The sequence below is a fragment of the Pipistrellus hanaki genome (assembly GCF_964339955.1).
Source record: "Pipistrellus hanaki genome assembly, chromosome: 18".
Lineage (NCBI taxonomy): Eukaryota > Metazoa > Chordata > Mammalia > Chiroptera > Vespertilionidae > Pipistrellus > Pipistrellus hanaki.
This window is the reverse complement of record NC_140520.1, coordinates 29,938,512-30,056,009: the sequence shown is the minus strand read 5'-3', so window position 1 is coordinate 30,056,009 and position 117,498 is coordinate 29,938,512. Positions and strand designations below refer to the sequence as shown.

The 117,498-nt window shown below is 38.9% G+C and overlaps 2 protein-coding genes across 2 annotated transcripts; both read left to right on the top strand.

The window, feature by feature from the left end:
* Positions 1-3,440: 3,440 nt before the first annotated feature.
* LOC311613059 (membrane cofactor protein-like) lies at positions 3,441-13,469 on the top strand (the record flags this gene model as incomplete). Its single annotated transcript, XM_084866532.1, has 7 exons — positions 3,441-3,585; positions 4,819-5,010; positions 5,884-5,986; positions 7,952-8,037; positions 9,062-9,259; positions 13,037-13,222; positions 13,465-13,469. The coding sequence occupies 7 exons, from the start codon at positions 3,441-3,443 to the stop codon at positions 13,467-13,469; spliced, it is 915 nt and encodes a 304-aa protein (XP_084722658.1).
* A 17,257-nt stretch (positions 13,470-30,726) lies between these two features.
* LOC311613058 (complement receptor type 1-like) lies at positions 30,727-117,014 on the top strand (the record flags this gene model as incomplete). Its single annotated transcript, XM_084866531.1, has 27 exons — positions 30,727-30,871; positions 34,912-35,103; positions 35,982-36,084; positions 38,036-38,121; positions 38,908-39,105; positions 42,188-42,370; positions 46,830-47,021; positions 47,889-47,991; positions 49,900-49,985; positions 50,703-50,900; positions 54,601-54,783; positions 66,930-67,121; positions 68,018-68,120; positions 70,029-70,114; positions 70,903-71,100; positions 74,618-74,803; positions 87,643-87,834; positions 88,738-88,840; positions 90,744-90,829; positions 91,606-91,803; positions 95,563-95,748; positions 108,258-108,449; positions 109,332-109,434; positions 111,359-111,444; positions 112,226-112,423; positions 115,439-115,624; positions 116,968-117,014. The coding sequence occupies 27 exons, from the start codon at positions 30,727-30,729 to the stop codon at positions 117,012-117,014; spliced, it is 4,011 nt and encodes a 1,336-aa protein (XP_084722657.1).
* Between the last annotated feature and the right edge of the window lie 484 nt (positions 117,015-117,498).

Below are 117,498 nucleotides of genomic sequence, written 5' to 3'. Positions count from 1 at the left end.
AAAAAGTCTTTTTTCTTCAGATTGACAGCTAACTGCACGATCCGGTATATAGCATTAAGGTAAGAAAAAATATATGCAGTGTTATATTTGTTTTAAATGTCGCAATGGTTTTGCGGCTCCCAGGTTTTTTTTTTTTCCTTCAGAAACGGGTCCAAGTGGCTCTTTATGTCTTAAAGGTTGCAGACCCCTGCCTTAGCCTTTCAAATTGTCCTCATTCAGAGGTTTGTCACTGCTTTTCCTTACCAGAGGAACTATATAATGTCACTTTAAATGTGGTATTAATAAACTCATCTCGTTTCCTCTTGTAAAATTTACATGATAAAAGGCTAAACTTTGTCTCTTAGGAATACCAGATTTGTTGTCTGTAAACTGTTTTCCTTCCCTCTCATTTACATACCAGAGAAAATAAAGTGAAATAAGAACAGATCACATTGAGAAAGTTACCCACCCTGATTCCTGAACCTGCATCTGGGAAGTAAACACCCATGTTAGCAGGAGGAGCCACATGTGGTTACTTTATGTACCTTTAAAAAAAAAATTGTATGTTGCAATAGAAAGCCTAATACTGAAAATCAGAAACAAGCAACAGCTCTGCTCTCCTGGAATTTGGATTAGGGCATGTGGATTCAACTCTGTAATCTACTCATGCTTAGATGAGCACTTATTTAGGGTGTTTGGGGAAATGATTGGTCATTGAACATCTTATCGCCACCTGAAATGACATGGGACTCAATTATGAGAGCCTCTTTGGATAAGATCCCATAGAACCTGCTTCTCACATTTTAGTGTGTAGGTGAATCAGAAGGTGGTCTTGATAAAATGCAGATTCTGATTCAGTAGGTCTGCTGTTTGTGGTAGCTTGAGTCGTGGCCTCACAGATCGCTGATTACAGCCATGCTGTTCCAGGGACCTGTGATGTTACCTGCATGGCAAAGGGTTTTCTCCGATGAGACCTTGAGTGGGGAGGTTACCCCAGATTATCCAGGTGGGGCCCTAAATGTAATCACAGTCTCCTTCTAAGAGGAAGGCAGAGGGAGATGTGACTACAGCACCAGGCAGTGTGACCTCTCAAGCAAAATGCTGCTGGATGGAGGATGGAGGCAGGAGCCAAAAGGCAAAGAATGCAGCTCCAGAAGCTGGAAAAGGCAAGGGAACTGCTTCTCTCCCAGCCCCCTGGTGAGGGTGGTCCAGCCCACACCTTCACTTCCACACAGTGAACCAGATTTCTGACTTATGACCTCCAGAACGAAAAGAATAAATGTGTGTTGTTTTGAGACACTGTGGGCATGTTTGTGTTCCTCCAAAATCCCTGTGTTAAATCCTAATCTCTGCTCTAACCGGTTTGGCTTATGTGGATAGAGCGTAGACCTTCGAACTCAAGGGTCCCAGGTTCGAGTCCAGTCAAGGGCATGTACTTTGGTTGTGGGTACATCCCTAGTAGGGAGTGTGCAGGAGGCAGCTTTTTAATGTTGCTCTCTCGATGTTTCTAACTTTCTATCCCTCTCCCTTCCTCTCTGTAAAAAAAAAATCAGTAAAAAGTATATATTTTTTAAAATTCTAACCTCTAAGGTGATGGCATTAGGGGTTGGGGCCACTGGGAAGTTACTAGGTCAGAGAGCACATGAATGGGATTAGTGTCCCTATGAAAGAATCCCAGGAAAGGCCCTCAGCCCTCTGCCACGTGAACTTACCACTAGAAGGCACTGCCCATGAACCACAAAGCTGGCTCTCACTAGATGCCCACACTGCCAGGGCCTGGATCTTGGGCTTCCCAGCCTCCTGAACTGTGAGGACCACATTTCTGTTATTTACCAGCTACCCAGGCTGTAGCATTGTTTCTAGAGGCTAGAAGACACTGAGCCTCTCAACCTGCTGTGACTTGTTACCACAGCCTCAGGAGACCAGCCTCCAATGCTCTGGGTCCTCAGAACACACAGTGAGGAGCAAAGTCACAGAAGAGTGGTTGCCAGCCTGGCCTCCCATTAGCATCCCTGGGGAGGAGTTTGAAACAAACACCAGAAAGCAATGCCAGGCCCCAGCGCTGGGAGAGCTAAGGCAGAACCTGTAAGGGTGGCGGCTAAGCATCGCTCTGTGCAGGCTCCTTGGGTGGAACTGATCAGAAGGTGGGGAGAAGCTGTCTCAAGAGAATAAACCCAAAGTACAGCTTTTTTCTCCCGAGGAAAATAATATATATATATATATATATATATATATATATATATATATATATGTGTGTGTGTGTGTGTATATATATATATATTTGTGTATATATATGTGTGTGTATATATATAAATATATATATATGTATATATATCCAGAGAGGAAGGGAGAGAGATGGAAACATCAGTGATGAGAGGGAACCATTGATTGGCGGCCTCCTGCATGTACCCCACTGGAGATCAACCCCACAACTTGGGAATGTGCCCCTGACCAGAATCAAAAGCGGGACCCCCCCAGTCCGCAGGCCAACGCTCTATCCACTGAGCCAAACCAGCTAGGACGAGGAACATTCTTAAGCTCCTCAATATATGGAGACACTAGTCTTGCCCCGCCCCTCTACCCCCCACCTCCCCTGCTCCTCCCGAGCTATATGTTGGCTTCTCAGTGAGGCCTGGGCCAACATCTCATGTGAAGAATGATTGGGCTGGAGACTTAACACGTTATTTCCCCACAATTGTGTTCAGATTTGTGTCTCCGGCTTATTAGGAATGCCTCGGCCTTTATTGCCATAGGTGGGAATTGTTGCCAGTTCAGCCTGCAAGAGGCTGGTGAGGGCCTGAGATGGGGACCAGGCTTTGCTCCATTCCCTCCAGGGCTAAAGCACAGCCAGGGGCGGAGGCTCCACCCAGGTGGTGGCCATTGGCCCCGCCCCACTCCCCTGGAAAAGCACAGGCCACGCCCACATGCACATGACACCTTTTGGGGATTGTTGCGTCCTATAGATGCCCTCCAAAAGGCAAGTTACTCACGGTCCCTGGGCTTTCCCACTGATGTGGGGAAAATGAAGGCATCTTGCCAGCCACGCAGGACCTCTTCCTGCCGACTGGAGAGTCCCTTTTCGCGGGGCTTCCTTGGGGTGCTTTTGCTGGCCCTAGAGCTCCTGCTACCCACATGCTCAGGTAGGAGAAGGGCAAGGGTGTCAGCCCTGGAGGCGAATTAAAAAGAGGGGTTGGGTAACTGGTAAATAACAGAAGTGCGTGTGGTTGCCATGGTACCACCATTCTTTCTAACTACTGAGTTCCAGAAAAATGAAGTATAATAATATTCCGAAGGAGCTACCTGGCCAGTAAACATTCAAGTCCAACAGAAAAACAAAAACTACCTTGAGGAAAATGAAAAGAAAACCAAAACCTTGCAAAAGGTAAGGGATAGAACGAAAGCAGTCATAGGATGGAAGTTTATTAGCTCTAGCGGCTTTCATCAGGAAAATAGCAAACACTATGACTTCACACGTGTGGGATACAAAACAAAAAGCAACAAATGAAAAAAAGCAACCAACACAACTCACAGTTACTGAGAACAAAATGGTGGTTATGCGAAGGGAAGTGGTGAGGAGGTTGAAGGGAAGTGAGGGGGTGAAGGGAGGTGAGGGAAAGAGACTAAACTTCACAGGTAGAGTCTCCACATGGTCTGTTACAACTTTGTACACTTGAAATTTATATAATGTTAGTAACCAACATTACCTCTTTGGGTTTAAAAACAGTCACATAATGTTTGTGATTTGATAGAAATACAAATATATACTTTTAAAGTTTCACATCAGTCTGCCATAACACCAATTCAGGGCATAAGAGGTTCCTTGGGGATCAGCATAGATCTAGCTCCTTTCTTAGATCCTAAATCTTACAGGAGAGACCTCTGCATGCCTTTAGTCCTTCAGGACTTTACTTGATGTGTCTTCATCACATTACATACTAATTCTATCAGCTTTGTTAGTTTGTCAAGCCCACTGACAATGTAAAAGAAGAGGAATGGCCAAAGTGAATAAGGTACTATTCTAGGAAGAAAAGAAAAAAAAAATATCAAAATCTATTTAAAAAAAAATTCTAATGACATAGCAATATTGTAGCACAGTTTAAATAGCTACCTCAGAGATCTTTTGAGGCCAAGCATGATCCATTGATTAGCAAAAGTAGAATAAATTAAACTTAAAATAATGTGAAAGTTATACATTTTGACATTTCATTGACCTTTATTTACTCAGTTCACTGATGTGAAACATATCACACAAAGTCATCTATTTTAAAATATTTAGTCCATATTTTTTTTGATCTCTAAAACACACAATCCTTATTTGATAAGTCAGCACCTACCATAGCATTTCTTGAGCACTCACTGGGCACAGGGTGTAGTAGGAACAGAAGACATATGATCCCAAACCTCTAGGAACTTTCCTCCTGGGAGGAGACTGAGCCCGAAGTAACAAGTTATCATCAGTTTGTTTTTCAAACCATGGGGGAGTACTCTGAACCAGGGCTATATACTATAGGAGCCTTCTTAGGGAGGGAGTTGAGTGTGAAATAAACTTACATAATAAAAATGGGAAGGGCACATCTCTATAAATAAATTTTAAACCCAAACTATTACTGCTGTCTCTTCAATTTACTGTTGAAAGAATATTCAGGTTATTTTCAAAGAAACCAAATGCAAATAGGATGTGGTTTAAAGCAAGCATAGTTAGCTCATAATCTGGTAAAAGCCAGGCACAATCGCTTAAATTCCATGTATTTTCTACGACCTGCCTGCTGCCAGGCCATACTCCATGGCTGGTGGAAAAGAAAATACTTTAATTTCATGTTCTTATTCTCTCATGCCCAGATGCCTGTAATGACACACCAAGATACCAATCGATGAAAATAAAAGGTATTCCTCAATCCACTTATAGTGCTGGGCACAAAATAGAATATGAGTGTAGCCCAGGATACAAGCGTATTGTTCCTGCTCTTCCTGTAGAAGCTGTGTGTCAGTCTGATGGCACATGGGCACCTGCTCTCCAGGAGGCTTGCACAAGTAAGTACACAACATTTTCATCTTTATAGCTTTAAAGATTTTCACACATTGTAGATTGCATATTCCATTATTACCACCATGGCTTCCTCATGTGGATGTACATTTTAGGTAACAATGTATTTTTTCAGTCTTTGAATATCTCCAGGGAACTTTCAACTTGGCCATCAATGCTCTGGGTCCATGTGAATCTTAAGTTTGGCCATGAGTAGCAGCATGAATGGACCTCGAGAATATTATGCTAAGTGAAATAACTCAGTCAGAAAACGCTAAGCACCTATGATTTCGCTCATATGTGAGATATAAAATGAATTCTCATAGACACAGACCACAGTTTGGTGGTTATCAGAGGGAAGAGTTGGAGGGTCTGGGAGAGGAAGGGTAAAGGGGACCACATATATGTAATGGAAAAATGGTTTGACTTTGTGTGCTGAGCACACAGTGCGATATACAGATCATCCTAAATAATAAAAGGCTAATATGCAAATTGTCCCTACTGGTGGGTATTGGAATTACCAGGAGTTATATGTGTGCTGACCATCAGGGGAAGGTGGGAAACAATGGCGGGCATTGGCAACAGGGCAGGCAGCCTGGGGAAGGGAGCCCCTCCACCCGCCATCCACCACCACCCCCGCCAGCTGTGAGGGACCTTACCCATGCACGATTTCCATGCACTGGGCCACGAGTGTAACATAAACGTGTACACTTGATACCTACCTAAGCTTATGAACCAATGTCACCCCAATAATTAAAATAAAATGTAATAAACAAGACAAAACATTTCCATGGATCTAAAGCACAATGTAGAATTTTTATTTGATTCAAATCTGTTTTGGCATAGGTATAGAATAACAAATTTGAAAAATTTCCTTTTAGAAAAGACATGTCAGCAGATAAAAGAACCTACATTTGGTACAGTAGTCTATGAGAATGGAACTATGGAGTTTGGATCAGGAGCTCACTTTACATGTTATGATGGGTAAGTAAGCTGCTCCTTGGAGGAAGAAGGTCAACGTTGCTGATTCCATTTTTGGTCTGGTTCTCTTCTTCTCAAGCATTTCCATTCTGTTGATTTCATCTTGCTGTATGTGGAACAAGTTGTACTTACAGCCAGCCAACGCTTGGGCTTTTGATGGAGACTGAAAAGTTATAAAGTCAATAGAAAGAAATTTACCTTGAAGGAAAGCAAAATTGTATCGTATGATAACCATAAGTCTGCCATAGTCATTAAAAATGTAGTAATCCTGGTGACATGGTTCTACATTAAACTATATGGTAGGCTGCAGGGTAGAAAGAGAGACAGGGAGTTCATCAGTTAGCAGGAGAAATGGCAAGAACTAATGAAATGTGTGTTGAAACTTTGAATGAACTTCCAGAGCTACTTCAGAATCCTGTGAATAGAAGAGCTCTTATAGCTCCTATTCAGCAAGGGCTAGCTGACCACCAGATTTCACTGCGTCCCACTTACACAGCAGCCTTTCCGACTGCTGCCAATAAACAATTCAAAAGCAGCAAACACTTCTTCCTACCATCTGTGCACCTATCCCAGGACTAGCCCCACTTACCCTTCTTCTGCCCCCTTATCTGTAGCCCATGTAACTTCCTTCAGAATAACTTACATCTTCCTCCTCAAAGCTGTAAGAGAACCCATTATACCAGGAGGGCGGAAATGCTTGCCTTCATCTCTCCCTGCTGCTGCTGGTGGTTCAGACTGCGTGCTCCAAGACCTGGTCCTTTTTTCTGGGGAGCACATGGCTAGTCAGGAAACCTGCTCCTTCAGGAAAACCTTAGTCTGTGAAGGTTTTGTTTCACAACTTTATCCTGTTGTGGTCAGAGAAGATACATCCTTTCCAATAAAAGAGCAATATGTAGATTGACCATCACTCTAACACACCAGATAGTTGCCACCTATGGTCAAACATCCTGCCCCTATGTGGACACAAGATGGCCACCACTAAATGGCCAGCAGGGGAGGGCATTTGGGAAGCACCAGACCTGCAAGGGAGGGCAGTTGAGAGGGACGAAGCCTGCAAGGGAGGCCAGTTAGGGGTGATCAGCCTGGCAAGGGAGGGCAGTTAGGGGTGACCAGGCCAGCAGAGGAGGGAAGTTAGGCACAAACAGGTTGGCAGGGGAGCAGTTAGACATCAATCAGGCTGCCATGGGGGTGGTTAGGGGATGATCAGGATGGCAGGCAGAAGTCATTAGGGGCAATCAGGAAAGCAGCAAAGTGAGCAGTTAGGAGCCAGCAGTCCTGGATTGTGAGAGGGATGTCTGACTGCCTGGCCTAAATAGGCAGTTGGACATCCCTCAAGGCATCCCAGATTGGAGAGGGTGCAAGCTGGGCTGAGGGACACAACCAATTTCTCGCCCCCTCATCCTCCCCCGCAACACACACACACACACACAAATTTTTTGCACCGGGCCTTTAGTTGTATGATATCAATCTTTTTAAAACCTGTTGATTATTTCATATTAAATTGTGGCTCAAAGTATGGTCTATCCTGGAAGGTGTCCCGTGTGCACTTAGGAGAATTATATTTTATTCTGTGGTGCTACGTCTGTGAGATCTATTGTAGTTGATTGTGTTCTGGAAGTCCTCTATTTTCAGCCTTACTTATTTTAAATCTAGTTGTTGTGAGTAGGATATTGAAGTCTCCAAGCATTACTGAAGAAATGCATGTTGCATAGAAATGTGTATTTCTCGCTACAGCGGTCAGGCATGACAGGTTTATTTAGACACTGGTCTGGGCTAATGTGTGTTCTTATGAAGAATCTCTCCATTTCCTTACATTGCAGATTTAGTTAACACATTCAATCCCTGTCACTTCAGAAACTTTTCCCAGCAATTATGGTAGTGCAGAAAACAACCATAGAAAAGCTTCTTCGTTATTATGTGTTCTTGTTAACTGATAAAGACACAATAATCATTTCTTTCCTCACATAGTTATTATTTACTCGGACCAAAAATTCTATATTGTGAACTCTCTGGAGATACTGTGAAATGGAGTGATAATCCACCAGCTTGTGAAGGTAAGTACATTTTCTCTTTAGAATTGACAGCAGTTCTCAAATTTTATAGCCTGAGGACCCCTGTATGCTTTACAATTAAGACCCCACAAGGATTTCATGCATGTGGGTTAGTGCTATTGATATTACTTATATTGAGATTAAAGCAGAGAAGTTTTTTTTTAAGTAATTACTTGTTATTTCATGTTTAAGAACAATAAGCTCAATACATGTTAATAAATGCAACATATTTTTTTGTAAGATCAAACATTTCCAAAACAAAGGGAAGAATGTCATTGCTTTACATTTTTCTAATTGCTTCAGTATCTGGCTTAAAGAAAGACCTCCAGATTCTTTCTGTGGCATTATGAGTCTGAAGGCATTGCAAAATTTCACTGGACACTCTAAGGATGACAGTGAGAAAAGACAAAATTGTGGTATACCTGAGAACCACTGATTCAAAAAGGATGTAGCATTTCTCAACTAGCACTGAGTTTTCCTAAATCATATATTCTCATTAAATTGCCATAATTAGCAAAAGCAGCATGGCCTTACAGATACACACAAGTCTTTCATACAGTTATCTTCTATGGGTACTTTAAAAAAATGGTTTTTTTTCCTAAAATTTCATTTCTCTATTGATGGTTTGAATTGGGATAATAAAATTTTTTAATAGAAACGTTTTCCCAATAGATATTGAATTTGCGAGACCGGTTTGGCTCAATGGATAGAGCGTCGGCTTGGAGACTGAAAGGTTCCAGGTTCGATTCTGGTCAAGGGCATGTACCTTGGTTGCGGGCATATCCCCAGTAGGGGGTGTGCAAGAGGCAGCTGGTCGATGACTCTCTCTCTCATCAATGTTTCTAGCTCTCTATCTCTCTCCCTTCCTCTCTGTACAAAATCAATAAAATATATTTTTTAAAAAAGATATTGAATTTGCAAATAGATGTAGAAATCATATGTTAATGAACTTCTTGAGGGCATAATGCTATATTAATCTATTCTATTTATTTGGCTTTTCTGTTCTCTCTTTTTTCCCCTTTTTAAGAGATTGTATGTAAACCACCTGCAAAAATACCAAATGGAGATTTCACTGGTAGCTACAAGTTTGAATTTGAATACTATGAAGTAGTGACTTACAGATGTAAGCCTTCTGGTGGACCAGATGAGTATTCCCTTGTTGGAGAGAAACAGCTTACCTGTGTTGGGCATGACAAATGGAGCAGTGAGCCTCCTGAGTGTAAAGGTAATAACACTTCCATTGCTCTCCCTCTCCATTAAAAATATTGGGGGAACTTTTGCAACTTTTGAATACTTTGGCCAACAAGTGAAAACAAAACAAAACCCCCAGCCATATGTGCTTGTTCCCCTTGTTGAATTTGTATCTAATCTAATTTTATGTGCCAAATAGAATAATAAAAAAAACAACTCTACTGGTCTAGTTTCCCACTCTTCACCCTCATGTCATTGGCATTCCTGTTTGTACATTGTTAATAGCTATGTATATGCGTGAGTTACATTTTTTGGCTTGAAAGCATCAGAAAACACTAGTTTTAAGAAAGTTTTATCCTATGGCAGTTCTGGCTCAACTAAATGGTAGAGTAAAATGTAAAAGACTAACCCTGTCACCAGTAAGATTGATAAAGTCCAGGAAAAACATGCATGCATATCTTTTTAAATTGTGCTTTGCTCCATTGCACTTCACACACGCACACACACACACAGACACACACACACACACACACACACACATATATATATATATATATATATATATATATATATATATATATATCACAAATTGAATACCATAACCAGCAAAAAAAACATAACCTGCTTTATTTCCATACTCACCTATTGCTATAGTCTGAAACAAACCTGAAATATCTCAGAGGTTTACCTCTACTTAAAAAACAAGATCTAAGGCATTCGAGCATGACCTAAAGCAGGACACACAGCAAGGTATTTGACACTTGAACAAAATTAACCACTGAAAAACAGTAAAATAAGTCTTCTTTTTACATGTATATGTAACATTTTTTTTAGTACCATATACTAGGCCATATGTTTCCAAAGTGCTTTGAATTTCAAAAATTGAAATTATTTACAGTACAGTATCTTTACAATGGAATGAACATAGAAATATAAATAAAGATATCTGTAAAATCCCTAAATATTTTAAAATTATGAAGATATTTCTAACTAATCATGGATAAAATAAGGACTCATAAGGGAAATTAGAATGTGTTTTGAATTTAATGAAAATGCAATATATTGAAATACAGCAAAAGCATTGCTTAGAAGAATATTCATAGAAAATACATGTATTGGAACAAGAGAAAAGTTTGAGATCAAGAATCTAAGCTTTCACTTTAAGGAATTAAAAAGGAAGAGCAAGTTGGATACAGAACAAGAATACAGAAAGAAATAATAAAGATAGAAATCAATAAAATTGAAAAAATATAGAATTATTGAAACCAGCACGTTTTGAAACCAGATCCATTGAATTATTGAAACCAGAATTATTGAAACCAGATCCTTCTTGGGGAGGATCCATAAAATGAATAAAGCTATAGCAAGTCTGACAAACAACTAGAACACACAAATGACCATTATCAAGAATGAAAAAGTATGTGGCTGCTTTGGTTTAGTGGTTAGAGCATCAACCCAAGTGCTGAAGGGTCTCTGGTTCAATTCCTGATCCAAGGCATGTACTTTGCTTGCAGACTTGATCTCCTACCTGCTGAAGGCAACCAATAAGTGCATCATTGTCCCATCAATGATTCTCTAACTCTCTCTTCCCCCTCCTCCTTCCCTTTCACTCTCTCTAAATAGCAAGTAAAAGTATATCCTCTGGTGAAGATTTTAATAAAATAAGTTTTTTAAGAGAATATCACTAAATAGCCTGCATACATTTAAGTGACAATAAGCAAATAATATGTACAACTTTATGCCAAGAAATGTGACACTTAAATCCCACAAAGAGAAGTGCAGGACCCAGCCATCACTAGGGATTATACCAACATTTCAGTATGAACAATAGCAGCTCTACACAAACTCTCCAAGTAAATACAATGGGGCGGACAACTTCTCACCTCATCCCTCATACCAAAACCAGACACAACATAGAAATAGGCATACAAATTGTAGGAAAATGAAAATCAATATCCACTGTGAACATAGAACCAAAACTGTCAACATTGGTCTAGGTCATCTCTGCCCTGAGATACCCTCTGGCCAGAGACAGCACTCTGTGCCCAGTTCTTGTCTTGATTGAGAAATGAATTCAAATAAGAAACAACAAATAGCAGCAAAAGCAGGAGAGAATTCATTTGCAGAAAAAGGACACTCAGAACCTGAGCGGGCTGACACCAAACCAAGTGCCCTGATATTTGGGAGTTCAGAGGATTTACACCCCTAGGCTGCAATGCCCCTAGCGACAAGCAAGTGACCCTCTCCCTCATGACTCAAGAAAATATATCTTCAAACTATAAAGCTCCTTCTCGCAGGTGTATGCCACTGCTTACACCACAGCCTGGAGCAGCTCTACATGTTCTCTCCTCACAGAAAGGCCTGATGCCTCCAGTGGCTATTTTTGGTTTGTCACCTCTCACTGTATCCCCTCCAAACCCAACTGCCTTTTCCAGCTCATGTGTTTCTAGCTGCCTAGTCTAGCAAACAATTAAAATATTAGCAAGTAAAATCCTGTCATATTATAAAAATAAGAATACTATATCATAACCAAATAGGATTTATTCCCTGAAGGCAAAGTTGTTTCAAATTAAAAAATTAATCACTGTAATTTACCACATGGAGAGACAATAAAGAAGGAAAAGCACATGACCATCTTAATAGATGCAAAAAAAAAAAAAAGGCATTTGACAGAACACTGAGTCAACTAGGAATAGAAGGAACCTCACTCAATCTGATAAAAGGGACCTACAAGAATCACACAGCTAACATTCCACTTTATTTCTCATTGAGGTAGAAATGAGATAGGGATGTATATTGCTGAAACTGGTTTGGCTCAATGGATGGAGCTTTGGCCTGTGGACTGAAAGGTCCTGGGTTCGATTCTGCTCAAGGGCATGTACCCTGGTTGGGAGCACGCCTCCAGTAGGGGGTGTGCAAGAGGCAGCTGATGGATGTAACTATGAAGTTTTAACTTGATCTCAGCCTGTGAGATTACAATATAAAATGTGGGGTTTGATCTCTGAATTTCTGTCCAAAATATTTAGAAAACACGACCTCAAGTTCACTGGCCTTTTCATTTCTCCCCCATACCAGTTCCTCCATGTTGTTAATACCTGGCAACTTTCTCTCTGCATAAGTTTGCATGACTAGCTTCTTTTCAACTTTTTACCTTTGAGCTCAAGCATTATCTTATTTACAAGAGCCTTCCTTGCCCTCCTAGATCAGGGCACTAAGTGTCAGCCTAAAATTTAGGGGGAAAATTTTAATCTTTTTTTTTAAAGAGCATCAAAACTTGCTTTTGAATTTACCTGAAAATTGTATGTGGTAATCAGACCTTTTCGGAACTTGTCAGTAATGGAAAAACATATAGGAACACAATCATCTATAATGACAGTCTGTTCTAGGTGAGAAAGGGCTGTACGATGTCTCTGTATCTGTTTACCTGGAATTAAAATGCACAAATAGGCCTGGCTGTGTGGCTCAGTGGCTGAGCATTGAAATGAATCAAGAGGTCATGGTTTCATTCCTGTGTATATGTCTGGCTTTTGAGCTTGATCCCCACTAGGGGGTGTGCAAGAGTCCGCTGATCAATGTTTCACCCTCAGGAATGTTTCTATGTCTATCTCCCGTGTTCTCTCTGTAAAAAAATAAAATAAGATAAAATAAATTTAAACATTTATTTAATACACAAATAAATTATTTTTTAAATTAGCATTCTGCCTTGCAATCCTTGCCTGTTTATTCCCAGGGGAAGTGACTAATTTGCACTAGTTTTTCTTTCCACTGTTGAAACACTTCCCATTAATTCTGGACTTTCTTCACTTACCAGTGGTCAAATGTAACTTTCCAGTAGTCCAGGATGGAAAAATGGTGTCCGGATTTGGAACAAAATTTCTATACAAAGCAAAGGTTACATTAGAATGCAATGCGGGATTTCAGCTAGAAGGCAGCAACATTATTGTCTGTGGAGCTGACAACACTTGGAAGCCAGAGATCCCAAAATGTATTGTTAAAGGTACAAAGGGGGTCTTTTGTCTTTTTGTTTATATTTTATTCCTTTGACATTCAATAGCAAAGTTACAGAATAATTGGGGGGAAAAAACAGTTTTTTGAATGAACTCTGTCTCACATTCATTTCCAATACAGAGGTATGACATCAAATGTATGTTATCATAGGGTCTTAATACATTATATATATTACACAGGTATCTACATTTATGACATTTCTTATGTGTCAAATACATTTTCTTTTTTCAGAGTAAATTGAAGCATGGGAATTTCTACATAAAAATAGAATCTACAGGCATAATTCATATAAATTTCAAAATGTAATAATTTTGAAGTGATTCATCTCATTGTTGTTATTTTTTTATAGGGGCAACTACCAAAGCTTCTAGCACAAGTTTCAGTTCCTCAGGTTTAAGAGCTTTCTGCTTATATTATTTAATACCTGGCAATTTTGTTTTTGTAATCCTTTAACTATCTGGTGATTTACACTCATTCATCGTTTTTAGTAATGAAAGGAGGAAAAACATATTCACAGCCATTCTAGGTACTATACTTCGTGATCCTCCCACTATCTGCCACAGTCTGCAACATCAGAGCCAGCTGGGACATGTTATGTAAACCTTGAAAGTGTTTACTTACATATAAGAAAATTGAATGTGCTCCTCACTGGTCAATAGTAGAGTTAAAATGGGACATATTTTAAGCAGCTAGCACAAGGCCCGGCATATAGGAAGCTCTTAAGGAAACTTATTTATGACTTACAGCATCATTCCAATTAATGTTAGTGAAAAGGAAGGTCCGAGGCTTTTGTTCTTAATACGTATGCTTCCTATGTCATCAACTTAGCCATTTTATTATTCTTAAAACGACCTGTTGGCACCTTCACAAGGTGTCTTCGTGACCGAGGATGATGATGTATTTCCCGGACTACTCCCAGTTTCATTCCTTTGATGAACTGGGAAATTTCTGCTGTCTCTAGAACAACCACCTTACGTCTTACTGCCTTCTAGAATTATGATTTTTCTCTTGGCATTTTTATTTGACAATATAGGCAAATTTCCTAGCAATGGAAAGGCAGGAGAAGTCCTTAAGTAATGAAGTGAAATGGGGGACTTCTTGTATAGACTGCTGGCTCTCCTTAAGACTTAGGAGATGATTTTGCTATGAGGGAACAAACTGTCTTCCTGATGTCAGTGCTGCTGTCTCTGGCTTCTCTTCGTTTTCAGCAGAAATGAGAGACAAGAGAAACACGGTAGTCACCACTTATCCATGGCTTCACTTTCTGTGGTTTCAGTTACCCACAACCATGACCTGAAAAGATTAAGTGGGGAATCCAGGAATAAGTAATCCATAACTTTTATATACGTGCCATCCTGAATAGCATGGTGAAATATCACACTGTCCCACTATTTCTCACCCTGGCCAAGAAAATCATCCCTTGGTTCAGTGTCTTCCCCTCACTTTTTCCCATCACGTAGGCACTGCAGCATCTCACATCGTCACTAGAAGAAGGGATAATGCAGAGCAATAGCATATTTTCAGAGGGAGAGGACACATTCCCGTTTTTATTATAGGATATTGTTATGTTTATTCCATGTTATTAGGAGTTGTTGTTAGTCTCTTACCTTGCCTAATTTATAAATTAAACTTTATTATAGATATACAGATAACATATATAGAGGATAGGTCCACACTCTAGCCACTGAGTCAAACCAGCTAGGGCAAGGAACACTCTTAAGCTCCCCAATATATGGACACACTAGTCTTCCCCTGCCCCTCTGCCCCCCAACTCCCCTGCCCCACCAGAACTATATGCTGGCTTCTCAGTTAGGCCTGGGCCAACATCTCATGTAAAGAATGATGAGGCTGGAGGCTTAACACGTTATTTCACCTAAATTGTGTTCAGATTTCTGGCCTTTATTACCACAGGTGGGAACCAATGCCAGTTCAGCTTGCAGGAGGCCAGAGGGTGGGTGACATGGGGACCAGGCTTTGCTCCATTCCCTCCAGGCTAAAGCACAGCCAGGGGCTGAGGCTCCGCCCAGAAGATGGCCATTGGCTCCACCCCACTTTCCTGAAAAAGCAAAGGTCACGCCCCCATGCCATCATGCAAGTGAAACCTTTTGGGGATTTTTTGTGTCCTGGAGATGCCCTCAAATGCAAAGTTGCTCACTGTTCCTGGGCTTTCCCTCTGAGGTGGGGAAAATGAAGGTGTTTGCCCAGGCGTGCAGGGCATCTTCCAGCCGCCTGGAGAGTCCCTCTTCATGGGGATTCCTGGGGATTCTTTTGCTGGCCCTAGAACTGCTGCTACCCACATGCTCAGGTAGGAGAAGGATAAGGGTGTCAGCCCTGGAGGCAAATTAAAAGAGGGTTGGGTAACTGGTAAATAAAAGAAATGCATGTGGTTGCCATGGTACCACCATTTTTTCTAACAACTGAGTTCCAGAAAAATGAAGTATAATAATATTCAGTAGGAGCTACCTGGCCAGTAAACATTCAAGTCCAACAGAAAAACAAAAACTACCTTGAAGAAAATGAAAAGAAAACCAAAACCTTACAAAAAGCTATGGGATAGATTGAAAGCAGTCATAAGATCAAACTTTATTAGCTAAAGCAGCCTTCATCAGGGAAATTGCAAAAACTATGACTTCACACGTGTGGGATACAAAATAAAAAGCAACAAATGAAAAAAAGGAACCAACACAACTCACAGTTACAGAGAACAAGATGGTGGTTACATGAAGGGAAGTTGTGAGGAGGTTGAAGGGAGGTGAGGGGGTGAAGGGAGGTAAGGAAAAGAGACTAAACTGCACAGGTAGAGTCTCCAGATGGCCTGTTACAACTTTGTACACCTGAAATTTATATAATGTTATTAACCAACATTACATCTTTGGATTTAAAAACAGTCACATAATGTTTGTGATTTGATAGAAATAAAAAAATATATTTTTAAAGTTTCACATCAGTCTGCCATAAGACCAATCCAGGGCATAAGAAAAGAGGTTCCTCTGGGATCAGCATAGATCTAGCTCCTTTCTTAGATCCTCCATCTTACAGGAGGGACCTCTGCATGCTTTTAACCCTTCAGGACTTTACTTAATGTGTCTCCATCACATTACCTTACATACTAATTCTATCAGCTTTGTTAGTTTGTAAAGCCCACTGACAATGTAAAAGAAGAGGAATGGCCAAATTGAAAAAGGTACTATTCTAGGAAGAAGAAAAAAAACTACCAAAATCCATTAAAAAAAAAATTCTAATGGCATAGCAATATTGTAACACAGTTTAAACAGCTACCTCAGAGAACTTTTGAGGCCAAGCATAATCCATTGATTAGCAAAGGTAGAATAAATCAAACTTAAAATAATGTGAAAGTTATACATTTTGACATTTCATTGACCTTTATTTACTCAGTTCACTGATATGAAATATATCACACAAAGGCATCTATTTTAAAATATTTAGTCCATATTTATTTTAATCTCTAAAACACACAATCCTTATTTGATAAGTCAGCACCTACCATAGCATGTCTTGAGCACACATTGGGCACAGGGTTTAGTAGGAACAGAAGACATATGATCACTGACCTCTAGGAACTTTGCCTCCTGGGAGGAGACTGAGCCCGAAGTAACAAGTTATCATCAGTTTCTGTTTCAAGCCATGGGAGAGTACTCTGAATGAGGGCTATATACTATGGGAGCCTTCTTAGGGAGGGAGTTGAGTGTGAAATGAACTTAGAAAAAAATGGAAAGGGCACATATTTATAAATATATTTTCAATCCAAAATATTGCTGTTGTCTCTTCAATTTACTGTAGAAAGAATATTCAGATTATTACCAAAGAAACCAAACAGTAACAGAATGTGGTTAAAAGCAAGCATAGCTCATCATCTGGTAAAAGCCGGGCACAATCACTTAAAATCTCAGCAAGGGCCTTCCATGGATTTTCTACAACCTGCCTGCTGTCAGGCCATACTCCGTGGCTGGTGGAAAAGAAAATACTTTAGTATCGTGTTCTTTATCTCTTATGCCCAGATGCCTGTGATGACTCACCAAGATACCAATCAATGAAAATAAAAGGTATTCCTCAACCCCCTTATAATTCTGGACACAAAATAGAATATGAGTGTCGCCCAGGATACAAGCATATTGTTCCTGCTCTTCCTGTCGAAGCTGTGTGTCAAACTGATGGCACATGGGCACCTGCTCTCCAGGAGGCTTGCACAAGTAAGTACACCACATTTTCATTTTTATAGCTCTGAAGATTTTCACACATTGTAGACTGCATATTCCATTATTACCACCATGGCTTCCTCATGTGGATGTACATTTTAGGTAACAATGTATTTTTTCAGTCTTTGAATATCTCCAGGGAACTTTTAACTTGGCCATCAATGCTCTGGGTCCATGTGAATCTTAAGTTTGGCCATTAGTGGCAGCATGGATGGACCTCGAGAATATTATGCTAAGCGAAGTAAGTCAGAAAAAGCTAAGCACCTATGATTTCTCTCATATGTGACATACAAAACTGAATTCTTATTGAAACAGACCACAGTTTGGTGGTTATCAGAGGGAAGAGTTAGAGTATCTGGGGGAGGAAGGGTAAAGTGACCACATATATGTGATGGGAGATGGTTTGACTTTGTGTGCTGGGCACACGGTGTGATATACAGATCATCCTATATAATAAAAGGCTAACATGCAAATTGCCCCTACTGGTGGAAATTTGAATGACCAGGAGTTATATGTGTGCTGACCACCATGGGAAGGTGGGAAACATTGGCAGGCATTGGCAACAGGGCAGGCAGCCAGGGGAAGGGATCCTCTTCGCCCCCTTGTACACCACCACCCCCACCAGCTGTGAGGGACCTTATCCATGCATAGTTTTCATGCACTGGGCCTCCATTGTAACATAAATGTGTTACCTACCTAAGCTTATGAACCAATGCCACGCCAATAAATAAAATAAAATGTAATAAAGATAAACAAGACAAAACATTTCCATTGATCTAATACCCACAATGTAGAATTTTTATTTTGATTCAGATCTGTTTTGGCATTGGTATAAAACAACAAATTTGAAAAATTTTCTTTTAGAAAAGACATGTCAGCAGATAGGAGAACCTGCAAATGGTGAAGTAATCTACGCGAATGGAACTACAGAGTTTGGCTCACAAGCTCACTTCACATGTCATGATGGGTAAGTAAGCTGCTCCTTGGAAGATGAAGGTCAACGTTGATGATCCCTTTTTTTTTTTTTTTTTTTTTTTGCTTCTCTTTCTCTCAAGCATTTCCATTCTGTTGTTTTCATATTGCTGTCTGTGGAACAAGCTGTACTTAACTGCCAGCCAATCCTTGGGCTTTTTATGGAGACTGAAAAGTTGTAAAGTCAATAGAAAGAAATTTACCTTGAAGGAAAGCACAATTGTATTGTATGATAACCATAAGTCTACCACAGTCATTAAAAATGTAGTAGTCCTGTTCGCATGGTTCTACATTAAACTATATGGTAGGCTGCAGGGTAGAAAGAGAGACAGGGAATTCATCAGTTAGCAGGAGAAATGGCAGGAACTAATGAAATGTGTGTTGAAACTTTGAATGAACTTCCTGAGCTACTTCAGAATCGTGAATAGAAGAGCTCTTATAGCTCCTATTCAGCAAGGGCTAGCTGACCACCAGATTTCACTGCGTCCTACTTACACGGGAACCTTTCTCATTGCTGCCAATAAACCATTCAAAAGCAGCAAACACTTCTTCCTACCATCTATGCACCTATCCCAGGACTAGCCCTACTTACCTTTCTCATGTCCCCTTATATGTAGCCCATGTAAATTTCTTCAGAATAATTACATCTTCCTTCTCAAAGCTGTAAGAGAACCCATTATACCAGGAGGGCAGAAATGCTTGCCTTCATCTGTCCCTGCTGTTGTTGGTGGTTCAGACTGCATGCCCCAGGACCTGGTCCTTTTTTCTGGGGGTGCACATGGCTAGTCAGGAAACCTGCTCCTTCAGGAAAACATTAGTCTGTGAAGGTTTTGTTTCACAACTTTATCCTATTGTGGTCAGAGAAGATACATCCTTTCCAATAAAAGAGCAATATGCAGATTGACCATCACTCTAACACACAAGATAGCTGCTCCCTTGTGGTCAAAGATCCTGCCTCTATGTGGAAACAAGGTTGCCAGCACAAGATGGCCAGCAGGGGAGGGCATTTGGGAAGCACCAGGCCTGCAAGGGAGGGCAGTTGAGAGGGACAAGACCTGCAACGGAGGGCAGTTGGGGGTGATCAACCCGGCAGGGGAGGGCAGTTAGGGGTGACCAGGCCAGCAGAGGAGGGATTTGGGGGGCAAACAGGCTGGCAGGGGAGCAGTTAGACATCAATCAGGTTGGCATGGGAGTATTTAGAAGATGATCAGGCTGGCAGGCAGAAGTGGTTAGGGGCAATCAGCAATGCAGGAAGGCGAGCTAGCAGTCCTGGATTGAGAGCCAGCAGTCCTGGATTGTGAGAGGGATGTCCGACTGCCTGGCCTAAACAGGCAGTTAGACATCCCTCGAGGCATCCCAGATTGGAGAGGAGTTAGGCTGGGCTGAGGGACCCAACCACTTCCCACACACACACACACACACACACACACGAATTTCATGCACAGGGCCTCTAGTTGTATGGTTCTGTCTTTTTAAAATCTGTTGATTATTTCATATTGAGTTGTGGCTCAAATTATGGTCTATCCTGTAAGGTGTCCCATGCGCACTTAGGAGAATGTGTACTTTGTTCTGTGGTGCTCTGTCTACGAGATCTATTGATTGTGTTCTGGAAGTCCTCTATTTTCAGCCTTACTGATTTTAAATCTAGTTGTTGTGAGTATGATATTGAAGTCTACAAGCATTACTGAAGAAATGCCTGTTGCATAGAAATGTGTATTTCTCGCTACAGCGGTCAGACATGTCATGTTTACTTAGACACTTGGCTCTAGGCTAATGTGTGTTCCTATGAAGAATCTCTCCATTTCCTTACATTGCAGATTTAGTTAACACATTCAATCCCTGTCACTTCAGAAACTTCTCCCTGCAATTACGGTAGTGCAGAAAACAACCATAGAAAAGCTTCTTTGTTATTATGTGTTCGTGTTAACTGATAAAGAAACAATAATCATTTTTTCTCACATAGTTATTATTTACTTGGACCAAAAATTTTATATTGTGAACTCGCTGGAGAAACTGTGGAATGGAGTGATAATCCACCAGCTTGTGAACGTGAGTACATTCTCTCTTTAGAATTGACAGCAGCAGCTCTCTTTATGGCCTGAGGACCCCTGTATGCTTTACAATTAAGACCCCACAAGGATTTCATGCATGTGGGTTAGTGCTATTGATATTACTTATATTGAGATTAAAGCAGAGAAGTTTTTTTTTAAGTAATTACTTGTTATTTCATGTTTAAGAACAATAAGCTCAATACATGTTAATAAATGCAACATATTTTTTTGTAAGATCAAACATTTCCAAAACAAAGGGAAGAATGTCATTGCTTTACATTTTTCTAATTGCTTCAGTATCTGGCTTAAAGAAAGACCTCCAGATTCTTTCTGTGGCATTATGAATCTGAAGGCATTGGAAAATTTCACTGGACACTCTAAGGATGACATGAGAAAAGACAAAATCGTGGTATACCTGAGAACCACTGATTCAGAAAAGGATGTAGCATTTCTCAACTAGCACTGAGTTTTCCTAAATTATATTTACTCATTAAATTGCCATAATTAGCAAAAGCAGCATGGCCTTATAGATACACACAAGTCTTTCATACAGTTATCTTCTATGGGTACTTTAAAAAAATGGTTTTTTTTCCTAAAATTTCATTTCTCTATTGATGGTTTGAATTGGGATAATAACATTATTAATAGAAATGTGTTTCCAATAAATATTGAATTTGCAAATATATGTAGAAATCATATGTTAATGAACTTCTTGAGGGCATAATGCTGTCTTAATCTTTTCTATTTATTTTGCCTTTCTGTTCTCTCTTTTTTCCCTTTTTTAAGGGATTTTGTGTAAACCACCTGCAAAAATACCAAATGGAGATTTCAGCAATAGTCACAAGGTTGCATTTGAATACCATGAAATAGTAACTTACAGTTGTAGGCCTTCTAGTGGACCAGATGAGTATTCACTTGTTGGAGAGAGTCAGCTTATCTGTGTTGGGCGTGACCGATGGAGTGGTGAGCCTCCTGAGTGTAAAGGTAATAGCATTTCCATTGCTCTCCCTCTCCATTATAAATGTTGGGGAAACTTTTACCATCTTTTAAATACTTTGGCCAACAAGTGAAAACAAAACAAAACCCCCAGCCATATGTGCTTGTTCCCCCTGTTAAGTTTGTTTCTAATCTAATTTTATGTGCCAAATAGAATAATAAAAAAAACAACTCCACTTGTCTAGTTTCCCACTCTTCACCCTCATGTCATTGGCATTCCTGTTTGTACATTGTTAATAGCTATGTATATGTGTGAGTTACATTTTTTGGCTTGAAAGCATCAGAAAACACTAGTTTTAAGAAAGTTTTATCCAATAATACAATAAGTATGGCAGTTCTGGCTCAGCTAAATGGTAGAATTAATTGTAAAAGACTAACCCTGTCACCAGTAAGATTGATAAAGTCCTGGCAAAGCATGCAGGCAGTTCCTGGAAGATGGTGGCCAGGTAAACACTTGTACGTACTGGCTCTCACAACCACATCAGTGCTGCAACTGGGGATCTTATCTGAGACCTGAAAAAACCACAACTATGAGGGCCCCGACCAGTGCAGACACGCGGATTCCACAGAAAGGAGAGAGAGATATACATAACCAGACATCCTGAAAAGAGAGACCATGGGGAGACAAAGAAACAGCCCACAAATGAAAGAAAAGCAGACATCACCAGAAAAGGAAGTAAACTATTTAGAGGCAAGCAACCTACCAGAGCAAGAATTCAGAGTAATGATTATAAGATGGCTAAAAAGAATGGAAGACAAATTTGACAATATGAGTAAGACCCAAGAGGAAATGAAGAAGAACTAAGATGAAATGAAGATGACTCAAGAAGAAATGAAAAATGACATCGCTACTATGAAGAACACAATAGAAAGCATCAAGAGCAGACTAGAAGAAGCAGAGGACTGCATCAGTGAGCTAGAAGACAAGATGGAAAAAAATACCCATTTAGAGCAGCTTCTAGGAAAAAAAATTAAAAAACAGGAGGAGAGCCTAAGGGAACTTTGGGACAATACAAAACAAAACAATATTAGAGTAATAGGGGTTCCAGGAGGAAAGGAAATTGAGGAAGACATGGAAAATGTATTTCAAGAAATAATGACAGAAAACTTTCCTGAGATAGAGAGGAAAAAACCCACACAAATCCAAGATGCTTGCAGAATCCCAAGCAAAATGAACCCCAGAAGACCAAGGCCAAGGCACATTATAATTAAACTGGCAAACACCAACGACAAAATAAGAATCTTAAAAGCAGCCAGAGAGAGACAGAAAGTTACATATAAAAGTTACATCAGAATAGCAACTGATTTCTCCACAGAAACTTATCAGGCCAGAAGGGAATGGGATGAAATATACAAAGTCATGCAAAGGAAGGGAATGAATCCAAGAATACTGTACCCAGCAAGGCTATCAATCAAAATTGAAAGTGAAATCAGGAGCTTCACAGACAAAAACAGACTAAAGGAATTTATCTCCACAAACCAGCAATGCAAGAAATGCTAAAGGGTCTACTGTAAAATAAAGAAATAGGAAGCAAAGAAGGAACACAAGGGTATAGAATAAAAATGGCATCAAATAAATACCTATCAATAACAACTGTAAATGTAAATGGATTAAATGCTCCAATCAAAAGACATAGTGTAACAGATTGGATAAGAAAACAAGACCCATATATCTGTTGTCTACAAGAAACCCACTTCAGAAAAAAAGATGCACACAGACTGAGGGTTAAGGGATGGGAAAAAAGTTTCCCAGGCGAATGGAAATGAAAAAAAAGCTGGGGTAGCAATAGTTATATCTGACAAATTAGACATCAAAGTGAAGGACATAACAAGAGATAATGAAGGCCACTTCATAATACTAAAGGGAGCAATCCAACAAGAAGAAATAACCCTGGTAAACATATATGCACCCAACATGGGAGCACCCAAATACATAAAAACACCGCTGGAGGACATTAAGGGAGAGATTAATAGCAATACAATCATAGTAGGAGATTTTAATACACCACTGTCACCTTTGGACAAATCATCTAAACAAAAAATCAGCAAATAAATATCAATCCTAAATGACTCACTAGACCAGATGGAATTAATTGACATCTTCAGAACATTCCACCCCAAAGCTACAGAATATACAATCTTCTCAAATGCACATGGGACATTCTCAAAGATAGGCCACATGTTGGGACATAGACAAAGTCTCTTCAAATTCAAGAAGATAGAAATCATATCAAGCATCTTCTCAGATCATAGTGGCATAAAACTGAAAATTAACTACAACAAAAATAATCCAAAGAAATCAAACACATGGAGATTAAACAGCATGCTATTAAACAAGGACTGGGCTATCAGAGAAATCAAGGAAGAAATTAAAAACATCCTGGCAACAAATGACAATGAAAACACAATAATCCAAAATCTATCAGAAACAGCAAAAGCAGTTTTGAGAGGGAAGTTCATATCTCTACAAGCCTATTGCAAAAAATAAGAAAAAATTGTAACAAATTATCTAACTCTACAATTGAAAGAGTTAGAAAAAGAGCAACAAGAAAAGCCCAGTGTAAACAGAAAGAGGAAATAATAAAAATTAGAGCGAAGATAAACGACATAGAGACCAAAGAAACAATACATAAGATCAATAAAACCAAGAGCTGGTTCTTTGAAAGGATAAACAAGATTGATGAACCTTTAGCCAGGCTAACCAAGAAACAAAGAGAGAAGACCCAAATAAACAAAATCAGAAACAAAAGAGGTGAAATAACAACAGACCCCGCCAAAATATAAAGGATTGTTACAAAATACTACGAACAACTCTATTCCAACAAACTGGACAACCTGGAGGAAATGGACATATTCCTAGAAAAATACAATCTTCCAAAACTCAATCAGGAAAAATCTAAAAACCTCAATAGACCAATGACTTGGGAAGAAATTGAAACAGTGATCCAAAAGCTTCCAGCAAACTGCCGGGACCAGTTTGGCTCAATGGATAGAGCATCGGCTTGGGGACTGAAAGGTCCCGGGTTCGATTCTGGTCAAGGGCATGTGCCTTGGTTGCGGGTATATCCCCAGTAGGGGTTGTGCAAGAGGCAGCTGATCGATGACTCTCTCTCATCGATGTTTCTGACTCTCTATCTCTCTTCCTTCCTCTCTGTACAAAATCAATAAAATATATTTATTAAAAAAAAAAAAAAAAAAAGCTTCCAGCAAACAAAAGCACAGGGCCAGATGGCTTCACAGGAGAGTTTTTACCAAACATTCAAGGAAGAACTAAAACCTTTTCTCCTCAGACTATTCCAAAAAATTCCAAAATTTAATCTGAAGACTATTCCAAAAAATTCAAGGAACACTTCCAAACCCCTTCTATGAAGCCAGCATCACGCTAATACCAAAACCAGATAAAGATAACTCAATGAAAGAGAATTACAGGCCAATATCCCTCATGAACTTAGATGTCAAAATCCTCAACAAAATTCTAGCAAATCGGCTCCAGCAGAACATCAGAAAGATCATACACCACGACCAAGTAGGATTTATCCCGGGAATGCAAAGATGGTACAATATCAGCAAATCAATAAATGTGATACATCACATAAACAAATTGAAAGATAAAAATCATATAGTCATATCAATTGATGCAGAAAAAGCATTTGGTAAAATCCGACACCCTTTCCTGATAAAAACTCTAAACAAGGTGGGAGTACAAGGATCATACCTCAACATAATAAAAGATATATATGACAAACCCACAGCCAACATTATACTCAAGGGCAAAAACTAAAACCATTCCCTCTAAGAACAGGAACAAGACAGGGATGCCCACTCTCACCACTCCTGTTTGACATAGTACTGGAAGTACTAGCCATTGCAATTAGACAAGAAGAGGAAATAAAAGGCATCCAAATTGGAAAAGAAGAAGTAAAGTTATCCCTATTTGCAGATGACATGATATTGTAAGTAAAAAACCCAAAAGACTCCATTAAAAAACTAATTGACTTAATAAATGAATTTGGCAATGTAGCAGGATACAAAATTAACGCCAAGAAATCTATGGCATTTCTATACACCAATAGTGAACTTGCAGAAACAGAGACTAAAAAGGCAATCCCATTTACCATCGCACCAAAAAAATTAAGATACCTTGGAATAAACTTAACTAAGGAGATAAAAGACCTATACACGGCAAACTACACGACACTGAAAAAAGAGATAGAGGAAGATGTAAACAGATGGAAGAACATACCATGTTCATGGATTGGTAGAATCAACATCATCAAAATGTCCATACTTCCCAAAGCAATCTATAGGTTCAATGCACTCCCCATTAAAATACCAATCGCATATTTCACTGACCTAGAAAAAACTCTCCAAAAGTTCATTTGGAACAATAAAAGACCCCGAATAGCCACAGCAATCCTGAGAAAGAAGAGTAAAGTAGAAGGGATCTCAATACCAGATTTCAAGCTGTATTACAAAGCCACTTTTCTCTAAACAGCCTGGTACTGGCACAAGAACAGACATATAGATCAATGGAATAGAATAGAGAACCCAGATATCAACCTAAATCACTATGCTCAATTAATATTTGACAAAGGAGGCAAGACTATACAATGGAGTCAAGACAGTCTTTTCAATAAATGGTGTTGGGAAAATTGGACAGATACATGCAAAAGAATGAAACTGGATCACCAACTTACACCATACACAAAAATAAACTCAAATGGATACAGGACTTAAACATAAGATGGGAAACCATAAAAATACTAGAGGCATCCACAGGCAGCAAAATCTCAGAGGTATGCCTAAAGAACTTCTTCACTGATACTGCTCCTAGGGCAATGGAAGCTAAAGAGAAAATAAGCAAATGGGACTACATAAAAATAAAAAGCTTTTTTACAGCAAAAGAAACCATCAACAAAACAATAAGAAAGCCCACTGTATGGGAGAACATATTTGCAAATGTTATCACTGTTAAGGTTTAATCTCCAACATCTACAGACAGCTGATACAACTTAATAAAAGAAAGATAAAAGACCCAATTAAAAAATGAGCAATGGATCTAAATAGAATCTTCTCAAAAGAACACAGAAGGAAGGCCAAGAGGCACATGAAAACATGCTCAAAGTCACTAATTATCCTAGAGATGCAAATCAAAACAACAATGCGGTACCATCTCACACCTGTCAGAATAGCCAACATCAACAAATCAACAAATGACAAGTGTTGACGAGGTTGCAGAGAAAAAAGAACCCTCGTGCACTGCTGGTGGGAATGTAGACTGGTGCAACCACTGTGGAGAACAGTGTGCAGTTTCCTCAAAAAAAAAAAAAAAAGAAAATGGAACTCCCATTTGACCCAGTAATCCCACTCCAAGGAATATATCCCAAGAAACTAGAAACACCAATCAGAAAGGATATATACACCCGTATATTCATAGCAGAACAATTTACAATAACTAGGATTTGGAAACAGCCTAGGTGCCCATCAGCAGATTATTGGATCCAAAAACTATGGTACATCTACACAATGGAATATTATGCTGTCATAATAAAGAAGAAATTCTCATCATTTGCAGCAACCTGGATAGAATTAGAGAACATCATGCTGAGTTAAATAAGCCAGTCAATGAAAGAGAAACACCACATGAACTCACTTATTTAAGGATGATAAAGAACATTATAAACTGAAGAACCAAAAGATAGATATAGAGGCAATAAAGCAACAAGCAGACTGTCAAGTTACAGCAAGGAGGTTAGGGAGATCTGGGGGAGATAAGAGATCAACCAAAGGACTTATATACATGCATATAAATACAACAAATGAACACAAAACTCTGGGGATGGAGGACATGTATGGGAGGGGGGTGCAATGGTATACGTACAAAGATAATAATTTAATAAAAAAAAAACATGCAGGCATATCTTTTTAAATTGTACTTTGCTTTATTGCACTTCACACATGCACACACATACATATATTTATATATATATTTATATATATATATATATATATGTATACATATATTACAAACTGAATACAGCAACCAGCAAAAAAACCATAACCTGCTTTATTTCCATACTCACCTATTGCTATAGTCTGAAATAAACGTGAAATAGTTCACAGGTTTACCTCTACTTAAAAAACAAGATCTTAGGCATTCGAGCATGACCTAAAGCAGGACACACAGCAAGGTATTTGACACTTGAACAAAATTAACCACTGAAAAACGGTAAAATAAGTTTTCTTTTTACACAAATATGTAACATTTTTTAGTACCATATACTAGGCAATATGTTTCAAAGTTTTTTGAATTTCAAAAATTGAAATTATTTACAGTACAGTATCTTTACAATGGAATGAATATAGAAATAGAAGTAAAGATATCTGTAAAATCCCTAAATATTTAAAAATTATGAAGATATTTCTTACTAATCATGGATAAAACAAGGACTCACAAGGGAAATTAAAATGTGTTTTGAATTTAATGAAAATGCAATATATTGAAATATCAAAATTTGTGAAATACAGCTAAAGCATTGCTTAGAAGAATATTCATAGCAAATACATATATTGGAACAAGAGAAAAGTTTGAGATCAAGAATCTAACTTTCACTTTAAGAAATTAAAAAGGAAGAGCAAGTTGGATACAGAACAAGAAAACAGAAAGAAATAATAAAGATAGAAATCAATAAAATTGAAAAAATATAGAATTATTGAAACCAGCACGTGGTTCTTGGGGGGGATCCATAAAATGAATAAAGCTATAGCAAGTCTGACAAACAACTAGAAGACACAAATGACCAATATCAAGAATGAAAAAGTGTGTGGCTGCTTTGGTTTAGTGGTTAGAGCATCAACCCAAGTGCTGAAGGGTCTCTGGTTCAATTCCTGATCCAAGGCATGTACTTTACTTGCAGACTTGATCTCCTACCTGCTGAAGGCAACCAATAGATGCATCATTGACCCATCGATGTTTCTCTAACTCTCTCTTCCCCCTCCTCCTTCCCTTTCACTCTCTCTAAATAGCAAGTAAAAGTATATCCTCTGGTGAAGATTTTAATAAAATAAGTTTTTTAAGAGAATATCACTAAATAGCCTGCATACATTTAAGTGACAATAAGCAAATAACATGAACAACTTTATGCTAAGAAATGTGACACTTAAATCCCACAAAGAGATGTGCAGGCCCCAGCCATCACTAGGGATTGCAGCAACATTTCAGTAGTAACAATAGCAGCTCTACACAAACTCTCCAAGTAAATTCAACGGGAGGGACTACTTCTCACCTCATCCCTGATACCAAAACCAGACACACATAGAAATAGGCATACAAATTGTAGGAAAATGAAAAACAATATCCACTGTGAACGTAGAACCAAAACGGTCAGCATTGGTCAAGGTCATCTCTGCTGTGAGATACCCTCTGGCCAGAGATAGGACTCTGTGCCCAGTTCTTGTCTTGCTTGGAGGAATGAATTCAAACAAGAGACAACAAATAGCAGTAAAAGCAGGGGAGAATTCATTTGCAGAAGAAGGAGGACACTCAGATCCTGAGCGGGCTGACACCAAACGGAGTGCCCTGATATTTGGGAGTTCAGAGGATTTATACCCCTAGGCTGGAATGCCCCTAGCAAGGAGCAAGTCACCTCCTTCCTCATGTCTCCAGGAAATATATCTTCAAACTGTAAGGCTCCTTCACGCAGGTGTATGCCACCGCTTACACCACATCTTGGAGCGGCTCTACATGTTCTCTCCTCACAGAAGGGCCTGATGCCTCCAATGGCTATTTTTGGTTTGTCACCTCTCACTGTAACCCCTCCACCCCCAGCTGCCTTTCCCAGCTCAAGTGTTTCTAGCTGCCTACTCTAACAAAACCATTAAAATATTAGCAAGTAAAATCCTGTCATATTATAAAAATAAGAATACTATATCATAACCAAATAGGATTTATGCCCTGAAGGCAAAGTTGTTTCAAATTAAAAAATTAATCAGTGTAATTTACCACATGAAGAGACAATAAAGCAGGAAAAACACATAGGCATCATAATAGATGCCAAAAAAGGCATTTGACAGAACACTGAGTCAACTAGGAATAGAAGGAACCTCATTTAACCTGATAATAAGGACCTACAAGAACCACAGAGTTAACATTCCACTTTATTTCTCATTGAGGTAGAAATGAGATAGGGATGTATATTGCTGAAACTGGTTTGGCTCAATGGATGGAGCTTTGGCCTGTGGACTGAAAGGTCCTGGGTTCAATTCTGATCAAGGGCATTTTCCCTGGCTGTGGGCATGTCTCCAGTAGGGCGTGTGCAAGAGGAAGCTGATGGATGAAACTATGAAGTTTTAACTTGATCTCAGCCTGTGAGATTACAATATAAAATGTGGGGTTTGATCTCTGAGTTTCAGTCCAAAATATTTAGAAAACACGACCTCAAGTTCACTGGCCTTTTCATTTCTCCCCCATACCAGTTCTTGCATGTTGTTGAAACCTGATAACTTTCTCTCTGCATATGTTTGCATGACTAGCTTCTTTTCAACTTTTTTACCTTTGAGCTCAAGCATTACCTTCATACAAGAGCCTTTCCTGTCATTCTAGAAGATCATGGTACTAAGTCAGTGTCAGCCTGAAATTTAGAAAAAAATGTTTTAATCTTTTTTTTTTTTTTAAAGAGCATCAAAACTTGCTTTTGAATTTACCTGAAAATTGTATGTGGTAATCAGACCTTTTCAAAACTTGTCAGTAATGGAAAAACATATAGGAACACAATCATCTATAATGACAGTCTTTTCTAGGTGAGAAAGGGTTGTTAGATGTCTCTGTATCTGTTTACCTGGAATTAAAATGCACAAATAGGCCTTGCTGTGTGGCTCAGTGGCTGAGCATTGACTTATGAATCAGGAGGTCATGGTTCCATTCCTGGGTACATGCCTGGCTTTTAAGCTTGATCCCCAGTAGGGGGTGTGCAAGCTCAACAATATTTCACCTCAGGAATGTTTCTGTGTCTCTCTCCTGTGTTCTCTCTGTAAAAAAATCAAATCAAATCAAATCAATTTAAACATTTATTCAATACAAAAATAAAGTACTTTTTAAATTAGCATTCTGCCTTCCATTCCTTACCTGTTTGTTCCCAGGGGAAGTTAGTGATTTTCACTAGTTTTTCTTTCCACTGTTGAAACACTTCCCATTAATTCTGGACTTCCTTCACTTACCAGTGGTCAAATGTAACTTTCCAGTAGTCCAGGATGGAAAAATGATGTCCGGATTTGGAACAAAATTTCTATACAAAGCAGAGGTTACATTCGAATGCGATGCAGGATTTCAGCTAGAAGGCAGCGACATTATTGTCTGTGGAGCTGACAACACTTGGAAGCCAGAGATCCCAAAATGTATTAAAGGTACAAAGGGGGCTCTTTTTGTTTTTTTGTTTAGATTTTATTTCTTTGCCATTCAATAACAATGATATGGAATAATTGAAAAGAAACAATTTTTTTAATGAACTGTATCTCACATTCATTTCCAGGACAGAGTATGACATCAAATGTATGATATCATAGGGTCTTAATACATTATGTATATCACACAGGTGTCTTCATTTCTGGTATTTCTTATGTGTCAAAATATATAGCAACCCTTTTTTTCCCCAGAGTAAACTGAAGCATGGGAATTTCTACCTAACAAAAGAATCTTCAGGCATAATTCATATAAATTTCAAAATGTAATAATTTCAAAGTGACTCATCTCATTGTTGTTATTTTTTTATAGGGGCAACTACCAAAGCTTCTAACACAATTTCCAGTTCCTCCGGTTTAATAACTTTCTGCTTATATTATTTAATACCTGGAATTTCTTTTGTAATCCTTTATCTGGTGATTTACACTCATTCATCGTTTTTAGTAATGAAAGGAGGAAAAACATATTCACAGCCATTCTAGGTGCTATATTCATGATACTCCCACTATCTGCCACAGTCTGTAACATCAGAACCAGCTTGGACATGTTATGTAAACCTTGAAAGTGTTTACTTACATATAGGAAAATTGAATGTGTTCCTCACTTGTCAATAGTAGAGTTAAAATGGGACATATTTTAAGCAGCTAGCACAAGGCCCGGCATATAGGAAGCTCTTAAAGGAAACTTATTTCTGACTTACAGCATCATTCCAATTAATGTTAGTGAAAAGGAAGGTCCGTGGCTTTTGTTCTTAATACGTATGTTTCCTAGGTCATCAACTTAGCCATTTTATTATTCTTAAAACGACCTGTTGGCACCTTCACAAGGTGTCTTTGTGACCGAGGATGATGATGTATTTCCCGGACTACTCCCGGTTTCATTCCTTTGATGAACTAGGAAATTTCTGCTGTCTCTAGAACAACCACCCTACCTCTTACTGCCTCCTAGAATTATTCTTTTTCTCTTTGCTGGGCATTTTTATTTGGAAATAGAGGCAAATTTCATAGCAACTGAAAGGCAGGAGATGTCCTTAATAATGAAGTGAAATGGGGGACTTCTTGTATAGACTGCTGGTCAATGTCTCTCCTGAAGACTTAGGAGATGATTTTGCTATGAGGGAACAAACTGTCTTCCTGATGTCAGTGCTGCTGTCTCTGGCTTCTCTTCGTTTTCAGCAGAAATGAGAGACAAGAGAAACACGGTAGTCACCACTTATCCATGGCTTCACTTTCTGTGGTTTCAGTTACCCACAACCATGATCTGAAAAGATTAAGTGAGGAATCCAGGAATAAGTAATTCATAACTTTTAAATTACATGCCATCCTGAATAGCATGATGAAATATCACACTGTCCCAATATTTCTCACCCCGACCAAGAAAATAATCCTTTGGTTCAGTGTCTTCACCTCACTTTTTCTCATCATGTAGGCACTGCATCATCTCACATCATGCCTAGAAGAAGGGATAACACAGAGCAATAACATATTTTCAGAGGGAGAGAACACATTCCCGATATTATTATAGGATATTGTTATGCTTATTCCATCTTATTAGGAGTTGTTGTTAGTCTCTTACCTTGCCTAATTTATAAATTAAACTTTATGATAGATATACAGATAACATATATAGGGGATAGGCCCACTCTCTATTCACTGAGACAAACCACCGAGGGCAAGGAACACTCTTAAGCTCCCCAATATATGGACACACTCGTCTTCCCCTGCCCCTCTGCCCCGAAGCACCCCTGTCCCTAAACTATATGCTGGCTTCTCAGTGAGGCCTGGGCCAACATCTCATGTGAAGATTGATTGGGCTGGAGACTTAACACCTTATTTCACCAAAATTGTGTTCATATTTGTGGCCTTCATTTCCTTTATTGCCACAGGTGGGAACTGTTGCCAGTTCAGCCTGCAGGAGGCCAGTGGGTGGGTGAGATGGGGACCAGGCTTTGCTCCATTCCCTCCAGGGCTAAAGCACAGCCAGGGGCGGAGGCTCCGCCCAGAAGATGGCCATTGGCTCCTCCCCCTCCGCTGGAAAAGGACAGGCCACGCCCACATGCCATCATGCACATGACACCTTCTGGGGATTGTTGCGTCCTGTAGCTGCCCTCAAAAGGGAAAGTTACTCACTGTCCCTGGGGTTTCCCTCTAAGGTGGGGAAAATGAAAGTGTCTTCCCAGCAGCCCAGGGCATCTTCCCGCCAAATGGAGAATCCCTCTTTGTCTGGCTTCCTGGGGATCCTTTTGTTGGCCCTAGAGCTCCTGCTACCCACATGCTCAGGTAGGGGAAGGGAAAGGGTGTCAGCCCTGGAGGTGAAATAAAAAGAGGGTTGGGTAACTGGTAAATAACAGAAATAACCACCATTCTTTTCTAACTACTGAGTTCCAGAAAAATGAAGTACAATAATATTCAGTAGGAGCTACCTGGCCAGTAAACATTCAAGTCCAACAGAAAAACAAAACTACCTTGAGAAAAATGAAAATAAAACCAAAACCTTGCAAAAAGGTAAGGGATAGAACGAAAGCAGTCATAAGATGGAAGTCTATTGGCTATAGCGGCTTTCATCAGAGAAATTGCAAAAACTATGATTTCACACGTGTGGGATATAAAACAAAAAGCAACAAATGAAAAAAAAAAGCAACAAACAAAACTCACAGTTACAGAGAACAAAATGGTGGTTATGCGAAGGGAAGTGGTAAGGAGGTTGAAGGGAGGTGAGGGGGTGAAGGGAGGTGAGGGAAAGAGACTAAACTTCACAGGTAGAGTCTCCACATGGCCTGTTACAACTTTGTACACCTGAAACGTACATAATGTTATTAAACAACATTACCTCTTTGGATTTAAAAACAGTCACATAATGTTTGTGATTTGATAGAAATACAAATAAATATTTTTAAACTTTCACATCAGTCTACCATAACATCAATCCAGGGCATAAGAAAAGAGGTTCCTCGGGGATCAGCATAGATCTAGCTCCTTTCTTAGAGCCTAAATCTTACAGGAGGGACCTCTGCATGACTTTAGTCCTTCAGGACTTTACTTGATGTGTCTCCATCACATTACCTTACATATTAATTCTATCAGCTTTGTTAGTTTGTCAAACCCACAGACAATGTAAAAGAAGAGGAATGGCCAAAGTGAAAAAGGTACGATTCTAAGAAGAAGAAGAAACCTACCAAAATCCATTAAAAAAAAATTCTAATGACATAGCAATATTGGAACACAGTTTAAATAGCTGCTTCAGAGAACTTCTGAGGCCAAGCATGATCCATTGGTTAGCGAAAGAAGAATAAATTATACTTAAAATAATGTGAAAGTTATACATTTTGACATTATATTGACCTTTATTTACTCAGTTCACTGATGTGAAACATACCACACAAAGTCATGTATTTTAAAATATTTAGTCCATATTTATTTTGATCTCTAAAACACACAATCCTTATTTGATAAGTCAGCACCTACCATAGCATTTCTTGAGCACTCACTGGGCACACAGTGTAGTAGGAACAGAAGACATATGATCCCTGACCTCTAGGAAATTTGCTTCCTGGGAGGAGACTGAGCCAGAAGTAACAAGTTATCATCAGTTTGTGTTTCAAGCCATGAGAGAGTATTCTGACCGAGGGCTATATACTAAAGAGCCTTCTTAGAGAATGAGTTGAGTGTGAAATAAACTTACCAAAAAAAAAAAAAAAAATGGGAAGGGCATATCTCTATAAATAAATTTTAAACCCAAACTGTTGCTGTCTCTTCAATTTACTGTTGAAAGAATATTCAGGTTATTTCCAAAGAAACCAAACGCTAATAGCATGTGGTTAAAAGCAAGCATAGCTCATCATCTGGTAAAAGCCGGGCACAATCACTTAAAATCTCAGCAAGGGCCTTCCATGGATTTTCTACCACCTGCCTGCTGTCAGGCCATACTCCGTGGCTGGTGGAAAAGAAAATACTTTAGTTTCATGTTCTTATTCTCTCATGCCCAGATGCCTGTGATGACTCACCAAGATACCAATCGATGAAAATAAAAGGTATTCCTCAATCCTCTTATAGTGCTGGGCACAAAATAGAATATGAGTGTCGCCCAGGATACAAGCATATTGTTCCTGCTCTTCCTGTCGAAGCTGTGTGTCAGGCGGATGGCACATGGGCACCTGCTCTCCAGGAGGCTTGCACAAGTAAGTACACCACATTTTCATTTTTATAGCTCTGAAGATTTTCACACATTGTGGACTGCATATTCCATTACTACCACCATGGCTTCCTCATGTGGATGTACATTTTAGGTAACAATGCACTTTTTCCGGCTTCGAAAATCTCCAGGGAACTTTTAACTTGGCCATCAATGCTCTGGGTCCATGTGAATCTTAAGTTTGGCCATTAGTGGCAGCATGGATGGACCTCGAGAATATTATGTTAAGTGAAATAAGTCAGTCAGAAAAAGCTAAGCACCTATGATTTCGCTCATATGTGACATACAAAACTGAAATCTCATTGAAACAGAGCACAGTTTGGTGGTTATCAGAGGGAACAGTTGGAGGGTCTCGGGAAGGAAGGATAAAGGGGACCACATATATGTAATGGGAGATGGTTTGACTTTGTGTGCTGGGCACACAGTGTGATATACAGATCATTGTATATAATAAAAGGCTAATATGCAAATTGTCCCTACTGGTGGAAATTCCAATGACCAGGAGTTATACGTGTGCTGACCACCATGGGAAGGTGGGAAACATTGGCGGGCATTGGCAACAGGGCAGGCAGCCAGGGAAAGGGATCCTCCCCGCCCCCGTCCACCACTACCCCCCATCAGCTGTGAGGGACCCTACCCATGCACGGTTTTCATGCACTGGGCTTCTAGTGTAACATAAACATGTAAACTTGACAACTACGTAAGCTTATGAACCACTGTCACCTCAATAAATAAAATAAAACGTAATACAGATAAACAAGACAAAACATTTCCATTGATTTAATAGCACAATGTAGAATTTTTATTTTTCAAATCTGTTTTGGCATTGGTATAAAACAACAAATTTGAAAAATTTCCTTTTAGAAAAGACATGTCAGCAGATAGGAGAACCTGCAAATGGTGAAGTAATCTACGCAAATGGAACTATGGAGTTTGGCTCACAAGCTCACTTTAAATGTAATGATGGGTAAGTAAGCTGCTCCTTGGAAGACAAAGGTCAACGTTGCTAGTCCCATTTTTGGTCTGGTTCTCATCTTCTCAAGCATTTCCATTCTGCTGTTTTCATCTTGCTGTCTGTGGAACAAGTTATACTTACAGTCAACCAACGCTTGGGCTTTTTATGGAGACTGAAAAGTTCTAAAGTCAATAGAAAGACATTTACCTTGAAGGAAAGCAAAATTGTATCTTATGATAACCAAAAGTCTGCCATAGTCATTAAAAATGTAGTAATCCTGGTGACATGGTCCTACATTAAACTATAGGGTAGGCTGCAGGGTAGAAAGAGAGACAGGGAGCTCATCAGTTAGCAGGAGAAATGGCAGGAACTAATGAAATGTGTGTTGAAACTTTGAATGTACTTCCAGAGCTACTTCAGAATCATGTGAATAGAAGAGCTCTTATAGCTCCTATTCAGCAAGGGCTTGCTGACCACCAGATTTCACTGTGTCCCAATTACACAGCAACCATTCTGACTGCTGCCAATAAACCATTCAAAAGCAGCAAACACCTCTTCCTACCATCTATGCACCTATCCCAGGACTAGCCCTACTTACCCTTCTTCTGCCCCCTTATCTGTAGCCCATGTAACTTCCTTCAGAATAACTTACATCTTCCTCCTCAAAGCTGTAAGAGAACCCATTAAACCAGGAGGGCAGAAATGCTTGCCTTCATCTGTCCATGCTGTTGTTGGTGGTTCAGACTGCATGCCCCAGGACCTGGTCCTTTTTTCTGGGGCGCACATGACTAGTCAGGAAACCTGCTCCTTCAGAAAAACATTAGTCTGTGAAGGTTTTGTTTCACAACTTTATCCCGTTGTGGTCAGAGAAGATACATCCTTTCCAATAAAAGAGCAATATGCAGATTGAGCACCACTCTAACACACAACATAGCTGACCCCTTGTCGTCAAAGATCCTGCCCCTATGTGGACACAAGATGGCCACCACAAGATGGCCAGCAGGGGAGGGCATTTGGGAAGCACCAAGCCTGCAAGGGAGGGCAGTTGAGAGAGACCAAACCTGCAAAGGAGGGCAGTTGGGGGTGATCAACCCCACAGGGGAGGACAGTTAGGGGTGACCAGGCCAGCAGAGGAGGGAGGTTGGGGGTAAACAGGCTGACAGGGGGGCAGTTAGACATCAATCAGGTTGGCATGGGAGTAGTTAGGGGATAATCAGGCTGGCAGGCAGAAGTGGTTAGGGGCAATCAGGAAGGCAGTCAGGCCAGCACTTGGAAGCAAGCTGTCCTGGATTATGAGAGGGATGTCTGACTGCCTGGCCCAAACAGGCAGTCAGACATCACTCGAGGCGTCCCAGTTTGGAGAGGGGGCAGGCTGGGCTGAGGGACACAAACACTTCTTCCCCCCACCCCTCCCCTCCGCACAAATTTCGTACACTGAGCCTCTAGTTGTATGATATCTGTCTTTTTAAAACCTATTGATTAGTTCATATTAAATTGTGGCTCAAAGTATGGTCTATCCTGGAAGGTGTCCCATGTTCACTTAGGAGAATGTGTATTTTGTTCTCTGGTGCTCTGTCTGGGAGATCTATTGATTGTGTTCTGGAAATCCTCTATTTCCAGCCTTACTTATTTTCAATGTAGCAGTTGTAAGTAGGATATTGAAGTCTCCAAGCCTTACTGAAGAAATGCCTGTTGCATATAATAGAAATGTGTATTTCTCGCTAAAGTGGTCAGGCATGTGATGTTTATTTAGACACTTGGCTCTAGGCTAATGTGTGTTCTTATGAAGAATCTCTCTATTTCCTTACATTGCAGATTTAATTAACGCATTCAATCCCTGTCACTTCAGAAAATTCTCCCTGCAATTACGGTAGTGCAGAAAACAACCAAAGAAAAGCTTCTTCGTTATTATGTGTTCTTGTTAACTGATAAAGAAACAATAATCATTTCTTTCCTCACATAGTTATTATTTACTCGGACCAAAAATTCTATATTGTGAACTCGCTGGAGATACCGTGGAATGGAATGATAATCCACCAGCTTGTGAACGTGAGTACATTCTCTCTTTAGAATTGACAGCAGCAGCTCTCTTTATGGCCTGAGGACCCCTGTATGCTTTACATTTAAGACCCCACAATGATTTTATGCATGTGGGTTAGTGCTATTGATATTCCTTAAATTGAGATTAAAGCAGAGAAGTTTTTTTTAAGTAATTACTTGTAATTTCTTGTTTAAGAACAATAAGCTCAGTACATGTTAACAAATGCAACATTTTTTTTGTAAGATCAAACATTTCCAAAACAAAGGGAAGAGTGTCATTGCTTTACATTTTTCTAATTACTTCAGTATCTGTCTTAAAGGAAACCCTCCAGATTCTTTCTGCGGCATTATGAATCTGAAGGCATTGGAAAATTTCACTGGAGACTCTAAGGATGACATGAGAAAAGACAAAATCGTGGTATACCTGAGAACCACTGATTCAGAAAAGGATGTAGCATTTCTCAACTAGCACTGAGTTTTCCTAAATCATATTTTCTCATTAAATTGCCATAATTTGAAAAAGCAGCATAATCTTACAGATACACACAGGTCTTTCATACAGTTATCTTCTATGGGGACTTAAAAAAAAGGGGGGGTTCTTCTAAAATTTCATTTCTCTATTGATGGTTTGAATTGGGATAATAACATTTTGAATAGAAACATGTTTCCAATAGATATTTAATTTGCAAATAGATGTAGAAATCATATGTTAATGTACTTCTTGAGGGCATATTGCTGTCTTAAGCTTTTCTATTTATTTTGTCTTTCTTTTCTCTCTTTTTTCCCTTTTTTAAGGGATTTTGTGTAAGCCACCTGCAAAAATATCAAATGGAGATTTCAGCAATAGCCACAAGCTTGCATTTGAATACCATGAAATAGTCACTTACAGTTGTATGCTTTCTGGTGGACCAGATGAGTATTCACTTGTTGGAGAGAGACAGCTTTCCTGTGTTGGGGGTGACAAATGGAGTGGTGAGCCTCCTGAGTGTAAAGGTAATAACACTTCCATTGCTCTCCCTCTAAATTATAAATATTGGGGAAACTTTTACCAACTTTTAAATACTTTGGCCAACAAGTGAAAACAAAACAAAACCCCAGCCATATGTGCTTGTTCCCCCTGTTAAATTTGTTTCTAATCTAATTTTATGTGCCAAATAGAATATTTAAAAAAATAAGTCTACTGGTCTAATTTCCCATTCTTCACCCTCATGTCATTGGCATTCCTGTTTGTGCATTGTTAATAGTTATGTATATGCGTGAGTTACATTTTTTGGCTTGAAAGCATCAGAAAACACTAGTTTTAAGAAAGTTTTATCCAATAATACAGGAAGTATGGCAGTTCTGGCTCAACTAAATGGTAGAATAAATTGTTAAAGACTAACCCTGTGACCAGTAAGATTGATAAAGTCCAGGCAAATCATGCAGGCATATCTTTTTAAATTGTGCTTTGCTTTATTGCACTTCATACACACATACATACACACACACACACAAACACACACACACACACACACACACACACACACACACACATTTTAACAATTGAATACCGTAACCAGCAAAAAAAACCATAGCCTGCTTTACTTCCATACCAACCTATTGTTGTAGTCTGAAACAAACCTGAAATATCTCAGAAGTTTACCTCTACTTAAAACACAAGATCTAAGGCGATTGAGCATGACCTAAAGCAGGACTCACTGGGGGATATTTGACACTTGAACAAAATTAACCACTGAAAAACAATAAGTCTTCTTTCTTCACGCATATGTAACATTTTTTTTTAGTACCATATACTAGGCAATATGTTTCAAAAGTGCTTTGAATTTCAAAAATTGAAATTATTTACAGTACAGTATCTTTACAATGGAATGAATATAGAAATAGAAGTAAAGATATCTGTAAATTCCCTAAATATTTAAAAATTATGAAGACATTTCTAACTAATCATGGATAAAACAAGGAGTCATAAGGGAAATTAGAATGTGTTTTGAATTTAATGGAAATGCAATATATTGAAATATCAAAATTTGTGAAATACAGCAAAAGCATTGCTTAGAAGAATATTCATAGCAAATATATATTGGAACAAGAGAAAAGTTTCAGCTCAAGAATCTAAGCTTTCACTTTAAGGAATTAAAAAGGAAGAGCAAGTTAGATACAGAACAAGAAAACAGAAAGAAATAATAAAGATAGAAATCAATAAAATTGAAAAAATATAGAATTATTGAAACCAGCACGTGATTCTTGGGGAGGATCCAGAAAATGAATAAAGCTATAGCAAGTCTGACGAACAACAAGAAGACACAAATGACCAACATCAAGAATGAAAAAAGTGTGTGGCTGCTTTGGTTTAATGGTTAGAGCATCAACCCAAGTGCTGAAGGGTCTCTGGTTCAATTCCTGATGCAAGGCATGTACTTTGCTTTCAGACTTGATCTCCTACCTGCTGAAGGCAACCAATAGATGCATCATTGACCCATCAATGTTTTTCTAACTCTCTCTTCCCCCTCCTCCTTCCCTTTCACTCTCTCTAAATAACAATTAAAAAAATATCATCTGGTGAAGATTTTTAAAAAAATAAGTTTTTTAAGAGCACATCACTAAATGGCCTGCATACATTTAAGTGACAATAAGCAAATAACATGTACAACTTTATGCCAAGAAATGTGACACTTAAATCCCACAAAGAAAAGTGCAGGTCCCAGCCATCACTAGGGATTGTAGCAACATTTCAGTATTAACAATAGCAGCTCTACACAAACTCTCCAAGAAAATACAACAGGAGGGACTACTTCTCACCTCATCCCTGATACCAAAACCAGACACACATAGAAATAGGCATACAAATTGTAGGAAAATGAAAAACAATATCCACTGTGAACGTAGAACCAAAACGGTCAGCGATGGTGAAGGTCATCTCTGCCCTGAGATAGCCTCTGGTCAGAGACAGCACTCTGTGCCCAGTTGTCTTGCTTGAAGGAATGAATTCAAACAAGAGACAAAAATAGCTGCAAAAGCAAGGGAGAATTCATTTGCAGAAAAAGGAGGACACTCAGAACCTGAGCGGGCTGACACCAAACCAAGTGCCCTGATATTTGGGAGTTCAGAGGATTTATACCCATAGGCTGGAATGCCCCCAGCGACTAGCAAGTGACCCCCTCCCTCATGACTCAAGAAAATATATCTTCAAAACTGTAAGGCTCCTTCACGCAGGTGTATGCCACCCCTTACACCACATCCTGGAGTGGCTCTAAATGTTCTCTCCTCACAGAAGGGCCTGATGCCTCCTGTGTCTATTTTTGGTTTGTCACCTCTCACTGTATCCCCTCCAACCCCAACTGCCTAGTCTAACAAAAGGATTAAAATATTAGCAAGTAAAATCCTGTCATATCATAAAATAAGAATACTATATCATAATCAAATAGGATTTATTCCATGAAGGCAAAGTTGTTTCAAATCAAAAAATTAATCAGTGTAATTTACCACATGGAGAGACAATAAAAAAGGAAAAACACATGACCTTCTTAATAGATGCCAAAAAAAGGCATTTGACAGAACACTGAGTCAACTAGGAATAGAAGGAGCCTCATTTAATCTGATAAAAGGGACCTACAATAATCACACAGCTAACATTCCACTTTATTTCTCATTGAGGTAGAAATGAGATAGGGATGTATGTTGCCTAAACTGGTTTGGCTCAATGGATGGAGCTTTGGCCTGTGGACTGAAAGGTCCTGGGTTTGATATTGGTCAAGGGCATGTACCCTGGTTACTGACATGCCTCCAGTAGGGGGTGTGCAAGAGGCAGCTGATCAATGTTTCAACCTCAGGAATGTTTCTGTGTCTCTCTCCCGTGTTCTCTCTGTAAAAAAAAAAAAAAAAAAAAAAAAAAAAAAAAAAAAAAAAAAAAAAATTTAAACATTTATTTAATACACAAATAAAGTACTTTTTAAATTGGCATTCTGCCTTCCATTGCTTGCCTGTTTGTTCCCAGGGGAAGTTACTAATTTGCACTAGTTTTTCTTTCTACTGTTGAAACACTTCCCATTAATTCTGGACTTCCTTCACTTACCAGTGGTCAAATGTAACTTTCCAGTAGTCCAGAATGGAAGAGTGGTGTCCGGACTTGGAACAAAATTTCTATACAAAGCAGAGGTTACATTCGAATGCAATTCGGGATTTCAGCTAGAAGGCAGCAACATTATTGTCTGTGGAGCTGACAACACTTGGAAGCCAGAGATCCCAAAATGTATTAAAGGTACAAAGGGGGTCTTTATGTCTTTTTGTTTATATTTTATTTCTTTGACATTCAATAGCAATGTTACAGAATAATTGGGGAAAAAAACAGTTTTTTGAATGAACTCTGTCTCACATTCATTTCCAATACAGAGGTATGACATCAAATGTATGTTATCATAGGGTCTTAATCTATTATGTATATCACACAGGTGTCTACATTTCTGGCACTTCTTATGTGTCGAAATATATAACAACATTTTTTTAGAGTAAATTGAAGCATGGGAATTTCTACAGAAAAAAGAATCTACAGGCATAATTCATATAAATTTCAAAATGTAATAATTTTGAAGTGATTCATCTCATTGTTATTTTTTTATAGGGGCAACTACCAAAGCTTCTAGCACAAGTTCCAGTTCCTCAGGTTTAATAACTTTCTGCTTATATTATTTAATACCTGGAATTTTTTTTTTTTGTAATCCTTTATCTGGTGATTTACACTCATTCATCCTTTTTAGTAATGAAAGGAGGAAAAACATATTCACAGCCATTCTAGGTGCTATACTTCATGATCCTCCCACTACCTGCCACAGTCTGCAATATCAGAACCAGCTTGGACGTGTTATGTAAACCTTGAAAGTGTTTACTTACATATAAGAAAATTGAATGTATTCCTCACTAGTTGACAGTACAGTTAAAATGGTACATATTTTAAGCAGCTAGTATAAGGCCAGGCATATAGGAAGCTCTTAAAAAAAACTTATTTCTGACTTACAGCTATAGGACTCTCTTTCACGGCCCGCGTAGAAAGAGTTCCAATTCAGGGTTCAGGTCCTGGAGAAGGGCCGCACACAAATGAAAAGAGACTTGAAGAAATTCAATTTGGCGATTTGGGGGGCCAGGCGGTAGTCCAACTCTAGTGGGAGAACTACTCCTGCTCTGGGCCTGCCATCCCCTTTTATTGAGGCTTTGGGGAACACATCTTAAGCAACATAAACAGAAATTTACATGTAGCCCTTAGGCAGGAAATAACAGAAACTTTCACAGACAAGGTAGATTCTGCTTCAGCTAACAAAATCTCAACTAAAGGTTAGAGCAATTAAGGTTTTTGACCAGCCTTCCTGGCTTCCTGTCTATCTCTTTTTCAGTGAAACTGATTTGGTTTCCAGCATACAGCATCATTCCAATTAATGTTAGCAAAAAGGAAGGTCCGTGGCTTTTGTTCTTAATACGTATGTTTCCTGTGTCATCAACTTAGCCATTTTATTATTCTTAAAACGACCTGTTGGCACCTTCACAAGGTGTCTTTGTGACCGAGGATGATGATGTATTTCCCAGACTACTCCCAGTTTCATTCCTTTGATGAACTGGGAAATTTCTGCTGTCTCTAGAACAACCACCTTACCTCTTACTGCCTCCTAGAATTATTCTTTTTCTCTTTGCTGGGCAATTTTATTTGGCAATAGAGGCAAAATTCCTAGCAATGGAAAGGCAGGAGAAGTCCTTTAGTAATGAAGTGAAATGGGGACTTCTTGTATAGACTGCTGGTCAGTCTTCACTCTCGTGAAGACTTAGGAGATAATTTTGCTATGAGGGAACAAATTGCCTTTCTGATTTTAGTGCTGCTGTCTCTGGCTTCTCTTTGTTTTCAGCAGAAATGAGAGACAAGTGAAACTTGGTAGTCACCACTTATCCATAGCTTCTCTTTCTGTGGTTTCAGTTACCCACACTGTGACCTGAAAAGATTAAGTGAGGAATCCAAGAATAAGTAATTAAAACTTTTATATACGTGCCATCCTGAATAGCATGGTGAAATATCACACTGTCCCAATATTTCTCACCCCGGCCAAGAAAATCATCCCTTGGTTCAGTGTCTTCTCCACACTTTTTCCCATCACGTAGGCGCTGCATCATCTCCCATCATGCCTAGAAGAAGGGATAATGCAGAGCAATGGCATATTTTCAGAGAGAGAGGACTCATTCCCATTTTTATTATAGGATATTGTTATGCTTATTCCATGTTATTAGGAGTTGTTGTTAGTCTCTTACCTTGCCTAACTTATAAATTAAACTTTATGATAGATATACAGATAACATATATAGGGGATAGGCCCACGCTCTATCTGCTGAGTCAAACCAACCAGAGCAAGGAAAACTCTTAAGCTTTCCAATATATGGACACACTAGTCTACCCCGCCCCTCTGCCCCGCAACTCCCCTGCCCCACCAGAACTATATGCTGGCTTCTCGGTGATGCCTGGGCCAACATCTCATGTGAAGATTGATTGGGCTGGAGACTTAACACCTTATTTCACCTACCTAAATTTTGTTCATATTTGTGGCCTTCATTGCCTTCATTGCCACAGATGGGAACTGTTGCCAGTTCAACCTGCAGGAGGCCAGTGGGTGGCTGAGATGGGGACCAGGCTTTGCTCCATTCCCTCCAGGGCTAAAGCACAGCCAGGGGTGGAGGCTCCGCCCCGCAGATGGCCATTGGCCCAGCACTCCTCATCTGGAAAAGCACAGGCCACGCCCACATGCCATCATGCACAAGACACCTTTTGAGGATTGTTGTATCCCATAGCTGCCCTCAAAAGGGTAAGTTGCTCGCTGTCCAGGGCTTTCCCTCTGAGGTGGGGAAAATGAAGGTGTCTTCCCAGCAGCCCAGGGCATCTTCCCGCCAAATGGAGAATCCCTCTTTGTCTGGCTTCCTGGGGATCCTTTTGCTGGCCCTAGAGCTCCTGCTACCCACATGCTCAGGTAGGGGAAGGGCAAGGGTGTCAGCCCTGGAGGCGCATTAAAAAGAGGATTGGGTAACTGGTAAATAACAGAAATGCCTGTGATTGCCATGGTACCACCATTCTAACTACTGAGTTTCAGAAAAATGAAGTATAATAATATTCAGTAGTAGCTACCTGACCAGTAAACATTCAAGTCCAACAGAAAAACAAAAACTACCTTGAGGAAAATGAAAAGAAAACCAAAACCTTGCAAAAAGGTAAGGGATAGAACTAAAGCTGTCATAAGATGGAAGTTTATTAGCTCTAGCAGCCTTCATCAGGGAAATTGCAAAAACTATGACTTCACACGTGTGGGATATAAAACAAAAAGCAACAAATGAACAAAAAGCAACCAACACAACTCACATTTACAGAGAACAAAATGGTAGTTATGCGAAGGGAAGTGGTGAGGTGGTTGAAGGGAGGTGAGGGGGTGAAGGGAGGTGAGGGAAAGAGACTAAACTTCACAGGTAGAGTCTACACATGGCCTGTTACAACTTTGTACACCTGAAATTTACATAATGTTATTAACCAACATTACCTCTTTGGATTTAAAAACAGTCACATAATGTTTGTGATTTGATAGAAATACAAATATATACTTTTAAACTTTCACATCAGTCTGCCACAAGACCAATCCAGGGCATAAGAAAAGAGGTTCCTCGGGGATCAGCATAGATCTAGCTCCTTTCTTAGATCCTCCATCTTATAGGAGGGACCTCTGCATGCTTTTAACCCTTCAGGACTTTACTTGATGTGTCTCCATCACATTACCTTACATACTAATTCTATCAGCTTTGTTAGTTTGTCAAGCCCACTGACAATGTAAAAGAAGAGGAATGGCCAAAGTGAAAAAGGTAGTATTCTATTAAAAACAAACAAACAAACAAAAAAAAACTACCAAAACCCGAGAAATAACAAATTCTAATGGCATAGCAATATTGTAACACAGTATAAACAGCCAAATCAGAGAACCTCTGAGGCCAAGCATGATCCATTGATTAGCGAAAGAAGAATAAATCATACTTAAAATAATGTGAAAGTTATACATTTTGACATTTCATTGACCTTTATTTACTCAGTTCACTGATGTGAAACATAGCACACAAAGTCATCTATTTTAAAATATTCAGTCCATATTAATTTTGATCTCTAAAACACACAATCCTTATTTGATAAGTCAGCACCTACCATAGCATTTCTTGAGCACGCACTGGGCACAGGGTTAGTAGGAACAGAATATATATGATCCCTGACCTCTAGGAACTTTGCCTCCTGGGAGGAGAATGAGCCAGAAGTAACAAGTTATCATCAGTTTCTGTTTAAAACCATGGGAGAGTACTCTGAACCAGGGCTATATACTATAGGAGCCTTCTTAGGGAGGGAGTTGAGTGTGAAATAAACTTTAAAAAAATGGGAAGGGCATATCTCTATAAATATATTTTCAATCCAAAATATTGCTGTGTCTCTTCAATTTATTATAGAAAGAATATTCAGGATATTTCCAAAGAAACCAAACGCTAGTAGGATGTGGTTAAAAGCAAGCATAGCTCATCATCTGGTAAAAGCCGGGCACAATCACTTAAAATCTCAGCAAGGGCCTTCCATGGATTTTCTACAACCTGCCTGCTGCCAGGCCATACTCCGTGGCTGGTGGAAAAGAAAATACTTTAGTTTCATGTTCTTATTCTCTCATGCCCAGATGCCTGTGATGACTCACCAAGATACCAATCGATGAAAATAAAAGGTATTCCTCAAACCCCTTATACTCCTGGACACAAAATAGAATATGAGTGTCGCCCAGGATACAAGCGTATTGTTCCTGCTCTTCCTGTCGAAGCTGAGTGTCAAACTGATGGCACATGGGCACCTGCTCTCCAGGAGGCTTGCATAAGTAAGTACACAACATTATCATTTTTATAGCTCTGAAGATTTTCACACATTGTAGACTGCATATTCCATTATTACCACGATGGCTTCCTCATGTGGATGTACATTTTAGGTAATAATGCACTTTTTCAAGCTTTGAAAATCTCCAGGGAACTTTTAACTTGGCCATCAATACTCTGGGTCCATGTGAATCTTAAGTTTGGCCATTAGTGGCAGCATGGATGGACCTCGAGAATATTATGCTAAGCGAAGTAAGTCTGTCAGAAAAAGCTAAGCACCTATGATTTTGCTCATATGTGACATACAAAACTGAATTCTCATAGACACAGACCACAGTTGGATGGTTATCAGAGGGAAGAGTTGGAGGGTCTGGAGAAGGAAGGATAAAGTGACCACATATATGTAATAAGAAATGGTTTGACTTTGTGTGCTGAGCACACAGATCATCATATAATAAAAGGCTAATATGCAAATTGTCCCTACTGGTGGTAATTCGACTGACCAGGAGTTATACATGTGCTGACCACCATTGGAAGGTGCAAAACATTGGCGGGCATTGGCAACAGGGCAGGCAGCCAGGGAAAGGGATCCTCCCCCACCCCCCTTCTACCAACAGCCCGAGCCAGCTGGGAGTTACCCTACCCATGCACGGTTTTCATGCACTGGGCCTCTAGTGTAACATAAACCTGAATATTTGACACCTACATAAGCTTATGAATCAATATCACCCCAATGAATAAAATAAAATGTAATAAAGATAAATAAGACAAAACATTTCCATTGATCTAATAGCACAATGTAGAATTTTTATTTTGATTCAATCTGTTTTGGCATTGGTATAAAACAACAAATTTGAAAAATTTCCTTTTAGGAAAGACATGTCAGCACATAGGAGAACCTGCAAATGGTGAAGTAATCTATACAAATGGAACTATAGAGTTTGGCTCACAAGTTCACTTCACATGTCATGATGGGTAAGTAAGTTGCTTCTTGAAAGAAGAAGGTCAACATTACTGGTCCCATTTTTGGTCTGGTTCTCTTCTTCTAAGCATTTCCATTCTGTTGATTTCATCTTGCTGTATGTGGAACAAGTTGTACTTACAGCCAACCAACCCTTGGGCTTTTGATGGAGACTGAAAGCATGTGCAGTGAATAGAAAGAAATGTACCTTGAAAGAAAGCAAAATTGTATCGTATGATAGCCATAAGCCTATGATAGTCATTAAAAATGTAGTAATCCTGGTGACATGGTTCTTCATTAAACTATAGGGTAGGCTGCAGGGTAGAAAGAGAGACAGGGAGCTCATCAGTTAGCAGGAGAAATGCAGGAACTAATGAAATGTGTGTTGAAACTTTGAATGAACTTCCAGAGCTACTTCAGAATCCTGTGAATAGAAGAGCTCTTATAGCTCCTATTCAGCAAGGGCTAGCTGACCACCAGATTTCACTGTGTCCCACTTACACAGCAACCTTTCCGATTGCTGCCAATAAACCATTCAAAAGCAGCAAACACCTCTTCCTACCATCTATGCACCTATCCCAGGACTAGCCCCACTTACCCTTCTTCTGCCCCCTTATCTGTAGCCCATGTAACTTCCTTCAGAATAACTTACATCTTCCTCCTCAAAGCTGTAAGAGAACCCATTAAACCAAGAGGGCAGAAATGTTTGCCTTCATCTGTCCCTGCTGCTGGTGATTCAGATTGCATGCCCCTGGACCTGGTCCTTTTTTCTGGGGAGCATATGGCTAGTCAGGAAACCTGCTCCTTCAGGAAAACCTTAGTCTGTGAAGGTTTTGTTTCACAACTTTATCCCATTGTGGTCAGAGAAGATACATCCTTTCCAATAAAAGAGCAATATGCAGATCGACCTTTACTTTAACACACAACATAACTTCCCCCTTGTGTTTAAAGATCCTGCCCTTATGTGGACACAATATGGCCACCACAAGATAGCCAGCAGGGAAGGGCATTTGGGAAGCACCAGGCCTGCAAGGGAGGGCAGTTGGGGGTGATCAACCCCACAGGGAAGGGCAGTTAGGGGTGACCAGGCTAGCAGAGGAAGGAGGTTGGGGACAAATTGGCTGACAGGGGAGCAGTTAGACATCAATCAGGTTGGCATGGGAGTAGTTAGGGGATGATCAGGCTGACAGGCAGAAGTGGTTAGGGGCAATCAGGAAGGCAGGCAGGCGAGCACTTGGGGGCCAGCTGTCCTGGATTGTGAGAGGGATGTCTGAAAGCCTGGCCGAAACAGGCAGTTGGACATCCCTCGAGGTGTCCCAGATTGGAGAGGGGGCAGGCTGGGCTGAGAGACAACCACACAACCATTCCTCTCCCCCACCCCTCTGCACGAATTTCGTACACTGGGCCTCTAGTTGTATGATATCTGTCTTTTTAAAACCTATTGATTAGTTCATATTAAATTGTGACTCAAAGTATGTTCTATCCTGGAAAGTGTCCCATGTGCACTTAGGAGAATGTGTACTTTGTTCTGTGGTGCTCTGTCTGCGAAATCTAGTTGATTGTGTCCTGGAAGTCCTCTATTTTCAGCCTTACTTATTTTAAATCTAGTTGTTGTGATTGGATATTGAAGTCTCCAAGCATTACTGAAGAAATGCCTGTTGCATAGAAATGTGTATTTCTCGCTCCAGAGATCAGGCATGACAGGTTTATTTAGACACTGCTCTAGGCTAATGTGTGTTCTTATGAAGAATCTCTCCATTTCCTTACATTGCAGATTTAGTTAACACATTCAATCCCTGTCACTTCAGAAACTTCTCCCTGCAATTACGGTAGTACAGAAAACAACCATAGAAAAGCTTCTTCGATATTATGTGTTCTTGTTAACTGATAAAGAAACAATAATCATTTCTTTCCTCACATAGTTATTATTTACTTGGACCAAAAATTCTATATTGTGAACTCTCTGGAGATACTGTGGAATGGAGTGATAATCCACCAGCTTGTGAACGTGAGTACATTCTCACTTTAGAATTGACAGCAGCTCTCAAACTTTATGGCCTGAGGACCTCTGTATGCTTTACAGTTACGACCCCAATATTCCTTATATTGAGATTAAAGCAGAAAGTTTTTTAAATAATTATTATTTCATGTTTAAGGACAATAAGCTCAATACATGTTAACAAATGCAACATTTTTTTTTTGTGAGATCAAACATTTCCAAAACAAAGGGAAGAGTGTCATTGCTTTACATTTTTTCTAATTGCTTCAGTATCTGCCTTAAAGGAAGACCTACAGAATCTTTCTGTGGCATTATCATTCTAAATGCATTGGAAAATTTCCCTGGACACTCTAAGGATGACAGTGAGAAAAGACAAAATCTTGCTATACCTGAGAACCACTGATTCAGAAAAGGATGTAGCATTTCTCAACTAGCACTGAGTTTTCCTAAATCATATGATCTCATTAGAAAAGGCAGCATGGCCTTACAGATAACACAGGTCTTTCATACAGTTATCTTAATCTATGGGGACTTAAAAAAATGGGTTTTCTCCTAAAATTTTATTTCTCTATTGATGGTTTGAATTGGGATAATAACCTTTTTAGTAGAAACGTGTTTGCAAATAGATGTAGAAATCATATGTTAATGAACTTTTTGAGGGCATAATGCTGTCTTAATCTTTTCTATATATTTAGACTTTCTGTTTTCCCTTTTAACCTTTTTTAGGGATTTTGTGTAAACCACCTGCAAAAATTCCAAATGGAGATTTCAGCAATAGCCACAAGCTTGCATTTGAATACCATGAAATAGTCACTTACAGTTGTAGGCTTTCTGGTGGACCAGATGAGTATTCACTTGTTGGAGAGAGACAGCTTACCTGTGTTGGGCGTGATAAATGGAGTGGTGAGCCTCCTGAGTGTAAAGGTAATAACACTTCCATTGCTCTCCCTCTCCACTATAAATATTGGGGGAACTTTTACCAACTTTTAAATACTTTGGCCAACGAGTGAAAACAAAACAAAACCCCAGCCATATGTGCTTGTTCCCCCTGTTAAATTTGTTTCTAATCTAATTTTATGTGCCAAATAGAATAATAAAAAAACCAACTCTACTTGTCTACTTTCCCAGTCTTCACCCTCATGTCATTGGCATTCCTGTTTGTACATTGTTAATAGCTATGTATATGCATGAGTTACATTTTTTGGCTTGAAAGCATCAGAAAACACTAGTTTTAAGAAAGTTTTATCCAATAATACAATAAGTATTGCAGTTCTGGCTCAACTAAATGGTAGAATAAATCATAAAAGACTAACCCTGTCACCAGTAAGATTGATAAAGTCAAGGCATGCAGGCATATCTCTTTAAATTGTGCTTTGCTTTATTGCACTTCACACACACACATACACACACACACACACACACAAACACACACACATACATACATTTATATGTATGTATACATATATTACAAATTGATTACAGCAACCAGCAAAAAAACCATAACCTGCTTTACTTCCATACTCACCTATTGCTGTAGTCTTAAACAAACCTGAAATCTCAGAGGTTTACCTCTACTTAAAAAACAAGATCTAAGGCATTCGAGCATGACCTAAAGCAGGACACACTGGGGGATATTTGACACTTGAACAAAATTAACCACTGAAAAACAGTAAAATACGTCATCTTTTTACACGCATATGTAACATTTCTTTACTACCATATACTAGGCAATATGTTTCAAAAGTTTTTTTCATTTCAAAATTGAAATTATTTACAGTACAGTATCTTTACAATGGAATGAATATAGAAATAGAAGTAAAGATATCTGTAAAATCCCTAAATATTTAAAAATTATGAAGACATTTCCTACTAATCATGAATAAAAGAAGGAGTCACAAGGGAAATTAGAATGTGTTTTGAATTTAATGAAAATACAAAATATTGAAATATCAAAATTTGTGAAATACAGCTAAAGCATTGCTTAGAAGAATATTCATAGCAAATACATATATTGGAACAAGAGAAAAGTTTCAGCTCAAGAATCTAAGCTTTCACTTTAAGGAATTAAAAAAGGAAGAGCAAGTTGGATACAGAACAAGAAAACGGAAAGAAATAATAAAGATAGAAATCAATAAAATTGAAAAAATATAGAATTATTAAAACCTACATGTGGTTCTTGGGGAGGATCCATAAAATGAATAAAGCTATAGCAAATCTGTAAAAAACTAGAAGACACAAATAACCAACATCAAGAATGAAAAAAGTGTGTGGCTGCTTTGGTTTAGTGGTTAGAGCATCAACCCAAGTGCTGAAGGGTCTCTGGTTCAATTCCTGATCCAAGGCATGTACTTTGCTTGCAGACTTGTTCTCCTACCTGCTGAAGGCAACCAATAGATGCATCATTGTCCCATCGATGTTTCTCTAACTCTCTCTTCCCCCTCCTCCTTCCCTTTCACTCTCTCTAAATAGCAATTAAAAAAATATCCTCTGGTGAAGATTTTAAAAAAATAAGTTTTTTAAGAGAACATCACTAAATGGCCTGCATACATTTAAATGACAATAAGAAAATAACATGTACAGCTTTATACCAAGAAATCTGACACTTAAATCCCACAAAGAAAAGTGCAGGCCCCAGCCATCATCATTGGGGATTGTACCAACATTTCAGTATTAACAATAGCAGCTCTAAACAAACTCTCCAAGTAAATACAACGGGAGGGACTACTTCAACCTCATCCCTGATACCAAAACCAGACACAACATAGAAATAGGCATACATATTATAGGAAAATGAAAGGAAAAAAAATTCACTGTGAACATAGAACCAAAACTGTCAGCATTGGTCAAGGACATCTCTGCCCTGAGATAGCCTCTGGCCAGAGGTAGCACTCTGTGCCCTCAGTTCTTGTCTTGCTTGAGGAATGAATTCAAACAAGAGACAACAAATAGCAGCAAAACCAAGGGAGAATTCATTGGCAGAGAAAGGAGGACACTCAGAACCTGAGCGGTCAAACACCAAACCGAGTGCCCTGATATTTGGGAGTTCAGAGGATTTATACCCCTAGGCTGGAATGCCCCTAGCAAGGCATAAGTCACCTCCTTTCTCTGACTCCAGGAAATATATCTTCAAACTGTAAGGATCCTTCACGCAGGTGTATGCCACCGGTTACACCACAGCCTGGAGCGGCTCTAAATGTTCTCTCCTCACAGAAGGGCCTGATGCCTCCAGTGTCTATTTTTGGTTTGTCACCTCTCACTGTATCCCCTCCAACCCCAACTGCCTTCCTGGCTAATGTATTTCTAGCTGCCTACTCTAAGAAAATGATTAAAATATTTGCAAGTAAAATCCTGTCATATTATAAAAATAAGAATACTATATCATAACCAAATAGGATTTATTCCATGAAGGCAAAGAGTTTTCAAATTGAAAAAATTAATCAGTGTAATTTACCACATGGAGAGACGATAAAGAAGGAAAAACACATGGCCATCTTAATAGATGCAAAAAAAGGCATTTGACAGAACACTGAGTCAACTAGGAATAGAAGGAACCTCACTCAACCTGATAAAAGGGACCTACAAGAATCACACAGCTAACATTCCACTTTATTTCTCACTGAGATAGAAATGAGATAGGGATGTATATTGTCGAAACTTTTTTGGCTCAATGGATGGAGCTTTGGCCTGCGCACTGAAAGGTCCTGGTTCGATTCTGCTCAAGGGCATATACCCTGGTTGCAGGCAGGTCTCCAGTAGGGGGTGTGCAAGAGGAAGCTGATGGATGAAACTATGAAGTTTTAACTTGATCTCAGCCTGTGAGATTACAATATAAAATGTGGGGTTTGATCTCTGAGTTTCAGTCCAAAATATTTAGAAAACACGACCTCAAGTTCACTGGCCTTTTCATTTCTCCCCCATACCAGTTCTTGCATGTTGTTGAAACCTGATAACTTTCTCTCTGCATATGTTTGCATGACTAGCTTCTTTTCAGCTTTTTACATTTGAGCTCAAGCATTACCTTCATACAAGAGCCTTTCCTGTCTTTCTAGAAGATCAGGGAACTAAGTCAGTGTCAGCCTGAAATTTAGAAAAAAATGTTTTAATCTTTTTTTTTTAAAGAGCATCAAACTTGCTCTGAATTTACCTGAAAATTGTATGTGGTAATCAGACCTTTTCAAAACTTGTCAGTAATGGAAAAACATATAGGAACACAATCACCTATGTCTCTCTATTTATCTTAAATTAAAATGCACAAATAGGCCTTGATGTGTGGTTCGGTGGCTGAGCTTTGACTTATGAATCAGGAGGTCATAATTCCATTCCTGGGTGCATGCCTGGCTTTTGAGCTTGATCCCCAGTAGGGGGTGTGCAAGAAGCAGCTGATCAATGTTTCACCCTAAGGAATGTTTCTATGTCTCTCCCCCGTGTTCTCTCTGTAAAAAAATAAAATAAGATAAAGTAAATTTAAACATTTATTTATTACACAAATAAAGTACTTTTTAAATTAGCATTCTGCCTTCCATTGCTTGCATGTTTGTTCCCAGGGGAAGTTACTAATTTGCACTAATTTTTCTTTCCACTGTTGAAACACTTCCCATTAATTCTGGACTTTCTTCACTTCCAGTGGTCAAATGTAACTTTCCAGTAGTCCAGGATGGAAAAATGGTGTCCGGATTTGGAACAAAATTTCTATACAAAGCAGAGGTTACATTCGAATGCGATGCAGGATTTCAGCTAAAAGGCAGCAACATTATTGTGTGTGGAGCTGACGACACTTGGAAGCCAGAAATCCCAAAATGTATTAAAGGTACAAAGGGGGTCTTTTTGTCTTTTTTTTAGATTTTATTTCTTTGCCATTAAATAGCAAAGATATGGAATAATTGAAAAGAAACATTTTTTTGAATTAGATAATTTGTTATCATTTTTTCTTGATTTTTGCAATAAGCTTGTAGAGATATGAACTTCCCTCTCAAAACTGCTTTTGCTGTGTCCCATAGATTTTGGATTGTTGTGTTTTCATTGTCATTTGTTTCCAGGATGTTTTTAATTTCTTCCTTGATTTCTCTGGTAACCCAGTCCTTCTTTAATAGCATGCTGTTTAGTCTCCATGTGTTTGATTTCTTTGGATTATTTTTATTGTAGTTAATTTCCAGTTTTATGCCACTATGATCTGAGAAGATGCTTGATATGATTTCTATCTTCTTGAACTTGAAGAGACTTTTTCTATGTCCCAACATGTGGTCTATCTTTGAAAATGACCCATGTGCACTTGAGAAGAATGTATATTCTTTGGCTTTGGGGTGGAATGTTCTGAAGATGTCAATTAATTCCATCTGGTCTAGTGAGTCATTTAGGATTGATATTTATTTGCTGATTTTTTGTTTAGATGATTTGTCCAAAGGTGACAGTGGTGTATTAAAATTTCCTACTATGATTGTATTGCTATTAATCTCTCCCTTAATGTCCTCCAGCAGTGTTTTTATGTATTTGGGTGTCCCAAGTTGGGTGCATATATATTTACCAGGGTTATTTCTTTTTGTTGGATTGCTCCCTTTAGTATTATGAAGTGGCCTTCATTATCTCTTGTTATGTCCTTCACTCTGAGATCTAATTTGTCAGATACCCCATGTACCCCAGCTTTTTTTTCATTTCAATTCACCTGGAAAACCTTTATCCATCACTTCACCCTCAGTCTGTGTGCGTCTTTTTTTCTGAAGTGGGTTTCTTGTAGACAACAGATATATGGGTCTTGTTTTCTTAACCAATCTGTTACCCTATGTCTTTTGATTGGAGCATTTAAACCATTTACATTTAAAGTTATTACTGATAAGTACTTATTTGATGCCATTTTTATTCTATACCCCTGAGTTCCTTCTTTGCTTCCTATTTCTTAATTTTTACAGTAGACCCTTTAGCATTTCTTGCATTGCTGGTTTGGTAGTGATAAATTCCCTTAGTCTGTTTTTGTCTGTGAAGCTCCTGATTTCACTTTCAATTTTGATTGATAGCCTTGCTGGGTACAATATTCTTGGATTTATTTTTGTGATTTTTATTAGTTAATTTCTAGGATGTCCATTCTAAAATACAAAGCTATACTGAGTATTCTTATGCAAAATTCATATGTACTTAAATCTATTATATATATTTCAGTAACTTCCCAGAAGTAAAATTTTAAAGATAGGAAAGTACGTGTATTTTTCATTTAGAGAAATAATCTCTTTTAAAAAATCAAAAATCAAATTAAATCCCTGATTTTGTATAAATAAAGCTGGTGAATGTAATCAAATTTATTTTTCTAGGTCTCAATGCAGCCCTAACTGTTCCAACTAAACATCAACCAGGTTCAGTAACTCTTTATTCTACTTACATAGTTAAGAACTTAATAAGGTGAAAAGTAGAAAATAATGTTATGTCTTAATTTGCATTTCTTTGATCCTATGTAATAAAAGCCTAATATGCTAAGTGTCTGGTTGTCCAGTCATCTGTTCAACCAATCAGAGCATAATATGCTAATAATATGCTAAGGTTGCTCAACTGCTCGCTATGACATGCACTGACCACCAGAAGGCAGACTGTTAACTGGTAAGTTAGCCTACTGCTGCAGTCTGGCCTATCAGGACTGAGCAAGACGGGCCAGACAAGCCCTGGAACCCTCCCATGGTCCCTCCCCAGCTGGCCAACATCCCATGTCCCTCCCCTGCCCCAATTATGCACTGGTGGGTTCCCTTGACCTGGCCCGTGCCCTCTCTCAATTGGGGCTAAGGGATGCCTTCCGCCCCAATGCACAAATTTCATACTCCGGGCCTCTAGTTATAAATAAAGCTGAACTTTATTTGGCCCACATTGACTTAATCATGTTCTTTGCTCATTTTTCTATTAGGTTTCTAAAATTTCTTTGTTGATTTGTCAGAACTCATTGCAAATTAACACCCTTTTAAACATGAAGTGACCATTTTCTAGTTTTTTTCTCCTTTGTCTTATTTTTGCTAATCAGATTTCTTTTAAGATTTTATATGGTTAGATATAGATTACCTTTTATAACTTTTAATTATATAAGTAGCATATAAATATAAATTTGTAAAATTTCAAATATTACAAAAATGTATACAGAGTAAAAGATTAGTCTCCTGTTTCTTCATTTCCTGATTTGATCACTTAATTGTTTAATAGACTTCTTTTAAATCCCTTTATGTACATTGCTATCCTTATTTGCAAAGATATACTTACTTTAGTGTGTATTTGTTTTTAAACAGAATGGGAATCATGCTATTCATTTTTTTGAAAGAAACTCTCACATTATAATTTACTGTCATTTGGGGTTGTATTTGGATGTATTCCTATGCTTTTAATGATGAGTTTAATATATACCATATTTATTTAACTATTATCTTATCAGTGGTCATTTATATGTGCAGAAGTTTTATATTATCAGGTAGTTGGATGTATTGAAGTTTTCCTCCATTAGGTATTGTAGGTACCTCATAGGAATGGAATCACTTCTGGATTATTTCACTTAGTAAAATGTGTTCTGGCTTCTTTCACTTAGCAAAACAGTTTCAAGTTTCATCTACTTTGTAGCATGTATGAGAACTTTATTCCCTTTTTATGACTGAGTCCTGTCCCATTGTCTGTAATTACTATATATATATATATATATATATATATATATATATATATATACATTATCCATTCACTTGGGTTGTTTCCAACTTTGGCTGATGTGAATATGCTTCTCTAATAATTGGCATTTGAGTAACTGCTTGAGGCCTGTTTTCAATTTGGGGAGTGTATAGGTTATGTAGCTATATATATAATTCATCTTTTACAGAGAGAGTTAGATAGTTAGAAACATTGACGAGAAAGAAACATCGACCAGATGCCTCCTGCACACCCCCTACCAGGGATGTGCCCACAATCAAGGTACATGCCCTTGACCAGAATCGAACCACAGGCCCACACTCTATCCACTGAGCCAAACCGGTTTTGGCAATATGTTTACTTTTTGAGGAGCAGCCATACTGTCTTCCACAGCAGCGGCACCACTTTACATTCCCACCAGAGACCCACGAAGGTTCCAATTTGTCCACCTCTTTACCAATACATGTCATTTTGCTTGTGTTTTTTAACGAGTTTTATAGTTTAGCTCTTATATTTAGTTCTTTGATCCACTTTGAATACATTTTCATATGATGTAAGATAAGGATGCTTTCCTTTCTTGCCTCATTGCTCTGATTAAAGTTTTGATATTATGTTAAGTAGAAATGTCAGACAGGAGCAGCCTGCCTTGTTCCTGATCTTAAGGAGAAAACTTTCAGACTTTCACCATCGAGTATGATGTTAGCTAGCGGTATTTCATAAATGGGCTTATCATGTTGCAGTTTCTCTGAATTACAGAATAACCTCTAAATTATTTATTAAGCTTTCCTGTATCTTTTAATTGTAAGTAGAATCACCTTGAATCCATAGGCTAATACTGACAACACACTAATGACAAATTTGCATTCTCTACCAGAGAATATTGTCACAGGAAATGTTATTGGAGAAGAAGAAGAATGCTGATGACTGAATATAAATTTATAATACTTTATGAAACTACTTTAATAAAATGATAAGAGATTCTGAACAAAGGCAAAATATCCAAACCTGTGAATTTAAGAGTCTTCTTTGATTTACCATTTTTTTACTTCTTTTAAAATATTTTTCCTTTTTTTCCTAGCACATACAACTCCCCGTGAAGAAATACCAGTTAAAGGCAATAAATTAGGTATTATTTTGGTTATTAATAATCCTCCATTATGAGACCTTAGAGTTCTCCTTAGAAATATTATATTTCCATTATGGTTTGAGAAGAAACAACCTGTCATGTGATAACTGACGTTTATAATTTCAATAGAGCAGATACCATGACAAATGGAAGCAGTAGTATGTGTAGACACATGGAGAAAATACAGTGTTTTCCTTATTGTTTAAAGTGTTACATGTCACCTCCCCCCCACCCCAAATTAACCTTCCCCTCGACCCCCTCCCACCCACCTTCCAAAATAATACAGCTTTTAAGAGGTCCCTCGAATCAAATTCCTAGTGGGATAAGGGTACTCTCTCAATTGCTGTGCTTATTTGTAGGTTAAATTTTCTAAAACCTAACTTGCTTTCCATGTCATGATATTATTTTGTAATGGCAATTTGTAAATAAATGTTCTATCTTCACATACCTTGTATACACAAGCCTTAACATACTATAAGTATAGGATAGAGTTTTCACAACAGGCTGGTGTATATCACACTTTATGTATGCTCACATAGTTCATACAATATATGTTAAAGGAAAGGATCTCATATGGTTGTGGCAGTTACATGAAATATAAGGATTTTTGATAATAGAATGAAGAAAAGTATGTATTACTTTTCTTTACATTAGACTGGTTTAGTAAGGCTTGTCTTTTTATAAAATGCACCTTAGGCTGTTAACCTTTCCCTCTGAGCTCTGCGGTCAAACTGTCACTGTGCCAATAAATCCAAAGGCATTTTCATTCCTTAATCACTTCACAACTTCTTATGAAGTAAAAAGAGAAGAGGTAAACATGACATTGTATGCCTTGACATATAAACATTTAATGAAAATAATGGCAGTGTGGAAGCAGAGATGCTGAACAGCATTTCTAAGATTTAAGATCTTATAGTATTGCTTATTGCTCTCCGCACTGTCAAGAATTCACATTCCAATTTTCTACACATAATTGATCGATGTGCCCTGGAGTTTCATTTGGATTCTTAGAATGTTCTTAGTAATTAAGTTGTGTCTTAACTTAGGGGTGGGGGCTTGTGAAGACTGTAATATAGGACTATATAATTAAATAATAGGAATTCATTAATGACCTATCCCACAGACTCACTTTTGGGGAACAATGTAAATGAAATTCCTAACAAAATAATAAGAATGATAGACTGAATACTGAATAAACCAATGAGCCCTGGCTGGTTTGGCTCAGCTGACAGAGCATTGGCCTGCTGACTGAAGGATCCCAGGTTCAATTCTTGATCAGGGCACATGCCCAGATTACAGGCTACACCCCCAGTGGGGGATATGAAGGGGCAGCCAATCAATGATTCTCATCATTGATGTTTCTAACTCTTTCTTTCTCTCCCTTCCTCTCTGAAATCAATAAAAAATATTTTAAGAAGGGTAATATCTTCTTAAAATGATTTTCCTCTAACCTAGTAAATTCGAATTTTTATAATACTTTCTCCTAATATTTATGGTTATTCCAATTTTTATAACCTAGAGGGGTTACTACAACACTAAGCAATGACAAGTGAGGGCCTATTAAGAGTTCCCATAAATTGGACCCTAAACTTGAGATCAGATAAGAAGGGCTCTGTGATCAAAATCAGCTGGATACATTATCTGTCACACTAAACTAGATCGATGAACATTGTCTTTGCTGTAATTTACAGATGATCTCATCAAAATTAAAATGTGTCAACTATGTGCTCAATTACCTTCAAACTGGCTTTGTTTTTTCTCAGATGGAGGGCTCGTTGCTGTGATTGTTCTGACTGTAAGTAAATGTCCCGAATTTGGTTGCCACTTAAATCAAAATGTTAATGTGAACAAGTGTGTTTTCAATGATGCTTTAGTGTCTATAGTTTTCATAGATTGAAATTGAGTAAACCAGTCTAGAAATGCCTGACCTTTCATATGATTCTACCCTGTGCTGGTATTGTATATTCTTTTGTATTCTACATGCCCCTGTAGTAACAAACCCTAAATATCCCAAATATGCTTAGAGTCATATTCTAAAATCAGAAAGGACGATTCTCTGCCTTACTGCAGACTTGTATCACTCAGGAATTGCAATTAGACAGTGAAGAGTCCAGAGAGAATATGAATGAATATGGGCTTAAATAAAGTAATATTTCTGCCCACTGGAGTGCAACCAACATGAATTTCTTCTGCTGGATTTTGAAACTTGCCATTAGTTTTTAGTTACATGTCATTTGTTTTCTGGTTTCTTGCAGTTCTTGCTGTTGCTATGATTGGCACCTGTTTGTATAAATTTCTTCACGTCAGGAAAAGACACGAATAAGACATGTTTCTTGAACCTGTTGTTGCTTCTCATTTTGATGTACTTGTACAGCTTTTGCTTGCATCTGTATTGCGTGCTGCCTTGTTTGTTTTGTTTGTTTGTTTTATTGATTTTTTTACAGAGAGAAAGAGAGAGGGATAGAGTTAGAAACATGATGAGAGAGAATCATTGATCAGCTGCCTCGTGCACACCCTCTATTGGGGATGATCCTGCAACCAAGGTACATGCCTTTGACCGGATTTAAACCTGGGACCTTTCAGTCCACAGGCCAATGCTCCATCCACTGAGCCAAACCTGTTTTGGCTGCGTGCTGCCTTGTTTTAAAAGCAGTGGTTCTCAACCTTCCTAATGCCGTGACCCATTAATACATTTCCTCATGTGATGGTGACCCCCAAGCATAAAATTATTTTTGTTGCTACTTCATAACTCTCATTTTGCTACTGGTAATGAATCGTAACGAAAATATCTGTGTTTTTCGAAGGTCTTAGGCTCTACAGCAGCGGTTCTCAACCTGTGGGTGGCCTAACACTGCCATTGCTGCGAGTGTGTCCTTGAAATATGAATAAGCACCTTCACTTTTATGAGCAAATGTTTCTCCTGTTTTAGGTGATTGGTTTGTTTTTTAAAGATTCTTCATCCTGTGTACAGGCTCCAGAAAGGAGTTAAAGTGTCACGGGGGGTAACTAATGGGCTGTGGGAGGTGCAGCAAGTGGTGCCAAAACAAGTGAAACTCACAGGAACCTTGTGGCTATATTGACCACTCACTACCTTGTTTTGCTCTGACTATAAAATAAAGCCTCACTTGCTGGCTGGATCCTTCTCTGTGGCCTCATCCAGGCACAGGAGATCCACTGAGCCCCAGCTATACTCTCTTTGTCTGTCTTCTCTTTCATCCTTTGTCACACCCTGCTCCCCTCAGGCTCACTGAGCCCTTGGCTGTGCTGGCAGGCACAAGCTTGACTATAAATAAAGCATTTGGCCAACATTTATTTAACTCTAACTTGAAGGTATTTTTTAAGTATCTATATTGATATAAACTATATAGGGAGCGATTTCAAGGTGAGGAATTTGCATTGTTAAAGGACATTCTAGGTTTAAGGAAAGCAAGCCACTCTAGTTTTCTAAAATTTACTAATGTCTGACCCAGCTAATGTTGTAACTCAGAATGAACTTTTTAACATACTTTAAGAATTTGTATACCAGTACTCAAGAGAATTATTCCTGAAAGCATGCAAATTTGCGTGAGTGGGCCCACTTTTGTTCTAAGATACATGGCTTTCTCCTTCTCCAGTCTCATCCATGAAAGTTTGAAATGAAGCTGTGGTTTTCAAAAATCATGGCACTGCTGTCCTCTTATGGAACCTTAGAACATTCAACAGTCCTTTCTGTAGCCTTTCAAATTGTCCTTATTCAGAGGTTTGTCACTGCTTTCCTTACCAGAGGTCCTAGGTGATGTCACTTTGAATGTGGTATTAACAAACTCATCTGGTTTCCTCTTTGAAATTAACATGATAATAAAAGGCTAAACTTTGTCTCTTAGGAATACCAGATTTGTTGTCTGTAAACTGTTTTCCTTCCCTCTCATTTACATACCAGAGAAAATAAAGTGAAATAAGAACAGATCACATTGAGAAAGTTACCCACCCTGATTCCTGAACCTGCATAGGGGTAGTAAACACCCATGTTAGCAGGAGGAGCCACATGTGGTTATTTTATATACCTTTAAAAAAAAATTGTATGTTGCACTAGAAAGCCTATACTGAAAATCAAAAACAAGTAACAAGCTACAGCTCTGCTCTCCTGGAATTTAGATTAGGACATGTGGATTCAACTCTGTAATCTACTCACGTTGAGCACTTTTATTTACGATATTTGGAAAAATGATTGGTCATTGAACATCTTATCGTCACCTGAAAAGGCTCCTAGGAAAATATTCCTTCAAGTTGCAAATGACATGGGTCTCAATTATGAGAGCCTCTTTGGATCCCACAGAACCTGCTTCTCACATTTTAGTGTGTAGGTGAATCAGAAGGTGGTCTTGATAAAATGCAGATTCTGATTCAGTAGGTCTGCTGTTTCTGGTAGCTTGAGTCATTGGCTCACAGATCGCAGATTACAGCCATGCTATTCCTGGGACCTGTGATGTTACCTGCATGGCAAAGGGTTTTCTCCGATGAGAACTTGGGTGGGGAGATTACCCTGGCTTGTCCAGATGGGGCCCTAAATGTAATCACAGTCTCCTTCTAAGAGGAAGGCAGAGGGAGATGTGACTACAGCACCAGGCAGTGTGACCTCTCAAGCAAAATGCTGCTGGATGGAGGATGGAGGCAGGAGCCAAAAGGCAAAGAATGCAGCTCCAGAAGCTGGAAAAGGCAAGGGAACTGCTTCTCTCCCAGCCCCCTGGTGAGGGTGGTCCAGCCCACACCTTCACTTCCACCCAGTGAACCTGATTTCTGACTTAAGACCTCCAGAACAAAAGAATAAATATATATTGTTTTGAGACACTGTGTGAATGTTTGTGTTCCTCCAAATTCCTGTGTTAAATCCTAACCTCTGCTCTAACCAATTTGGCTTCAGTGGCCTTTGACTCAACAGTCCCAGGTTCTATTCCGGTCAAGGGCTTGTACCTTGGTTGTGGACACATACCCAGTAGGGAGTGTGCAGGAGGCAGCTGATTTATGTTTCTCTCTCATTGATGTTTCTAACTCTCTATCTCTCTCCCTTCATCTTTGTAAAAAATCATATATATATATATATATATATATATATATATATATATATATATTAAAAATCCTAACCTCTAAGGTGATGGCATTAGGGGTTGGTGCCATTGAGAAGTTACTAGGTAAGAGAGCACAAGAATGGGATTAGTGTCCCTATGAAAGAATCCCAGGAAAGGCCCTCAGCCCTCTGCCATGTGAACTTACCACTAGAAGGCACTGCCCATGAACCACAAAGCTGGCTCTCACTAGATGCCCACAATGCCAGGGCCTGGATCTTGGGCTTCCCAGCCTACTGAACTGTGAGGACTGCATTTCTATTATTTACTAGCTACCCATGCTGTAGCATTGTTTCTAGAGGCCGGAAGACACTGAGCCTCCCAGCCTGCTGTGATTTGTTACCGCAGCCTCAGGAGACCAGCCCCCAATGCCGTGGGTCCTCAGAACACACAGTGAGGAGTTTGAAACAAGCAGCAGAAAGCAATGCGAGGTCCCAGCGCTGGGGGAGCTAAGGCAGAACCTGTAAGGGTGGCAGCTAAGCATCGCTCTGTGCAGGCTCCTTGGGTGGAACTGATCAGAATGTGGGGAGAAGCTGTCTCAAGAGAATAAACCCAAAATACAGCTTTTTCCCCCAAAGGAAAACATATATATTTCAGAGAGGAAGAAATCAAAACATCAATGATGAGAGGGAACCATTGATTGGCCGCCTCCTGCATTTCCCCCACTGGGGATCAACCCCTCAACTTGGGCATGTGCCCCTCACCAGAATCAAACCTGGGTCCCCTCAATCCGCAGACCCACGCTCTATCCACTGAGCCAAACCAGCTAGGACAAGGAACACTATTAAGCTCCCCAATACATGGACACAGAAGTCTTCCCCCGTCTCTCTGCCCCCCACCTCCCCTGCTCCTCCCAAACTAATGAGGCCTGGGCCAACATCTCATGTGAAGAATGACTGGGCTTGAGGCTTAACACGTTATTTCACCACAATTGTGTTCAGATTTGCGTTGCGGGCTTATTAGGAAAACCTCGGCCTTTATTGCCACAGGTGGGAACTATTGCCAGTTCAGCATGCAGGAGGCTGGTGGGAGGTGAGATGGGGACCAGGCTTTGCTCCATTCCCTCCAGGGCTAAAGCACAGCCAGGGGCGGAGGCTCCGCCCCACAGATGATCATTGGCTCCTCCCCCCTCCACTGGAAAAGCTCCGGCCACGCCCACATGCACGTGACACCTTTGGGGGATTGTTGCATCCCATAGCTGCCCTCAAAAAGGCAAGTTACTCACAGTCCCTGGGGTTTCCCTCTGAGGTGGGGAAATGAAGATGTCTTCTCAACCACGCAGGGCATCTTCCCGCCGAATGGAGAGTCCCTCTTCGCGGGGCTTCCTTGGGGTGCTTTTGCTGGCCCTAGAGCTCCTGCTACCCACATGCTCAGGTAGGGGAAGGGCAAGGGTGTCAGCCCTGGAGGCGAATTAAAAAGAGGGGTTGGGTAACTGGTATATAACAGAAGTGCCTCTGGTTGCCATGGTACCACTATTCTTTTCTAAATACTGAGTTCCAGAAAAACGAAGTATAAAAATATTCAGTTGGAGCTACCTGGCCAGTAAACATTCAAGTTCAACAGAAAAACAAAAACAACCTTGAGGAAAATGAAAAGAAAACCAAAACCTTGCAAAAGGTAAGGGATAGAACGAAAGCAGTCATAAGACGGAAGTTTATTAGCTATAGCGGCTTTCATCAGGAAAATAGCAAAAACTATGATTACACACGTGTGGGATATAAAACAAAAAACAACAAATGAAAAAAAAAGGAACCAACACAACTCACAGTTACAGAGAACAAGATGGTGGTTGTGCGAAGGGAAGTGGTGAGGAGGTTGAAGGGAGGTGAGGGGGTGAAGGGAGGTGAGGGAAAGAGACTAAACTTCACAGGTAGTCTCCAGATCGCCTGTTACAACTTTGTACACCTGAAATTTATATAATGTTATTAACCAACATTGCCTCTTTGGATTTAAAAACAGTCACATAATGTTTGTGATTTGATAGAAGTACAAATATATACTTTTAAAGTTTCACATCAGTCTGCCATAACACCAATTCAGGGCATAAGAGGTTCCTTGGGGATCAGCATAGATCTAGCTCCTTTCTTATTTCCTAAATCTTACAGAAGAGACCTCTGTATGGTTTTAGTCCTTCAGGACTTTACTTGATGTGTCTTCATCACATTACCTTACATATTAATTCCATCAGCTTTGTTAGTTTGTCAAGCCCACTGACAATGTAAAAGAAGAGGAATGGCCAAAGTGAAAAAGGTACTATTCTATGAAGAAAAAAAAACTACCAATATCCATAAAAAAAAAAAAAAAATTCTAATTGCATAGCAATATTGTAACACAGTTTAAACAGCTTCCTCAGAGAACTTCTGAGGCCAAGCATGATCCATTGATTAACAAAGGTAGAATATATTAAACTTTAAATAACGTGAAAGTTACATTTTGACATTTCATTGACTTTCATTTACTAAGTTCACTGATGTCAAATATATCACACACAGTCATCTATTTTAAAATATTTAGTCCATATTTATTTTGATCTCTAAAACCCGCAATCCTTATTTGATAAGTCAGCACATACCATAGCATTTCTTGAGCACACACTGGGCACAGGGTGTAGTAGGAACAGAAGACATATGATCCCTGACCTCTAGGAACTTTGCCTCCTGGGAGGAGACTGAGCCCGAAGTAACAAGTTATCATCAGTTTGTGTTTAAAACCATGGGGGAGTACTCTGAACCAGGGCTATATACTATAGGAGCCTTCTTAGGGAGGGAGTTGAGTGTGAAATAAACTTACCAAAAAAATGGGAAGGACATATCTCTATAAATATATTTAAAACCTAAACTATTGCTGCTATGTCTTCAATTTACTGTTGAAAAAATATTCAGATTATTTCCAAAGAAACCAAACGTTAATAGGATGTGGTTAAAAGCAAGCATAGCTCATCATCTGGTAAAAGCCAGGCACAATCAGTTAAAATCTCAGCAAGGGCCTTCCATGTATTTTCTACAACCTGCCTGCTGTCAGGCCATACTCCATGGCTGGTGGAAAAGAAAATACTTTAGTTTCATGTTCTTATTCTCTCATGCCCAGGTGCCTGTGATGAGTCACCAAGATACCAATCGATGAAAATAAAAGGTGTTCCTAAACCCCCTTATAGAGCTGGGCACAAAATAGAATATGAGTGTCGCCCAGGATACAAGCGTATTGTTCCTGCTCTTCCTGTCCAAGCTGAGTGTCAGGCTGATGGCACATGGGCACCTGCTCTCCAGGAGGCTTGCACAAGTAAGTACACCACATTTTCATCTTTATAGCTCTGAAGATTTTCACACTTTGTAGACTGCATATTCCATTATTACCACGATGGCTTCCTCATGTGGATGTACATTTTAGGTAACAATGCACTTTTTTCAGGCTTTGAAAATCTCCAGGGAACTTTCAACTTGGCCATCAATGCTCTGGGTCCATGTGAATCTTAAGTTTGGCCATTTGTGGCAACAAGGATGGAACTCGAGAATATTAAGCTAAGAAAATAAGTCAGAAAAACTAAGTACCTATGATTTCACTGATATGTGAGATATAAAACTGAATTCTTGTAGACACAGACCATAGTTTGGTGGTTATCAGAGGGAAGAATTGGAGGGTCTGGGGGAGGAAGGGTAAAGTGACCACATATATGTAATGGGAGATGGTTTGACTTTGTGTGCTGGGCACACGGTGTGATACACAGATCATCCTATATAATAAAAGGCTAATATGCAAATTGTCCCTCCTGGTGGGAATTCGACTGACCAGGTGTTATATGTGTGCTGACCACAAGGGAGAGGTGTGGAACATGGCGGGTGTTGGCAACAGGGCAGCCAGACGGGGGGAAAGAGGCCCCCCTCTGTCTTAACGTCCCTCCACCCCCTGCCATCAACCACCACACCCTGCCAGCTGTGAGGGACCCTACCTATGCACGGTTTTCATGCACTGGACCTCTAGTGTAACATTAACCTGAATATTTGACACCTACAAGAGCTTATAAATCAATGTCAACCCAAAAATAAAATAAAATATACTAAAGATAAATAAGAAAAAATATTTCCATTGATCTAATAGCACAGTGTAAATTTTTTATTTCGATTCAAATCTGTTTTGGCATTGGTATAAAACAACAAATTTGAAAATTTTCCTTTTAGGAAAGACATGTCAGCAGATAGGAGAACCTGCAAATGGTGAAGTAATCTACGCAAATGGAACTATGGAGTTTGGCTCACAAGCTCACTTCACATGTCATGATGGGTAAGTAAGCTGCTCCTTGGAAGAAGAAGGTCAACATTGCTGGTCCCATTTTTGGTCTGGTTCTCTTCTTCTCAAGCATTTCCATTCTGTTGATTTCATCTTGCTGTATGTGGAACAAGCTGTACTTACAGCCAACCAACCCTTGGGCTTTTGATGGAGACTGAAAACATGTGCAGTGAATAGAAAGAAATGTACCTTGAAAGAAAGCAAAATTGTATCGTATGATAGCCGTAAGCCTATCATAGTCATTAAAACTGTAGTAATCCTGGTGACATGGTTCTTCATTAAACTATAGGGTAGGCTGCAGGGTAGAAAGAGAGACAGGGAGTTCATCAGTTAGCAGGAGAAATGGCAGGAACTAATAAAATGAGTGTTGAAACTTTGAATGAACTTCCTGAGCTACTTCAGAATCATGTGAATAGAAGAGCTCTTATGGCTCCTATTCAGCAAGGGCTAGCTGTCCACCAGATTTCACTGCATCCCACTTACACAGCAACCATTCCGATTGTTGCCAATAAACCATTCAAAAGCAGCAAACACTTCTTCCTACCATCTATGCACCTATCCCAGGACTAGCCCTACTTACCCTACTTCTGCCCCTTTATCTATAGCCCATGTAACTTCCTTCAGAATAACTTACATCTTCCTCCTCAAAGCTGTAAGAGAACCCATTAAACAAGGAGGGCAGAAATGTTTGCCTTCATCTGTCCCTGCTGCTGCTGGTGGTTCAGACTGCATGCCCCAGAACCTGGTCCTTTTTTCTGGGGAGCACATGGCTAGTCAGGAAACCTGCTCCTTCAGGAAAACATTAGTCTGTCAAGGTTTTGTTTCACAACTTTATCCCGTTGTGGTCAGAGAAGATACATCCTTTCCAATAAAAGAGCAATATGTAGGTTGAGCACCACTCTAACACACAAGACAGCTGACCCCTTGTGGTCAAAGATCCTGCCCCTATGTGGACACAAGATGGCCACCACAAGATGGCCAGCAGGGAAGGGCATTTGGGAAGCACCAGGCCTGCAAGGGAGGGCAGTTCAGAGGGACCAGACCTGCAAGGGAGGGCAGTTGGGGATGATCAACCCCGCAGGGGAGGGCAGATAGGGGTGATGAGGCCAGCAGAGGGGGGAAGATGGGGGCAAACAGTTTGGCAGGGGAGCAGTTAGACATCAATCAGGCTAGCATGGGAGTGGTTAGGGGATGATCAGGCTGGCAGGCAGAATTTGTTAGGGGCAATCAGGAAGGGGGACAGGTGAGCAGTTGGGAGGGATTTCCCACTGCCTGGCCTAAATAGGCAGTCGGATATCCCTCGAGGCGTCCCAGGTTGGAGAGGGGGCAGGCTGGGCTGAGGGACACAACCACATCCTCTGCCCCACCCTCCTGCATGAATTTCGTACACTGGGCCTCTAGTTGTATGATATCTGTCTTTTTAAAACCTGTTGATTAGTTCATATTAACTTGTGGCTTAAAGTATGGTCTATCCATGAAGGTGTCCCATGTGCACTTAGGAGTATGTGTATTTTGTTCTTTCTGTGAGATCTAGTTGATCCTGTTTTGAAAGTCCTCTATTTTCAGCCTTACTTATTGTCAATGTAGAAGCTGTGAGTAGGACATTGAAGTCTGCAAGCGTTACTGAAGAAATGCCTGTTGCATAGAAATGTTTATTTCTTGCTACAGCGGTCAGGCATGACAGGTTTATTTAGACACTGCTCTAAGCTAATGTGTGTTCTTATGAAGAATCTCTCCATTTCCTTACATTGCAGATTTAGTTAACACATTCAATCCCTGTCACTTCAGAAACTTCTCCCTGCAATTACGGTAGTACAGAAAACAACCATAGAAAAGCTTCTTCGATATTATGTGTTCTTGTTAACTGATAAAGAAACAATAATCATTTCTTTCCTCACATAGTTATTATTTACTCGGACCAAAAATTCTATACTGTGAACTCTCTGGAAATACCGTGGATTGGAGTGATAATCTACCAACTTGTGAAAGTAAGTACATTCTCTCTTTAGAATTGACAGCAGCTCTCAAACTTTATGGCCTGAGGACTCCTGTATGCTTTATATTTAAGACCTCACAAGGATTTTATGCATGTAGGTTAGTGCTATTGATATTCCTTATATTGAGATTAAAGTAGAGAAGTTTTTTAAATAGTTACTTGTTATTTCATGTTTAAGAACAATAAGCTCAATACATGTTAACAAATGCAACATTTTTTTGTAAGATCAAACATTTCCAAAACAAAGGGAAGAGTGTCATTGCTTTACATTTTTTCCAATCTCTTCAGTATCTGCCTTATAGGAAGCCCTCCAGATTCTTCCTGTGGCATTATGAGTCTGAAGGCATTGGAAATTTTCACTGGACACTCTAAGGATGACATGAGAAAAGACAAAATCGTGGTATACCTGAGAACCACTGATTCAGAAAAGGATGTAGCATTTCTCAACTAGCACTGAGTTTTCCTAAATCATATTTTCTCATTAAATTGCCATAATTAGAAAAAGCAGCATGGCCTTATAGATACACACAAGTCTTTCATACAGTTATCTTCTATGGGGACTTTAAAAAAATGGGTTTTCTCCTAAAATTTTATTTCTCTATTGATGGATTGAATTGGGATAATAACATTTTTTAATGGAAACATGTCTCCAATAGATATTGAATTTGCTATTAGATTTGAAATCATATGTTAATGAACTTCTTGAGGGCATAATGCTATCCTAATCTTTTCTATTTATTTTGCCTTTCTGTTCTCTCTTTTTTTTTTTTTCTTTTTAAGGGATTTTGTGTAAACCACCTGCAAAAATACCAAATGGAGATTTCACTGGTAGCCACAAGGTTGCATTTGAATACCATGAAATAGTAATTTACAGTTGTAGTCCTTCCGGTGGACCAGATGAGTATTCGCTTGTTGGAGAGAGACAGCTTACCTGTGTTGGACGTGACAAATGGAGTGGTGAGCCTCCTGAGTGTAAAGGTAATAACACTTCCATTGCTCTCCCTCTCCACTATAAATATTGGGGAAACTTTTAAATACTTTGGCCAACAAGTCAAAACAAAACAAAACCCCCAGCCATATGTGCTTGTTCCCACTGTTAAATTTGTTTCTAATCTAATTTTATGTGCCAAATAGAATAATAAAAAAACAACTCTACTAGTCTAGTTTCCCACTCTTCTCCCTCATGTCATTGGCATTCCTGTTTGTACATTGTTAATAGCTATGTATATGCGTGAGTTACATTTTTTGGCTTGAAAGCATCAGAAAACACTAGTTTTAAGAAAGTTTTATCCAATAATACAACAAGTATGGCAGTTCACTCAATTAAATGGTAGAATAAATTATAAAAGACTAACCCTGTAACCAGTAATATTGATAAAGTCCAGGCAAAACATGCAGGCATATCTTTTTAAATTGTGCTTTGCTTTATTCCACTTCACACACACACACACACACACACACACATATATATTACTTACAAATTGAATACCGTTACCAGCAAAAAAAACCATAACCTGCTTTACTTCCATGCTCACCTACTGCTATAGTCTGAAACAAACCTGAACTATCTCAGAGGTTTACCTCTACTTAAAAAACAAGATCTAAGGCATTAGAGCATGACATAAAGCAGGACAGACTCTGAGGTATTTGACACTTGATCAAAATTAACCACTGAAAAACTGTAATATGTCTTCTTTTTACACACAGTTTTTTAGTACCATATACTAGGCAATATGTTTCAAAAGTTTTTTTAATTTCAAAAATTGAAATTATTTACAGTACAGTATCTTTACAATGGGATGAATATAGAAATAGAAGTAAAGATAACTGTAAAATCCCTAAATATTTAAAAATTATGAAGATATTTCTAACTAATCATGGATAAAACAAGGAGTCACAAGGGAAATTAGAATGTGTTTTGAATTTAATGAAAATACAATATATTGAAATATCAAAATTTGTGAAATACAGCTAAAGCATTGCTTAGAAGAATATTCATAGCAAATACATATATTGGAACAAGAGAAAAGTTTCAGCTCAAGAATCTAAGCTTTCACTTTAAGGAATTAAAAAGGAAGAGCAAGTTGGATACAGAACAAGAAAACAGAAAGAAATAATAAAGATAGAAATCAATAAAATTGAAAAAATATAGAATTATTGAAACCAGAATTATTGAAACCAGATCCTTCTTGGGGAGGATCCATAAAATGAATAAAGCTATAGCAAATCTGTCAAAAAAAAAAAACACCAAACTGGAAGACACAAATGACCAACATCAAGAATGAAAAAAGTGTGTGGCTGCTTTGGTTTGGTGGTTAGAGCATCAACCCAAGTGCTGAGGGGTCTCTGGTTCAATTCCTGATCCAAGGCATGTACTTTGCTTGCAGACTTGATCTCCTACCTGCTGAAGGCAACCAAAAGATGCATCATTGACCCATCGATGTTTCTCTAACTCTCTCTTCCCCCTACTCCTTCCCTTTCACTCTCTCTAAATAGCAAGTAAAAAAATATCCTCTGGTGAAGATTTTAAAAAAATAAGTTTTTTAAGAGAACATCACTAAAGAGCCTGCATACATTTAAGTGACAATAAGCAAATAACATGTACAACTTTATGCCAAGAAATACGACACTTAAATCCCACAAAGAGAAGTGCAGGCCCCAGCCATCACTAGGGATTGTAGCGACATTTCAGTATGAACAATAGCAGCTCTACACAAACTCTCCAAGAAAATACAACAGCAGGGACTACTTCTCACCTCATCCATGATACCAAAACCAGACACACATAGAAATAGGCATACAAATTGTAGGAAAATGAAAAACAATATCCACTGACACTCAGAACCTGAGCGGGCTGATACCAAACCGAGTGCCCTGATATTTGGGAGTTCAGAGGATTTATACCCCTAGGCTGGAATGCCCCTAGCAAGGAGCAAGTCACCTCCTTCCTCAAGACTCAAGAAAAAGAATCTTCAAACTGTAAGGCTTCTTCCCGCAGGTGTATGCCACCGCTTACACCACATCCTTGAGCGGCTCTACATGTTCTCTCCTCACAGAAGGGCCTGATGCCTCCAGTGTCTATTTTTGGTTTGTCACCTCTCACTGTATCCCCTCCACCCTTAACTGCCTTCCTGGCTCATGTGTTTCTAGCTGCCTACTATAAGAAAATGACTAAAATATTTGCAAGTAAAATCCTGTCATATTATAAAAATAAGAACACTATATCATAATCAAATAGGATTTATTCCATGCGGGCAAAGTTGTTTCAAATTGAAAAAATTAATCAGTGTAATTTACCACATGGAGAGACAATAAAGAAGGAAAAACACATGGCCATCTTAATAGATGCCAAAAAAGGCATTTGACAGAACACTGAGTCAACTAGGAATAGAAGGAACCTCACTCAACCTGATAAAAGGGACCTACAAGAATCACACAGCTAACATTCCACTTTATTTCTCACTGAGATAGAAATGAGATAGGGATGTATATTGCCGAAACTGGTTTGGCTCAATGGATGGAGCTTTAGCCTGTGGACTGAAAGATTATGGGTTTTATTCTGGTCAAAGGCATGTATCTTCATTGCTGGCAGGTCTCCAGTAGGGGGTGTGCAAGAGGCAGCTGATGGATGAAACTATGAAGTTTTAACTTGATCACAGCCTGTGAGATTACAATGTAAAATGTGGGGTTTGATCTCTGAGTTTCAGTCCAAAATATTTGGAAAATACGATCTCAAGTTCACTGGCCTTTCTATTTCTTGCACATTCCAGTTCCTCCATGTTGTTGATACATGATAACTTTTTCTCTGCATAAGTTTGCATGCCTATGTTCTTTTCAACTTTTTACCTTTGAGCTCAAGCATTACCTTCATACAAGAGCCTTTCCTGCCTTCCTAGATCAGGATACTAAGTCAGTGTCAGCCTGAAATTTTGGGGGTAAAAATTGATCTTTTTTTTAAAGAGCATCAAAACTTGCTTTTGAATTTACCTGAAAATTGTATGTGGTAATCAGACCTTTTCAAAACTTGTCAGTAATGGAAAAACATATAGGAACACAATCATCTATAATGACAGTCTGTTCTAGGTAAGAAAGGGCTGTTAGATGTCTCTGTATCTGTTTACCTGGAATTAAAATGCACAAATAGGCCTTGCTGTGTGGCTCAGTGGCTGAGCGTTGACTTATGAATCAGGAGGTCATGGTTCCATTCATGGGTACATGGCTGGGTTTTGAGCTTGATCCCCAGTAGGGGGTGTGCAAGAGTCCGCTAATCAATGTTTCACCCTCAGGAATGTTTCTATGTCTCTCTCCCGTGTTCTCTTTGTAAAAAAAATAAATTTAAACATTTATTTAATACACAAATAAAGTACTTTTAAATTAGCATTGTGCCTTCCATTGCTTGCCTGTTTGTTCCCAGGGGAAGTTAGTAATTTGCACTAGTTTTTCTTTCCGCTGTTGAAACACTTCCCATTAATTCTGAACTTCCTTCACTTACCAGTGGTCAAATGTAACTTTCCAGTAGTCCAGAATGGAAGAGTGGTGTCCGGATTTGGAAGAAAATTTCTATACAAAGCAGAGGTTAAATTCGAATGCAATGCGGGATTTCAGCTAGAAGGCAGCGACACTATTGTCTGTGGAGCTGACAACACTTGGAAGCCAGAGATCCCAAAATGTATTGTTCAAGGTACAAAGGGGGTCTTTTTGTCTTTTTGTTTAGATTTTATTCCTTTGCCATTCAATAGCAATGATATGGAATTATTGAAAAGAAACAGTTTTTTGAATTAACTCTGTCTAACATTCATTTTCATGAAAGAAGTATGACAACAAATGTATGTTATCATAGAGTCTTAATTTCGAAGTGATTCATCTCATTGTTGTTATTTTTTCTGTAGGGGCAACTACCAAAGCTTCCACCACAACTACCAGTACCTCAGGTTTAAGAACTTTCTGCTTATATTATTTAATACCTGGCATTTATTTATTTTTTTTTGGCAATCCTTTAACTAAAAAGCATCTACAGGCATAATTCATATGAATTTCAAAATGTAATAATTTCAAACTGATTCATCTCTTTGTTGTTATTTTTTTTTTGTAGGGACAACTACCAAAGCTTCCAGCACAAGATCCAGTTCCTCAGGTTTAAGAACTTTCTGCTTATATTATTTAATACCTGGCAATTTTTTTTGGGGGGGGGGGCAATCCTTTTCTGGTGATTTATACTCATTCATCATTTTTAGTAATGAAAGGAGGAAAAACATATTCACAGCCATTCTAGGTGCTATACTTCATGATCCTCCCACTATCTGCTACAGTCTGCAACATCACAACCAGCTTGGACATGTTATGTAAACCTTGAAAGTGTTACTTACATTTTAGATAATTGAATGTGCTCCTCACTGGTCGATGGTAGAGTTAAAATGGAACATATTTTAAGCAGCTAGCACAAGGCCTGGCATATAGGAAGCTCTTAAAGGAAACGTATTTCTGACTTACAGCATCATTCCAATTAATGTTAGTGAAAAGGAAGGTCCGAGGCTTTTGTTCTTAATACGTATGTTTCCTGTGTCATCAACTTAGCCATTTTATTATTCTTAAAACGACCTGTTGGCACCTTCACAAGGTGTCTTTGTGACCGAGGATGATGATGTATTTCCCAGACTGCTCCCGGTTTCATTCCTTTGATGAACTGGGAAACTTCTGCTGTCTCTAGAACAACCACCCTACCTCTTACTGCCTCCTAGAATTATTCTTTTTCTCTTTGCTGGGCAATTTTATTTGGCAATAGAGGCAAATTGCCTAGCAATGGAAAGGCAGAAGAAGTCCTTAAGTAATGAAGTGAAATGGGGGACTTCTTGTATAGACTGCTGGCTCTCCTGAACACTTAGGAGATGATTTTGCTATGAGGGAACAAATTGTCTTCCTGATGTCAGTGCTGCTGTCTCTGGCTTCTCTTCATTTTCAGCAGAAACGTGAGACAAGTGAAACTTGGTAGTCACCACTTATCCACGGCTTCACTTTCTGTGGTTTCAGGTACCCACAACCGTGGCCTGAAAAGATTAAGTGGGAAATCCAGGAAAAAGTAATTCATAACTTTTATATTAGGTGCCATCCTGAATAGCATGGCGAAATATCACACTGTCCCAATATTTCTCACCCCGGCCAAGAAAATCATCCCTTGGTTCAGTGTCTTCACCTCACTTTTTCTCATCACGTAGGCACTGCATCATCTCACATCATCACTAGAAGAAGGGATAATGCAGAGCAATAACATATTTTCAGAGAAAGAGGACACATTCCCGTTTTTATTATAGGATATTGTTATGCTTATTCCATGTTATTAGGAGTTGTTGTTAGTCTCTTACCTTGCCTAATTTATAAATTAAACTTTATGATAGATATACATGTAACATATATAGGGGTCAGTAGTACCCAGGTTTCCAGGCATCAGTGGGAGTCTTGTAATGTACCCCATGTAAACAAATGCAGAAGACTGTACTGGGAGGAGCTTTAGCCTGGGAAGTCCTCACACGATGTCCTAATGTGGCTCGACTTATTCCAATAACATCATTTCTGTGGGCTTAGTTTCCTATTAAACATGAGGGTGTTGAACTGGAGAAAATTTCAATTACTGGCTTCTAATGTGTTTGTATATTTCCTGTTGTCCTAATCTTCTCAAAAGATTGTGGGGAATTATGAATGTTAACAATTAGAAGGTCTTTTTAGAATCCTTCTGTACCTGGAAACTGGTAGTTTCCTTGAGAAACTTACTTGATGATTTTGAGGGGGAAAAGATCATTTTTTGGTGGACTGATACATTAAGGTTGCATGTGAATTTTATACTCAACAGCCTATCCCTGTTTGCTCACATGGTCCTAGTCAGGATATGCACTGTGGGATACTGTGTTTGTTGATATGCTCTTTTAAAAGACTTGGCCATAAGTATTTCAGAAAGGATTTATAAAACAGTAATACGGTTTAGTGTTTCAAAGAAGTGAAGATTGTGAAAAAATGGTTATAAGGAACATAAACTACAGGGATCTTTTCTTAAAAATAAAAATTCCTCACGGGACTACCATTTTATATAATTGGAGAAAACTATATAAAAAGGATCAATAGCAACATATAATAATGATAAGGTAGATTGAGGATAATTGTTCTAAAATGAAAAAATACTAAGCAAAAGGATAAGAATTCTATGGTCTGATTCTAATTGATGGTAATTTTTTAAAGATACATATGTTTATTTTGAATATATTATTTTTGTGATTTTTATTAGTTAATTTCTAGGATGTTTATTCTAAAATACAAAGCTATAGTGAGTATTCTTATGCAAAATTCATATGTACTTAAATCTATATGTATTTCAGTAACTTTACAGAATTAAAATTGTAAAGATAGGAAAGGATGTGTATTTTTCATTTAGAGAAATAATCTCTTTTAAAAAATCAAAAGTCAAATTAAATCCCTGATGTTGTATAAATAAAGCTGGAGAATATAATCAAATTTATTTCTTTAGGTCACAAGCCAACCAGAACTGTTCCAACCAAAACTACTAAAACAACTAAACGTCGACCAGGTTCAGTAACTCTTCTTTCTTCTTACATTGTTAAGAACTTAATAAGGTGAAGAGTAAAAAATGATGTTATGTCTGAATTTGCATTTCTTTGATCCTATATAATAAAAGCCTAATATGCTAAGTGTCTGGTTGTCCAGTCATCTGTTCACCCAATCAGAGCATAATATGCTAATGATATGCTAAGGTTGCTCAACTGCTCGCTATGACATGCACTGACCACCAGAAGGCAGACCTTTGACTGGTAGGTTAGCCTAGTGCTGGAGTCTGGCCTATCAGGACTGAGCAAGATGGGCCAGACATCCATGGTCCCTACCACATCCCTCTCCTGCCCCAATTATGCACTACTGGGGTCCCTTGTTCCTGGCCCCTGCCCTCTCGCAATTGGGGCTGAGGGACGCCTCCTGCCCCAATGTACAAATTTCATACTCCGGGCCTCTAGTTATAAAATAACCTGAACTGTATTTGGCCCACATTAACTTAATCATGTTCTTTGCTCATTTTTCTATTAGGTTTCTAAAATTTCTTTGTTGATTTGTCAGAACTCATTGCAAATTAACACCCTTTTAACATGAAGTGACCATTTTCTAGTTTTTTCCCCCTTTGTCTTATTTTTACTAATCAGTTTTCTTTTAAGATTTTATACGGTTAGATATAGATTACCTTTTATAACTTTTAATTATATAAGTAGTATATAAATATAAATTTGTAAAATTTAACATATTACAAAAAAGTATACAGAGTAAAAGATTAGTCTCCTGTTTCTTTACTTCACTTCCTGAATTGATCACTTAATTGTTTAATAGTCTTCTTTTAAATCCGTTTATGTACATTGCTATCCTTATTTGCAAAGATATACTTACTTTAGTGTGTTTTTGTTGTTAAACAGAATGGGAATCATGCTATTCATTTTTTTTAAAAGAAACTCTCACATTATAATTTACTGTCATTTGGGGTTGTATTTGGATGCATTCCCATGCTTTTAATGATGAGTTTAATATATACCATATTTATTTAACTATTATCTTATCAGTAGTCATTTATATGTGCAGAAGTTTTATATTGTATTATTAGGTAGTTGGATGTATTAATGTTTTCCGCCATTAGGTAATTCATAAATGGGCTTATTATGTTGCAGTTTCTCTGAATTACAGAATAACCTCTAAATTATTTATTAAGCTCCCCTGTATCTTTTAATTGTAAGTAGAATCACATTGAATCCTTAGGCTAATACTGACAACAAACTAATGACAAATTTGCATTCTCTACCAGAGAATATTGATACAGGAAATGTTACTGGAGAAGAAGAAGAATGCTGATGACTGAATATAAGTTTATAACATTTTATGACACTACTTTAAATGAAAAATATTAATATAATTTATATAAGGAAATTAAAATGATAAGAGATTCTGAACAAAGGCAAAAAATCCAAACCTATGAATTTAGGAGTCTTCTTTGAGTTACTTTTTTTTTTCCTTCTTTTAAAATATTTTTCCTTTTTTTTCCTAGTGCAAACCACTCCCGATGATGACATACCAGCTAAAGTCAATAATTTAGGTATTATTTTGGTTATTAATAATCCTCCATTATGAGACCTTAGAGTTCTCCTTAGAAATATTATATTTCCATTATGGTTTGAGAAGAAACAACCTGTCATGTGATAACTGACGTTTGTAATTTCAATAGAGCAGATACCATGACAAATGGAAGCAGTAGTATGTGTAGACACATGGAGATAATACAGTGTTTTCCTTATTGTTTAAGGTGTTACATGTCACCTCCCCCCCGCCCCAAATTAACCTTCCCCTCGACCCCCTCCCACCCACCTTCCAAAATAATACAGCTTTTAAGAGGTCCCTCGAATCAAATTCCTAGTGGGATAAGGGTACTCTCTCAATTGCTGTGCTTATTTGTAGGTTAAATTTTCTAAAACCTAACTTGCTTTCCATGTCATGGTGTTATTTTGTAATGGCAATTTGTAAATAAATGTTCTATCTTTACATATCTTGTATACACAAGCCTTAACGTACTATAAGTATAGGATAGATTTTTCACAACAGGCTGGTGTATATCACACTATATGTATGCTCACAGAGTTCACACAATATATGTTAAAGGAAAGGATCTCGTATGGTTGTGGCAGTTACATGAAATATAAGGATTTTTGATAATAGAATGAAGAAAAGTATGTATTACTTTTCTTTACATTACACTGGTTTAGTAAGGTTAGTCTTTTTATAAAATGCACCTTAGGCTGTTAAACTTTCCCTCTGAGCTCTGCGGTCAAACTGTCACTGTGCCAATAAATCCAAAGGCATCTTCATTCCTTAATCACTTCACAACTTCTTATGAAGTAAAAAGAGAAGAGGTAAACATGACATTGTATGCCTTGACATATAAACATTTAATGAAAATAATGGCAGTGTGGAAGCAGAGATGCTGAACAGCATTTCTAAGATTTAAAATCTTATAGTATTGCTTATTGCTCTCCGCACTGTCAAGAATTCACATTTCAATTTTCTACACATAATTGATCGATGTACCCTGGAGTTTCATTTGGATTCTTAGAATGTTCTTAGTAATTAATTTGTGGCTTAACATAGGGGTGGGGGCTTGTGAAGACTGTAATATAGGACTATATAATTAAATAATAGGAATTCATTAATGACCTATCCCACAGACTCACTTTTGGGGAACAATGTAAATGAAATTCCTAACAAAATAATAAAAATAATAGACTGAATACTGAATAAACCAATGAGCCCTGGCTGGTTTGGCTCAGTTGACAGAGCATCAGCCTGCGGACTGAAGGATCCCAGGTTCAATTTCCGATCAGGGCACATGCACAGATTACAGGCTACACCCCCAGTGGGGGATATGCAGGGGCAGCCAATCAATGATTCTTTCTAATCATTGATGTTTCTAACTCTTTCGCTCTCTCTCTTCCTCTCTGAAATCAATAAAAAATATTTGAAAAAGGGTAATATCTTCTTAAAATGATTTTCCTCTAACCTAGTAAATTCTAATTTTTATAATACTTTCTCCTAATATTTATGATTATTCCAATTTTTTAACCTAGTGGGGTTACTACAGCACTAAGCAATGACAAGTGAGGGCCTATTAAGAGTTCCCACAAGTTGGACCCTAAACTTGAGATCAGATTAGTAGGGCTCTGTGATCAAAATCAGCTGGATACACTAGCTGTCACACTAAACTGGCTCGATGAACACTGTCTTTGCTGTAATTTACAGATGATCTCATCAAAATTAAAATGTGTCAACTATGTGGAGACCCACATGTGCTCAATTACCTTCAAACTGGCTTTGTTTTTTTTCAGATGGAGGGCTCGTTGCTGTGATTGTTCTGACTGTAAGAAAATGTCCCAAATTTGGTTGCCACTTAAATCAAAATGTTAATGTGAACAAGTGTGTTTTCAATGATGCTTTAGTGTCTATAGTTTTCATAGATTGAAATTGAATAAACCAGTCTAGAAATGCCTGACCTTTCATATGATTCTACCCTGTGCTGGTATTGTATATTCTTTTGTATTCTACATGTCCCTGTAGTAACAAACATAAATATCCCAAATATGCTTAGAGTCATATTCTAAATTCAGCAAGGACGCTTCTCTGCCTTACTGCAGACTTGTATCACTCAGGAATTGCATTTAGGCAGTGAAGAGTCCAGAGAGAATATGAATGAATATGGGCTTAAATAAAGTAATATTTCTGCCCACTGGAGTGCAACCAACATGAATTTCTTCTGCTGGATTTTGAAAGATGCCATTAGTTTTTAGTTACATGTCATTTGTTTTCTGGTTTCTTGCAGTTCTTGCTGTTGCTGTGATTGGCACCTGTTTGTATAAATTTCTTCACGTCAGGAAAAGACACGAATAAGATATGTTTCTTGAACCTGTTGTTGCTTCTCATTTTGATGTACTTGTACAACTTTTGCTTGTATCTGGATTTTGTGCTGCCTTGTTTGTTTGTTTGTTTGTTTGTTTTGTTTGTATTATTGATTTTTTTTTTACAGAGAGAAAGAGAGAGGGATAGAGTTAGAAACATGATGAGAGAGAATCATTGATCAGCTGCCTCGTGCATACCCTCTATTGGGGATGATCCTGCAACCAAGGTACATGCCTTTGACCGGAATCAAACCTGGGACCTTTCAGTCCACAGGCCAATGCTCCATCCACTGAGCCAAACCTGTTTTGGCTGCATGCTGCCTTGTTTTAAAAGCAGTGGTTCTCAACCTTCCTAATGCCTTGACCCTTTAATACAGTTCCTCATGTGGTGGTGACCCCCAAGCATAAAATTATTTTTGTTGCTACTTCATAACTCTCATTTTGCTACTGGTACTGAATCTTAACGAAAATATCTGTGTTTTTCGAAGGTCTTGGGCTCTACAGCAGCAGTTCTCAACCTGTGGGTCACCTAAGACTGCCATTGCTGGGTGTGTGTTCTTGAAATATGAATAAGCACCTTCACTTTTATGAGCAAATGTTTCTCCTGTTTTAGGTGATTGGTTTGTTTTTTAAAGATTCTTCATCCTGTGTACAGGCTCCAGAAAGGAGTTAAAGTGTCAGGGGGGGTAACTAATGGGCTGTGGGAGGTGCAGCAAGTGATGCCAAAACAAGTGAAACTCACAGGAACCTTGTGGCTATGTTGACCACTCACTACCTTGTTTTGCTCTGACTATAAAATAAAGCCTCACTTGCTGGCTGGATCCTTCTCTGTGGCCTCATCCAGGCACAGGAGATCTACCAAGCCCCAGCTATATTCTCTTTGTGTGTCTTGTCTTTCATCCCATCCTCACACCCTCCCCCCCTCAGGCTCACTGAGCCCTTGGCTGTGCTGGCAGGGCACAAGCTTGACTATAAGTAAAGCATTTGACCAACATTTATTTAACTCTAACTTGAAGGTATTTTTTAAATATCTATATTGATATAAACTATATAGGGAGCGATTTCAAGGTGAGGAATTTGCATTTGCATTGTTAAAGGACATTCTAGGTTTAAGGAAAGTAAGCCACTCTGGTTTTCTAAAATTTACTAATGTCTGACCCAGCTAATATTGCAACTCAGAATGAACTTTTTAACATACTTTAAGAATTTGCATACCAGTATTCAAGAGAATTATTTAACCCGGTATACTGACTTCCTGAAAGCATGCAAATTTGAGTGATTGTGCCCACTTTTGTTCTAAGATACATGGCTTTCTCCTTTTCCAGTCTCATCCATGAAAGTTTAAAATGAAGCTGTGGTTTTCAAAAATCATGGCACTGCCGCCCTCGTGTGGAAACTTAGAGCATTCGACAGTCCTTTCTGTAGCCTTTCAAATTGTCCTTATTCAGAGGTTGTCACTGCTTTCCTTACCAGAGGTCCTAGGTGATGTCACTTTGAATGTGGTATTAACAAACTATCATCTCATTTTCTCTTGTGAAATTGACATGATAAAAGGCTAAACTTTGTCTCTTTGGAATACCAGATTTGTTGTCTGTAAACTGTTTTCCTTCCCTCTCATTTACATACCAGAGAAAATAAAGTGAAATAAGAACAGATCACATTGAGAAAGTTACCCACCCTGATTCCTGAACCTGCATAGGGGAAGTAAACACCCATGTTAGCAGGAGGAGCCACATGTGGTTATTTTATATACCTTTAAAAAAAATAAAATTGTATGTTGCAGTAGAAAGCCTTATACTGAAAATCAGAAACAAGTAACAAGCTACAGCTCTGCTCTCCTGGAATTTAGATTAGGACATGTGGATTCAACTCTGTAATCTACTCACGTTGAGCACTTTTATTTACGATATTTGGAAAAATGATTGGTCATTGAACATCTTATCGCCACCTGAAAAGGCTCCTAGGAAAATATTCCTTCAAGTTGCAAATGACATGGGTCTCAATTATGAGAGCCTCTTTGGATCCCACAGAACCTGCTTATCACAGTCTAGTGTGTAGCTGAATTAGAAGGTGGTCTTGATAAAATGCAGATTCCGATTCAGTAGGTCTGCTGTTTGTGGTAGCTTGAGTCATGGCCTCACAGATCGCTGATTACAGCCATGCTGTTCCAGGGACCTGTGATATTACCTGCATGGCAAAGGGTTTTCTCCGATGAGAACTTGGATGGGGAGATTACCCTGGCTTGTCCAGATGGGGCCCTAAATGTAATCACAGTCTCCTTCTAAGAGGAAGGCAGAGGGAGATGTGACTACAGCACCAGGCAGTGTGACCTCTCAAGCAAAATGCTGCTGGATGGAGGATGGAGGCAGGAGCCAAAAGGCAAAGAATGCAGCTCCAGAAGCTGGAAAAGGCAAGGGAACTGCTTCTCTCCCAGCCCCCTGGTGAGGGTGGTCCAGCCCACACCTTCATTTCCACACAGTGAACCTGATTTCTGACATGACCTCCAGAAGGAAAAGAATAAATGTGTGTTGTTTTGGGACACTGTGGGCATGTTTGTGTTCCTCCAAATTCCTGTGTTAAATCCTAACCTCTGCTCTAACCAATTTGGCTTCAGTGGCCTTTGTCTCAACAGTCCCAGGTTCTATTCTGGTCAAGGGCATGTACCTTGGTTGTGGACACATACCCAGTAGGGAGTGTGCAGGAGGCAGCTGATTGATGTTTCTCTCTCATTGATGTTTCTAACTCTATATCTCTCTCCCTTCATCTATGTAAAAAATCATATATATATATATATATATATATATATATATATATATATATATATATAAAATCCTAACCTTTAAGGTGATGGCATTAGGGGTTGGGGCCACTGGGAAGTTACTAGGTCAGAGAGCACATGAATGGGATTAGTGTCCCTATGAAAGAATCCCAGGAAAGGCCCTCAGCCCTCTGCCATGTGAACTTACCACTAGAAGGCACTGCCCATGAACCACAAAGCTGGCTCTCACTAGATGCCCACAATGCCAGGGCCTGGATCTTGGGCTTCCCAGCCTCCTGAACTGTGAGGACCACATTTCTGTTATTTACCAGCTACCCAGGCTGTAGCATTGTTTCTAGAGGCCGGAAGACACTGAGCCTCCCAACCTGCTGTGACTTGTTACCGCAGCCACAGGAGACCAGCCCCCAGTGCCGTGGGTCCTCAGAACACACTGTGATTCCCGGCAGGAATGGCCACACCCATGCCCGCCTGGTTGAGTTGCCACCATTCTCTGAGAACCACTGGCACAGGTGGTCAGACGAGTGGTTGCCAGCCTGGCCTCCCATTAGCATCCCTGGGGAGGAGTTTGAAACAAACAGCAGAAAGCAATGCCAGGCCCCAGCGCTGGGGGAGCTAAGGCAGAACCTGTAAGGGTGGCGGCTAAGCATCGCTCTGTGCAGGCTCCTTGGGTGGGACTGATCAGAAGGTGGGGAGAAGCTTTCTCAAGAGAATTAACCCAAAATACAGCTTTTTTCCCCCAAGGAAAACATATATATTTCAGAGAGGAAGAAATCAAAACATCAATGATGAGAGGGAACCATTGATTGGCCGCCTCCTGCATGTCCCCCACTGGGGATCAACCCCACAACTTGGGCATGTGCCCCTCACCAGAATCGAACCTGGGTCCCCTCAGTCCGCAGGCCCACGCTCTATCCACTGAGCCAAACCAGCTAGGACAAGGAACACTATTAAGCTCCCCAATACATGGACACAGAAGTCTTCCCCTGCCCCTCTGCCCTCCACCTCCCCTGCTCCTCCCAAACTAATGCTGGCTTCTCAGTGAGGCCTGGGCCAACATCTCATGTGAAGAATGATTGGGCTTGAAGCTTAACACGTTATTTCACCACAATTGTGTTCAGATTTGCGTTGCGGGCTTATTAGGAAAACCTCAGCCTTTATTGCCACAGGTGGAAACTATTGCCAGTTCAGCATGCAGGAGGCTGGTGGGAGGTGAGATGGGGACCAGGCTTTGCTCCATTCCCTCCAGGGCTAAAGCACAGCCAGGGGCGGAGGCTCCGCCCCACAGATGGTCATTGGCTCCTACCCCCTCCACTGGAAAAGCTCAGGCCACGCCCACATGCACGTGACACCTTTGGGGGATTGTTGCATCCCATAGCTGCCCTCAAAAAGGAAAGTTACTCACAGTCCCTGGGGTTTCCCTCTGAGGTGGGGAAATGAAGATGTCTTCCCAACCACGCAGGGCATCTTCCCGCCGAATGGAGAGTCCCTCTTCGTGGGGCTTCCTTGGGGTGCTTTTGCTGGCCCTAGAGCTCCTACTACCCACATGCTCAGGTAGGAGAAGGTCAAGGGTGTCAGCTCTGAAAAGAGGGGTTGGGTAACTGATAAATAACGGAAATGCGTGTGGTTGCCATGGTACCACCATTCTTTTCTAACTACTGATTTCCAGAAAAACGAAGTATAATAATATTCAGTTGGAGCTACCTGGCCAGTAAACATTCAAGTCCAACAGAAAAACAAAAACTACCTTGAGGAAAATGAAAAGAAAACCAAAACCTTGCAAAAGGTAAGGGATAGAACGAAAGTAGTCATAAGACGGAAGTTTATTAGCTCTAGCGGCTTTCATCAGGAAAAGAGCAAAAACTATGATTTCACACGTGTGGGATATAAAACAAAAAGCAACAAATGAAAAAAAAAGGAACCAACACAACTCACAGTTACAGAGAACAAGATGGTGGTTGTGCGAAGGGAAGTGGTGAGGAGGTTGAAGGGAGGTGAGGGGGTGAAGGGAGGTGAGGGAAAGAGACTAAACCTCACAGGTAGAGTCTCCACATGGCCTGTTACAACTTTGTACACCTGAAATTTATATAATGTTATTAACCAATGTTATTACCTCTTTGGATTTAAAAACAGTCACATAATGTTTGTGATTTGATAGAAATACAAATATATACTTTTAAAGTTTCACATCAGTCTGCCATAAGACCAATTCAGGACATAAGATGTTCCTCGGGGATCAGCGTAGATCTAGCTCCTTTCTTATATCCTAACTCTTACAGGAGAGACCTCTGCATGCCTTTAGTCCTTCAGGACTTTACTTGATGTGTCTTCATCACATTACCTTACATACTAATTCCATCAGCTTTGTTAGTTTGTCAAGCCCACTGACAATGTAAAGAAGAGGAATGGCCAAAGTGAAAAAGGTACTATTCTAGGAAGAAAAAAAAAACTACCAAAATCCATAAAAAAAAAAAAATTCTAATGGGGTAGCAATATTGTAACACAGTTTAAACAGCTACCTCAGAGAATTTCTGAGGCCAAGCCTGATCCATTGATTAGCGAAGGCAGAATAAATTAAACTTAAAATAATGTGAAAGTTATACATTTTGACATTTCATTGACCTTTATTTACTCAGTTCACTGATGTCAAACATATCACACACAGTCATCTATTTTAAAATATTTAGTCCATATTTATTTTGATCTCTAAAACACACAATCCTTATTTGATAAGTCAGCACCTACAATAGCATTTCTTGAGCACTCACTGGGCACAGGGTGTAGTAGGAACAGAAGACATATGATCACTGACCTCTAGGAACTTTGCCTCCTGGGAGGAGACTGAGCCCGAAGTAACAAGTTATCATCAGTTTGTGTTTCAAACCATGGGAGAGTACTCTGACTGAGGGCTATATACTATAGGAGCCTTCTTAGGGAGAGGGGGACTTGAGTGTGAAATAAACTTACATAAAAAAAAATGGGAAGGGCACATCTCTATAAATATATTTTAAACCTAAACTATTGCTGCTATGTCTTCAATTTACTGTTGAAAAAATATTCAGATTATTTCCAAAGAAACCAAATGCTAATAGGATGTGGTTTAAAACAAGCATAGCTCATCATCTGGTAAAAGCCAGGCACAATCAGTTAAAATCTCAACAAGGGCCTTCCATGGATTTTCTACAACCTGCCTGCTGTCAGGCCATACTCCATGGCTGGTGGAAAAGAAAATACTTTAGTTTCATGTTCTTATTCTCTCATGCCCAGATGCCTGTGATGAGTCACCAAGATACCAATCAATGAAAATAAAAGGTATTCCTCAAACCCCTTATAGTGCTGGGCACAAAATAGAATATGAGTGTCGCCCAGGATACAAGCGTATTGTTCCTGCTCTTCCTGTCGAAACTGTGTGTCAGGCTGATGGCACATGGGCACCTGCTCTCCAGGAGGCTTGCACAAGTAAGTACACCACATTTTCATTTTTATAGCTCTGAAGATTTTCACACATTGTAGACTGCATATTCCATTATTACCACGATGGCTTCCTCATGTGGATGTACATTTTAGGTAACAATGCACTTTTTCAAGCTTTCAAAATCTCCAGGGAACTTTCACCTTGGCCATCAATGATCTGGGTCCATGTGAATCTTAAGTTTGGCCATTTGTGGCAACAAGGATGGAACTTGAGAATATTAAGCTAAGAAAATAAGTCAGTCAGAAAAAGCTAAGCACCTATGATTTCGCTCATATGTGAGATATAAAACTGAATTCTTGTAGACACAGACCACAGTTTGGTGGTTATCAAAGGGAAGGGTTGGAGGGTCTGAGGGAGGAAGGGTAAAGGGGACCACATATATGTAATGGGAGATGGTTTGACTTTGGGTGCTGGGCAAACAGTGCGATACACAGATCATCCTATATAATAAGAGGCTAATATGTAAATTGTCCCTACTGGTGGGAATTCGACTGACCAGGAGTTATATGTGTGCTGACCGACAAGGGAAGGTGCGGAACATGGCGGGTGTTGGCAACAGGGCAGCCAGACGGGGGGAAAGAGGCCCCCCTCCGTCTTAACGTCCCTCCACCCCCTGCCATCAACCACCACACCCTGCCAGCTGTGAGGGACCCTACCCATGCACGGTTTTCATGCACTGGACCTCTAGTGTAACATTAACCTGAATATTTGACACCTACATAAGCTTATAAATCAATGTCAACCCAAAAATAAAATAAAATGTAATAAAGATAAATAAGAAAAAAATATTTCCATTGATCTAATAGCACAACGTAAAATTTTTTATTTCGATTCAAATCTGTTTTGGCATTGGTATAAAACAAAAAATTTGAAATTTTTCTTTTTAGGAAAGACATGTCAGCAGATAGGAGAACCTGCAAATGGTGAAATAATCTACGCAAATGGAACAATAGAGTTTGGCTCACAAGTTCACTTCACATGTCATGATGGGTAAGTAAGCTGCTCCTTGGAAGAAGAAGGTCAACAATACTGGTCCCATTTTTGATCTGGTTCTCTTCTTCTAAGCATTTCCATTCTGTTGTTTTCATCTTGCTGTATGTGGAACAAGTTGTACTTACAGCCAACCAACCCTTGGGCTTTTTAATGGAGACTGAAAACATGTGCAGTGAATAGAAAGAAATGTACCTTGAAAGAAAGCAAAATTTTATTGTATGATAACCATAAGCCTATCATAGTCATTAATAATGTAGTAATCCTGGTGACATGGTCCTACATTAAACTATAGGGTAGGCTGCAGGGTAGAAAGAGAGACAGGGAGCTCATCAGTTAGCAGGAGAAATGGCAGGAACTAATGGAATGTGTGTTGAAACTTTGAATGAACTTCCTGAGCTACTTCAGAATCATGTGAATAGAAGAGCTCTTATAGCTCCTATTCAGCAAGGGCTAGCTGTCCACCAGTTTCACTGCGTCCCACTTACACAGCAACCTTTCCGATTGTTGCCAATAAACCATTCAAAAGCAGCAAACACTTCTTCCTACCATCTATGCACCTATCCCAGGACTAGCCCTACTTACCCTACTTCTGCCCCTTTATCTATAGCCCATGTAACTTCCTTCAGAATAACTTACATCTTTCTCCTCAAAGCTGTAAGAGAACCCATTAAACCAGGAGGGCGGAAATGCTTGCCTTCATCTGTCCCTGCTGCTGGTGGTTCAGACTGCATGCCCCAGGACCTGGTCCTTTTTTCTGGGGAGCACATGGCTAGTCAGGAAACCTGCTCCTTCAGGAAAACATTAGTCTGTGAAGGTTTTGTTTCACAACTTTATCCCGTTGTGGTCAGAGAAAATACATCCTTTCCAATAAAAGAGCAATATGCAGATCGACCATCACTCTAACACACAACATAACTGCCCCCTTGTGGTCAAAGATCCTGCCCCTATGTGGACACAAGATGGCCACCACAAGATGGCCAGCAGGGAAGGGCATTTGGGAAGCACCAGGCATGCAAGGAAGGGCAGTTCAGTGGGACCAGACCTGCAAGGGAGGGCAGTTGGGGATGATCAACCCCGCAGGGGAGGGCAGATAGGGGTGATGAGGCCAGCAGAGGGGGGAAGCTGGGGCAAACAGTTTGGCAGGGGAGCAGTTAGACATCAATCAGGCTAGCATGGGAGTGGTTAGGGGATGATCAGGCTGGCAGGCAGAATTTGTTAGGGGCAATCAGGAAGGCAGGCAGGCGAGCAGTTGGGAGGTATTTCCCACTGCCTGGACTACATAGGCAATCTGACATCCCTCGAGGCATCCCAGGTTGGAGAGGGGGCAGGCTGGGCTGAGGGACACAACCACATCCTCTGCCCCACCCTCCTGCATGAATTTCGTACACTGGGCCTCTAGTTGTATGATATCTGTCTTTTTAAAACCTGTTGATTAGTTCATATTAACTTGTGGCTTAAAGTATGGTCTATCCATGAAAGTGTCCCATGTGCACTTAGGAGTATGTGTATTTTGTTCTTTCTGTGAGATCTAGTTGAAACTGTTCTGGAAGTCCTCTATTTTCAACCTTACTTATTTTCAATGTAGTAGTTGTGAGTAGGATATTGAAGTCTGCAAGCATTACTGAAGAAATGCCTGTTGCATAGAAATGTGTATTTCTCGCTACAGCATTCAGGCATGACAGGTTTATTTAGACACTGCTCTAGGCTAATGTGTGTTCTTATGAAGAATCTCTCCATTTCCTTACATTGCAGATTTAGTTAACACATTCAATCCCTGTCACTTCAGAAACTTCTCCCTGCAATTACGGTAGTACAGAAAACAACCATAGAAAAGCTTCTTCGATATTATGTGTTCTTGTTAACTGATAAAGAAACAATAATCATTTCTTTCCTCACATAGTTATTATTTACTCGGACCAAAAATTCTATATTGTGAACTCGCTGGAGATAACGTGGATTGGAGTGATAATCCACCAGCTTGTGAAAGTAAGTACATTCTCTCTTTAGAATTGAGAGCAGCTCTCAAACCTTATGGCCTGCTTTACATTTAAGACCTCACAAGGATTTTATGCATGTGGGTTAGTGCTATTGATATTCCTTATATTGAGATTAAAGTAGAGAAGTTTTTTAAATAGTTACTTGTTATTTCATGTTTAAGAACAATAAGCTCAATACATGTTAACAAATGCAACATTTTTTTGTAAGATCAAACATTTCCAAAACAAAGGGAGAGTGTCATTGCTTTACATTTTTTCCAATCTCTTCAGTATCTGCCTTAAAGGAAGCCCTCCAGATTCTTCCTGTGGCATTGTGAGTCTGAAGGCATTGCAAAATTTCACTGGACACTCTAAGGATGACATGAGAAAAGACAAAATCGTGGTATACCTGAGAGCCACTGATTCAAAAAGGATGTAGCATTTCTCAACTAGCACTGAGTTTTCCTAAATCATATTTTCTCATTAAATTGCCATAATTAGAAAAAGCAGCATGGCCTTATAGATACACACAAGTCTTTCATACAGTTATCTTCTATGGATACTTTTTAAAAAAATGGATTTTCTCCTAAAATTTTATTTCTCTATTGATGGTTTGAATTGGGATAATAACATTTTTTAATGGAAACATGTTTCCAATAGATATTGAATTTGCTATTAGATTTGAAATCATATGTTAATGAACTTCTTGAGGGCATAATGCTGTCTTAATCTTTTCTATTTATTTTGCCTTTCTGTTCTCTCTTTTTTTTTTTCTCTCTTTTTAAGGGATTTTGTGTAAACCACCTGCAAAAATACCAAATGGAGATTTCACTGGTAGCCACAAGGTTGCATTTGAATACCATGAAATAGTAATTTACAGTTGTAAGCCTTCCGGTGGACCAGATGAGTATTCGCTTGTTGGAGAGAGTCAGCTTACCTGTGTTGGGCATGACAAATGGAGTGGTGAGCCTCCTGAGTGTAAAGGTAATAACACTTCCATTGCTCTCCCTCTCCATTATAAATATTGGGGAAACTTTTAAATATTTTGGCCAACAAGTCAAAACAAAACAAAACCCCCAGCCATATGTGCTTGTTTCCCACTGTTAAATTTGTTTCTAATATAATTTTATATGCCAAATAGAATAATAAAAAAAAACAACTCTACTAGTCTAGTTTCCCACTCTTCAGCCTCATGTCATTGGCATTCTTATTTGTACATTGTTAATAGCTATGTATATGCGTGAGTTACATTTTTTGGCTTGAAAGCATCAGAAAACACTAGTTTTAAGAAAGTTTTATCCAATAATACAAGAAGTATGGCAGTTCTGGCTCAGCTAAATGGTAGAATAAGTTGTAAAACACTAACCCTGTCACCAGTAAGATTGATAAAGTCCAAGCATGCAGGCATATCTTTTTAAATTGTGCTTTGCTTTATTGCACTTCACATACACACACACACACACACACACACACACACACACACACACACACACATATATATATATATATATATATATGTATATGTATATATATATATATTACTTACAAATTGAATAATTGAATATCGTTACCAACAAAAGAAAACCACAACCTGCTTTACTTCCATACTAACCCATTGCTGTAGTCTGAAACAAACCTGAAATATCTCAGAGGTTTACCTCTACTTAAAAAACAAGATCTAAGGCATTCGAGCATGACCTAAAGCAGGACACACTGAGAGGTATTTGACACTTGATCAAAATTCACCATTGAAAAACAGTGTATTATGTCTTCTTTTTACACACAGTGTTTTAGTACCATATACTAGGCAATATGTTTCAAAAGTTTTTTGAATTTCAAAAATTGAAATTATTTACAATACAGTATCTTTACAATGGGATGAATATAGAAATAGAAGTAAAGATGTCTGTAAAATCCCTAAATATTTAAAAATTATGAAGACATTTCCTACTAATCATGAATAAAAGAAGGAGTCACAAGGGAAATTAGAATGTGTTTTGAATTTAATGAAAATACAATATATTGAAATATCAAAATTTCGGAAATACAGCAAAAGCATTGCTTAGAAGAATATTCAAAACAAATACATATATTGGAACAAGAGAAAAGTTTCAGCTCAAGAATCTAAGCTTTCACTTTAAGGAATTAAAAAGGAAGAGCAAGTTAGATACAGAACAAGAAAACAGAAAGAAATAATATAGAAATCAATAAAATTGAAAAAATGTAGAATTATTAAAACCAACATGTGGTTCTTGGGGAGGATCCATAAAATGAATAAAGCTATAGCAAGTCTGACAAACAACTAGAAGACACAAATGACCAATATCAAGAATGAAAAAAGTGTGTGGCTGCTTTGGTTTAGTGGTTAGAGCATCAGCCCAAGTGCTGAAGGGTCTCTGGTTCAATTCCTGATCCAAGGCATGTACTTTGCTTGCAGACTTGATCTCCTACCTGCTGAAGGCAACCAATAGGTGCATCACTGTCCCATCAATGTTTCTCTAACTCTCTCTTCCCCCTCCTCCTTCCCTTTCACTCTCTCTAAATAGCAAGTAAAAGTATATCCTCTGGTGAAGATTTAAAAAGAGTAAGTTTTTTGAGAGAACATCACTAAAGATCCTGCATACATTTAAGTGACAATAAGCAAATAACATGTACAACTTGCCAAGAAATTTGACACTTAAATCCCACAAAGAGATGTGCAGGACCCAGCCATCGCTAGGGATTGTAGCAACATTTCAGTATGAACAATAGCAGCTCTACACAAACTCTCCAAGAAAATACAACGGGAGGGACTACTTCTCACCTCATCCCTGATACCAAAACCAGACACAACATAGAAATAGGCATACAAATTGTAAGCAAATGAAAAACAATATCCACTGTGAACATAGAACCAAAACTGTCGATGGTGAAGGTCATCTCTGCCCTGAGATAGCCTCTGGCCAGAGACAGCACTCTGTGCCCTCAGTTCTTGTCTTGCTTGAAGAAATGAATTCAAACAAGAGACAACAAATAGCTGCAAAAGCAGGGGAGAATTCATTTGCAGAAAAAGGAGGACACTCAGTACCTGAGCGGGCTGACACCAAACCAAGTGCCCTGATATTTGGAAGCTCAGAGGATTTATACCCCTAGGCTGGAATGCCCCTAGCAAGGAGCAAGTCACCTCCTTCCTCAAGACTCAAGAAAAAGAATCTTCAAACTGTAAGGCTCCTTCACGCAGGTGTATGCCACCACTTACACCACATCCTGGGGCGACTCTACATGTTCTCTCCTCACAGAAGGGCCTGATGCCTCCAGTGTCCATTCTTGGTTTGTCACCTCTCACTGTATCCTCTCCACCCCCAACTGCCTTCCCAGCTGATGTGTTTCTAGCTGCCTAGTCTAACAAATGATTAAAATATTAGCAAGTAAAATCCTGTCATACTATAAAAATAAGAATACTATATCATAATCAAATAGGATTTATTTCATACAGGCAAAGTTATTTCAAATTAAAAAAATTAATCACTGTAATTTACCACATGAAGAGACAATAAAGAAGGAAAAACACATGGCCATCTTAATAGATGCAAAAAAAAAAAAAAGGCATTTGACAGAACACTGAGTCAACTTGGAATAGAAGGAACCTCACTCAACCTGATAAAAGGGACCTACAAGAATCACACAGCTAACATTCAACTTTATTTCTCACTGAGATAGAAATGAGATAGGGATGTATGTTGCCGAAACTAGTTTGGCTCAATGGATGGAGCTTCAGCCTGTGGACAGAAAGATTATGGGTTTTATTCTGGTCAAAGGCATGTACCTTGGTTGCTGGCAGGTCTCCAGTAGGGGGTGTGCAAGAGGCAGCTGATGGATTTAACTATGAAGTTTTAACTTGATCTCAGCCTGTGAGATTACAATGTAAAATGTGGGGTTTGATCTCTGAGTTTCAGTCCAAAATATTTGGAAAACACGATCTCAAGTTCACTGGCCTTTCTATTTCTTGCACATTCCAGTTCCTCCATGTTGCTGATACATGATAACTTTCTCTCTGCATATGTTCGCATGGCTACCTTCTTTTCAACTTTTAACATTTGAGCTCAAGCATTACCTTCATACAAGAGCCTTTCCTGCATTTTTAGATCAGGATACGAAGTTAGTGTCAGCCTGAAATTATGAGGAAAAAAAATTAATCTTTTTTTTAAAGAGCATCAAAACTTGCTTTTGAATTTACCTGAAAATTATATGTGGTAATCAGATCTTTTCAAAACTTGTCAGTAATGGAAAAACATATAGGAACACAATCATCTACAGTATAATGACAGTCTGGTCTAGGTGAGAAAGGGCTGTTCGATGTCTCTGTATCTGTTTACCTGGAATTAAAATGCACAAATAGGCCTTGCTGTGTGGCTCAGTGGCTGAGCGTTGACTTATGAATCAGGAGGTCATGGTTCCATTCCTGGGTACATGCCTGGGTTTTGAGCTTGATCCCCAGTAGGGGGTGTGAAAGAGGCCGCTGATCAATGTTTCACTCTCAGGAATGTTTCTATGTCTCTCTCCCGTGTTCTCTCTGTAAAAGAATAAAATAAGATAAAGTAAATTTAAACATTTATTTATTACACAAATAAAGTACTTTTTAAATTAGCATTCTGCCTTCCATTCCTTGCCTTTTGTTCCCAGGGGAAGTTACTAATTTGCACTAGTTTTTCCTTCCACTGTTGAAACACTTCCCATTAATTCTGGACTTTCTTCACTTACCAGTGGTCAAATGTAACTTTCCAGTAGTCCAGAATGGAAGAGTGGTGTCTGGATTTGGAAGAAAATTTCTATACAAAGCAGAGGTTACATTCAAATGCAATGCGGGATTTCAGCTAGAAGGCAGCGACACTATTGTCTGTGGAGCTGACAACACTTGGAAGCCAGAGATCCCAAAATGTATTGTTCAAGGTACAAAAAGGGGTCTTTTTGTCTTTTTGTTTAGATTTTATTTCTTTGCCATTCAATAGCAGTGATATGGAATAATTGGAAAGAAACAGTTTTTTTGAATTAACTCTGTCTCACATTCATTTTCAAAAAAGAAGTATGACAACAAATGTATGTTATCATAGGGTCTTAATTTCGAAGTGATTCATCTCATTGTTGTTATTTTTTTTGTAGGAGCAATTAACGAAGCTTCCAACCCAACTACCAGTACCTCAGGTTTAAGAACTTTCTGCTTATATTATTTAATACCTGGCAATTTTTTTTTTTTGACAATCCTTTATCTGATGATTTACACTCATTCATCCTTTTTAGTAATGAAAGGAGGAAAAACATATTCACAGCCATTCTAGGTGCTATACTTCATGATCCTCCCACTATCTGCCACAGTCTGCAATATCACAACCAGCTTGGACATGTTATGTAAACCTTGAAAGGGTTACTTACATATAAGATAATTGAATGTGCTCCTCACTGGTCGATGGTAGAGTTAAAATGGAACATATTTTAAGCAGCTAGCACAAGGTCCAGCTTATAGGAAGCTCTTAAAGGAAACGTATTTATGACTTACAGCATCATTCCAATTAATGTTAGTGAAAAGGAAGGTCCGTGGCTTTTGTTCTTAATACGTATGTTTCCTGTGTCATCAACTTAGCCATTTTATTATTCTTAAAACGACCTGTTGGCACCTTCACAAGGTGTCTTCGGGACCGAGGATGATGATGTATTTCCCGGACTACTCCCGGTTTCATTCCTTTGATGAACTGGGAAATTTCTGCTGTCTCTAGAACAACCACCCTACCTCTTACTGCCTCCTAGAATTATTCTTTTTCTCTTTGCTGAGCATTTTTATTTGGCAATAGAGGCAAATTGCCTAGCAATGGAAAGGCAGGAGAAGTCCTTAAGTAATGAAGTGAAATTGGAGACTTCTTGTATAGACTGCTGGCTCTCCTGAAGACTTAGAAGATGATTTTGCTATGAGGGAACAAATTGTCTTTCTGGTTTTAGTGCTGCTGTCTCTGGCTTCTCTTCGTTTTCAGCAGAAACAAGAGACAAGTGAAACTTGGTATTCACCACTGATCCATGGCTTCACTTTCTGTGGTTTCAGTTACCCACAACCGTGGCCTGAAAAGATGAAGTGGGAAATCCAGGAAAAAGTAATTCATAACTTTTAAATTACGTGTCATCCTGAATAGCATGGAGAAATATCACACTGTCCCACTATTTCTCACCCCGGCCAAGAAAATCATCCCTTGGTTCAGTGTCTTCTCCACACTTTTTCTCATCACATAGGCACTGCATCATCTCACATCATTACTAGAAGAAGGGATAACGCAGAGCAATAACGTATTTTCAGAGGGAAAGAACACATTCCCATTTTTATTCTAGGATATTATTATGCTTATTCCATGTTATTAGGAGTTGTTGTTAGTCTCTTACCTTGCCTAATTTATAAATTAAACTTTATGATAGATATACATGTAACATATATAGGGTCAGTAGTACCCAGGTTTCCAGGCATCAGTGGGAGTCTTGTAATGTACCCCATGTAAACAAATGCAGAATACTGTAGTGGGAGGAGCTTTAGCCTGGGAAGACCTCACACGATGTCCTAATGTGACTCAACTTATTCCAATAACATCATTTCTGTGGGCTTAGTTTCTTATTAAACAAGAGGGTGTTGAAATGGAGAAAATTTCAATTACTGGCTTCTAATGTGTTTGTATATTTCCTGTTGTCCAAATCTTCTCAAAAGATTGTGGGGAATAATGAATGTTAACAATTAGAAGGTCTTTTTAGAATCCTTCTGTACCTGAAAACTGGTAGTTTCCTTGAGAAATTACTTGATGATTTTGAGGGGGAAAAAGATCATTTTTTGGTGGACTGATACATTAAGGTTGCATGTGAATTTTATACTCAACAGCCTATCCCTCTTTGCTCACATGGTCCTAGTCAGAATACGTACTGTGGGATACTGTGTTTGTTGATATGCTCTTTTAAAAGACTTGGCCATAAGTATTTCAGAAAGGATTTATAAAACAGTAATATGGTTTAGTGTTTCAAAGAAGTGAGGATTGTGAAAAAATGGTTATAAAGAACATAAACTACAGGGATCTTTTCTTAAAAATAAAAATTCCTCACGGGACTACCATTTTATATAATTGGAGAAAACTATATAGAAAGGATCAATAGCAACATATAATAATGATAAGGTAGATTGAGGATAATTGTTCTAAAATGAAAAAATACTAAGCAAAAGGACAAGAATTCTATGGTCTGATTCTAATTGATGGTAATTTTTTAAAGATACATATGTTTATTTTGAATATATTATTTTTGTGATTTTTATTAATTTCTAGGATGTTTATTCTAAAATACAAAGCTATAGTGAGTATTATTATGCAAAATTCATATGTACTTAAATCTATATGTATTTCAGTAACTTTACAGAATTAAAATTGTAAAGCTAGGAAAGGATGTGTATTTTTCATTTAGAGAAATAAATTCTTTTAAAAAATCAAAAGTCAAATTAAATCCCTGATGTTGTATAAATAAAGCTGGAGAATGTAATCAAATTTATTTCTTTAGGTCACAAGCCAACCAGAACTGTTCCAACCAAAACTACTAAAACAACTCAACGTCAACCAGGTTCAGTAACTCTTCTTTCTTCTTACATTGTTAAGAACTTAATAAGGTGAAGAGTAGAAAATGATGTTTTGTCTGAATTTGCATTTCTTTGATCCTATATAATAAAAGCCTAATATGCTAAGTGTCTGGTTATCCAGTCATCTGTTCAACCAATCAGAGCATAATATGCTAATGATATGCTAAGGTTGCTCAACTGCTCGCTATGACATGCACTGACCACCAGAAGGCAGACCTTTGACTGGTAGGTTAGCCTAGTGCTGGAGTCTGGCCTATCAGGACTGAGCAAGATGGGCCAGACATCCATGGTCCCTACCACATCCCTCCCCTGCCCCAATTATGCACTAGTGGGATCCCTTGTTCCTGGCCTCTGCCCTCTCGCAATTGGGGCTGAGGGATGCCTCCTGCCCCAATGTACAAATTTCATACTCCTGGCCTCTAGTTATAAAATAACCTGAACTGTATTTGGCCCACATTGACTTAATCATGTTCTTTGCTCATTTTTCTATTAGGTTTCTAAAATTTCTTTGTTGATTTGTCAGAACTCATTGCAAATTAACACCCTTTTAACATGAAGTGACCATTTTCTAGTTTTTTCCCCCTTTGTCTTATTTTTACTAATCAGTTTTCTTTTAAGATTTTATACGGTTAGATATAGATTACCTTTTATAACTTTTAATTATATAAGTAGTATATAAATATAAATTTGTAAAATTTCACATATTACAAAAAAGTATACAGAGTAAAAGATTAGTCTCCTGTTTCTTTACTTCATTTCCTGAATTGATCACTTAATTGTTTAATAGTCTTCTTTTAAATCCGTTTATGTACATTGCTATCCTTATTTGCAAAGATATACTTACTTTAGTGTGTTTTTGTTGTTTAAACAGAATGGGAATCATGCTATTCATTTTTTTAAAAGAAACTCTCATATTATAATTTACTGTCATTTGGGGTTGTATTTGGATGCATTCCCATGCTTTTAATGATGAGTTTAATATATACCATATTTATTTAACTATTATCTTATCAGTAGTCATTTATATGTACAGAAGTTTTATATTCTCAGGTAGTTGGATGTATTAATGTTTTCCGCCATTAGGTAATTCATAATTGGGCTTATTATGTTGCAGTTTCTCTGAATTACAGAATAACCTCTAAATTATTTATTAAGCTCTCCTGTATCTTTTAATTGTAAGTAGAATCACATTGAATCCTTAAGCTAATACTGACAACAAACTAATGACAAATTTGCATTCTCTACCAGAGAATATTGATACAGGAAATGTTACTAGAGAAGAAGAAGAATGCTGCTGTCTGAATATAAATTTATAATATTTTATGACACTACTTTAAATGAAAAATATTAATATAATTTATATAAGGAAATTAAAATGATAAGAGATTCTGAACAAAGGCAAAAAATCCAAACCTATGAATTTAGGAGTCTTCTTTGAGTTACTATTTTTTATTCTTCTTTTAAAATATTTTTCCTTTTTTTTTCCTAGCGAAAACCACTCCCGATGATGACATACCACCTAAAGTCAATAATTTAGGTATTATTTTGGTTATAAATAATCCTCCATTATGAGACCTTAAAGATCTCCTTAGAAATATTATATTTCCATTATGGTTTGAGAAGAAACAACCTGTCATGTGATAACTGACGTTAGTAATTTCAATAGAGCAGATACCATGACAAATGGAAGCAGTAGTATGTGTAGACACATGGAGATAATACAGTGTTTCCCTTATTGTTTAAAGTATTACATGTTTCCTCCTCCCCCCCCCCCGCCCCAAATTAACCTACCCCTCGACCCCCTCCCACCCACCTTCCAAAATAATACAGCTTTTAAGAGGTCCCTCGAATCAAATTCCTAGTGGGATGAGGGAACTCTCTCAATTGCTGTGTTTTTTTGTATTGATAGGTTAAAATTTCTAAAACCTAACTTGCTTTCCATGTCATGGTGTTATTTTGTAATGGCAATTTGTGAATAAATGTTCTATTTTTACATACCTTGTATACACAAGCCTTAACATACTATAAGTATAGGATAGATTTTTCACAACAGGCTGGTGTATATCACACTTTATGTACGCTCACATAGTTCATACAATATGTGTTAAAGGAAAGGATCTCGTATGGTTGTGGCAGTTACATGAAATATAAGGATTTTTGATAATAGAATGAAGAAAAGTATGTATTACTTTTCTTTACATTAGACAGGTTTAGTAAGGCTTGTCTTTTTATAAAAAGCACCTTAGGCTGTTAAATTTTCCCTCTGAGCTCTGCGGTCAAACTGTCACTGTGCCAGTAAATCCAAAGGCATCTTCATTTCTTAATCACTCACAACTTCTTATGAAGTAAAAAGAGAAGAGGTAAACATTACATTGTATGCTTTAGCATATAAACATGTAATGAAAATAATGGCAGTGTGGAAGCAGAGATGCTGAACAGCATTTCTAAGATTTAAGATCTTATTACTTGTTGCTCTCCACACTGTCAAGAATTCACATTCCAACTTTTTATGCATAATTTATCCATGTGCCCTGGAGATTCATTTGGATTCTTAGAATGCTCTTAGTAATTAAGTTGTGTCTTAACTTGGGGTTAGGGGCTTGTAAAGACTGTAAAATTTGACTATATAATCAAATAATAGAAATTCATTAATGACCTATCCCACAGACTCACTATTGGGGAACAATGTAAATGAAATTCCTAACAAAATAATAAGAATGATAGACTGAATACTGAATAAACCAATGAGCCCTGGCTGGTTTGGCTCAGTTGACAGAGCATCGGCCTGCGGACTGAAGGATCCCAGGTTCAATTCTTGATCAGGGCACATGCACAGATTACAGGCTCCATCCCCAGTGGGGGATGTGCAGGGGCAGCCAATCAATGATTCTCTCTCATCACTGATGTTTCTAACTCTTTATCCCTCTCCCTTCCTCTCTGAAACCAATAAAAAATATTTTTAAAAGTGAAAATAGGGTAATATCTTCTTAAAATGATTTTCCTCTAACCTAGTAAATTCGAATTTTTATAATACTTTCTCCTAATATTTATGATTATTCCAATTTTTATAACCTAGTGGGGTTACTACAGCACTAAGCAATGACAAGTGAGGGCCTATTAAGAGTTCCCACAAGTTGGACCCTCAGCCTAGGATCAGATTAGAAGGGCTCTGTAATCAAAATGAGCAGGATACACTAGCTGTCACACTTAAACTAGATCGATGAACGTTGTCTTTGCTGTAGTTTTCAGATGATCTCATCAAAATTAAAATGTGTTAACTATGTGGAGACCCACATGTGCTCAATTACCTTCAAACTTTCTTTGTTTTTTCTCAGATGCAGGGCTCATTGCTATGATTGTTCTGACTGTCCGTAAGTGTCCCAAATTTGGTTGCCCCTTAAATCAAAATGTTAATGTGAACAAGTGTGTTTTCAATGATGCTTTAGTGTCTATCGTTTTCATAGATTGAAATTGAGTAAACCAGTCTAGAAATGCCTGACCTTTCATATGATTCTACCCTGTGCTGGTATTGTATATTCTTTTGTTTTCTACATGTCCCTGTAGTAACAAACATAAATATCCCAAATATGCTTAGAGTCATATTCTAAATTAAGAAGGACGCTTCTCTACCTTACTGCAGACTTGTATCACTCAGGAATTGCAATTAGACAGTGAAGAGTCCAGAGAGAATATGAATGAATATGGGCTTAAATAAAGTAATATTTCTGTCCACTGGAGTGCAACCAACATGAATTTCTTCTGCTGGATTTTGAAACTTGCCCTTAGTTTTTAGTTACATGTCATTTGTTTTCTGGTTTCTTGCAGTTCTTGCTGTTGCTGTGATTGGCGCCTGTTTGTATAAATTTCTTCTCATCAGGAAAAGACACGAATAAGACATGTTTCTTGGACCTGTTGTTGCTTCTCATTTTGATGTACTTTTACAGCTTTTGCTTGCATCTGTATTGTGTGCTACCTTTTTTGTTTGTTTGTTTTGTTTGTTTGTTTTATTGATTTTTTTACAGAGAGTAAGAGAGAGGGATAGAGAGTTAGAAACATGATGAGAGAGAATCATTGATCAGCTGCCTCGTGCACACTCTCTACTGGGGGTGTGCCTGCAACCAAGGTACATACCCTTTACCGGAATGGAACCTGGGACCTTTCAGTCCATAGGCCAATGCTCTATCCACTTGGCCAAACCGGTTTTGGCTGCGTGCTGCCTTGTTTTAAAAGCAGTGGTTCTCAACCTTCCTAATGCCGTGACCCTTTAATACAGTTCCTCATGTGGTGGTGACCCCCAAGCATAAAATTATTTTTGTTGCTACTTCATAACTCTCATTTTGCTACTGGTACTGAATCTTAACGAAAATATCTGTGTTTTTCGAAGATCTTAGGCTCTACAGCAGCGGTTCTCAACCTGTGGGTCGCCTAAGATTGCCATTGCTGGGCGTGTGTCCTTGAAATATGAATAAGCACCTTCACGTTTATGAGCAAATGTTTCTCCTGTTTTAGGTGATTGGGTTTTTTGTTTTTTTTAAAGATTCTTCATCCTGTGTACAGGCTCCAGAAAGGAGTTAAAGTGTCACGTGGGGTAACTAATGGGCTGTGGAAGGTGCAGCAAGTGGTGCCAAAACAAGTGAAACTCACAGGAACCTTGTGGCTATGTTGACCACTACCTTGTTTTGCTCTGACTATAAAATAAAGCCTCACTTGCTGGCTGGATCCTTCTCTGTGGCCTCATCCAGGCACAGGAGATCTACCAAGCTCCAGCTATATTCTCTTTGTGTGTCTTGTCTTTCATCCTTCATCACACCCTGCTCCCCTCAGGCTTACTGAACCCTTGGCTGTGCTGGCAGGGCACAAGCTTGACTATAAATAAAGCATGTGACCAACATTTATTTAACTCTAACTTGAAGGTATTTTTTAAATATCTATATTGATATAAACTATATAGGGAGCGATTTCAAGGTGAGGAATTTGCATTTGCATAGTTAAAGGACATTCTAGGCTTAAGGAAAGTAAGCCACTCTGGTTTTCTAAAATTTACAAATGTCAGACCCAGCTAATATTGTAACACAGAATGAACTTTTTAACATACTTTAAGAATTTGCATACCAGTACTCAAGAGAAATATTTAAGCCGGTGTACTGATTTCCTGAAAGCATGCAAATTTGAGTGATTGTGCCCACTTTTGTTCTAAGATACATGGCTTTCTCCTTTTCCAGTCTCATCCATGAAAGTTTAAAATGAAGCTGTGGTTTTCAAAACTCATGGAACTGCTGCCCTCGTGTGGAACCTTAGAACATTCGACAGTCCTTTCTGTAGCCTTTTTCAAATTGTCCGTTTTCAAAGGTTTGTCACTGCTTTCCTTACCAGAGGACCTATGTGATGTCACTTTGAATGTGGTATTAACAAACTCTCATCTGGTTTCCTCTTGTGAAATTAACATGATAAAAGGCAAAACTTTGTCTCTTAGGAATACCAGATTTGTTGTCTGTAAACTGTTTTCCTTCCCTCTCATTTACATACCAGAGAAAATAAAGTGAAATAAGAACAGATCACATTGAGAAAGTTACCCACCCTGATTGCTGAACCTGCATAGGGGTAGTAAACACCCATGTTAGCAGGAGGAGCCACATGTGGTTATTTTATGTACCTTTAAAAAAAAAATTGTATGTTGCAGTAGAAAGCCTTATATTGAAAATCAGAAACAAGAAACAAGCAACAGCTCTGCTCTCCTGGAATTTAGATTAGGACATGTGGATTCAACTCTGTAATCTACTCACATTTAATTGAGCACTTATTTATGGTATTTGGGAAAATGATTGGTCATTGAACATCTTATCGCTACCTGAAAAGGCTCCTAGGAAAATATTCCTTCAAGTTGCAAATGACATGGGTCTCAATTATGAGAGCCTCTTTGGATCCCACAGAACCTGCTTCTCACTAGTGTGTAGGTGAATCAGAAGGTGGTCTTGATAAAATGCAGATTCTGATTCAGTAGGTCTGCTGTTTGTGATAGCTTGAGTCATGGCCTCACAGATAGCGGGTTACAGCCATGCTGTTCCAGGGACCTGCATGGCAAAGGGTTTTCTCCGATGAGACCTTGGGTGGGGAGATTTCCCTGGCTTGTCCAGATGGGGCCCTAAATGTAATCAGTCTCCTTCTAAGAGGAAGGCAGAGGGAGATGTGACTACAGCACCAGGCAGTGTGACCTCTCAAGTAAAATGCTGCTGGATGGAGGATGGAGGCAGGAGCCAAAAGGCAAAGAATGCAGCTCCAGAAGCTGGAAAAGGCAAGGGAACTGCTTCTCTCCCAGCCCTCTGGTGAGGGTGGTCCAGCCCACACCTTCACTTCCACCCAGTGAACCTGATTTCTGACTTATGACCTCCAGAAGGAAAAGAATAAATGTTTGTTGTTTTGAGACTGTGGGCATGTTTGTGTTCCTCCAAAATTCCTGTGTTAAATCCTACCCTCTGCTATAACCGGTTTGGCTTCTGTGGATAGAGTGTACACCTTCGAAATCAAGGGTCCCAGGTTCGATTCTGGTCAAGGGTATGTACCTTGGTTGTAGGCACATACCAAGTAGGGAGTATGCAGGAGGCAGCTGATGGATGTTTCTCTCTCATTGATGTTTCTAACTCTGTATCTCGTCCCGACCTCTCTGTAAAAAAATCAGTAAAAAAATAAAATATATATATATATATATATATATATATATATATCCTAATTTCCAAGGTGATGGCATTAGGAGGTGGGGCCCCTGGGAAGTTACTAGGTCAGAGAGCACATTAAGGGGATTGGTGTCCCTATGAAGAATCCCAGGAAAGGCCCTTGGTCCTCTACCACCTGAATTTACCACTAGAAGGCACTGCCCATGAACATCAAAGCTGGCTCTCATTAGATGCCCACACTGCCAGGGCCTGGATCTTGGGCTTCCCAGCCTCCTGAGCTGTGCGGACCGCATTTCTGTTATATACCAGTTGCCCAGGCTGTAGCATTGTTTCTAGAGGCCGGAAGACACTGAGCCTCCCAGACACAGGAGACCAGCCCCCAGTGCCGTGGGTCCTCAGAACACACAGTGAGGAGTTTGAAACAAGCAGCAGAAAGCAATGCCAGGTCCCAGCGCTGGGAGAGCTAAGGCAGAACCTGCAAGGGTGGCGGCTAAGCATCGCTCTGTGCAGGCTACTTGGGTGGGACTGATCAGAATGTGGGGAGAAGCTGTCTCAAGAGAATAAATACAAAGTATAGCTTTTTTCCCCAAGGAAAACATTATATATATGTATGTATGTGTGTGTGAGTGTGTGTGTGTATATATATATATATATATATATATATATATATATATATATTTCAGGGAGAAAGAAATCAAAACATCAATGACAAGAGGGAACCACTGATTGGCCGCCTCCTGCATGTCCCCCACTGGGGATCAACCCCGCAACTTGGGCATGTGCCCCTCACCAGAGTCGAACCCGGGTCCCCTCAGTCCACAGGCCCACGCTCTATCCACTGAGCCAAACCAGCTAGGACAAGGAACACTATTAAGCTCCCCAATACATGGACACACTAGTCTTCCCCCGCCCCTCTGCCCCCAACCTCCCCTGCTTCTCCCAAACTAATGCTGGCTTCTCAGTGAGGCCTGGGCCAACATCTCATGTGAAGAATGATTGGGCTGGAGGCTTAACACGTTATTCACCTAAATTGTGTTCAGATTTGTGGCCTTTAGTGCCTTTATTGCCACAGGTGGGAACTATTGCCAGTTCAGCCAGCAGGAGGCTGGAGGGAGGTGAGATGTGGACCAGGCTTTGCTCCACTCCCCCCAAGGTTAAAGCACAGCCAGGTGCGGAGGCTCCGCCCCGCAGATGGCCATTGGTCCCGCCCACTCCGCTGGAAATGCTCAGGCCACGCCCACATGCCATCATGCAGGTGACACCTTCTGGGGATTATTGCATCCAGCTGCTGCCCTCAAAAAGGCAAGTTACTCACAGTCCCTGGGGTTTCCCTCTGAGGTGGGGGAAATGAAGGTGTCTTCCCTGACACGCAGGGCATCTTCCCCCTGCCTGGAGAGTCTCTCTTCCTGGGGCTTCCTGGGGATTCTTTTGCTGGCCCTACAGCTCCTGCTACCCACATGCTCAGGTAGGGGAAGGGCCAGGGTGTCAGCCCAAGAGGCGAAATGAAAAGAGGGTTGGGTAACTGGTAAATAACAGAAATGCCTGTGGTTGCCATGGTACGACCATTCTTTTCTAACTACTGAGTTCCAGAAAAACGAAGTATAATAATATTCAGTAGGAGCTCCCTGGCCAGTAAACATTCAAGTCCAAGAGAAAAACAAAACTATCTTGAGAAAAATGAAAAGAAAACCAAAACCTTACAAAAAGGTAAGGTATAGAATGAAAGCAGTCATAAGGTGGAAGTTTATTAGCTACAGCAGCCTTCATCAGGAAAATTGCAAAAACTATAATTTCACACGTGTGGGATACAAAACAAAAAGCAACAGATGAAAAAAAGCAACCAACACAACTCACAGTTACAGAGAACAAGATGGTGGTTACGCGAAGGGAAGTGGTGAGGAGGTTGAAGGGAGTTGAGGGGGTGAACGGAGGTGAGGGAAAGAGACTAAACTTCACAGGTAGAGTCTCCACATGGCCTGTTACAACTTTGTACACCTGAAATTTATATAATGTTATTAACCAACATTACCTTTTTGGGTTTAAAAACAGTCACATAATGTTTGTGATTTGATAGACATACAAATATATACTTTTAAAGTTTCACATCAGTCTGCCATAACACCAATTCAGGGCATAAGAAAAGAGGTTCCTCGGGGATCTACCTAGATCTAGCTCCTTTCTCAGATCCTCCATCTTACAGGAGGGACCTCTGCATGCCTTTAGTCCTTCAGGACTTTACTTGATGTGTCTCCATCACATTACCTTACATACTAATTCTATCAGCTTTGTTAGTTTGTCAACCCCACAGACAATGTAAAAGAAGAGGAATGGCCAAAGTGAAAAAGGTACGATTCTAGGAAGAAGAAAAAGAAACTACCAAAAATCCATAAATAACAAATTCTAATGGCATAGCAATATTGTAGCACAGTTTAAATAGCTACCTCAGAGAATAAATTATACTTAAAATAATGTGAAAGTTATACATTTTGACATTGCATTGACCTTTATTTACTCAGTTCACTGATGTCAAACATATCACACACAGTCATCTATTTTAAAATATTTAGTCCATATTTATTTTGATCTCTAAACCACACAATCCTTATTTGATAAGTCAGCACCTACCATAGCATTTCTTGAGCACTCACTGGGAACAGGGTGTAGTTGGAACAGAAGACATATGATCACTGACCTCTAGGAACTTTGCCTCCTGGGAGGAGACTGAGCCCGAAGTAACAAGTTATCATCAGTTTGTGTTTCAAACCATGGGGGAGTACTCTGAACCAGGACTATATACTATAGGAGCCTTCTTAGGGAGGGAGTTGAGTGTGAAATAAACTTACAAAAAAAATGGGAAGGGCATATCTCTATAAATATATTTGAAACCCAAACTATTGCTGCTCTGTATTTAATTTACTGTTGAAAGAATAATCAGGTTATTTCCAAAGAAACCAAACGTTAATAGGATGTGGTTAAAAGCAAGCATAGCTCATCATCAGGTAAAAGCCGGGCACAATCACTTAAAATCTCAGCAAGGGCCTTCCATGTATTTTCTACAACCTGCCTGCTGTCAGGCCATACTCCATGGTTGGTGGAAAAGAAAATACTTTAGTTTCATGTTCTTATTCTCTCATGCCCAGATGCCTGTGATGACTCACCAAGATACCAATCGATGAAAATAAAAGGTATTCCTCAATCCACTTATAGTGCTGGGCACAAAATAGAATATGAGTGTCTCCCAGGATACAAGCGTATTGTTCCTGCTCTTCCTGTCGAAGCTGTGTGTCAGGCAGATGGCACATGGGCACCTGCTCTCCAGGAGGCTTGCACAAGTAAGTACACAACATTTTCATTTTTATAGCTCTGAAGATTTTCACACATTGTAGACTGCATATTCCATTATTACCACGATGGCTTCCTCATGTGGATGTACATTTTAGGTAATAATGCACTTTTTTAAGCTTTGAAAATCTCCAGGGAACTTTCAACTTGGCCATCAATGATCTGGGTCCATGTGAATCTTAAGTTTGGCCATTAGTGGCAGCATGGATGGACCTCGAGAATATTAAGCTAAGCGAAGTAAGTCTGTCAGAAAAAGCTAAGCACCTATGATTTCGCTCATATGTGACATACAAAACTGAATTCTCATTGAAACAGACCACAGTTTGGTGGTTATCAGAGGGAAGAGTTAGAGTGTCTGGGGGAGGAAGGGTAAAGTGACCACATATATGTAATGGGAGATGGTTTGACTTTGGGTGCTGATCACATGGTGCGATATACAGATCATCCTATATAATAAAGGCTAATATGTAAATTGTCCCTACTGGGGAGAATTCGACTAACCAGGAGTTATATGTGTGCTGACCACCAGGGGAAGGTGCGGAACATTGGCGGGCGTTGGCAACAAGGCAGGCAGCCTGGGAAAGGGATCCTCCCTGCCCCCTTGTCCACCAAAACCCCTGCCAGCTGTGAGGGACCTTACCCATGCACAGTTTTCATGCACTGGGAGGAGACTGAGTAACATAAACGTGTACACTTGACACCTACGTAAGCTAATGAACCAATGTCACACCAATAAATAAAATAAAATGTAACAAAGATAAATAAGACAAAACATTTCCATTGCTCTAATAGCACAATGTAAAATTTTTATTTTGATTCATATCTATTTTGGCGTTAATATAAAACAACAAATTTGAAAATTTTCCTTTTAGAAAAGGCATGTCTAAAGATAGGAGAACCTTCAAATGCTGAAGTAATCTACGCGAATGGAACTACAGAGTTCGGCTCACAAGTTCACTTCACATGTCATGAGGAGTAAGTTTGTTGCTCCTTGGAAGAAGAAGGTCAACATTGCTGGTCCCATTTGTGGTCTGGTTCTCTTCTTCTCAAGCATTTCCATTCTGTTGTTTTCATCTTGCTGTCTGTGGAACAAGTTGTACTTACAGCCAACCAACCCTTGGGCTTTTGATGGAGACTGAAAACATGTGCAGTGAATAGAAAGAAATGTACCTTGAAAGAAAGCAAAATTGTATCGTATGATAGCCATAAGCCTATCATAGTCATTAAAAATGTAGTAATCCTGGTGACATGGTCCTACATTAAACTATAGGGTAGGCTGCAGGGTAGAAAGAGAGACAGGGAGCTCATCAGTTAGCAGGAGAAATGGCAGGAACTAATGCAATGTGTGTTGAAACTTTGAATGAACTTCCTGAGCTACTTGAGAATCCTGTGAATAGAAGAGCTCTTATAGTTCCTATTCAGCAAGGGCTAGCTGACCACTAGATTTCACTGCGTCCTACTTACACAGCAACCTTTCCGAAATCTGCCAATAAACCATTCAAAAGCAGCAAACACCTCTTCCTACCATCTATGCACCTATCCCAGGACTAGCCCCACTTACCATTCTTCTGCCCCCTTATCTGTAGCCTATGTAACTTCCTTCAGAATAACTTACATCTACCTCCTCAAAGCTGTAAGAGAACGCCATTAAACCAGGAGGGCGGAAATGCTTGCCTTTATCTGTCCCTGCTGCTGCTTGTGGTTCAGATTGCATGCCCCAGGACCTGGTCCTTTTTTCTGGGGCGCACATGGCTAGTCAGGAAACCTGCTCCTTCAGGAAAACATTAGTCTGTGAAGGTTTTGTTTCACAACTTTATCCCGTTGTAGTCAGAGAAGATACATCCATTCCAATAAAAGAGCAATATGCAGATCGACCATCACTCTAACACACAACATAACTGCCCCCTTGTGGTCAAAGATCCTGGCCCTATGTGGAAACAAGATGGCCAGCAGGGGAGGGCATTTGGGAAGCACCAGGCCTGCAAGGGAGGGCAGTTTAGAGGTACCAGACAAGGGAGAGCAATTGGGGGTGGTCAACCCTGAAGGGGAGGGCAGTTTAGGGGTGACCAGGCCGGTAGAGGACAGAGGTTGGGGGCAAACAGGCTGGCGGGGGAGCAGTTAGGTTTCAATATGGTTGGCATGGGAGTGGTTAGGGGATGATCAGGCTGGCAGGCAGAAGTGGTTAGGGGCAATCAGGGAGGCTGGCAGACAAGCAGTTGGGAGCTAGCAGTACTGGATTATGAGAGGGATGTCTGAGGGCCTGGCCTATACAGACAGTCGGAAATTCCTGGAGGGGTCAGAGATTGGAGAGGGTTCAGGCTGGGCTGAGGGACACAACCACTCCCTCCACCCTCCTGTACAAATTTCATGCACCGGGCCTCTAGTTGTATGATATCTATCTTTTTAAAACCTATTGATTATTTCATATTAAATTGTGGCTCAATGTATGGTCTATCCTGGAAGCTTTGCCATGCACGCTTAAGAGAATGTGTATTTTGTTCTGTGGTTGTGAGATCTGTCTGTGAGATCTAGTTGATCGTGTTCTTGAAGCCCTCTATTTTCAGCCTTACTTATTTTAAATCTAGTTGTTGTGAGTAGGATATTGAAGTCTGCAAGCATTACTGAAGAAATGCCTGTTGCATAGAAATGTGTATTTCTCGCTACAGCGGTCAGGCATGACAGGTTTATTTAGACACTGCTCTAGGCTAATGTGTGTTCTTATGAAGAATCTCTCTATTTCCTTACATTGCAGATTTAGTTAACACATTCAATCCCTGTCACTTCAGAAAATTCTCCCTGCAATTACGGTAGTGCAGAAACAACCATAGAAAATCTTCTTTGTTATTATGTGTTCTTGTTAACTGATAAAGAAACAATAATCATTTCTTTCCTCACATAGTTATGATTTATTCGGACCAAAAATTCTATATTGTGAACTCTCTGGAGATAAAGTGCAATGGAGTGATAATGTACCAACTTGTCGAAGTAAGTACATTCTGTCTTTAGAATTGACAGCAGCTCTCAAACTTTATGGCCTGAGGACCCCTGAATGCATTACAACTAAGATCCCACAAGGATTTTATGCATGTGGGTTAGTATTATTGATATTCCTTATATTGAGATTAAAGCAGAGAAGTTTTTTAAATAATTACTTGTTATTTCATGTTTAAGAACAATAAGCTCAATACATGTTAACAAATGCAACATTTTTATTTCCATAAGATCAAACATTTCCAAAACAAAGGGAAGAGTGTCATTGATTTACATTTTTTCCAATTGCTTCAGTATCTGCCTTATAGGAAGCCCTCCAGATTCTTTCTGTCGCATTATGAGTCTGAAGGCATTGGAAAATTTCATTGGACACTCTAAGGATGACATAGAAAAGACAAAATTGTGGTATGCCTGAGAACCACTGATTCAGAAAAGGATGTAGCATTTCTCAACTAGCACTGAGTTTTTCTAAATCATATTTTCTCAGTAAATTGCCATAATTAGAAAAAGCAACATGGCCTTACAGATACACACAAGTCTTTCATACAGTTATCTTCTATGGGGACTTAAAAAAAAAGGGGGTGGTTTCTCCTAAAATTTCATTTCTCTAATGATGGTTTGAATTGGGATAATAACATTTTTAATAGAAACGTGTTTCCAATAGATATTGAATTTGCAAATAGATGTAGAAATCATATGTTAATGAACTTCTTGAGGGCATAATCTTTTACTATTTATTTTGCTTTTCTGTTCTCTCTTTTTTCCCTTTTTTAAGGGATTTTGTGTAAACCACCTGCAAAAATACCAAATGGAGATTTCAGCAATAGTCACAAGGTTGCATTTGTATACCATGAAACAGTAACTTACAGTTGTAAGCCTTCCGGTGGACCAGATGAGTATTCGCTTGTTGGAGAGAGTCAGCTTACCTGTGTTGAGTTTAACAAATGGAGTGGTGAGCCTCCTGAGTGTAAAGGTAATAACACTTCCATTGCTCTCCCTCTCCATTATAAATATTGGGGAAACTTTTGCCAACTTTTAAATACTTTGGCCAACAAGTGAAAACAAAACAAAACCCCCAGCCATATGTGCTTGTTCCCACTGTTAAATTTGTTTCTAATCTAATTTTATGTGCCAAATAGAATAATAAAAAAAAAAACTCTACTAGTCTAGTTTCCCACTCTTCACCCTCATGTCATTGGCATTCCTGTTTGTACATTGTTAATAAGTATGTATATGAGTGAGTTACATTTTTTGGCTTGAAAACATCAGAAAACACTAGTTTTAAGAAAGTTTTATCCAATAATACAAGAAGTATGGCAGTTTCTGGCTCAACTAAATGGTAGAATAAATTGCAAAAGACTAACCCTGTCACCAGTAAGATTGATAAATACCAGGCAAAACATGCAGGCATATCTTTTTAAATTGTGCTTTGCTTTATTGCAACACACACACACACACACACACACACACACACACACACATATATATACATATATATATATATATATATATTCATAGCAAATACATATATTGGAACAAGAGAAAAGTTTCAGCTCAAGAATCTAAGCTTTCACTTTAAGGAATTAAAAAGGAAGAGCAAGTTGGATACAGAACAAGAAAACAGAAAGAAATAATAAAGATAGAAATCAATAAAATTGAAAAAATATAGAATTATTGAAACCAGCACATGGTTCTTGGGGAGGATCAATAAAATGAATAAAGCTATAGCAAGTCTGACAAAAAACTAGAAGACACAAATGACCAATATCAAGAATGAAAAAAGTATGTGGCTGCTTTGGTTTAGTGGTTAGAGCATCAGTTCCTGATCCAAGGCATGTACTTTGCTTGCAGACTTAATCTCCTACCTGCTTGAGGCATCTGCTGAAGGCAACTAATAGATGCATCATTGTCCCATCAATGTTTCTCTAACTCTCTCTTCCCCCTCCTCCTTCCTTTTCACTCTCTCTAAATAACAATTTAAAAAAATATCCTCAGGTGAAGATTTTTTTTAAAAAATTAGTTTTTTAAGAGAACACCTCTAAATATCTTGCATACTTTTAAATGACAATAAGCAGCTGAAACCAGTTTGGCTCAATGGATAGATCGTTGGCCTGCAGACTGAAAGGTCCCAGGTTCGATTCCAGTCAAGGGCATGTACCTTGGTTGTGGGCACATCCCCAGTAGGGGGTGTGCAAGAGGCAGCTGATTGATGATTGTTATCGATGTTTCTAACTCTCTGTCCCTCTCTCTTCCTCTCTGTGAAAAATCAAAAATTATATTAAGAAAAAATAATAAATTAATTAATGACAATGAGCAAATAACATGTACAACTTTATGCCAAGAAATGTGACACTTAAATCTCACAAAGAGAAGTGCAGGCCCCAGCCATCACTAGGGATTGTACCATCATTTCAGTATTAACAATAGCTGCTCTACCCAAACTCTCCAAGTAAATACAACAGGAGGGACTAAACAGGCATTTGACAGAACACTGAATCAACTAGGAATAGAAGGGACCTCACTCAACCTGATAAAAGGCACCTACAAGAATCACACAGCTGACATTCCACTTTATTTCTCATTGAGATAGAAATGAGATAGGGATATGTACTCCTTCCATTCTCTCCCTTCTCTCTCCCTTTTCTCTCCCCATCTCTCTTCCTTCTCTGTCTAAAGTCAATAAAAACATGTCCTCAGGTGAGAATAAACAACAAAGGTTTTGAGATAAAAGCTAAGAGGATTGTCACCACCCTGCCTGCACTACCAGAGTTGCTAAAGGAAGTTCTTCAGGCTGAAGGGCAAAGATCCTGATTCAGGTCACCAGGCAGGAGGCAGTGCACTCTTCTGGTTTAAAAGCAATGCCTCCTGGACCCTATGATCCCTCAGATTTAATCTCAGAAGGTGTTTTCTTGTATGTACTGCCCAGCCCAGTGTTTTGTTTTGTTTTGTTGTTTTTGATTTTTCCAAGTTCTAGATCCTGGATCAATCCAGAGGGTCCTGCCCCGCACTGTACTTTGTAAGAAGTAGAACAGAATGGGGACTACCTGAGTACATGGGTCTGAAGGCTAACTATGAAGTTTTAACTGGATCTCAGCCTGTGAGATTACAATGTAAAATGTGGGGTTTGATCTCTGAGTTTCAGTCCAAACTATTTGGAAAACACGACCTCAAGTTCACTGGCCTTTCTATTTCTCGCACATCCCAGTTCTTACATGTTGCTGATACCTGATAACTTTCTCTCTGCATATGTTCACATGGCTACCTTCTTTTCAACTTTTAACATTTGAGCTCAAGCATTATCTTATTTACAAGAGTCTTTCCTGCCTTTCTAGATCAGGGTACTAAGTCAGTGTCAGCCTGAAATTTAGGGGGGAAAAAATTAATCTTTTTTTTTTTTTTAAAGAGCATCAAAACTTGCTTTTGAATTTACCTGAAAATTGTATGTGGTAATCAGACCTTTTCAAAACTTGTCAGTAATGGAAAAACATATAGGAACACAATCATCTATAATGACAGTCTGGTCTAGGTGAGAAAGGGCTGTTCGATGTTTCTGTATCTGTTTACTTGGAATTAAAATGCACAAATAGGTCTTGCTGTGTGGCTCAGTGGCTGAGCGTTGACTTATGAATCAGGAGGTTTTGGTTTCATTCCTGGGTACATGGCTGGGTTTTGAGCTTGATCCCCAGTAGAGGGTGTACAAGAGGCCACTGATCAATGTTTCACCCTCAGGAATGTTTCTATGTATCTGTCCCATGTTCTCTCTGTTAAAAAAAAAAAAAAAAAAAAAAAAAAAAAAAAAAAAAATCAATCAATTTAAATACTTATTTAATACACAAATAAAGTACTTTTTAAATTAGCATTCTGCCTTCCTGTTTAGGGAAATTAGCATATGCCTGCTTGTTCCCAGGGGAAGTTACTAATTTGCACTAGTTTTTCTTTCCACTGTTGAAATACTTCCCATTAATTTGGGACTTTCTTCACTTACCAGTGGTCAAATGTAACTTTCCAGTAGTCGAGAATGGAAGAGTGGTGTCCGGATTGGAAAAAAAATTTCTATACAAAGCAGAAGTTACATTCGAATGCAATGCGGGATTTCAGCTAGAAGGCAGCAACATTATTGTCTGTGGAGCTGACAACACTTGGAAGCCAGAGATCCCAAAATGTATTGGTAAAGGTACTAAGGGGGTCTTTTTGTCTTTTTTGTTTAGATTTTTTATTTCTTTGCCCTTCAATGGCAATGATACGGAACAACTGAAAAGAAAGTTTTTTGAATTAACTCTGTCTCACATTCATTTCCATGACAGAGTATGACATCAAATGTATGTTATCATAGGGTCTTAATACATTATGTATAACACATAGGTGTCTACATTTCTGGCATTTCTTATGTGTCAAAATGTATAGCAATCTTTTTCTTTTCAGAATAAATTGAAGCATGGGAATTTCTCCCTTAAAAAAGCATCTACAGGCATAATTCATATAAATTTCAAAATGTAATAATTTCGAAGTGATTCATCTCATTGTTGTTATTTTTTTGTAGGGGCAACTACCAAAGCTTCCACCACAACAACCAGTTCCTCAGGTTTAAGAACTTTCTGCTTATATTATTTAATACCTGGCAATTTTTTTTTTTGGCAATCCTTTAACTAAAAAAAATCTATAGGCATAATTCATATGAATTTCAAAATGTAATAATTTCAAAGTGATTCATCTCATTGTTGTTATTTTTTTATAGGGGCAACTACCATAGCTTCCAGCACAAGATCCAGTTCCTCAGGTTTAAGAACTTTCTGCTTCTATTATTTAATACCTGGCAAATTTTTTTTTTTTGGCAATCCTTTAACTAAAAAGCATCTACAGGCATAATTCATATAAATTTCAAAATGTAATAATTTCGAAGTGATTCATCTCATTGTTGTTATTTTTTTTGTAGGCACAACTACCAAAGCTTCCACCACAACAACCAGTTCCTCAGGTTTAAGAACTTTCTGCTTATATTATTTAATACCTGGCAATTTTTTTTTTTGGCAATCCTTTAACTAAAAAGCATCTACAGGCATAATTCATATGAATTTCAAAATGTAATAATTTCAAAGTGATTCATCTCATTGTTATTTTTTTTGTAGGGGCAACTACCAAAGCTTCCAGCACAAGATCCAGTTCCTCAGGTTGAAGAACTTTCTGCTTATATTATTTAATACCTGGCAATTTTTTTTTTTGGCAATCCTTTAGCTAAAAAAAATCTATAGGCATAATTCATATGAATTTCAAAATGTAATAATTTCAAAGTGATTCATCTCATTGTTGTTATTTTTTTATAGGGGCAACTACCATAGCTTCCAGCACAAGATCCAGTTCCTCAGGTTTAAGAACTTTCTGCTTCTATTATTTAATACCTGGCAATTTTTTTTTTTGGCAATCCTTTAACTAAAAAGCATCTACAGGCATAATTCATATGAATTTCAAAATGTAATAATTTCGAAGTGATTCATCTCATTGTTGTTATTTTTTTTGTAGGCACAACTACCAAAGCTTCCAGCACAACTACCAGTTCCTCAGGTTGAAGAACTTTCTGCTTATATTATTTAATACCTGGCAATTTTATTTATTTATTTATTTATTGGCAATCCTTTATCTGGTGATTTACATTCATTCATCCTTTTTAGTAATGAAAGGAGGAAAAACATATTCACAGCCATTCTAGGTGCTATACTTCATGATCCTCCCACTATCTGCTACAGTCTGCAACATCAGAACCAGCTTGAACGTGTTCTGTAAACCTTGAAAGTGTTTACTTACATATAAGATAATTGAATGTGCTCCTCACTGGTCGATAGTAGAGTTAAAATGGGACATATTTTAAGCAGCTAGCACAAGGCCCGGCATATAGGAAGCTCTTAAAGGAAACGTATTTCTGACTTACAGCATCATTCCAATTAATGTTAGTGAAAAGGAAAGTCCGTGGCTTTTGTTCTTAATACGTATGTTTCCTGTGTCATCAACTTAGCCATTTTATTATTCTTAAAACGACCTGTTGGCACCTTCACA